The sequence below is a fragment of the Xenopus laevis genome, chromosome 3S (assembly GCF_017654675.1).
Source record: "Xenopus laevis strain J_2021 chromosome 3S, Xenopus_laevis_v10.1, whole genome shotgun sequence".
Classification (NCBI taxonomy): domain Eukaryota; kingdom Metazoa; phylum Chordata; class Amphibia; order Anura; family Pipidae; genus Xenopus; species Xenopus laevis.
The window spans coordinates 44,362,858-44,507,036 of record NC_054376.1 but is presented as its reverse complement, the minus strand read 5'-3'; the positions used below and the strand labels follow the sequence as shown (position 1 = coordinate 44,507,036).

At 36.9% G+C, this 144,179-nt stretch overlaps 1 protein-coding gene and 1 long non-coding RNA gene across 2 annotated transcripts; both read right to left on the bottom strand.

Moving 5' to 3' along the window:
* Positions 1–17,687: 17,687 nt before the first annotated feature.
* aen.S (apoptosis enhancing nuclease S homeolog) lies at positions 17,688–21,003 on the bottom strand. The gene is made up of 2 exons (XM_018254671.2): positions 19,268–21,003; positions 17,688–18,020 (listed from the first exon to the last, which is right to left on the bottom strand). Exons 1-2 carry the CDS (start codon positions 19,331–19,333, stop codon positions 17,814–17,816), a joined length of 273 nt encoding a protein of 90 aa, XP_018110160.1. The 5' UTR covers positions 19,334–21,003; the 3' UTR covers positions 17,688–17,813.
* Positions 21,004–55,020: 34,017 nt separating this feature from the next.
* Positions 55,021–123,342, bottom strand: LOC108712842. The gene is made up of 3 exons (XR_001935052.2): positions 122,547–123,342; positions 118,922–119,032; positions 55,021–56,324 (listed from the first exon to the last, which is right to left on the bottom strand). It is a non-coding gene; the product is annotated as an uncharacterized LOC108712842 (long non-coding RNA).
* Positions 123,343–144,179: the final 20,837 nt, after the last annotated feature.

The following is a 144,179-nucleotide window of genomic DNA, read 5'->3' as shown; positions in this document are numbered from 1 at the left end:
AACTACGTCAAAGTCATCCCATATCTGGCCAGTCCTATGCTCAATTGTATCTGATTCATTAAGAATTCTATTGCTTCATTATACATTTTACAAAGGGACTAGGTTTTACCTGCAACTTACTTGCTGCTTTCAAAGTAAAACTCTCAAACTTGGCTGCCCTTGTATTAGCCACCAGTGGGAGCGCCTGAAAAAATGGTCTGTATGACCAAAATTAAGTCTGTTTCTTCATGGAGATACTAAGCTTTATTTTACACAAAAATTCCTTTAAGTTTCGGGACAGAAAATCCTTGCAATTGCAGGGATTGCACCTGTCTATGCCAAATCTTCTTTGAGTTGGTTTGAAGAGAAGCATGGCTATCATAATTTACCTTCACTCAAGCACTATTGTTTTTGGTGGAGGTATATTGATGATGTGTTTCTCCTATGAAGTGGTCACTTGGACTCCCTATCCACCATGATGCAATTAATGGGGCCCATGTGGATATCAAGTTTCATATGGCTTTTGATCTCCAAAAGTGATCATTTGAATGCAATAATTTGAAATACTGGTGCATGCAAAGATATGTATTAATATATTATTAGCTAATATTACTGCATGTTGCATCAATTGTACAAATTTCTCTGTAACTAACAGGTCCAGGCCTTTGGGGTTGAAGTGAACCCCACCTTTCCTAAGTATGCACTTGTTGCCTCATTATACTGTAACTATAAAAGGGTCACAGTTGCAAGTGTTTTTGCGCACTGCATTGTGGGTATAAAGCATGGTAATTTGGCTACAGAAGCTGCACTTTGTTCATTACATTTAGTTTGACCCTTTTACATGTCTTGCTGCAATACCACCAATATGCTCTATGAAATAAGACACTGAATCTTTATGTTTTTGTAGCCTCTAATTTAACATAATATTTGAGACCAACATAAAGCTGAGATACCTCTCCAGTGACTATGATATTCCATGTTTTCTCCAATACAGCAAAACAAGAATGGCCAAACTTCAGCCATGCTGCTAGTAGCTTTGTAAAAACTGTCACTCTAGTGTCATGACCCATTATACCCCTTCCAATCCATCCAGAACTTCTAGTATGTCTTCATAGTGCTTGATAGAAATGAGTCAGTCATTAGTCTAACAAACTTTCTAAAATGATAATAGACTTACGTAGGTCTCAACACAGAAGTTAAATAAGCTGTAAGAATGTTATAATATGGACGATCTCCATTCCAATCCATAAACTTCAATCCTAGTACAGAGAATCAATGCACAGTACCTGAGCAGCTAAAAGCTTTTGCCTCTAAAATGCAGAGAGGGATCAACCTTATTATGCTCAGCATCCAGAAACAGGCTAATTAGAGTCCTTTGTTATGGAAATACAGCATCAACAATAACAAAAAAAGACAGTACAGTATAATAAGACACGTTTTTGTAGAAATGACTTGTACCTGCATTTATGTACGTATTATTCTCTATAGATTTACTATCCCATGCCACAGCAATAGCAATGGAAACTATTAATATGTGGCATTTCAACTCCAGTTGCTCTGCAGAATGCATTATTACCATATGGCATTTACCAGACCGTTATGTTTCATGGAAAAATATATTTTTGTGCATTATTATTCTAACTTTCAAGTTCATTCCTTTCTAAGACATGGGGGCAGAGCGGGTGATTCTTGCCAGGAACAGTGTGGAATACTATGCCTTTAATAAAGTGCAGCAACTGCCAGCATTTGTAGTATCTTTGAGGGTGTGCTGTTATAGGACTGAAGGGCTGCTAATAGATAAGATGATACATGGATAGATAGATACAGAGAATACATAGGGATAGAAACAAAACAAAACAAAAAGCTTACAATTTAGCCCAAGCCTCAGAATGTTAAAAAGGTCAGTGATTACAATTCCTGGTTTGCAGCACTTGGGTTCTGGGTTTGATTCCATCCAGGGTAGTATTTGCAAGGAGTATGTGCTTTTTTTTTAGCACCCTGTGCCCTACCCTGCACTTTGTAAAGGAAAATATGTATTACTAAAAAATAGATGAACAAGAATTGAGAGTTCCAAAGGAAGAGATTGAATGAAGTGGAGGGAGGCACAGAGTCATGACTTCTAAATGAACTTTATGCCTCGATAGGAAACCTGATAAAAGGTTTAAAGAGGGTGGAGTTTGTTTATATGAAAATATAAAATATGTTTTATGTTTATTTATAAATATTGTTTTATATGCTTAAGCATACAGAAGAATACAGATTTATGACATTAGCAGAGTCTACATGTTATCCAGAAAGCCTGGGATCTAGGATTTTCCAGATAAGGAGTCTTTATGTTTTATATCTCTGTACTGTAAGTCTACTAAAAAAAATTTTAAACATTAAAAAAAAAAACAATAGTATTGTTTGCCTCCGATAAGGATGAATTACAACTTAGTTAATGTCCAGCAAGCTACTTTTTTATTATTACAGAGCAAAATGAAATCATTTTTAAAAATGTGACTTATTTGATTAAAATTGGGTATAAGGGAGACGGCCTGTAATTCAGAGCTTTCTGGATAACAGGTTTCTAGAAAATGGATCCCTTACCTGTACCTGCTGGTCGTAGTTTACAATCTAGCAAATCAGAGTTTTAGAATGTTCTCACTACTAGTGATGGGGGAATTTGCGCAGTTTTGCTTCGCCGGAAAATTAGCGAATTTCGCGCGAAATTTGCAAAACATTCGCGAAACGGCGCCGGCATCTCGTTTTTGACGCCGGCGCCCGTTTTTGAAGCCGGCGTCCGTTTTTTTCGATGCTGGCGAAAATTTTTTATGACGCCAGCAAATTTTCGCGGGCGTTTTGCGAATTTATTCGCTGGCGGCGAATCGCGCAAATTCGCTGTGAATTCACGCCTGGAGAATAAATTCGCCCATCACTATTCACTACACAAGTTAAATGGAATACACTGCAAAAAGGAATGTTTCATATGTGCTTCATATATGGAAATAATGAACTTTCAACAATAGTTTCAAGTGCAACAGTAGTTACTGTTTGGCAAAACATTATTCACATTAGGGTTGGATTGTTCCAGCATGAACCAGATCTCTCTGCTTGTGATTGGCACTGGGCAGTAAGGACTGGTACACTGCTTAGTAGGGGGGCTGTTCTGTGCTGGGCAGTAGCACTGCAGAGGGCAGAATCTGTTTCGACTGCTCGAAAGCAGTCAAGCAAATGATAAATTGGCTGCTTTGATAAACCTGCCAATTCATTAAAACCCTGCAATGGATTGCACGGCTCAAACTGCCATATAATTATCCAGGCACATCATCATACTGTGTCTCAATTGCATTCACTCTGCAGCCCCCGAGGAATTTGTCTATTAATCTGTTATCAGGATTGCTGCAAAAGAAGGAGTCCGCATGTGGACTGCATGAACGGCAGCAAAATGATTTTGACACTTTTTTAAGGTGGGAAAGGTTGACAGGTGGGTTGAAAGGCTGACCACTTCTCACACTGGCGCAGTGCAATGTTACTGCTTGACTGCCATTTACTCAATTTTTCTCAAGGCTGCATGTTTCAAACAAATAACATTAGGCTTTGATGCCTTCTATTTCTGATTCCATTAGTAACCTTTTGTCCACCTTCTTTCATTTCCAGTGTATGTTTTATCATTTAGCACAAACCGAAAAATCCTCTTTTATTTTTTTGGTCGATTTTCAAGTTGATAATGGTAAAATGTATTTTTCTGGACATTTCCCCATTACATTTATAGTACGTTACAATACACCCTTTGGCTTTAATTGGTATACTGTTTTTATCTCTAATTTCCCCTATTCATATGATTTCTACAACACAAGTGATATTAAAATGGATTCAATATCTCAAAAGACCTTAGTAGTAAAATCAAATACAATTTATTTTTCTCAGAATTTCTAAAGCCTTTGGCATGACCTGATTAGTAACTGTGTTAGAAAAAATCACTAAAAAGCTATGACGATGTAGAATCACTTTAAAAGAATTATCTTAAGGGAAAACTATACCCCCCAAACAATGTACGTCTCTATAAAAAGATATTACATAAAACAGCTCATATGTAAAACCCTGCTTCATGTAAATAAACCATTTTCATAATAATATACTTTTCTAGTAGTATGTGCCATTGGGTAATCATAAACAGAAAATTGCCATTTTAAAAAATAAGGGCCGCCCCCTGGGATCGTACGATTCACTGTGCACACAAACATACCAACAAACCATATTTGTTAGATCACATGAGCCAATTAACAGACAGAGTTGTGTCTTTTGCTTCAACACTTCTTCCTGTTACAATTAGGGTCAAATTCATTAAGGGTCGAATATCGAGGGTTAATTAACCCTCGATATTCGACTGGGGAATGAAAATCCTTCCACTTCGAATATCGAAGTCGAAGGATTTTGCGCAAATACTTTGATCGAACGATCAAAGGATTTTAATCCAACGATCGAAGGATTATCCTTCGACCAAAAAAAGTTAGACAAGCCTATGGGGGACCTTCCCCATAGGCTAACATTGAGCTCGGTAGCTTTTAGGTGGCGAACTAGGGGGTCGAAGTTTTTTCTTAAAGAGACAGTACTTCGACTATCTAATGGTCGAATAGTCGAACGATTTTTAGTTCGAATCCTTCGATTCGAAGTCGTAATCGATGGTCGAAGTTGCCAAAAAAACACTTTGAAATTCGAAGTTTTTTTTCTTCTATTCCTTCACTCAAACTAGAGTTGTAGTATTTATGGTCAGGTGATCTCAGATCAGCACACAGACCACCATGAAATGGTGGCTCAAGGCAAAACATGTAAAAGGGCAAGATTTACTTAAATATATATTCCAGTTTGGTAAGATTCTTTAATATGCCACTTAATATGATATAAACTATCTGTTGCTTAAAGTGGACCCGTCACCCAGACATAAAAATCTGTATAATAAAAGTCCTTCTTAAATTAAATATGAAATCCAATTTCTTTTTTTATTAAAGCATTCATAGCTGTTGTAAACTCATTTAAAAATATCAGCTGTCAATCAAGTATTGCCTACCCCTCCTCTATGCCTAGGCATAGAGGCGGGGCAAGCAATTACTTTCACTTTCCATTCAGCACTTCCTAGATGTCACTGCTCTCCCTACATTCCCCCAGCTCTCTTAACCATTTAATTGTGTAACCAGTGCATGGGGATGGACATTGGGTCCCTGTCCCCTGGTGCACAACAAGATTCTGAGATGATACAAGGCTTGCCTTAATAACAGTGTCCACAAAATGGCTCCTGCCTGCTTGCTATAATTATGAGTTCCCAGACTGATGGAAACAAGATTCAAATAATTTCTACAGTGTAATTAAAGTTCATTTTGCTTGACTAACATTATAAAATAGGATTTGGATAATTTTGTTTGGGTGACAGGTCCCCTTTAAGTGTTCATTTGGGGCTATAGTTTTCCTTTAAGGTGCCATATATTCTTTCAACCCCTCAGTGGATGGGTCATGTTGGCAAGGCTGTATTTATATATATATAGGCACCCAAGGGCCTGTGCCTAGAAGAGCAACTGTAAAAGGGCAGCCCTTGGGTTCCTATATCACAAATTAAAATTTTTTAATAAAAATAAAACATCTCTCTCTCAGCCACCAGAGACTCGTGGATGAATCCGGCAGCTATACTGTGCAGGAGGTAAAGATCATTGCAACTCTTCCTATGTCTACTTTAATACATGTATTTATATTTAGAGTATATTCCTTGAAACTGACACTTTGACTGCTCCTGCATAACCAACATAGGTAATGACAGCATTGCTAGTAGACATACATTGATGGACTGATATTGTAGGCAAGACACAAGTAGCAAAACTACCATTTCTTTTGTGGAGAGAGGCAAGTAAGCCAAGAAATAATTATGGGAAAATAAACAATTAATAAACTGTACGTAGGCTAAAGGAAAAAATTTGTTAGCCTATGGAGAGTGGAGAAACAAAAGAGGCACTTTTTACATATTTCTACCCCTACCTTTTCCTTTTGAAATCGGCATTTTATTTAAAAATGTCAAGTTTGCTTTAAAATGGAGTTTGCAATGGAACAGCTGAATAAAGCCTGTACATGGAATAGCTAGCAGCGTCTAACTGTGACTCCTACAGAATACGAGGAGGTGTGTTCTATTGCCCTCCCTTACTATTAAGGGGTGTTGTGCCCTTCTCAATATAAATTTTCCAATTTCTGCAAAAAATGCAGTTAGATTGAGGCTTCCATGGAAACAAATGCTTTTGATTCAGACCTTGAAAACTTCTGCAATGTCCCTGTCATTTTTTTCCTAGCAAAAGCTGGCTTTTACATGCAAAGTCAAAATGTGGTAGATTGAAAAAAAAAGCATGTACAGAACAAGGCCAAACTCATTAAGCGAAACTGGATAAGCATTACTGTACTCTGTAGCAAAAGCACAGGGGGCCTCTGAGTAAAAAATGAGCGTAGTCCTTTTAATTGCAGTTCAAATGGTTTCCACATGTATGGCTCTCCAGCAGTTTAAGGGGCTGATTCACTAAGGGTCAAATATCGAGGGTTAATTAACCCTCGATATTCGACTGGGAATTGAAATCCTTGACTTCGAATATCGAAGTCGAAGGATTTAGCGCAGATAGTTCGATCGAACGATCGAAGGATTATTCCTTCGATCAAACGATTAAATCCTTCGAATCGAACGATTCGAAGGATTTAAATCCAACGATCGAAGGAATATCCTTCGATCAAAAAAAGTTAGGCAAGCCTATGGGGACCTTCCCCATAGGCTAACATTGACTTCGGAAGCTTTTAGATGGCGAACTAGGGGGTCGAAGTTTTTTTTAAAGAGACAGTACTTCGACTATCGAATGGTCGAATAGTCGAACGATTTTTACTTCGAATCCTTCGATTCGAAGTCGTAGTCGAAGGTCGAAGTAGCCCATTCGATGGTCGAAGTAGCCCAAAAAAAACTTCGAAATTCGAAGTTTTTTTACTTTTAATCCTTCACTCGAAGTTAGTGAATCGGCCCCTAACTGTATCCATATCTTCATTATATCAATGCACTGCTGGTGGCAGAAGTGTTGCACTAATGCTAGAATGCTAATTGAAAAAAGGGTAAAATCTTACATTTCTTTCACCCTGGATAAGAACTGAATTGAATCTATGGCTTTTAGGTTCACATGGTCCATATCCATCAGTCAATGGGGTATATTTATCAAAGAGTGAAGTCCCCTAGAGTGAAATTCCGCCACTTTACATTCATTTCTATGGGATTTTTACAAGAGTATTTATCAATGGGTGAAAGTGAAAGTTCACCCCTTGATAAATACGCCTTAAAAATGCCATAGCAATTAATCTAGGGAGGCGGAATTTCACTCTAGAGGACTGTGGTGATCTCTAACTTCACTCTTTGATAAATATCCGCCATGAGTGTTCAATCCCCAGAATAATCACCTTGCAAGGGGTCTTAGACTCATTGGCACTAAGTACAGGGAAGTATAGGTGGAACATGTGCATGTATGTTGCATCTAGAGGTTGTGCTGTAGAAAATGCAAACACACACAGCAATATGCATTTGTTGAGAAATATGGTTGTTTGGCAAGCATTTATATTTGCTGTACTGGTGCTATTACCCAACCAGTTAATTTGTCTCTGACTCATCCCAGGCTACATACTGTAGCTTTGTCATCTGTTGTCTGGATATTGGTAAGTTCCGCCTTGCAACTAACCTCACGTTTTAGTAATTTATGATTACCTTTATGCTGGAATCAGCTTTTAAATGGTGATACTTCATACACACAAGCCTTGTACACAGCATACAAAATAAAGTGGCTTTACTTAAAATGCAAGACATTAGCAGACCCCTTGTCCCTCAAATACAAGTTCTGCTGTATGATAGTCATGCTACTGTATACTGTATTCTTATAAATTATCCTCAGCTATGCCAGCAACTTCATTTACTATCTGCTGGGCAGGGTACAAAGTGAAAAACCCACCATGTTTTTTTTTCACTTAGCTCCTTAAAGTGGACACCCAGACACAAAAATCTGTATAATAAAAGTCCTTTTCAAATTAAACATGAAATCCAATTTCTATTTTTTATTGAAGCATTCATAGCTGTTGTAAGCGCATTTAAACATCTCAGCTGTCAATCAAATATTGTCTGCCCCTCCTCTATGCCCAGAGCATAGAGGAGCGCATAGACGGCATAGAGGGCATAGAGGGCATAGGCCCTGGGCATAGAGGCGGGCAGACAATTACTTTCACTTTCCATTCAGCACTCTCCTCATTTCACTTTCCATTCAGCACTCTCCCCACATTCCCCCGTTCTCTTCACCATTTAATTGTGTATCCAGGACATGGGGATGGACATCAGGTCCCCCATTCTGGTGCACAAACAAGATTCTGAGAAGATTGAAGGCTTGCCTTAATAACAGTGTCCACAAAATGGCTCCTGATTACTTGCTATAATTATGAATTCCCAGACTGGAGGAAACAAGATTCAAATAATTTATATAGTGTAATTAAAGTTCATTTTGCTTGACTAATGTGATAAAATGGGATTATGAATATTTTTCTTGGGTGACAGGTCCCCTTTAAGGTAGAAAAGTCCTGAAGGTCTTTGAACTACATCCGCCCCATGAATACAGCATTTCCTGTGTTCTGGCCAAGGGGAGACACACTCGTCCCCTCACTTGTCATTAAGGAACAGAGAAGAAATGACCCCCCTTAGTGCTGACAGTTACAGCAGAGCTGCCTTGTGCCTGCCAGTGATGTGCTCTGCTCTCATGCTGGACTTTTTTATTTAGTGAGTGGTACCAAGTGCAGCCAGACCCAGAAGAGGAATGCTTTTTGAATGAGCACTAAAATGGAGTGTTTTTGCACCCCCTTTAGTGTTCTTACTCTTCTTTAAAAAAATCTCTGTTCTAAAATGAGCCATCTATTCTTTAGTAAGTCATGCCTTCTGTCACATAAGCCACTGAAACTTGTGTATTGCAAAAATAATGTATCCCCTGTACAACATCAACCTTCATCAAGTTGTATGTCCTGTATACAATTTCTCCATTATCCAAGTGAAACACATACATCAAATAATGCTTTAATGGAGTAATTCATTCTATTTAAATGCATTCATCTTAAACTTTAAATGTTTAAAGTAAAGCAATTATGAATAACATATGTAACAGTATGTAAAAGCCCTCTTGGCTGCTCTGTGTAAAAGCTTTCAATTCCTATGAAAAAAAAATACAATGTATACAGGAAGTAATTTAATCCTCCATTGCCCTATATGACAAGACTAAACAAGGCAGCATTATCACAAAGCTGCAATACACACACATCTGTTATACAAAAATCAGCACACTCAAGAAGGAACCTTAATAAGCAAGAGGCCCAACTTACATTTCAACAGCCTCAAGGCTGCATGTTGGATAATCCTACTAAAACTTGTCAACACCATGCCGGTTCATCAATTCGAATATATTGCCTAGATTTGCCTCTGCACGACAGCCCCCCCCCTTCCTGCATCTTTTTTTTGCTGCAGTGGTGCAACTTTGCTCTTTGTTAGTATTTGGAACCTCTGGATCTATTTGCTAATTTGGGTCAGTCTTATACAAAAACAGTTATAAAGAAAGAAAAAAAACACGTAATAAACTATTAAGCAATTTAATGCTAAGCAAAGATTACTTGTGCAATTTTTGGCATAATTTGCCAGGTTTTATACCCAAAATGCAACTTTTCTCCTTAATTCCACTGTATTTGCAACCACTACAAACCAAGGCATATATAACCAATGCATATTTTAGTAAATGGCAGCAAATAAGGTGCAATCGTTCGGAAACAGATCCACACAAACACAGAATGATGCCGTCGGGGGATTGACCCCTTTTATTATGCCACCGAAAATTTAACATTTCAGGGGGGGAAATCCTCCCTTCATCAGTATTCACCCTCCCCCAAAACTTTGAATTTCGGGTGGCATAATAAAAGGGGTCAATCCCTCGACTGCATCATTCTGTGTGTGTGTGGATCTGTTTCCAAACGATTGTTGTTGCTAGGGGACCCAGCCGGGCCAACAGAGGACCAGTACCACCATTGCAGTATAAGTGAATCAAAGGTGTGTGGTGGAATAATTACATTTCATTCAAGAATATAAGGTGCATCATGCAGGAAGATTGGTCACTTTTTGCTTGTGGTGGAACCAGAGAGCAAAGTAAGGTGGTGGCAGGGACGAAACTATGATATAATAAGGTGGTGGGGCAATGGCATATCCAATGCCCACATTAACTCTTGTCTTGTGAGTATAACACCGGGAGTAGTGCGGTTTTATGTTTTGGTTTTCACTAAACTACAATACAAGCCTTCGGCAGCACTGTGAAGTGTGGGTCCTATTTTGTCACTTTTTTCTCATTTTTTTCCTTTTTCAATTTTTGTAATTTTTTATTTTTTCAATTATTCATTATTTAAGTTTTTCATTCACTGAATAATCACCATATGTTTACTTGATACTATTTTTCACTTATGGAAAATATATTTTAGCTGACTAAGCACAAATTCAATATAAAAGAAGCAAAAAAAATGCTACACTGTATTATTTGTATTTTTCTGTTTTCCCCCCTGAATAATCTGTGGTTTCATAGTTCCACTCTGGGTTCCAATGATAGAGTAACAATCCCTGAAGTAGTCTTTTATTAAACTAAAGTACAACATAGCATACTAAACGTATAGCATACTACAGCAATGATCATGTTCATGGCAGGAGAAAATGGTGTGCAAAAAACTTAAAACCACATAGTCAACACAAAATCAATTACTGATAACAATATCGTTAATCTATTAGGAAGCCATGGCTGTTATAGCACAGATATTTCATACAAACAGCCCATTGAACGCAGACAAACCCCACCATTTGTGTGTTCAACTAAGGAAATGAACTCATAGCCCTGTATATTCAATGACAGCACTCTAGTCATTAACATCAAGCAATGTGCTATCAGCACTAAGGCTACCCAGAGTCTGGGTATGAGTTCAGTGTTGGAATGGATAAGTTATAAAGAACAAAGGCTGCTAAATTCAGCTTCCATTTTGCAGTTTATTTTGTTAGCTTCCAGGCAATGATGTCTGCCTGGGATATACAGAGTGAAAACATAGAACATGCTGTTAATTGACTCAACTTTAAACATGGCTTGATTCCCCACAGGCAGCAGACATCAATAAAGATTATTTTCCCAAAACCGCTGTTTATAATGGACTTTTATCACTGAAGTGCATTTTTAATGAAGTAATTCAACAGCTGCTCTGGTTCCGCTTATGTGATTAGGAAAAAAAGAGAGAAAATACAATCACGAGCTACAGCAAACAATAGGAATTTTGAAAACGAAATTACAATGTAATTAGTCATTTTTAGCTCAACAAACATGACTAGCGCTCACCTCTGCTTAACCCTTTTCTATACAGACACCCCTTTCAGCAGGTTAGAACATGGGTGCACCCATGGGTGCAAGGAAGCTCTGTCCTTACTTGCTCACCTGAATGACAAACAAGTTAGGGGATGGGTAAGGTGCGTAGGGGTTACACCTATGTCCCCCACCACTCATAAATACAGTGCTGCCAAATAAAAGCTGCACTACGTTCATAAGGGGAACTCAGGTAATTGCTGAAGCTATTATGGCAATTTATTTGGTTTTTGGTCAAACCTTTCATACATAATTCAGTATTCAGTCACCACAACCACCCAAAAAGAGAGAGGGTAAGATGTGATTTTTGGGCAAAGTTCAAAAAAATATATGTGTCTGTCTATAAATATATATATATATTTATGATACAAATGAGAAGATTGGTGAATGTGTGGTTAAGGGAATGACCTTATGATGACAGTGGGGTTGTAGAGCTACTGCTTGTCTTTATTTTACGCGGCCTTTGATTTTACGTGGCCGTTGAGCAATAACTTCATCTGGGACATCCTTATCTCCTGTATCAGTGTTTGTATGATACAGGTATGGGATCTCTTATCCGGAAACCCATTATACAGAAAGCTTCAAATTACAGAAAGGCCATCTGCCATAGACTAATTTTTATCCTAATAATCCAAATTTGTAAAAAAGATTTCCTTTTCTCCGTAATAATCAAACAGTACATTGTACATGATCCCAACTAAGATATAATTAATCCTTATTGGAAGCAAAACCAGCCTATTGGGTTTATTTAATAGCTACATTATTTTCTAGCAGAAGGTATGAAGATCCAAATTACGGAAAGATATTATTATTCGGAAAACCCCAGGTCCCAAGTATTCTGGATAACATGTCCCATACATGTATCTGAATGACTGATGTATACACCCTTCTGTTCCATGGTTTTGGGGAATATATTGTTGCGTTATAAATATGAGTCAATAATAATAATACAGGTATGGGAAACCTGTTATGCAGAGAGCTCAGAATTACGGGAAGGCCATCTCTCATAGACACCATTTTATTCAAATAATTCAAATGTAAAACAATTCCTTTTTTCTCTGGGTAAATAGATAGGCTGTGTGAAATAAAAAATGTTTCTAATATAGTTAGTTAGCCAAAAATGTGATTGTAGAAAGACTGGAGTGACTGGACATCTAACATTATAGCCAGAACACTACTTCCTGCTTTTCAGCTCTCTTGGTTTCCACTGGTTGATTACCAGGTAGTAACCAATTAGTTGCTTGCTTGAGGGGAGGGCACATGGCTTATAACTGTTGCTTTTGAATCTGAGCTGAATGCTGAGGATAAATTGCAAAATCACTGAACAGTTATGTCCCATGTGACCCCCCTTCAAGTCGCTGACTAACTCAGAGTTAGAGAGCTGAAAAGCAGGAGGTTGGATTCTGGCTATTATGTTAGACATTCAGTCACTCCAGCCTTTATGCATTATATTTTTGGCTAACTAACTATATTAGAAACATTTTTAATCTTGCACAACCTATCTATTTACCCAATTTTTATTTTTATACTGAACTGTTCCTTTAAAGTGATACTGACACAAAAAAACTAATTTTCAAAATATGAATATACATCAAAAGTTACCTATAGGTTGTGTTGACCATTTTGTGCTGATAGTTCTTCTTTTGAAAGTAATTGTTACTTGGGGGCAGATTCACTAAGGGTCGAATTTCGAAGTTAAAAATACTTCGAAATTCGACCCTCGAATTGAAATCCTTCGACTTCGAATATCGAAGTCGAAGGATTTAGCGCTAAACGTTCGTTCGATCGATCGAAGGATTTTTCGTTCGATCGAACGATTAAATCCTTCGAATCGAACGATTCGAAGGATTTTAATCCAACGATCGAAGGAAAATCCTTCGATCAAAAAAAGTTTAGCAAGCCTATGGGGACCTTCCCCATAGGCTAACATTGACTTCGGTAGGTTTTATCTGCCGAAGTAGGGGGTCGAAGTTTTTTTTAAAGGGAAAGTACTTAGACTATCGAATGGTCGAATAGTCGAACGATTTTTCGTTCGATTCGTTCGATTTCGTTCGAATTCGAACGAATTTAACCAATTCGATGGTCGAAGTACCCAAAAAATACTTCGAAATTCGAATTTTTTTCATTCGAATCCTTCACTCGAGCTTAGTGAATCGGCCCCTTGGAGTTCGTAAACCCCTCTGAATGTCCCTTCTCAGCCTATCAGTGACAGTTTCTAATGCTAACGGACTACTGCAGCAAATATGGCAGCCCCCTCAAAGAGGAATATGCGGGATCAGTTCGGTAATGTAAGAGCATCTATCAAACACTTTTATATCAAACGTACAGTATATATAGCATGCAAATACAATATTGTGATTGGTAAAACTGTTTTATTTCTGGTGTCAGTATCTCTTTAAGGTATGAAGATCCAAATTATGGAAAGATCCCTTAACATGTCCCATACCTGTAATAAATTTACCAGTCCCAGATTTTAAACGTACCGTAATAATTTTTAGTTGGGTTTTCTGGCAGAGGTAAATACAAATATTCTGAGTAGTCTATTTGGGAAGTGTGATTTGGTGTGTGATTCAGTAGTCAACAAAAAAAGTAGATGTGCACTTAATATTGCTATAAACAATTGCAAATTCTGTTTTCTGCTAACATTTTGGTGGCTTTTCTGAAAACTTATTCAAATCAGTGCATGAAATTGCAAACTGGAGAGCTGCTGCTAAATACAAGCTGAAAAAATAAAAAACATTACTCTCTACATCATACTAAAAGTTAATTTAAAGGTGAAGGACCCCTCTGAAAACGAGGGAAGACTACAATGGTCTGTTTAGCAAGAGCCCAGTAAATCTACGCTCCTATGACTATACCTAATGGACAACTGTACACAATTTATGATGAATGGGCACGGAAATGTAAAAATAAAATGTCTTTTTGTTATTGCATCTCTTACTTTGTATTTAGATGTTTGTACCGTAACCTTTTCACTTATAAACTGATTAAACTGGCGGCAAATCCAGCAAATCAAACAAAATAATCGCTCAGTGTTACTAGAAAGTCATTCTCATCAGCTGTGAATAGGTCGGCTAACGTGATTTTTTTTTTCAGATCACAGAGTGCAGGCTATACAGATCTAGCCCTGCGTATGAATAGAAAAGGAATACAACTGTGCAGAGTAGACTAATAATGGCACATTATTCTGCACAATGGTTCATTGTAGATCTTAAGTATTTGTGCTTGCAGTAATCATCTTTTTCTGTTGGAATCCCAGCGCGTTTTATTATAAAGCAGTTTTTTCCCTTCTGTATTCCATTTAATTAATGGGGATTGCAATCAGAAAAAAGTACTGAGCAAAATAAAAATAGGTTTTATGCTAGGCCTTGTTGCCATCGTTTGCACACTCCAGTTGGGTTGCTGTTCATGGCCTCTGGTCACTTTACTGGTAGGTTTCAAATTTTTCAGTAGCCTTGATTTTGTGTCATCCTGCATTGAGGGCAGAAAAAAAAAACATTTTAATCCAAATCACAAAATCAGTAATCCCTTATGTGAGAAAGGGCCCAATTAAAACACACCCCTTAGAATCTGCAGGCACTCAAGACAAATACACTTTATGCCTTAAAATTGGGTTTAAATTGGCTACTTACAAGGTCATTTGCTCGAAGACAGCACAGAAATGGTTGTTCTTTAATGAAATACATATCAATGTTTATGTATATTTCTTAAAAGAAATAACATTTTGATAAGAATTGTTTGCAATAGAGGTGGCCAGTTTATTGATTCCTCTTTTGGGTATATTTATCAGAGTGAAGTTAGAGATCTCCACAGTCCACTAGTGTGAAATTCTGACACTCTCTTGGGATTTTTAAAAAAAGTATTATTCACCCTTTGATAAATATGTCTTTCAAAATCCCATAGAAATGAGAGTGGCGGAATTTATCTCTAGCAGACTCTGAGATCTCTAACTTCACTCTTTGATAAATATACCCCTATGTCTGTTTTTTCCCTTCTGGTTAGAAGACAGGGAGCAGAGGAAGAGCGTACTTTCCTGTTCTGACTCGCACTCGACCTTAACCCAAATTGATCACCCACAGAACAACAAACGCTTTATATTCATTCCCAAGGGATTATTAGAATCCTATTTATCAATGGAGTTCACTATTTGATACATATGCATTTAAAAATCCCGTGGAAATGAATAGAAAGTGATTAAGTTTTTCTGTGGTGAGCTCTAAATTCACACTTTGATAAATCTGCCCCTTAATTATGCAGAACTATAGGTTCCATGCCGGATGCTGCCACTTTGAAGGGTGATTTGTCAAATTTGAAAACTGAGCAGCAAATTGGAAAATGAGGTTGATAAATGCAAGGTTGTGCATTTACAAAAATATTAGAAAAATAATATAAATGCAAGTTATACACTAAATGGGAGTGGTAGTTCATTAAATGAGAAGGATCTAGGGGGTTTTGTAGATAACAAGTTATCTAATTCCAGGCAGTGTCATTCTGTGGCTACTAAAGCAAATAAAGTTCCGTCTTGCATAAAAAAGGGCATTAACTCAAGAGATGAAAACATAATTATGCCTCTTTATAGGTCCCTGGTGAGGCCTCATCTGGAGTATGCAGTGCAGTTTTGGACTCCGGTCCTTAAGAGGGATATAAATGAGCTGGAGAGAGTGCAGAGACTAAGTGCAACTAAACTGGTTAGAGGGATGGAAGACTTAAATTATGAGGGTAGTGTCAAGAGAGGATAGAATCCTTGAGGCAGGAGCTGTATGTGCCTTGGGAACATGTAAAGGAAATGTAGGAAAAAGTTGATGAGGGCAAAGATCCAGACTGGTTCAGGTGCAGAGCAGAACAGGATGGAGAGGGCAAAGATCAGGACTGGCCTAGGCAGGATGAAGAGGGCGACGACTCAGGACAGTTACAGACTGGAAGGAGAAGGAGTGGAACAGGAACAGACTGGATGGGACAGGACGGTGCGGGCATAGATCAGATCAAACTGGGGATAGAGTGCAGAAGGAGACTAGGGCAGGATAGCAGAAGAGGACTGGAGAGCAGGATAGGGAGAGAGGACTAGTGAGATGAGGGGCTACAAAGTACTGTGCTAAACAGTTTCTCTGTTGCAACCTAGAATTCCAGGTTGAAAAACATTTTACAAATTGAATTTAACAGCATTTGTTGCTGCTGCTGCCACTGTGAGACCAAAGCACAGTATTTTGCTGTAAATATGAAGAATATGTCCATGTTCCTGAATTCTATGTGCTGCCGTTTGCATGCATCTGTATGACTTGAAAAAAAGAGACAAATGGTGATCATATAACATTATGGTTTTAGTAAACTCACAGCTTTTAAACAGTTTAAAAGAAGAGGCATTGCTCTGATAATACACACAATCTTGAAGTCACATGTACAGGTATGGGACCTATTATCCAGAATGCTCTGGACCTGGGGTTTTCCGGATAACTTCATACCTTAAGTCTACTACAAAATCATGTAAACATTAAATAAACCCAATAAAATGGTTTTGCTTCCAATAAGGATTAATTATATCTTAGTTGGGATCAAGTACAAGCTACTGTTATATTATTACAGAGAAAAAGGAAATAATTTTTAAAGATTTGATTATTTGATTACAATGGAGTCCATGGGAGACGGCCTTTCCGTAATTCAGAACTTTCTGGATAACGGGTTTCCGGATAACGGATCCCATACCTGTATTACAAAGGGATACAAAGTCTGGACATCATAAAGGGAAAGGAGCACCTATATAAATATTTTCATGTTTCCAGTGGTGCACAAAAAAAATGCTCCAGCAGATTTAATCTTAAAATCCTAGAAAGTCAACATGTCTAGAATGAGGTTTAGTGAATGCAACTGTAATTACAGATCTACAAGTATGGGACCTATTATCCATAATACATAAGACTTAGGGTTTTCAACAAAAGGGATGTGTGTGTAACAGAACACACCTTAATATTATTTATAATTGATATTAGTATATATCAAACTGAATAACTACAATGAGAAATGGAATTGCAGGATTTTAGCTTTCTGGATATCAGGTTTCCAGAAAACAGATCCCATCTCTGTACTGTATCTCAGATCCTCAATAGTGATGGGCGAATTTATTCGCCAGGCACGAATTCGCGGCGAATTTGCGCGATTCGCCGCCAGCGAATAAATTCGCGAAACTCCCGCGAAAATTCGCTGAAAAAACGGGCGCCGGCGTCGGGAAAACGGGCGTCGGCATCAAAAACGAGACGCCGGCGCCGTTTCGCGAATTTTTCGCCGTTTCGCGAATTTTTCGGCGAAGCGAAACGGCGCAAATTCGCCCATCACTAATCCTCAATAAATAAGTTTAATGCAAATTGGTCTGTCTATTCATGTCGAAGTGGTACTTCATTTAGAGTCATCGTTTAAGTCTGCTGGCCAATAATGATCGCCCATGTAATAGTCATTGTCCGACACCTCACTTGTTTTTGGACTAGTGGAAGAGCTGATTTGGGAGCAACTCCGAAGCATCTCCTCCCGTTGATCCTCAACTAATTTGTACAGTTCCAAAGAGGCTTGGGCATCTTCTACAGAACAATGGCCATTTCTGACAACCTGAGGCAAAGGAGAAGGACAAGACATATACAACAGTTCATTCCAATGTAAGCTTAAAAGGATACTGTCATGATTTTTATGGTGCAGTTTTTATTTCTAAATTTCCGCTGCAAATAATTCACTCCACCATATACAATTTTATTACTGAACCAACAAGTATATTTTTTCCACTTGTAATATTGGTGTGTAGGAGCCATCTCAGGTCATTTTGCCCGGTCATGTGCTTTCAGTCAGTGCTGCACTACGGAACTGCTTTCAGGCAGGCTATTGTTGTGACATAATCCCGTTAAATATCATATTAAACAAACTGAATAGACAGAGAGAGTTATAGTTGTAGAGTAAGTGTTGGCATTATGAGTAACACCACATGTAACTAGGGTTGCCACCCGCCAAAAAACACCTGCCAAGGCCGGGGCCAGTATTACAAATTTACCGGCAATGCAGTTGCCGGTAATTTGTAATACCCTTTAAAAAAAGCCCTCGGCCTGCCCCCAATTCGCACAGAACTTATCTTTTTTGCAGTGTTCTTGACATCGGGACGATGTTGCTCCGCCCCCTTTCATGGCACACTGCGTATCCCAGCCCACTTTTGCGTCATGGTCCGTCCCCTTTTTGTGCCCGCCCCCCACCGGCCGGTAATTTTTTTCAGTAAATGTGGCAACCCTGCATGTAACTGTTATAGAATCTGAACTGAAATGTTTAAGCTGAACTCTGTATATGTACTTTAAACCTATACATTTTTTTAGTCCTATACTTTACTGTTTCCTGAAAGGATGCCATGCAACATTTTTTATTTGCCTTTTCATTTGTGTAATAAATATATTAAGAGGTGCAGGAGTGTGGTTACCTCATGCCCTTCTCTCTATGAAAGTGTTTCTGGCTTAAGCGATGTGTGAAGTGCCATTGAGTCTCAGACTGGCTGACTACAATTATAACCTTGGTTAATAGGGTTTAAAATGAAAGCATAACTTCTTTGTATTCCTTACAGCTGGTACAGAGATAACCGGTCTCATGTGTCCCTTTATTAAAGGGCAACTGCAGAAGATATTTTCTATAGTTAGGAGAAAGATAAATATTTTAAGTGAATTTCCTGTAACATCTTCCAGTCACACTTAATAGGAAACTGCCTTCGTAGTATATAAGGCCAAAATGTTATTCTTAGATCAGAAGGTACCAGGGTGAAACTCTGAAAAACCTACAACATTTTGTAGCTACTCAGTGTGCACATAGCCAACTGTGGTTCTTACCTTGTTAAAGGCAAGGGATTTTAAAGAGGCCCTTGTATTTTCTGGAAGTCCTGCAATTTCTTTCATTGAACGGATTTTGCTTGTGTCTCGAGTCTGGGATGAAAGTATTTCAGAGCCTTAAAATCATTATGCAGTGCATGTCCAACCACTCGCTTGTCCTCAAGTATCTTCAGAATCTACAAATGCAAGTTACAGATTACCACAAATTGCATATGACATGATATGGTGGAAAAGCCTTTTTGCCTTTCAAACAATTTGCTCTTATAGGCAGCGTGCTAAATATAGAGTTGAAATGCTGATAATGCTACAAAAAATGTTGGGATGATTTTCTCATACAGAAGTCCAATTGCATAAGTATAATGCATTAGCATATGCATGGTCTATGATGTAACACAATTCTTGGCTTACAAAAAAAGGTGTCTGTGATGTATGTATGGTTTATACAGGAATAGAGAAAATGAAAAACAGAGTGATGTAACATCAAGAGGTTGCAACTTTTATATGGTCAAAAAATGAATATGCTTTATATCTATTTATATATCCATCAGTTTACTTAAATGGGCTTTTGGAATTTATTTTATTTTATAGTACCCTCCCTAATGTTCTTTGAGTCTGAACTTTTTTTTTTATTTATTAATTATTGACCCAAGTCATTAATACTTATAGCTACAGCAAGATTACCCTTAAATGAATTAACTCGATAAAAATACAATGTATGATGTCATACAAATAGATCAACTGACCACTTGACCATGAAAAGGACCATCATATCGTGGAAATTGTAGCTGGATAGCCCCAGTCTGAAGCTTTACAAAATGTTGATACCAATAACATCTGTACCTGCCACTTGGCAGAGTACCCAGACGACCACAGGGTACTACTACGGCCCAAGGAACAGGTATGTTTTAGTTCTTTGCAGTTATCTTAGAGAGAACCACAGCAAACAGAACTGCTAAAAATGGTTTTACATTCATCTGAAATCTGTCCATGGCAGATGCTGCTACCAATGGGTAGTAATTGTTAGGAAACACGCATGGGTAGTTACAGCCTACTGGGTAGAGATATCTATTATGGGTAAAATAGAAGGTAGGTTCTACAGGGCAAATCCTTTAGAAAAACCTATATGCTATAGCTATAGTTATGGTTAATGTTAGGGATGCACCAAATCCACAATTTTGGATTCTGCTGAACCCTTAAATCCTTCGCGAAAGATTCGAACCAAATCAAATTCTAATTTGCATATGCATAGTCACACGAATATTGTGAATTTCAGGTAATATACAGCAGCCCAGAGCATGTGCAATGTTTAGGCTAATGGCAGAAGGCTCATTTGCATACTGGAAGCTCAACATATACCTTCCTGTTGTGGAAACCAACAAGACCATTCCGATTATATTCCTTTCAGAGCTCTGATGTTTTCAGAACTAGCATTCATATGCCGAGAAAAGTCGTTCAGCTGTCTCCGCCCCTGTATTTGTGTGTTCAGGCAAAGAATTAGCCAGTCAGCAAACAAACAGATGCAAAAATGTAAAGTGTGTGTTTTCATGCTGAAATCTACTCTGTGTCTTTGCTGACAGGCTGATCCCATGCTTGAAGGCAGCAGAATGTCTTCTTTCCCCTGACATATGTGTACACCAGGAAAACAACCTGTGTGCTTACTCCTGGGTGTAATAAAAGTAGAGCAGTAACCCATAGCAACCAACAAGATGTTTGCTTTTAAACAGATGAACAGTAAATTGTACCTGCTGATTGGTTGCTATGGGTTACTGCTCCTGGTCAAACAAAGTGCCTTTTATTACATCACCCCCTTAGTCTTCACTTCTAAAGGGCTATGGTTGCATTGGGCTGGCAGAGAAGCCCAAAATGATAAGAGTGTAACAAGTGAAGACTTTATTTCTCTAAATTGAGTTCTCTGAATTTATAAAAGCTTTAAAAAAAGCAGCTTATCTGCAAAACACATATTTGAAAAACCAACTAAATCATTAATAAAACATTTTCAAAAGTTTTTGTTTTTTTTAATTAGACTGCTTCTAGTGTGCTTCTGGTAGCAGCTGCCTTTGACAGTTTATCTGGGACCCAGAGTCTGGGTATTCCATGCTACAGAGTGAAATGTTTTAGTACTGACCTTGCAATTAATCGCTCTGTGGTTATATGTAAAATAACGTAGAAACTCGGGAACGTTGGCATATTAGAAGTCACACAGGAGTTCCAATGCCTTATATAGGCATGAGGCTACAGAATGACTTTAGAAGGGTATGATACACCAAGGAAGTGAGTGATAATTCTGCCACATAATTACTTATAATGCAATGAATATGAGAGGCACAGTGACTCAGTGGGGCTCATTTATAAACACTGGGCAAATTTGCTGCAGTCTAGAGGCAGAAATGAGAGCAATAAATGGCCTCCCAATTCTGCTACTAGATCTGCTCGTTAAGTGGAGCCTTAATGAAAAGAGACATGACAGCACAAATGTACATCTATTCATCTGCCGAGTTTATTTAGAGTGTTTCAGGCTAGAGGGAATAATAGGGTTACCTAAAACTACACCTCCTAGAATTCTCCATGCAGGAGAAATAACCAGTTATGATAAATATGCGCTTACTATTACAAGTGGTTATGTACATACCTAGTTTACCTACTTTGACAAGGCAGACTCTATAACTCCATGTGTTTCTCTACCGGCTTCGCTGTAGCATGCTAAGGACATCTTCTTCCACGCGATCTTCTTCCTGCTGTGAACGGCGTTTTGGCGCATGTGTAGTAGGATCATTTTGCCGGTACGGATCTACTGCGCATGCGCCAAAAGTCACACGCATGCACAGTAGATCATACCGGCGAAATGATCCTACTGCGCATGTGCCGTTCAAAGCAGGAAGAAGATCGCGTGGAAGAAGATGTTGTCTGTGAACTCCCTGGACTGGACCTGCGCAGAAGGTTAAGTAACAAGTTAGGGGCATTTGCCCAGCGGGACGGGTAGGCCAGGGGGGAGGAGGGAGGGTGGGCAACAAACGGGAGGGGGGGTAGGGGGTTTGCACCGACTAGGTTTCCTTCCCCTTTAAGAGCCACACTTCCAGTTATCAAAACCTCTTCTAGGGCAGAGAGCACAGTGTCAGTCCTGACGCGAGACACGCAACCCACATTCTTACCCACTACCCACTGACCATTAAGAATCAGGAAGTGCTGCCATTGTGAACCAGAAGTGACATCATCAGAAGTGTGCATGATCAAAGTAAGGAGTAAAACTTACTATTGAGAAGACCGACCCGCAAACCTGCAGAACCGCCAACCCTTGTCTATACCTGCACCCGAAACTTCTACATGCAACCCACAGGTTAGCTGCTTTTTTGCTTCTACCTGACCCACTGCAGGACTCTAGTCTCTGCACTAGCAACGTGCCTTCTGCCGGCGCTAGAAAAGTGGTCAGACTGGTCAGAAAATCACCAGCAGGTGGCGCTGTTGTAACAAAATTCATTCATATTAACAGTACATGTATCCCTTAATATCTTGGAATGAAAAAATAAATAAATAATGAATGTACATTGTAAAAGTGCTTAGAATAGCACCCTCATCAATTTTACATCCACTTATTTTTAAGGTTTACTTATCCTTTAAGACAGCTGAAGGGACATTGGCTAAAGCTCTGTCTTATATACTGTAGTTACATGACTTTTATACAAATGTATATTCTTTTGTTCCCCAACATCCCCATTAAGATAAAGAAGCATTACTGGCAGTTACCAGTAATGGAAGTTAACTAAATTGACCTCTCCCTTAATGTCCCCAATTCAACGGAAAAAAAGAATTAGCCATTCTCTAATTGAAGAATAGTTATAGCCCAGGCCCTGATGGCTTTCCCCCTTCTTACTTCAAAAAAATTTACAATTTATTGCTTCCCCACTTATTAGTACTCTCCCGAAATATAATATTACAGGCCCTTTTCTAGATGCTCTCTGAGTAATGTATAGACACCCAATATTGTGAGAGGCACCTGTCAGGGATTTTCCTTATCCCCCCTCCTCTTATTATTGGCTTAAGAACCATTAGCTCTCTTAATTCACCAAGATACAAATATCTCGGGATATGAAAAATCCCATCAAGTTTATAAACTGAGTTTGTATGTCGATGATATCAATCTTACCTTAACTAAACCACTTACTAGCCTTCCTAATCTTTTTACCATTCTTGATCAATTTCATAAACTTTCAGATTTCCAAAACAGAGGCTTTGCCTATTAATATTTATTGATATAGACCAAAGCTCCTCATTTCGCCCTGAAACCTGGACAAAGATTTGGAAACTTTCTCTTAATGTTGGAGTTAAGAAAACTGCACATAAGGTATATATGTATGTATATAGGCATGCCATCCACTTTTTCCACCAACATGTTTTAGAGGCTGCTCAGCTAGAGGGGATTACCTTCACGCTTGGTGGCAGTGTCCCCTTGTCTCAGCCCTTTGGACTGAGGTTTTTCAGAATTTATGGGTAATCATTGAATCTACAATCAACTTTATTATCCTTACCTTATCCTAAATTTGCTTTACAGCCACGCAAACTTGTTTCTCAAATGTTGGCAGCTACTCATTGTCCTACATTAGCTTGCTCCTTCCCTTTCCATTACTTTGGTTATAGACTTAAATGTATTCAGTCCATGCATTACCTCTCAGCTCTTCTGGATGATACATTAGGCCTTCATGCTGCCATCTGGTCACCATGGGATCATTTTCTTTCTAATAATGTAGGTCATAATTGCTGCAACACCCATAATACAATAGTGATCTATATGCTTTATTTTCTGAATTGTTATACCAATATATACTGCAACTTTTTTTTTTTTTATTTGTTTTCCTTTTTCCTTATTTCGATTTTATTCATTTTGTATGCCAATTGTGTAATGTAATTTTACCACTGCCTACTCGTGAAGTTTTTTTTCTATACCTCCGAGATATTGCCACTCCACTATACGGTATTTTCTTTTACTGTTTGTAATAACAACAAAATTGCTATAAATAGTTATAAAAAACAATACATTTGTAACCTTACAGAGCAATGGGGGTCAATGACCCCATTTGAAAGCTGGAAAGAATCAGAAGAAGAAGGCAAATAATTCAAAAACTATTAAAAATAAAAAATAAAGACCAGATGAAAAGCTGCTTAGAATTAGCCATTCTATAACATTTCAAAAGTTAACTAAAAGGTGAACAACCCCTGTAACCTTATAATTTAACAACTTGTGGGTTGTGGTTTAGTATTAAATTTGTGTTTTGTTTTTTTTTTCATGTGTCTATGATACAAAGGAAATTCACTAGTATAGATGCAGCTTTACCCAAGTACAGTAACTAAGGAAACTAAAAAGTTGTGTAATTTCATTTTTTAAGTGCACTAGACTTTGTGTTTAGGTGCTACTGTGCTTTTCACTGGCACAGACCACAAAAAGGTTTCGACTAATTTTCCAGTATAGATTTTCATTTGCACCCGTGCAGTTGACAGTAGCAACAGTTTTGACACGTCTGTTACAAAAACAATCTGATTGGTTGCTGCACCGGTGAAGTTCGGCAGCTGCATGAATTAAATCATCACAGTTGTAAAGTTCAGTAAAAAATATTAACACTATACACAAGAATGCCAACAGAAGTATAGTTCATGTCTAATACAGGTATTGGATCAGTTGTACGGAAATCCGTTATTCAGAAAGTCCAGAATTATGGAAAGGCCATAGACTCCCTTTGATCCAAATAATCCACATTTTAAAAAATGGATTCCCCTATTCTCTGTAATAATAAAACAGTCCCTTGTTCAGGTACTTGATCCAAACTTATTGGAAGCAAAACCAGCCTGTTGAGTTTATTTAATGCTTACATGATTTTCTAGTAGACTTAAATTTTAAAGATCCAAATTACGGAAAGATCTGTTTTCCGGAAAACCCCCAGTTCCTGAGCATTCTGGATAACAGATCCCGTTCCTGTACTCAAAAGTATGCCTTTTGGTCATATATTTGTTTCTGAGACATTTTTTCTCCTTAGAGTATTCTGTTACGTGATTTTGATGAAAAACCACAGCATCAGCGCGATTAACAGCTTGGCTGCTTTCCTGGAACTCTAATTGGAGATACTTACCTGTAGCACTGCAATCTGCTTCTCCATCACAGGAAACAGCTGTGAGTTATATATATATATATATATATACCTTGTTATCTGTGATTAAGATGCCTCGCTACTACAGTACTGGCAAAGACAGCTGCATTACTGCTTCCTTACAACTGTCCCATGAGAATCACAGAGGCATTTGCTATAATGCTGTACAAGGAATACAAGGTACAAGGAATAATGTATAATGTCTGCTGCTTGTTATTCATTGAGCTCTGCTTAATAGAACAAAGGAAATATTGAGGTAATATATCACCTCTTTATATTGCACTGTGCTGAATATTATACATTATATGCTTTATGAACAGCTGCTTCCCCCTTACAATATATATATATATATATATATATATATATATATATATATATATATATATATATATATATATCTCAAACAAAAAAGTCCAGACCACTTGCTTAATGGAACAAAAAAGATTTTTACCAAGCAAGAAATTGCAACGTTTCGAAGCTCCCGCTTCTTTATCAAACATAAATGATTACAATGACATCACATCCTACATGTATATAGGGTCATAGGCATAGGTTCTCCCACATGCACATACTGAATAAATTAAGCACAACCCCATGGTATCACATGGTATCACCCAGAATAAGTAAAATTAAACATTGCTGGCATAATTCTTATAAACATCAGGTTATGCATCAAGAAAATTGTAACAATTAAGTAACAACATCATATATTAGTTTTCACTCAGACTAACGAAACAATGTAACAAATAGGATATGTAATATCAATCAGTCCCAAAGTTACCCCTTCTCATTCAATAATTGTCTGGACTTTTTTGTTTGATATATAATTTGTCCTATTTTGGACTAAGTCACGGACGGGTCTGCACTCCACTCCACTTTGTACAAATATATATATATATATATATATGTACATATATATATATATATATATATATATATATATATATATATATATATATATATATATATATATATATGTATATATATATATATGTATATATATATATATATATATATATGTATGTATATATATATATATAAATATATATATATATATATATATAATATATATATATATATATATATATATATATATATATATATATATATATATATATATAAAAATATACATATGTGTGTGTGTGTGTGTGTTTGTTTGTATATATTTAGGGAGTTATTTACTAAACTTTGAATCAAAAATTACGAAAAAATTCATGATTTTTTTTATAAAATCTAACTTTTAAAAAATCACGAATTTTTTTGGAATTTATTAAACCCAGAGGATGGAAAAGTCTGAATCTAAAAATCCAGCATCTCAGACCTGTCGAGGTTGCGTATAAGTTATTGGGAGAAGTCCCAATGATTTTTTGATGTGCGCTGGGTTTCGGGCAATACCCTGAAGTTTTCAGATGAAAATTCAGAAAAAGTAGTGAAAATCGGATGAAAAAGTCAGAAAAATTCGTGAAAATCAGATTTTTCGAGGCAAAGCAAATTTTCGGGAAAATGTAATAATAAATAAGCGTAAAAAACCCGAGCGGATTTGATCGGAGTTTGTAGCAGAAAAACCCCCTTAGTGTGTGTGTGTACTGGGGGTATATCTGGGATATATTCCTCTTGTTTGTTATATATATATATATTGTATATATTGGGATTGTTTGTCCATATATTGCAATATATTTAAGATGGCCAACTACGTCAAAGTCATCCCATATCTGGCCAGATTTCCACAAATTTTTGGGATTTTTTGATTCGATTTTCACGATTTTTTTTTTAATTTTCAACCAGAAAACTCAGGGTATTGCACAAAACCCAGCACACATCAAAAAATCATTGGGACTTTTCCCATTGACTTAAATGCAACCTCGACAGGTCTGAGATGCCGGATTTTCAGATTCTGACTTTTCCATCCTCGGGGTTTAATAAATTCCGAAAAATTTTTGATTTTTTTAAAAGTCCAATTTTTTAAAGAAAAAAATCATAATTTTTTTGGGGATTTTTGCATTCACGTTTTAGTAAATACCCCCCTTAGAGTATGGAGATCCAAATTACAGAAAGAGCTCTTATCTGGTAAACCCCAGGTCCCAAGAATTCTAGAAAACAGGTCCCATACCTGTAGAATAACTGACAGAATCTATTTATACTATCACTAGTTGGCACATAGCCATTGGCTGCTTGTCATTTGCTGGCAGTCACTTTCACCAGCAGATATTTACTTCTATGCCTGGCCCCATCTAAACCTGCCGATATCTTTGCAAATTTCAGAGGAAGATTTCTTCTGGTCCATATATAAAAATACATGGGTAATAATAAAAAAATACATATATATATATATATATACTGTATATATATAATACACAAAAGCCATGAATATCTTGTAAATTATATCCTTATAAACGGTGAGTAGTGATGTCATCAGTTATAAACGGTGAGTAGTGATGTAATTTCTGTCACATGACTCACTAAAATTTGTGTATTATAATTAATAAAGTACCCCCAGTTGTAAAATATTAGGATATTATAAGTTACCTCGGAGTTCCATGACCTGTATAAAAACACTCGGCCTTCGGCCTCGTGTTTTTATATGGTCATTAAACTCCTCGGTAACTTATAATATCCTTATATTTTATAAGAGGGGGTACTTTATTCACTATATATATATATAACCAAAGGAATGGTGCACTCCGTAGACAAAATTAATACCTGGGTGCCAGCATGGGAAATAAGCAGTGAAAAAGAATTGCGGCACTCACAGGGTTTTAGTGAAAAAAAAAAAAACAAATAAGCGTAAAAAACCCGAGCGGATTTGATCAGAGTTTGTAGCAGAAAATACTGAGATAAATTTAGACTGATAAATAACCCCCTAAATTTGCTACTTTAAACATTAGGTTACATACAGATTAGATTAGATACAGATTAAAAATGAAAAAAAAATTTTAAAAATTTTTTAATTATTTTATTAGAATGGAGTCTATGGAGATGGCCTTCCCTTAATTCAGAGCTTTCTTTATAACGGTTTCCAGATAAATGATTCCATATCTGTATAAGAAACAGTATGACCATCTGTGTGGCCAACTGGTATGCCTGTGTGTGATATAAGTGAGTGGATTGCTTTTTAGCATTAATTTTGTACTACATTATGGACATTGCACCGTATATATATATATATATATATATATATATATATATATATATATATATATATATATATATATATATATATATATACTGTACAGTATATATCCTTGAAAAAGGACCTAACGTCGGATTCATGTACTGAATAAAGATTTCTTTGATTAATTACAAAATTGGAGTGCGGGTCTTTCCAACAAATCTATATGCAACATATTTGACTCTGCACTCGCGTATACCAGTGGAAGTCCGGATTTGAGTGCGGCTGCTTACTATTTACTATATATATATATATACTGCATTGTTTTGTCTTTTGTCTTGGTCACAGTGATCTATAATCCTAAACTGCTATTGTAACTCATCATCAAAACAGCAGTGAAGTATTGGCATGTTACATTCACCTTTAGACAATGGTTGATTTATGACCACAGGCTTTTTTATCTGCCTATTCTTTAATCCAATACATATTCCCCAAAATACTTTTGTTGTTCTTTGACCATTATGTTACAAAGACAGGATTGTACCTGGAGAAAATGCCTATTTGCACCTAAAGTTGTCGATTTGCACACCAAAAGAGTTGCTAGTTGATTTAGAACATGTTCCTCAGTTTTCCTACATGATATAAATGCATGATGAGATGAAACAATTCAGTAAAAGTGTCATTTATCCCATTCTGCCAAATTGTTTTCCATGCCGTGGTTGTATGAATCAATTCTGGCTGCTCATGTGCTTTGGCAGGTTGAGGTGAGATAGTGAGGAGTTATTGGAGCATAAGGAGCAGTTGTTGAAAGCATTGGAGTCACCTGGAGTGAAATGCGCAGTGAGCCCCTAACACTCTAGGAGGCAACAGAGAATTTAATTTGCAGCTATCCCCATGCCACCCGAGTGGGAAATTGAATTTTGGATTATGTGTGATTTTTCTAGGGGATTTAACAAAGGAGAAAAAAGTTGTACGGTATCCCAGTTTCCTTTATTCTCCAGAGGAATTTAGGATAGCAGTTGCCTTACAGTAAAGGGGAACTCATGTAACTTTAATATTTATCTATCTATCTATATATATATATATATATATATATATATATATATATATATATATATATATATATATATATATATATATATATATATATATATATATATATATATATATATATATATATATATATATATAACAGATCCGCAATGGTGCACTCCACAATAAAGTAGGTACTCGCCTAGGTGCTGGTAACGAAATTGCATACAGTACTTGAAACAAAGACCGCACTCACAGGACTTTCGCAAGAAAATAAGCCCCCATGGGCTGTGACCTTTATTCCTCAACGTTTCGGCTAGTACACTCTAGCCGTCCTCAGGAGGTAAAACATAACACACAGTGAGGTCCTAAATAACATACAAAGATTGGCGCCAAAATTAGTGTCATGACGTCATCCAGGTGCGCCCCCCAGCGTGGGGAGATAAACAAATACACCACGTGTATAGTGAGCATGAAAATTAAAAACATCAGGGCAGATCGTATCCATAGTGATCATGCGTAGTACGATCGTTCCTTAGTGCCACACCACGAATATATACTTCGTTCTGTGAGAGGTGTATTCAGCCTATTAGTGACGTGAGTGACAATAGGCAAAATGTAGTACTTACCCCTGGTAGACGATCGCAACCCCTTGCGTTCCAACCTTGTCACTGTATGCCTATCAAGGCATCCCCATAGCTACAGAGGCTGGTGGTAAACCTGTAGTCTCAAAGCCAGAACCCCGCTGTCATTCCGCTTCCGGAGCGCATCAAAACCCCTCTCCTGCTGCGGGAGCTTAGGCCCCTCCCCCTCTCGCCTGATAGGAGGAGGACTCACACACCCTCCAAACTCCTCTGATCAGGGAACAAATCACTCGTGTGCTCTAGTGCCAAGCCCCAACCAATCGTTAGGGCATGGAGCTCTGAGCCACATCTGTGTGTGCCGGGTGCCAGTGCATTAACCCTCTAGTGCCTTCACAGTATTCAGGAGTTGGGTGAGATCAATTGCCAGTGCTCAAACCATCAACAGTAAAATTGCCTGCATTCATAACGGGGTATAGATCCAGCTGGGGTTGGTCATTACCTTTAACCGTCACAGGGTCACCAGCTAAGCGAAGGGACATGCTAGCCAAGGCAACATAGTGGAAGGGGTCACTCACGTCATCCCAGGGGAGGAGAATCCTAAGGAGTAGAAGAGGACAGATATATAACTGGTAAAGAGTGTCAAAGTCACCATATCGTCTATACATGTATGTTAGTAAGTGACTATATAATTCATCAGCAAGATTTTTAGAGTTCTAAAGCAAAAAAATCAAAAAAAATCAAAATAACAATGAAAAACAAAAAAGTTGAGAGAAGACAAAAATCCAGAGTCCAGATCATTCGATACGACCCCATTGGTCATAAAAATTGTCTCGAAAAACCAGGGTCGCAGAACACGTGGTTAGATAGACCCCTTAAAAAAGGCTGCTTCAAATGTGCAGGGTGCCTAACCTGTGGAGGCATGACGCAGGGCACAGCTTTTAAGCACCCTCGAACGGGTGCTAATTTCACCATCCGGCATAGGGTTACCTGCACCACGGATCATGTTGTGTACTTGGCATGGTGTCCGTGTGGACTGTATTATGTGGGAAAGGCATCCACCTCCTACAGGGAAAGGATGAACAATCACCGTAGTGCCATTAGATTAGCATTAAACACTGGCAAAGCCGACCAACCGGTCGCCAAACATTGGCGACAGTGCCGCCATTCTCTCCCCCAGTTTAGACACATGATCATTGATCATGTCCCTGCCCTCCGAAGGGGGGGTAATAGGGGGCTACTATTGATGCAGAAAGAGTCGATGTGGATATACAAACTAGACACTCTGGCCCCTAAGGGACTCAATGAAACCTTACCGATGTCTCCTTTCTATTAAACGATTCTGGTGAACTTTACCGGAGGGTGGGTTACTTACCTGGTTTTTCGAGACAATTTTTATGACCAATGGGGTCGTATCGAATGATCTGGACTCTGGATTTTTGTCTTCTCTCAACTTTTTTGTTTTTCATTGTTATTTTGATTTTTTTAGATTTTTTTGCTTTAGAACTCTAAAAATCTTGCTGATGAATTATATAGTCACTTACTAACATACATGTATAGACGATATGGTGACTTTGACACTCTTTACCAGTAAAGACAAAAGCCACACATTTCCCCCAAGTAATCAGTATCAGTCTAGCTGGGAATCACTTCTACATAAGTGATGTAGCAATGTTAAAATTAAACAATAAAGCAGGTTTAAGAGTAACACAGTACTGTTCTTGCAAAGTGTACCGATTAAATGTAGTAGTTCTCCTTTAAATTAACTTTTAAGCGCATATTTATTATACTGTGTAAAAAAACAGCGGGCTAATACACCACATATCGCCAGGCTTTGTTGTGTAAAAACTGCGTAAAATTGTGGGCAAATTTTTTTAATGGTTTTTCATTTATTTAAACTTTTTGTTCAGCAGCTCCCGAGTTCAGTATTTCAGCAGCTATCTCGTTGCTAGGGTCTTTTTTTACCTTAGCAATCACGCAGGGGCAGATTTACCTAGGGTCGAATATCGAGGGTTAATTAACCCTCGATATTCAACTGTCGAATGTAAATCCTTCGGCTTCGAATATCGAAGTCGAAGGATTTACCGCAAATAGTTCGACAGTTGGACTTTAATCCATCGATTGAACGATTTTTCTTCGACCAAAAAAGATTGCAAAGCCTATGGGGACCTTCCCCATAGGCTAACATTGACTTCGGTAGGTGTTAGGTGGCGAACTAGGGGGTCGAAGTTTTTTTTAAAGAGACAGTACTTTGACTATCGAATGGTCGATATTCAAACAATTTTTAGTTCGAATCGGTTGATTCGAAGTCAAAGTCATAGTCGAAGGTTGAAGTAGCCAATGCGATGGTCGAAGTAGCCAAATAAAAACATTCGAAATTCGTTGTTTTTTTTATTCTAATCCTTCACTCGAACTAAGTAAATGGGCCCCGCAGTCTTTTGAATGGGAGAGGGGAATATGAATACGGGAGGGACTGCATAGAAAGGTAAGTTAAAAAAAGTAACAATAAAATATAGACTCACAGCAAGAGTTTTTGACTGCTTGGGTCAGTGACCCCCCACTTAAATGTAGAAAGATGCAGGAGAGGAATGCAAGTAATTAAAAACTAATAATAATAATAATAATAATAATAATTAACAATTGCAAAGTTGCTAAGCATTGGCCATTCTATATACCATACTAAATGTTAATCAAAAGGTGAACCTTCCCTTTAATGTGCAGTTCTGCAAGAACCAATGCAGATATTGCCTTCATTTTATATTAAAAAGACTAATATTTCCTCTGTGTACTTTGCAGCCACACGGCCACATCCATGGCTTGGATTACACAGGAAATGTGTTACTTTGATTGAGTGGGTGAACTTGAAGGTGTAGGTAGCAGAGGTGCTTAATAAGATGTCACGGAAAAGCTCGCTCTTTGAGAATGGAAGAAGCCTCACAATGACTGAATCAGTCTGGAGCATCTGCTCTGTTACAGCTGCACATGGAATTGTTTTTCATTTGACTTTGCCAACGGTTATTAAATAGATAGAGGTTAGTGAGTGAGCAGCTGTCTTATCACCATTTGATTGATTAGCCCTAATGAGTACTGTGTTTTATACCTACGCAGACCTGCTCTATCATTTCTATCATCGCTTTACACCAACCTCTTACATACTATAGAAAGGTTCCCAGAGTGCTGGGGTGACTTACATGAACCCAATGCATTCAGGGATATGTTATAACACTAGAAAACATTTCCGCTATTTTTAATTGATTGAATGAAAGAAAATGAGAATGGAGTCAGTATAGTTATTTTACAGGATAACTATTCCTCCCCAAACAATGTAGGTGTCTATAAAACTATAGTACATAAAACAGCTCTTATGTAAAACCCTGCTTCATGTAAATAAATGATTTTCATAATAATATACTTTTTTTAGTAGTACATTGGGTAATCTTAAATAGAAAATTGTCATATTAAGAACTAAGGACTGCCCCCTGGAACCATGTGATTCACAAACCAAGGGCACACATTCATGTTACGTCACATGAGCCAAGTAACAACCCACATTTGCTGTTACAGTTACAGCGACAGTATTTCTGGTCAGGTGATCTATGAGCGATCATAGAGAATCTCATAAAATTGGGGGTCAAGGTAAAAGATGTAAAAGGTCAAAGGCCTACATGTACTTTCCAGAGATTAAACATCAATCATCAGCCCCTGCCCCAGTGGAGTTTACAGTCTAAGTCCCTTTCTCATTCACATGTACTATGGTATGTTTTTATCAGGAACAAATTCAAGTTATTAATGACCTGGAGGTGGGCATTGAAATTACTGTTTCTATTTTTGCTGATGATACAAAATTGTGCAGAAATGCAGGATGCTGCCACTTTGTAGAGCGATTTTACTAAATTGGAAATCTGGGCAGCAAACTGGAAAATGAGGGTCAATGTTGATAGATGCAAGGTTATGCACTTTGGCAAAAATAATATAAATACAAGTTATACACTAAATGGCAGTGTGTTGGGAGTTTCCTTAACTGGGAAGGATCTAGGGGGTTTTGTGGATAATAAGTTGTCTAATTCTGGGCAGCGACATTTTGTGGCCACTAAAGCAAATATAGTTCTGTCTTGCATAAAAAGGGCATAAATTCAAGGGATGAAAATATAATTTTGACCCTTTATATGTCCCTGGTAAGGCCTCATCTGGAGTATGCAGTTCAGTTTTGGACTCCAGTACTTAAGAGGGATATAAATGAGCTGGAGAGAGTGCAGAGACGTGCAACTAAACTGGTTAGTGGGATGGAAGACTTAAATTAAGAGGGTAAACTGTCATGGTTGGGGTTGTTTTCTCCGGAAAAAAAGATGCTTGAGAGGGGTCATGATTACACTTTACAAGTATATAAGAGGACATTATAGACAAATAGCAGGGGACCTTTTTACCCATAAAGTGGATCACCGTACCAGAGGCCACCCCTTTAGACTAAAAGAAAAGAACTTTCATTTGAAGCAACGTGTAGGGGTTCTGTTAATGCCTTTAAGAGGGGCTTGGATTAGTGATGGGCGAATTTGCCCCGTTTCGCTTCCCGCCAAATTCGCGAAACTGACGAAAAAATTAGCAAAACAGCGTTTTTGATGCTGGCGACAATTTGCCGGTGTCAAAATGGGTGCCGGCGTCTAAATTGGCACAGGCATCAAAATTTTTTCGACACCGGGAATTTATTCACCGGCGGCAAACGGGCAAATTCGCTGCAAATTCGCGCCTTCCAAATAAATTCACCCTTCACTAGCTTGGAAGATTTCTTGGACAAGCATAATATCAAAGGCTATTGTGATACTAAATTCTATAGTTAGTATAGATATGTGTATAACATATTCTTGCATATTTCTAATAGATACTATGATAGTTGTGTAATCTATTATATTTATATAAACACCATGAATATGGTAATATAACATTGGGCTGATAAGTTGCACTTCTATCTCGAATACTGTTAAAGATTAACAAGAGCAGATTATCAGAATATGGTGGCATGTCACTTCAGTGCACTGTAGTAGAAAAGGAGGAATGTAGACAATATGTCTTTAGTAGGCTCAGAATTCCTCCTACTGTTCTTGCCAAAGAGACTTGAGTTTTTAAAGGAATTCTCTGACCAGCAAATCATAGTACATTTTTGTTTGCCTAGCGTGCTTTGAAGATAATTTTAATTCCAGCTGTCATGATCTTAGATCAATGCCACCTTGATTAGCTATAGGCTTTCCTTCCCACTCTCATTCAGGGGGGTATTTCTGCCTCTAGTTTACACTCTTTTCTTGGTGAAAATGAGATTTCTGATTGGACTGAGCCCCTGCTGTCTTTATCATTGACAAGGCGGAAGCCAGTTTTGCTATGCTTCATAGCCTGAAACAGAAAAAGCGAGAAATGTATTTCATCAGAAAGATATGTTAGGATGAAGAGGTGCTAAAACCATGCCATAATGTAATGTATAAAAATCTTTTACTTTTTAACGTACGTTTACTTGAGAAAAATTAACAGCTTTAATGCTGGTAAGAACAGTGGATTATGGTACTTGCCTCTGCAGGGTTCAGCATCCATAAATCTGTAATGCCTATCACTAGCTGGAATCTGTTACAAACGCACGGAGTCATACAAGTCTGGTCAAAGGAAAAATCACCTACAATTCTGGTTTTAGGGCAAAACTCAATTGAGAATAGGAGGCTCAATTTACTAACTTTCAAATTTGGATTCACAAAAATCCTCACAAAAACCTACACATGAAATGCTCAGGAAAAATGTAATAGATTGCAAAAAATGCAAGTGGGTTCAGGAGGTCACTGGTCACTGACCTTTCCTGAACATGAGTCATTGGGGCAGATTTACTAAAGGGCAAAGTGGACGTCGCTATCAAAAATTGGAGAGAAATCCCATCCGCGGGGATATCACCAATAGGGATGTCGCGGACTGTTCGCCCGCGAACTAATTCGCGCGAACATCGGCCGTTCGCGTCCGCCGAATGTTCGCGAACGTCGCGCGACGTTCGCCAATTTGGGTTCGCCTTAGCTGGCGCTTATTTTTTCCCTCTCACCCCAGACCAGCAGATACATGGCAGCCAATCAGGAAGCTCTCCCTCCTGGACCACCCCCACACCCCCTGGACCACTCCCCTTCCATATAGAAACTGAAGCCCTGCAGCGTTTTTTCATTCTGCCTGTGTGTGCTTGGAAGAGCTAGTGTAGGGAGAGAGCTGGTTAGTGATTTGAGGGACAGTTGATAGTAACTTTGCTGGCTAGTAATCTACTTGATACTGCTCTGTATTGTAGGGACAGAACTCTGCAGGGATTTGAGGGACATTTTAGGTTAGGTAGCTTTGCTGACTAGTAATCTACCTTCTACTGCAGTGCTCTGTATGTAGCTGCTGTGGGCACTGCTTCTGATCTCTCATCTGCTGACTGCTGCCTGTAACCCAATAGTCCTTGTAAGGACTGCTTTTATTTTCTTTTTTCTTTTTTTAATTTGCTACTATAAGAGCCCAGTGCTATTAGTCTAGCTGTGTTGGGGAGTGGGACTGGTGTGCTGCTCCTCCTAGTAGTTCACCACTACCAGCACCAACCAGAGTCAAAATTGTTACAAAGTATCTTATTTGCACCTGTTAGCTGTACTGAGCTCTCTGCCAAAAGCCAATTAAGTTAGAAACTGGTTTTTTTCTGGCTGTTCAGTGCAGAGAAAAGAGGGACTTTCCAGTACAAAAGAGGGACAGGGGGTTGAGTGGTCAAAAGAGGGACAGTTGGGAGGTATGCAAGTGCCACCTAGCTGTGTGAGCTTTTTCACATTCTGTCTAAATAACAATAATAATTCCGTGTCCATAAACATCACCTGAGTGATGTTTTTACAGCAGCAATAATATATTCCGTATCCACTACTGTATACGTTGCCCTTGCAGGCATTGTTTGCCCAGTCTTTAACCAAGTGCCACCTCGCTGTGTGAGCTTTTTCACATTCCGTGTCCAGAAACATCACCTGAGTGACGTAGTGTGATTTCTGCCCTTTACAGCACAAAACGCAGCGCTGTGTCAACAATGTATTTTTCAGATACATTTTTGCCCTTGATCCCCCTCTGGCATGCCACTGTCCAGGTCGTTGCACCCTTTAAACAACTTTAAAATCATTTTTCTGGCCAGAAATGTCTTTTCTAGCTTTTAAAATTCGCCTTCCCATTGAAGTCTATGGGGTTCGCATGTGAACCGTTCGCATTTTTGGACGCAAGTTCGCGAATATGTTCGCGAACATTTTTTCAGCCGTTCGCTACATCCCTAATCACCAATTTACCAACAGGCATAGAAGACAATTCGCTAGCGAAAGAGACCGTCGCTAGTGTAGTTTCGTGCCCTATTGCCAGGCGAATTTTCGCTCAGGCGAATGATCATTACACCACAAATTCACTAAAGTTCGAATTTTAAAGAACGTTAGCTCTTTTGTCAGAGTTTCCTTCTCCACCATTGGCCTGCCGAACTGATAAGATGAGCTACATCCTTCTCAATCTTATGTCATCATATCCTGTATGCTGAAAAGTTATAAACGTTCTAAAAAACGCTGGTGTTTTTTCATATTTTAAAGCAGGATTGCCTTCAGAAGTTCCAACTTTTAAACATTTTTGAGTTAAAAAAAAATTCCCCAACCATTTGAGGGGCATGCCACATTTGTTTTAGGGTGGGCTCGTGTCTAGGGCATTAGAGGGTCTTTATTTTGCTTCCTTGTACATTTTTAATAAGTGGCCACTTCAAGCATTTGCACCAACATTTCTAATAAAGACGTCTATACGACTTATATGTACCCGCCCTATTCAAATTGACCTAATCATAAGACTACTAATGAAGTTTCGCTAGGCGTGAATGAACGTTAGCGAAAGTTTGCTATGAAATCCTTGAGCTGACGAATTAATGCTAGCGAAACTTTGCCAGCGTTCAGCTACAGACATAACTTTAGTGAATTTGCCCCAAAGTGTTTATTGATAGGCTTTTTACAGTAGGTATCAAAAAGGGGGGTTGTAGGCGCACTCCAAGGCTAAGTTAAAATGTGTTAAAATATAATGAAAGTGCTACTGATTTGGCCAATTAAGCAATGCACATTCCCTGGTCCCTTGTCTCATGAGAAATTCAGTCTATATGCAAGTGCATGTATTTACAAAAACAGGGGTTTTTAGTTACAAAGTTATGATCATAAAGTTGATAAGCCACAGTCTCTTTCTATTAAAATCTGCAAAAGCTAGTGGGGGAAGGATCTAGACTGAAACCAAGGTTCAGAGACACTTACTCCAAGTAATGCTACTATTCAGAGAGGTACAAGACTTTTTATACTATGACTGGAGGTAAACACGTTATGGACCACCGTATGGGGGTTACCTTAACGTGGTATGGTGGCTTATCAACTTTATGATCGTAACTTTGTAATTAAAAACCCCTGTTTTTGTAAACACATGCACTTGCATATATACTGAATTATTTATGAGACAGGAGACCAGGGAATGTGCATTGATTAAAATCACTAGCACTTCCATTGTATTTAAACACATTTTAACTTAGCATTGGAGTGCACCCACAACCCCCCTTTTTGTAGTTTAAAAACAGTAGGTACCCCTTTGTGCTGTAGAATCCACTTCACTGTTTCTAAAGGATGATTTTGCAAGTGCTCCCAATTTCTGTGTGTCCAGTCGGCTTTTGGATCTATGCTGTTGGCCCTGTTTACATGGCAACACGTGATAAAAGAAAATGCGTGCAGGTGTTTGTAAGGCAATGCCATTTATATGGCACACTGCTGGGCAGCACTAAAACCTTACTTTATTATTTTAACTTATAACAGATAAGTTACACCACACAGATCAGATCTTTTTTTTATACTCAATTGCCTAGAGAATGAGTGACATTATTTCTGCTCCCCAGAGCCAAAGCATTGGTGCATTTGTCCCTTCCTGACATTTCACTCTATTCCATTAAACCCCTAGGGCTATACATTGATTTATTCCATGGGCATCCAACTTGTGACTTCTACCTATTGCTGAGATAGCTATCCAAGCATGCTGGGCGTTATCATTTAATAGCAGCTCAAGGGATGTAGGCTGGGCATCCTTGAGCCTTCATTTATCTGCTGTTCGCATTTATTTGCAATAAAACACAGGTTAGGCTTATTTGTGTTACTTCCTGTTCATTATTACAAGATAAGACCTGACGACAATATAATTCAGCTCTACAGTTTCCAGCACCTCCCTTTCACTGTATTATAATCCCAGAATGAGAGAGCACTTATGGTTTCCATGCAACTTTTTCACAAGGACAAACCAACTTCACAGCTACATAATGCAAAGGGATAAATCCCGCAAATGAAACAGTCTCATCAGAGTGCTTGCTTATGTACGACAATAAAAAAATAGAAGAAGAAATAGGCTGTTTTCAAATTGAAATAGCACCATGGCTTTTTTTTATTTTTAAGGACAAATTTGAAACCAACCAGCATACCTCACTGCAAGTTTATTAACTGTGGGTTAACAATGAATTACAAAATGAAAGCCTTGTTATGACAAACAATAAGGGAAAGTGTGGATTAACTACACAGGAATCCCTACCACTAGCAAAATGTTAGCTTTCCACTTTAAAAAAAATAATATCCGACAATTATAATTTTAATGTAAGGTTACCAGATCATTTGAAAAATAACTTTAATTAACTGCAGTTTGCTAAGGCTAAATGGAGTGCACCTGTAAACGGTTCAGTCCCTAACTTTGTTTGTTTTGAAGTGTGTGTTTGGGATTGATAATTCAGGCTCTAGAGGGAACGGTTATTGAAATCATCCAGTGATCTGGTACACATATAAACTACAGTGGTGATTGAAAGCAAAAGCTCAGCAATATTTTTGGGGGAGAGTAGTGGCTTTCTCCTTGCTACCCTGCCATACACACCGTTGCTGTTCAGTGTTCTGATGGTAGACTCATGAACATTAACAATCACCGATGTGAGACAGGCCTTCAGTTGCTTAGAACTTATTTTGGATTCCTTTGTAACCTCTCAGACTATTAGATGCCTTGCAGTTGGCATCTTTGATGGTCGAACACTTCTGGGCTAGGCAACAAAGGTCTCGAATTTCCTCCATTTGTAAACGATCTGTCTGACGGAGTATGTTTTGGTATGAATGATAGCTAGGGCATGTATGCACTGCAATTGTCTGCTTATGACAATTGCTCCTAATGACCCTAACAAGCCATTGTATTGTTTTCATCCCCAACTAATGTGTCTCAGAAGAAATAATTTGGATGCAGCTAGGAATGTGAATCTTATCTACACCATAAAAGGGATCTTGCCTGTTGTGCACTTCTTAGTGGTTCGGCGAATCTGATGCTATGCAGTGATCACCAGGCATTTCAATACTGGCACTGATACATTAAGGCTTTATCCTATTCTAAATCCCTGAAATAGGACTCTCCTCCTCACTGTGCTTTTATGAATATTTTTGTTCCAAACTCTGTGGTGCTATATGCCTTTCATTGGGACAATTTAATTAATTAAAATCATTAAAAAGATGACTAATTTAGTTTCCAGATATTGTTGGTAGTTGTATCTGGTTTACAGTGTCACTTCATTTTATCTTAAGTTGTGTTCCTAATTCTAATACTAATATGTTTTATCTTCAGGTTAAAATGTAAGTTAAACTTAAAATGCATTTTAAAAATTCCACTAAAAACATGTCTAATACATCTGGTGAATATGTGTCTTGTGCCACCAGACTTAAAGGGTCATGATTTTATAGTATCGTTTTTATTACTAAATTACACTGTGTAATTTTTGCAAGTAATTAATTCTACCATGTAAAACTTTATTCTTCAACCAATAAGTGTCGTTTTGTTGTAATATTGGTGTGTAGGCAGCCTCTCAGGTCATTTTCTCTGATTATGTGCTTTCAAAGAGAGCCAACGCTTCACAAAGGAACTGCTTTCAGACAGGCTAACGATTCACCTACTAGTATTGCATGCTCTTCTCATATCTACCAATAGTGGGAGCATATTTAGCAATTTAGGTGCCACTGAGCTGTTATCTGGTTACCTCCCATTGTTCTGTTGATAGGCTGCCAAGGGGGAGGGTGTGACATCACTCCAACTTGCAGTGCAGCAGTAAAGAGTGACTGAAGTTTTTCAGAACACATGTCACATGACAAAGGGCGATTGGGAAACTGTCAACATGTCTAGCCCCATATCAAATCTAAAAATTGAATATAAAAAGTTTGCTCTTTTGAAAAATGGGTTTTAAAAGCATGCATGATTCTGCTGGAGGAGCACTATTAACTGATGCATTTTGTAAAAAACATGTTTCCTATGACAAATTCCCTTTTAATCAAGTACCTTTGAGACAACTGTCAATAATTCCACTATTATTCTATATAATTCTACTATTATATAGATGATACTTAAAGATATTGGCCAACAAATATTAATAATACTAATCTGAATATTTCAGAGGCATTATTGAAACTAGCACAACATTTTAAGATTACCATTAAAAATGCTGACAAAGGCAGGGGTATAGTAGTGTTAAACAAAATTGATTAAACGTTGGAGGCCCACAAACAACTTTACAACACAAAGCATTATATCTATACTAGATTAGAGAATGACCCCACAGTTAGATTGCAATCTGAAATAAAGGACTTTTTAGTGGGTGCTTGCATTAACTGTACTATTACTCCAGAGGTGGTGTAGAATGTTAATAAAACAAAATTCAGGAACAGCAAAGTTCTACTAACTCGTCAAGGTACATAAAGAGCAAAGGCAACCACTTGGAAAACCTATAGGATTGATTGGAGGCTGAGGAGAGTACAGATGCAGCCACTTTGGTTTGCCTGTTTGACACAGAATAACTAAACACAGATATCCCACTTATCCCATTTAACACAGAAAATTGTGTCACAGCATCCCATCTAATTAAAGCATTCCCCATTGTGAACAATGGAGCTTTGGTATGCTAATGAAAAGGTTAAATGCATTAAATGAGTTAAGATAACTTTAGATAACACAGTTTCTTTAATTAACCCTGAGTCATGACGCATTTAACTCACAAATCCAAGTGGCTTCATCTGTATATGGGGCAAATTTAGCTGTATGCTAACATCTTTATGCAATACTTTGAAACAACCTTTATCCTTAAAGGAACAGTACAGTACAGTAATGTAATATACTTAAATTTTTATTGTGGTATTCTACTGTATATATTGACCAGACATCCACTGCAGTCAGGCTTAATGAACACAAACATACACTCAAAACTACAGTCATTAGAGTGAGGAGCAGAAAGAGAATAAAGGAAGGGTCCAAAACTTACCTGGCTATCACTTATTAACAGGCATTTAGTAGCACAGATACACTAGCAAATTATAGAAATGATGTTCCAAAAGGAAGTCATTAGTATGAAGAAATTATTATTGTACAGAGAAACATTCTGCATATGGAGTAACCAGGTGGGCAAATCAACATGGAAGTAATGTTAAATGTAACCTTTTGCCCTAGACAACATGGACTCTTACAAAGAGTGGCATACAACTGAAACATGTAGAGCAATGCAGGTATTGTGTTGTTTGTGACTTGATTAGTTGAAAGGTTGAACACATGGTTCACAAAGACTCAAATGTGGTCCCTGGAAATTCTGTTTTTTCATAGCCAAAAATAAGGACTCTTACAAAGATTTTTTAAAAATGGAAAATGATATGGACTTAATTTTCGGACTTAAAAGTGTAAAATGTATTTTTTATCAACTGTTTGGTATTCAATAGAGGTATAGGATCTATTATCCAGAATGTTTGGGGCCTGGGTTTGTATGGATAAGGGATCTTTTCATAATTTGGATCACCAAACCTTATGTCTGCTAAAAAGTATTTAATCATTAAATAAACCCAATAGGAATTTTTTGCCACCAATGTGGAGTAATAAAGCTTATTTACATCAAGTACTACGTACATTCTTATTTCAGAAAAAAAGGCAAACTATTGTAAAAAATTTAAATAATTTGCTTATAATGAGCTCTATGGGAGGTAACCATCTCATAACTCAGAGCTTTTCGGATAACAGGTTTCCTAATAATGGATCCAATAACTGCCCCACTTTGAACTTGGTTATTACTGTATGAACACAGTATGAACTATATGGGGAGGTTTTCTGAAAAACGGAGTTGGCGGTTTCTCTCAATTTGAGAAAAAAAAACAAGAACGCTGATACTTGCACACTGATCTTCTGAAACCTCATGGAGTTGTAATTTATTATAGGAAAAAATGTTACCAAAATAAACTTTGCAAGTAAAAGCTGGAGCGCTTGTATACAAATCAGTGGAAATATTGTTTATTTATTCTTTATTTATTTCCCCAGTTTACCAAAACATTCACATTTTTAAGTCTCTTTTTAAACAAATAGAACAGAATTCTAGCAGGAGGGTGATTTTTTTTTTCCTACAAACATTCACAAACTCTGCTATTCGGTTCTTCTTAAAAAAGAGTTTGAGGAACAAAATGTGTAAATTCACGTTTTATCATTATTCTCTCAATCTCAAATTTTGATGAATCAATCAAGCTGATATAATATGGCCCCTGTGCCACTCACTAATTACCTGTTGAATAGTCACAAAACAGAATGAATGTTTATATTTGGCACTGAAAATCAACCTATCAGGATCTGATACAGAGTCTTGTCAACCAATCACGGGTCAAAATGTAAATATCACATTTATACGTTTTCTAGTTTTTATCGAGAACATACAGAAGAAGTCAAGACATGGATCTTTGTATGTAATTCTATTTTTACCATGCTATATAATCAAAGAAAAAATGTCTAAAACCGAGAATATACAAATACATAGAATTTCCAGTATTATGTAAATGACACCAATTTACATGTTCCTTACGTGAAAAGAGACACGTCAGTGAGAAAGATGAAGGTCAAGTGTGTGATACAAAAGTGACAATGATTACGAATAAATCAGCTCAATTTTTTAATGTTTTTTTTTTTTTCGCAACACAAAAGTACATCCAAATTGAGTTATAATTGTATTCCTTTGAAAATCACTGGTAGGTATTAACTTCACTTCATGTCCTTTTTGAATGCAGGGCTAATTAGCACAGCTATCTTTCTTTCATTTAAGGTTTGATGTCCATGGCAGTTTCAAACACAAACTCTCATTGCTTTAACATCCAGTGTGAACAAAAGCAATGACTAAGTCGATCAGAAACAAATTGGTAAGAAAGGCCAGAGCTAGTGCATTGAAAAACAACATTCTTAAGAAAGCTGAAATAGACATTTGGTGACAAACCACTCAGCCAAGTTGGGGGAAGGAGCCTTCATCAGTCATAACCTTTCACTAGTAAATTCCCCATACTGTACGGATGTCAGATTGCCATTTACTCAGCTATTATGAAGAATACATTCCTGCAACTTGGAGCTGAATCTTGTAATAAATGTAGGGCTTTGAGTCTGACATCCCCTGTGATGTGGTATGAAATATTTCCAGTTCCTTTTGTCATTCTAGGAACCTTTTAGGGAATGAAAAAGCTTTATATCCAGAAGTGTATCAAAATGTGTCGGTTTTGGTCTCACAGTACATTAAATTCTTCCCATTCGCTTCTAAAATTATGAGAATAAACCCCTATATATTAAAAAAATGTGTGAGTGAAATTCTGAGACAACTTGCAATTGTTTTTTTTATTATTAGAGATATTTAGCAGCTCTCCAGTAGTGATGGGCGAATTTATTCGGCAGGCGCGAATTCACGGCGATTTTGCGCGATTTGCCGCCAGCGAATAAATTCGCAAAACACCCGTGAAAATTCGCCTGAAAAAATTCGCCGGCGTCCAAAAAAAATTTTTTCGCCCGCGTCAAAAACGGGCGCCAGCGTCAAAAACGAGACGCCGGCACCCTTTCGCAAATTTTTTGCCGTTTCGCAAATTTCGCTGTAAATTCGCGAATTTTTCAGCTAAATGGCGCAAATCCGCCCATCACTACTCTCCAGTTTGCTGAGTCTAATTGCTAGGATCCAAATTACACTAACAACTATGCATTGATTTGAATAAGAGACTGGACCTGAATAGAAAGATGAGTAATAAAAAATTGCAATAACTATTAATTTGTATCTTTACATGGCATTGATTTATAGATGGGGCCAGTGACCCCCATTTGAAAGCTGGAAAGAGTCAGAATAAGAAGAAGGCAAATAATTTAAAAAAAAGTACAAATAATAAATTATGAAGGCCAATTGAAAAGTTGCTTGGAATTAGCCAATTTATTACATACTAAAAGTTAACTGAAAGGGGAACGACCCCTTTAACAATTATATTAAATAATAATTTACATTTTACCTTTGTAGAAGTTAACTGGCCAAGCAAACTGACAGAAAAAATGGGCAGATAAAATGGGGCAATACAAGGTTTTCTTTCTCCTTGAAATGTTTATTTAACAAAAGGAGATTTGCCACTGCAATGTTTATGGGAGAAAATGCTTTGGCTCCTAGAAAAGTCTATGGCAAATGCAATATGTTCATTACTATATAACTATCTTGTCTGCATCATTATACCGGTCTCCATATATGAAATGTTTCTTCTAGACATTACTGAGACTCTCATATATTGTTTACAATGCTCTTATTATTCTGTAAAATGCTCTCACTGACACATATTATCCAGATTTATTCCTAATTCTTTGCCCTTCTATGCTTCCCTTATGGTATGGTTTGTAGGGTTGCCACTGGTCCAGTTTTGACCTGGACAGCCCAGTTTTTTGAAGGGCTGTCTTGAGATTGACACAGTGATTGCCCAATTGCCAATTGCCATGTCATAGCCCCGCCCCTCTACACCATGCCCCACCCACGCCACACCCACAGCCCTGTCTCCCCGTCTAAAGTTAGGGGCACATTTACTAAGGGTCTAATTTCGAAGTTATATAACTTCGAAATTCGACCATCAAATTTGATACTTCGATAGTTGAAGTACTTTTTCGATCGAAAATGCCCGTTTTCGAGCGAAGTAAAAATCATTTAATCCTTCGAATCGAACGATTGGAAGGATCGTACAAAAAAAAACTTTGACTTCTAAAAACTTAGCCAAAGACTCAGGGAGGTTCTAGGAGGTCCCCCATAGGCTAAACAGCAATTCGGCAGGTTTAAGGTGGCGAAGTGGCGAAGTGTCGAAGTCAAAGTTTTTTAAAGAGACAGTACTTCAAAAGACTATACACTCTAGCTTGAATAGATACATATAGCTCACTGCAGAGAAATTCAACCATTCTCTATTCATTCCTATGGGATTTGTGCTTATTAATAGGTTAAAGTTAAAGGCCCATTTATTATCAATCTTGTTTTGGAGGTTTTTGAAACCCCTCAAAAACTCACATAGTTTAAAATCACAAATGCCATGGAATTTATTAAAATATCTAAATTCAAAAAGCCCAAATGAAAAAAAAGCACCGAGCTACCTGAGAAAAATAGAAATACATCTATAACCTCTAAAAATGTTGAGTTTTTCAGATAATTCCTAGCAAAAAAAAATAAGAAAACCTCTAAAAAAAAAAAAAGGAACAATAGGATCAGCACAACTCCTGTTGACTTTTATTTGACCTCTACAACTTTTACTCGGTGAATTTTTGTATTAAGATTTTCTCATGGTTTGTACACTTAATAAATCTTGAATTTTTTGAGTTTCAAAGAAATAAAAAAACACGCATTTTTAGAGATTCGTAAAAAAAGAAGAAGAAATTTTAATGATAATAAATTGGCCCCTTAACATTCACCATTTGATAAATACACTTCTAAAAATGAATGAATAGAAAGCGAGTTAATTTTTTTGAGGTGAGCTCTTTAGCCTGCCCCTAAATTACTCATTACCATTCTGGGAATTGCACATTAAGGGCATCCTGTAGAATATTGAATAAAATGATTCACTATGGGTCAAGGTAAAAATTGGAATTAATTTCAATAGCACCATTGTCCCCTCGTAGTGAATAACTGTTTAAGATTAGAGAAACACAAAGCACAATATTTATACAATTCAGACAATAATAGCTGTATGCTACTGCAGCTTCTACTAACGATATAGCAATAAAAGAGTGCTATCTTAAGAGTCCTAATCATTATACTGTATAGAACACGGCAGAGAGAGAATACCAAAAGGTAACTTGTCCCTGTGGATCAAGGACAGGGACACAGTCCTATTATACAATGCAGGTATCATTACTAGACCTATCTGTTATTCAAAGGTCAGCACTACAAGTCCTTGCAGTATAAAACTATTTGTGATGCTGAAACTCTACTGTGGAGACAGTAACTCGCACAAAACCTCCCACACAGCCACCTGAGTTTGGCTTTTCAGTCTCAGGGACTTTGCCTAAGCTATTTGAAACATTTAATTCAATATCTGAAAAAGAAAATATCAGCGGCATTGTTTTAAGGAGAAAGGTAAATTTGATATTTCTTAACTAGGAATCACGTTCTCTTCTGTTTTCTTCGGTAGCGCTGTTATTGCTGGGCACTGTGAGGCAGACTGTGACTTGTTGTCATGCAAATAGACTTACAACAACAAAATCACTAGTCTTCCACAAAGAGCCAGCCTGTACCTCCTCTCTAGGAACCATCACATACTCATTTGCTGGCATTTCCGCTGTTATATTGCCTTTGTTATACAGATACATTCCAACATATTTCAAAGGTCTTTACAGAGATTATACATCATTCACATCAGTCCCTGCCCCAGCGGAGCTTATAGTCTAAGGTAATGATCACATTCACACACACACACACTATGGTCAATATTATCAGGAGCCAACGAATTTGCACACAAATACAATTAATGGTAGGAAAACCACAGATAAGTTGTATGATGTCTGTGTCACTATACTTTGACTTCTGCTTTCTGAAATAAATAGAACTCAAGTGCCCCATGGACCATTCCCCAGGATATCAGTGTAGTATATATATATTGATTGATCACTGTCCTGTATATAGACAAATGCAATCAATAGATCTCTGTTTCCTCTCAAATTCATTTCATACACTTTAGGGCACATGGGACATTTTGTAGCCCAAGATAAACACCATGGGGGACAAAATGTCCCCTGTTTCTTTCTCACCAGTGGGAAAACATGCACGTTATGAAGTCAATTTTGGGCTGCTGCTGAAAATAGTGCCACATATGTTTCCCCACTGGTGATTTGTATTTGACCCTTTACATCACAAATACTCCTCAAATTGCTCCTCTGGTCTCCAAATATACTCTTACAAGCTCCCCATACTCCCATTCTGACCTTTGCCTCTCTTGTTTTCTAAAATGCTCATTCCAGCCATCATTCAGGACAACTTTCTTTCAGTCTAAACTTGTCTCTAGAGTCATCTGCACCTTTCTCCAAAGCACCCTTCCTCTCTGCAGCCTTCCTCTCTGCAGCCTTCCTCTCTGCAGCCTTCCTCTCTGCAGCCTTCCTCTCTGCAGCCTTCCTCTCTGCAGCCTTCCTCTCTGCACCCTTCCTCTCTGCACCCTTCCTCTCTGCACCCTTCCTCTCTGCAGCCTTCCTCTCTGCAGCCTTCCCCAATGCACCCTTCCTCTCTGCACCCTTCCTCTCTGCACCCTTCCTCTCTGCACCCTTCCTCTCTGCAGCCTTCCCCAATGCACCCTTCCTCTCTGCACCCTACCCTTCCCTTTTCTCATGCACCGCTAACCTTCCCCTCTGCACCCTTTCCCTCTGCACCCCTACTTTTTCTACCTTCGAATGTCTCCTGAAATATCACCTGCTCAAAGGAAACTTTTATCTTAGTATTAACATGGCATTTTAATTTATTTGCAGTTGGTATTCTTTTTATTTTTTTGTGTTTTTTTATTTATGTATTTGCCTTTTTATTGTGCTTCTTTTTAAGTCAAAATGACATATTCTGTTTATTCTGTCGGCTGTGCTTATTCAACCAAAAGACAAATTCATTCTAAAGATTGATTTTTATTGCTATATAGCTAAAACATTCTAAAGTTTGTCATACAGTGAACATTCCATTTTAATAACAGTGTGTATTCCACACAACTAATGGATGCTGAGCACTTCTCTCCAACAGCCATATGATTTAGTTGTTTATCTAACCCTGATATTAAACTGCCCAACAGGTCCCTCCAGGAACCTTTAATTCTGCAAAAATGTTTTGAAAGTCTTTTGTTATAATAATGTTAAACCTTGAGTCAACACACAGCTAAATAAAATGACATGGATAGACCTGTACATAACAGCGGTGCTGTACCTTACTCCATACAGCAGCATCATGCAAAAGTGTCATAGGGAGTAATGAGGATTTACCGTAGTCATCTGTTTATTTTTTATATTTGCATTTTACCTCCTTTTGCCCAGCAAACTTGTGGGAAATACCTGGTCTGAATGATAGAAAATTAAAAGAAATTGTGTGTACCTATTATCATTTGAGGGTGAGTTCCTTTGTGTGCTGTGTATGACAATGACTTGAGATTGTGTTATCTTCCGCAAAATATCATAATAAAGAATACATCAACTATATCACAAAGCGCAAAGAAGAACATAAACAGCAATCTGTAAGGAGTTTTACTTGTTTCGATCCCTTGCAATCTTCTCTTAACGTTCATGCATTATTGTTTCTGCATGTCAATCCATATAACAATGTTGTCCTACTGTGCAGGAAAAATCTTTCAACACATTTAGTTGTTCTCTAAAAACGTGCCCCAACTGCGCGGGCTTTTATAGTAAATGTGGCTGAACATTTCTGCAAAATAAAATTATTTTTTTTTTTAATACATTTTCTATTCATGGTTTGTTTTGGAATAGCAGTACAGTTATGGGATCTGTTATCCGGAAACCCGTTGTCCAGAAAATTTCCAAATTATGGAAAGGATGTCTCCAATATACTCCATTATAATCAAATAATCCAAGTCGTTTCCTTTTTCTCTGTAATAATAAAACATCACCTTGTACTTATTCAAACTAAACCCTATTGGAAGCAGAACCAGCCTATTGGGTTTAATTAATGTTTACATGGTTTTCTAGTAGACTTAAGGTATGAAGATCCAAATTACCCATTATCCAGAAAACTCCAGGTCCCAAGCATTCTGGATAACATGTACAGAGTTTATTTCTCAAATGTCATTAAGACACTTGTTAAGCCCTAGCAATATATAGTAACCAATTAGGAAATATAATTTATTATTGGGGCACAGTGGGTAACTGAACTGTGCCAAACTTTTGTCGTATTTCTACCCCCAAAATGACATATAGGTATGGGATCAGTTATCCAGGAATCTCCGAATTACAGGAAGGCCATCTCCCATAGACTCCATTTTATTAAATAATTAAGATTTTTTAAAATGATTTATTTTCCCTCTGTAATAATAAAACATCTTATTGTGCTTGATCCCAGCTAAGATATAATCAATCCTTATTGGAGGCAAAACAATCTTATTGGGTTTAATGAAAGTTTAAATTATTTTTTAGTAGACTTAAGATATGAAGATAAAAATTATGAAAAGATGCCTTATCCAAAAAACCCCAGGTCCCAAGTATTTTGGATAAGAGGTCCCATACAGTACCTGTATATATTATATAGCTTAGCAATGACAAAGCCATTGAATGCATATCTCTGTCATAAAAGCTGTGGCCTCCTAGCTAGTATTATTTAGTATGATTTATAGCTGCTATGATATATGGATTTATAACTAGTATAATATAGTTGCTATAGTAGATCACATGCCTTATTTAGGATTGGGTTTAATTCTTGTAATTAATTAGGGATTTGTTTCAAAACTATTGTACAGAACTGGGGTTTATTTACTCACACTGGGCAAATTTGCACCTATGCATTAACCCATAGTAGCCAATCAGAGATGAGTTTTTTTCAGCCAGCTGCAAGTTGAATACTGAAAGCAATCACTGATTGGTTGCCATGGGTTACTGCCCAGGTGCAAATTTGCACAGTGTTTGTAAATGACCCCCCACTTTGTTATTCAGTAAATAAAAAATGTGCACTTAACCAGTTATCAGAACAATTTGGCCACTAGAGGTAGTATAAACTCATATCAATAAACTGATATATTTATGCAGACAGAAGTTTACCTGGGCACAGGAACCTATAGCCAAATTCATTTTACCAAAATACACAGAAAAATAAAGTACACTCCTTCTTAGAAAGTTTGTATATCTTCACATTACCCTCCCGAAGCTGTATGCAAGTTACATGGATTGTATTCTCTGTCTCATGCACCAAAACCTTGGTTACATACATCTCAGGTAGCAGAATTGTAGAGAAATGCAATATAAACTGCAAAGTTTGCTCCGTGTCTAGTTGTACATAGAAACCAACCAGAAGTTTGATTTTAAACAGATAACCAGTAAATTCTACCTGATGATCTTTTTGCTGTGTAATAGACCTGGTTGAAACATTGCAACTTTTATTACACTTTGCCATTAGACTGTATGCTATGTCTCATGCATCAAGCTCTGTGTGTTATTTTCTCATGCACCATATTTAGATTATAGACTTTGTCTCATGCACCGGTCATTAATTGTATGCTGCAAGATAAGCCCCAACCCTATTTCAGCCAGTGTCTCATGCACCAAACAGATTTCATCAAGTGTCTCATGTACAAAACCCCAGTTACATGCTGTGTCTCAGGCAACAGACTTAAGGGGTAAAGTTGCAAAGTTTGCACAAGATCTAGTAACCTATAGCAACTGATTGGATATTTGATTTTAAGAGACTAGTTATTTCTACTTGTTACTCATATGTTCCTAGATCTGGTTCAGACTTTGGGGCAGATTCACTAAAGGGCGAAGTGGCTAACGCTAGCGACATTTCGCCAGAAATCCCATCCACAGGGACACCAATAATTTACTAACAGGCGTAGGCAACAATTCACTAGCAAACGGGACCGTCACTAGCGTTCTTCGCACTCTCTCGTCTGGTGACTTTTCACTCTAGCGTAACTCCATAAATTCACTAATATGCAAATTTTATTGAACTTTACATCTTTCGTCAGAGTTGCCTTTGCCACCTCAGACCAAGCTGAAGTTGTAAAAACACTGGCGACTTGTCCTTTTTTTTTTTTTAGCGTTTAGCGGGATTGCCTGCAAAAGTCCTAACAATTAATCTTTTTTGTGTTAATATTTTCCCCAGACATTTGAGAGGCATGGAGCATCAGTTTTAGGTGGGTTCATGTGTAGGGCATTAGAAGATCTCTTTTGTCTTTATTCAGGTTCCTTGGACATTTGTAATAAAAAGTGGCCACTTCAAGCATTTGCACCAACATCTCTAATAAAGACGTCCATACGACTTTAATGTACCCTATTCAAATTGAACTAAACGTAAGAGGACTAACGAAGCACAAATTCACCGGCGTCCAGGACGCAACTCTGTATTTTAGTGAATTAGCGTAGTGGTAATGAATTTTGCCTGCCGAAGTGGCGTGAAGTATGGTGAAGCATTTGCTGGCTACAATCCGCCCTTCAGTGAATTTGCCCTTTTGTGTTTATTACACTAGTCCCTGTACAAAGTGCCTCATGCACCATACTCAAATTGCATGCAACTGTTTCATGCTACATATTTAGACTACATGCTCAATATCATGCATCAGTCATAAACTATTGGGCTCATTTACAAATGCAAGTGTAGTGTGGCTGTGAGGGGAAATTCTGTCTGCCACAATTACATCCAGTGCATCTAAACATGTGCTATTGTACTTGTGGCTTAAAAATTAATGAGACACAATTGCTTTGAAAAATCAAGATGGTGTAATCTCCAATGCTCACAATGATGCCTGCACTTGTCTGGTTTGCGATGCAGCCTACAGTTGGATCCCAGCTGGAATTACTGCTAGCTTCATGGCAGCTCCAGGTTTCACTTGTCAGTAGTCACACCTTCAGAACAGGACACACATAACTATAGGCAAGTGAACGGAGCAACTATGAAGGATAGTACTTTTAAAGGAGAACTAAAGCCTAACTAAAGAAGTAGACTAGAGATATTGTACATTATGTTTTGGGCTTCCTTTCCAGCCATAGGTAACCACAGCCCTTTAGCAGTGAAGATCTGTGTCTCCAAAGATGCCCCAGTAGCTCCCTATCTTCTTTTCTGTTGATTCACTGCACATGCTCTGTGCTGCTGTCACTTACTGAGCACAGGGACAATATAAAGTGCACATAGAATATAAATGTCTCAATATAAGGCTGATTAGTAATTAATACAGATAATTACTACATGGTAGCACAGAAACCAGTACAATTAGCATCAGCATTTAATAATCATCCCTGTAGCATAATCTTATATTACAAGCCAAACTCATTCTCTACTTGATAATTTGCAACAACCCCTAATCTTATCTTCTCAACAGCTGCTCAGAGCCCACATGTGAGTGTCGCAGACACTTTCCAAGATGGTGACCCTTTGTGACAAGTTTGAAGTCCTGGATCATTGCTGCTATTGAGAAGCTGAAACTTTAGGCTGGTGCAATAAGTTCAGTGTATATAAAACATGGCATTTTGATCCATATTAATTTTTTGGGGTTAGTTCTCCTTTAATGAATGGTGCCGATTTTTGCACCACTGCAACTATGGTTCCAGTTGTAAACAAGCCCTTATGTCTCATGCATCAAACTATTGTAAGATATTGTCTCATGCACCTGATTGTGATTTTAGGCTTGTTATGGGCTCTTGCTCACCGATGATAGATTTATGCTGTGCCTCATGCACTAATCTTTAATTCTGTGTTGTGTTTTAAGTACCAATTTATGATTGTTTGCTGTGTCTCATGCACCAAGCTAATAGTGTTTTGTAAAAGGTGATCTACTTTTTGTGGTTTGGGGCCTGTTTCACTTTTCCATCTCATGTGTGACCTTGAACTGAAGGGATTAGTGATGGGCGAATTTATTCGCCAGGCACAAATTCGCGGCGAATTTGCGGGATTCGCCGGCAGCGAATAAATTCGCAAAACGCCCGCAAAAATTCGGCCGAAAAATTATCTGCATCACTTTTATAAAGTAAAATCACTGATAGTATATACAATTGCAGTAAATTCCATGGAGTACCTGGTATCAAATGCACAGGATCGTGCTCTTCTGAGTAATTTAAGCTATGGTATTCAATGATGTGCAACTGCTAGTACTTAATTACGTAGTTATGTTGGGTTGAAAAAAGAACAAAGATTCATCCAGTTCAACCCCTCGAGATGAAACCCATTGCACAAATATCACACACTCTTACTGACCTAGCTATACACCCACATATATAAACTATATATGCCTATATCTATACTAATTGTAGATTACAGTATCACATAAGCCTTTTATATTATGCATCTAAGCCACTCTTAAATGCAATAATAGCATCTGCCATCACAACCTTGCCTGGCAAGGTATTCCACAACCTCACTGCCCTCATTTATATCCTTTTAAGGACTTGAGACAAAAACTGCTCTGCCTACTCCAGATGAGGCCTTGCCAGGGACCTATAAAGAGGCATAATTATGTTTTCATCCCTTGAGTTAATGCCCTTTTATGCAAGACAGTGCTTTAGTTGCTTTAGCAGCCACAGAATGACACTGCCTGTAACTATACAACTTGTTATCTACAAAAATCCATGGTCCTTCTCAATTAAGGAAACTCCCAACACACTGCCATTTAGTGTATAAATCACATTTATATTATTTCTGCCAAAGGGCATAACCTTGTATTTATCAACATTGAACCTCATTTTCCAGTTTGCTGTACAGTTTTACATTTTTTTTTTAAAACACTCTGCAAAGTGGCAACATGCTGCACAGAACTTATAGTTCTGCACAATTTAGTATCATCAGCAAAAGCAGAAACATTACTTTAATGCCCACCTCCAGGCTATTCATAATCAAACTAAAAGCAAATGGCAAAAACAGACCCCTGTGGTATTAAACTGACAACACTTGTCAAATTAGAAAATGTTCCCTTTACAACTACTCTTTGTAATCTATACATTATCCAGTTCTCTATCTATGTACAAATATGCTCCAGGCCAATATTCCTTAATTTAACCATTAACCTTCTGCGTGGTACTGTATCAAATGGTTTAGCAAAGTCTAAATAGATTACATTCTCCGCTATCCCAGAGGTTTCTGCTCACCTTCTAATAAAATGCAATTAAAATAGTCTGTCAAGATCTGTAATGCATAACACCATGTTGGTACAAACTTATAGTATTATGATTTGTAATGTAGTCAAGTATTTTATCCTTTATTACCCCTTACAAAAGCTTTCCTGCCACTGATGTCAGACTAACAGGCCTATAGTTTTCAGGCGTAGAATGGGATACCTTTTTGAATAGCATCACCACATAAGCAATTCACCAATCTCTTGGCACCATGCCAGAACTCATTGAATCCTGACAAATTAAACAAAGAGGTTTGGCAGTCACAGAGCTAAGCTTGTTTAGTGCTCTCTTTTGAAATTCCTCCGGAGTGACCTATCTATTAATACTTATTTTATTAGAATTTGGTCTATTAATAAAGGAAGCCTTCATTAGTTGATTTCTCAGTTGTGTAGACAATAACAATTCAGAATCTCTGCTTTTTCCCTGCTCTCATCAACAAAATGACCTCCCTCTGATAATAAGGACACAATTACTTTTTGCTTTATTTTTATACTATTTACATATTTAAAAAGCAATTTTGTATTTATTTTATACCTCACTGTAATAACCTTTTCCTTCTCTAGTTTAGTTTGCATATCTCAAATTAAGTGTTTTAGTTACTCCATTAAAGAGTTGACTCTGTAACATGATGTCAAAGGAGACCATGTTATGATCAGTATTTCCTAAATGCTCACCTATGCAAATGCTAGAGATGAGTTCAGTATAATCAGTTAGAAGAAACATCTATGAAAGCCTTTCAACAGGAATGTGCTTAGATACATTTGGGGTCCACGATTGAGCGTATGCATATTTGTCTGTATATTACCAGGTGCCTTCCTTTGCTCCCTTCCCCATAGAGATAGCTCCATACATTCAATGACTTTAAAATATGCATCTAACTAGACTATAACCTTAAGATAGGAACAAGTGACAATAGAGAACACAATGATGCCAAGGATACAGCTGTTTCTGATTCAGTCATGAACCTCTCTTTCCTTTTTAGTAGCTGGTCCTGATCAGCATAATCCGCTGCTCTGCCCATGGGTTTTTTGAAGCTTATGGAGCACCTGTGAATCCAAACAACAGAAGAGAACATAAAATGAGCTTCACTTGTGAAATACAGGGTATAATTTCAGCACATTGCATGACACATGCACCTGCTGACAATGAATAACATTATCACATGTACGACTTGCCCCTCTTTCTCTCTCAGCTTTTAAAATGCAGTCACAATAGGTGCTTTCTAGGCTGGTGGGGACAATGCCATGTAATTTATTTTGCAGTTTCTGTAATAATAACATCTGCACAATCTATTTTTAAGGAAATTACAGCACTAAAAGCAATTTAAGAAGCGTGTTCCCAGCACCCTTAGCAAGCACTAAAAAAGACAGGTGGCAACTATGAAAAGATGCATTATGGAAGGGGCAATTCACTCAAAGTGGATAAAAGCTAGTATGGATCTAACAACATTAGCAGCCTCTAAAAGGGGTTCTGACACATTTTAAAAACCATTGGGATAGCATCCCAAGGACCTGATTTCCTGAGCATAGGGTCTGACTTTTTTTTAAAACTTGTTTTTTTGATGATTCAGCAATCCAAAATAACTGGCCAGCCTTTGAGCTAAGCAAATGACCTCCACAGAATTATAAAAGTGTCCTTCCCAGGACTTGAGTATGATGTTGTAGTGCTCTCAGGCCTTTATGTAAGATAAAATAGGCCCAAGAGGTCTTTAAGTCAGTACCAAAATCCTCATATAATTCATAATATTCCCTTACTCATCACCCTACACTTTGCAGATAACAGGGGGAACCCTATGTCTAGCTTTAGAAAGAAATGATATACCCTTGATTAAACATGGGTGCTTATTGTGCATACATGTATTCATTTCTAGATGTTTTGTTTACTTGGCTCCTATTGAGAATTCATCTACATAGAGAAACAATATGGCAGATTTTGCTCATAAGACAGTTTATGAACACAAGACTCACAGTGATAGTGTAAGCGGATTTACTAGAAAACCAAATGAGAAAGGTTTCCTCTGTGAATGCCTGAAGCTGATTCATATTTCCTAATGCCATTATGGGCATTTCTTCAAGTGCCTTTTGCATCTTTTTAAACTATTATAAAATATTTTACATGAATCTGCTTTAAAGCAAAATTAGGCATTGATTTATACAGTATGTTCTTTTGTCTTTAAAGTATGAGGAACCATATTGGCATCTGGCATGCCAATCAGAATGTATACAGTATTTCATATGTACATTATTAAAGAATTTGGCCAAATAATCATCTGAAGTAGACGACTTCATATTATATAAAAAAAAATTCTTCCATTTGACTTGATTCTGAAGAACCCCAGGAAGATCATTTTATCTTTCCACTCTGCATAGAGGATGCATTGTTTGGTTTGTTTAATTGAAGCTATACAGACGTATGCTGGCTGGGTAAAGGGAAATATTTATGCTGGGCTGGTTTTTTGAGGTTTTCTTGAAAGATCACCAAACGTATTCTAATGCTATGGACTTTTCCATTACCATCTTATTTTTCACTGGCTAGGTCACAGTTTCATCATTTCACACCACTTGCTGGCTTCCTATAGGGGGTTTATACAACAGGTAGTCTGCTAGTGTCAACAGTTGTAAACAGTTGAATCTCTGAATGATCTCAGCAATAACTTTATAAGTATTACATATATATTCACCTCCTAATAGTTTTGTACAAAAGTATAGTTATAGTGGCCTTTTCATTTTTAAATTGTGTAGGCCAAGCCCAATAACTGTGCCAGTGCTTTGATTGGCATCTAACCCTACCCACTTTAGTGCTGTTTCAACTCACAGGACAAGAACCCATTACTAAAATTCGTAGCCATGAGCATCTTTTAACCTATAATTCACATCCATTTTAACTGCAGCTCAGACAATCAATAGCAGGGATGATTTAAAACTGGTGTTACCACCCGGCCCGGAAATTACTGTCATAGCAGGTGAAAATGATACTTAATGACATTATTATTAATAGAAAAGACAACAGATGTGAGAAGGCCATTATGTTGTTTCCCAGAAAAGGTGACTGGGAATGGCACTGATGAATTATTTATAAGAACAGATATTAACTGTCAGTGAATCAAAGCACAGTGCATCACAGTTTGTAAATGCATCCCTGATTTTGCGTCCAACTTTCCGATAAACACGTTTTATATACATTTATATCTACATTACATTGTTAATAAAATATCCTTATTTTATTCATAAATAGTGATGATTGAATCTGTCAAAAAAATTGTGAAATGAATTGAAGTCAATGGGCGTCAACATTTTTTCTCACTCCAAAGTCAATGGGCATTTTTTCTTACGGCGACTTTTTTGTCTCAGAGACAATTTTTTCTTTTTCGTCTCATGCATTACAGTCAGTGAGCGTTTTTTCTTATGACGACTTTTTTGTCTCTGCGTCAATTTTGTCCCGGCAAAATTTTCCGCAGCAAGTATTTGCAGGTTGTGAAGTGCAGAATTTTGCCGCAAATCAATGCCTGCCAAATAAATTTGCTCATCGCTATATATATACACTATCATTGATAGTTTCTTTGTATTAGTAAAATATACACAATTTACCACCATGAGTATAATTAAACAGAATTTCTACACGTTGTATTCATAGCTATTTATTTAGTTTCTAACATGTACTTTCCCCCATTTTATATGCTCCTGTTTTATCTCTCACTTTCATGAATGTTTCCTTTTAACTAGAGCACAAAACTGCACTTGCCAAATATTTATCTGCAGGTACAATAAGACATTGTGTCTGTATGTTACCATTATTAACAGAGTTTGCTAATTAAACAATTCATGAAAAAACAGTAGGACGGAGTAACTGAAGCAATGATTGGAAAGATTGTTTTAAGAATGATGCCAAGGAAACAATATTAAATTATAGCAACCAGGACATTAATTAAAAACAATAGTGAATTACATGATAACCTCCCTCCAGGAAGTGTTTAACAACTTTATTGAATAAATATTACATTTAAGGCAGATTAATGGACACTTGGGGGCAGATTTATCAAGGGTCGAATTTCGAAGTGTAAAAAACTTCGAAATTCTACCATCGAATGGCATTACTTCGATATTCGAAGTCAAAGTTTTATTTATTGAATTTGGCCATGTTTGGTCGAAGTAAAATCATTCGATCGTACGATAAAATCCTTTGACTCGAACGATTTAATCGATCGATCGAACGATTTTACTTCGACTTCTAAAAACTTAGCCACATTTTGGCTATAGGTTCTAGGAGGTCCTCATAGGCTAACATAGCAATTCGGCAGGTTTAAGGTGGCGAAGTCGAACTTTTTTAAAGAGACAGTACTTTGATTTTCGAATTTAGGCCTATTTGATGGTCGAAGTACCCAAAAATTTGTTTGAAATTTGAAGTTTTTAAATTCGAAATTCACTTCGACCCTTAGTAAATGTGCCCCCTCATCTACAGCTAAATGCTGTATCAACATTTATGGGGCCCATTTCCTAACAATAAGATTGCAATTTTTTTCCCATGAATCTCAAAAATTCATGGTTTTCTAAAAATTGAAAATTTTATTAAGTGAAAAAATCACGAAAACCTTTAACACCAAACTTCGCTTAATAGTTGACAAGGTGCTATAGAAGTCAATGGGAGCTGCACTGATCTTATTGGATAGCTTTCAATCATATTGGACTTTTAGGGGGTTATTTACTAAACTCCGAATGCAAAAAACACAAAAAAATTGTGATATTTTTTATAAAATCTGACTTTTAAAAAATCACGAATTTTTCAGAATTTATTAAACACCAAGGATGGAAAAGTCAGAATCTGAAAATCCGGCATCTCAGACCTGTCGAGGTTGCATATAAGTCAATGGGAGATGTCCCAATGATTTTTTGATGTACGCTGGGTTTCGTGCAATACCCCAAAATTTTCAGGGGGTTTTGGGTGAAAATTCAGAAAAATTTTTGAAAATCGGGTGAAAAATTAAAAATAAATCATGAAAATTGGATGAAAAATCCAAAAAAATTGTGAAAAGCAAATTTTAAGGAGAGTGGATTTGATTGGAGCTTGTAGGAGAAAATATTGAGATAAATTCGGACTTTGATAAATAACCCGCTAAATGGTTTTTGGATATTTTTTTTTTACTAGTAAATTCGGAAAGACTCGAATTTTAAGAATTTTCTAGATATTCATATTTTTAGCGCATTTTAGCCCATTTTTTAGCATTTTTCTGTTCATGCTTTTTATATTCTGATGTTTTAATAAATTCAACTACAGTCCTGGTTTTGAATTTGTCATGGTTTCAAATACGATCTTTAATAAATAAGCCTCTATGTTGAAAAACCATGTGGGGTTTACCTTGATGTGGTATGGTGGCTTAGCAATTTTATGATCATAGCTTTGAAATTAAAAATCCCCATTTATTACCCTGGCTACTAAAAGCATTTAAAAATTTAAAGAAATTTCCAATAGGATTTTTGGCATCAACATGGATTCATGCAGCTTAGTCAAGTGAAAGGTACTGATAGATTAGTACAGAGAAAAAGGAAAACATTAGCAAAATACAGGGTTTTTATGTCACTTTCTGGATAGTGATTTCAAGATAATATAGATGCCATGCCTGTATTTCTTGCATTACTTTTCTGCAAAATAAACAATAAGGTAACTGGGGTCGGCGACTATGTCCTCCAAGTTTGTTCAAGTTTGTTGGAATGTGATGAGCAGTCTCCCTCCAAAATAACTGTTGCTGGGCAAGAGGAGAAGGGGAGTGGAATATGACATAGCCCTGTTCCCTAGAAATGAAGATTTCAACACAGGTGAAATGGGCCAAAGGACAACTCTTAGGGGCAGATTTATCAAGGGTCGAATTTTGTGGTAATGGGAGTTTTTTTAAACTCCCATCAACTCGAAATTCGATTTAAAAAAAGACCAAATGAAATTTATAAAAAAAAAATTAATTTCGAGCTAATAGACTGTACTCAATCGTTCGAACGAATTTGATTCAAAGTATTTAAAAAAAAAAACTTTGACGAAGTACACTAAAATTAGCTTGAATTTTTTTTAAAAAAATTTGATTTTTCAATTTGACCCTTGATAAATCCCATTTTTACCAGTGTAAATTATTTGATTATGCACCAATGGTTCATTTAATTCTGTAAACAGATTAAAGGGCTCTCAAAACTTACCACTATCCACAAGCTTGTAGTCCAGTCTTAAACAGATGTACACCCTAGGCATTCCCACCGCTTCACGTTAAAAATAAAAAGAGATTGGCAGCAACTTAGTGGTCAGTTAAAATAAAAAATGTGTGTGTGTGTAATTCCTACAGTGGAGCCTTATACATTTTGGTAATACCCACCCTCAGTCATAGATATCATTTAGTTCTTCTATAAAATTGGTTTCTATACAAGAGGTACTGTTTTATTTTTACAGAAAAAGGAAATAAGAAAAAAAAGAGATGGTGTTCCCATAATCTGGAGCTTTCTGGATATTGGGGTTCAAGATAAAAAAATACTACACTGCTATTTTCATACCATGGAGATCGGTCATTTGGACGTTATAAGATTTTTGTCGGCTGCCAATAAAATATCTGCATGTATTTGCCGATCGGATGATTTTCAGTGCTAGACTTTTGTCAGACATAACTTTCGTAAGATTGCTGTAGGGGCAGAACATCGGCTAACCTGTTCTTTTACTACTTTATTTGATCTGAATGGTTAGTGACAGGTCGGAAGATGGGGGAAGTCCGATCGTTTGAGGATCTTGTTATTGTATTTAATATATTGGAGTGAAGTGGATTCAGATACATAGCCAGGTGATTGTACATAATGATATTAGTTATAGATAATTATTATCTTATATTATTATAACAAAAAGCTGTTTAAAAGCTACAAAACTCAAACAAACAATCTCTGCATGTATTTACATTAAGGGGCCGATTCATCAAGGGTCGAATATCGAGGGTTAATTAACCCTCGATATTCGACTAGGAATTGAAATCCTTCGACTTCGAATATCGAAGTCGAAGGATTTAGCGCAAATTCTGCGATCGTACGATCGCAGGATTATTCCTTCGATCGAACGATTAAATCCTTCTAATCGAACGATTCGCAGGATTTAAATCCAACGATCGAAGGAATATCCTTCGATCAAAAAAACTTAGGCAAGCCTATGGGGACCTTCCCCATAGGCTAACATTGACTTCGGTAGCTTTTATCTGCCGAACTAGGGGGTCGAAGTTTTTTTTAAAGAGACAGTACTCGAAGTAGCCAAAAAAATACTTCGAAATTCGAAAGTTTTTTTACTTCGAATCCTTCACTCGAATTTAGTGAATCGGCCCCTAACAGTTTCCAGTTCACTGTTCTGGGGTACAGATGTGACTTTCAGGCTTGTGATCAGATTTATTTTGGCTGTAAGGATGATGGCATAATTATTCGTTTGCAACATGATTCTAGTCCATATGGTAGCTAAATATTAGAGGACACTATTAAAGTTTAACCTGGAAAAGAAAAAGAAAAAACATGCAGAAATTCGTTTTTTGGTTTAAAAAACATCAGGACAATTTAGATCCTACAGCAAAACTTGATTAAATAGAAAAGTCAAGCAGGGATTTGCACTCCCTCTAGCGGAGAGCCCAGAGGCAAAGCAATCTATCCGTCCCGCTCTACAAACACATAAATGGAGTGTGATGACCAAAGCTAACAGCTAATGAGTTGGACACTTCTAGGAATAAAATGAATATATCTGCATACATTAGTTCTCAACTGGGAAAGAATCAGCTGTTTGTCCTTTAATTCAGCAAAAGAAAAAGTACAACATTTACGCTGTGATGGAGATAAGGTTAGAGGATAGTTAGACAGAAAGAAGGGTTCAGTCTGAGACATTTAGGGCCAATCATGTATCGGTGCACATCCATGTTTATAAACATGCTATACTTCGCCTAGAGGCTCCAGGCTTCCCACATGTAATTAGATGAAAATAGAACTACTGACAAAATGTTATATTTAATCTGCAAGCAGTTTTATTCTGATGGAGTCATGACATATTTTGGGATGCCTTTAAAAGATCTTGAAACATATGGTTACACCACTATACAACATGATTTACCAAATAGTGTAGAATCCCAGAGGGATTTCCAGCAATTCAATGTTTTCCCACAGAACATTTTCCAGTCAAGAAAATGTTCCTGACACGGTTATCAAAGAATCTATTGCTTGGTTAAATATACCAGTTTGTCAGAATGCATTTGACTGCTCTGTGCTATTTGGCATTAGTGACCAGAGGCAGGGCTGCAGTGATGTGCGAGCCGGCCAGAAGCCCACAAAACCCACAGGTTTACCTGAGGCTCGGGCGTTTTTGGGCCAACTTCCGCACAACGTTTAGGTGGGCCATTTTCGTGCTGAACTCTGTTCTCCTTGCCCATGGGCTTCTTCTGCCCCACTTTAGTCTCTGTTTGTGACTTTTTATACCATTGAACAGGCCCCAGTCCTGCCCTTTCATGACATCACAGTGGGGCGGGTGTGGGTATATAAAGAGGGTTAGGGTCGCGTGTGGGCAGAGGAGTAGTGCGTTAAGGTCGGGTACGGGTCTAGTTTCTCTCAACACAGACATCACTACAGTGCTGAGCTCTAACACACTACTGAAACATTCAGCCCCATGTCATTAACAAGGTTTGCTTTCAAATCAATTCAATGCAAGAACATTCAGGGGGGGTTAATATTATGGTAACAATTATTTTACATATTACTAGGAGTCAGTAGTAACCTTAAAAATGATCATGCAAATTTTTACCAGCAGTCAGTTGTGGGAAAAATCCCCTTCATTAAGTAGGTACTTGCTTCAAAAAATGATTTCGGCACTTCTGTATAGTTTCTGTATTGTTTCCGAATAGTCCTTCCAGTCTCCTGTTCCCAATCGTATACAGTTGCACTTACTCAAGCAGGGGAACCCTGGAGGTCCCACCACCTCTGAACCAGGCAGTAGCTATAGTTTACCCACAGTATCCTGCATCAATTTCCGCATGGCAATCGGATGCAATATTGCACTTTGCCTACTGCACTTGTGGTCGTAAAAGACTCTTTCTGTTTCTTACTCACCATGAAGCCTTTTGAAAAAATTCCAGCATAATGATGGCCACTCTAAAAATAGTATTTTGCTGCAATGTGCAACTTAGGGGCAAATTCACTAAGATCCGAAGTTGCGCCGGCCACAGCTTCGCCACACTCCACCGCACTTTGCCAGGCGTAATTTCGCCAGCGCTACGCAAATTCACTACAATGCAAAGTTGCACTCAGGGAGGCAAACGGTAGCGAAGTTGCGCAAGCGTTAATTCGTCAAGCAAAGCAAAGTTACGCTAGCGATGCCTAATTTGCATACGGTGCCAAGTTAAAGTACAATGGACGTATATGTAGCAACAAATACATTACACTACACAAGCCTGGGAAAGCTTCATAAAATAAAATAGAGGTGTTATTTTGCCCTACACATGAGCCCACTGTATAGTTTAGGTTCCATATGTTAGGAAATGTAGGGGGGAAGGAGGGTACCCCCAAAAAAATGTACGATCTTTTTCAGCCTATCACCCTTAAAAAAGGAAAAGACGCCAGCGTTTTTTGGGACTTAGAAAAAATGTAAACTTTTTTTGAAGCAATCCCTATCTACTCTATTGCACTTCGCCTGGTCTGAGTTGGCGAAGGCAAGTCTGACGCAAAAGGTAACGTTCATGAAAATCCGCAAGTTAGTGAATTAGCGTAGTTACGTCCCTTCGCCATAGCGCAACTTCGCCTGGGGTAAGGGTGCAAAGTAGCGCTAGAGTAGGTCCACTTCGCTAACGAATTTACGCCAACACCCGTTAGTAAATTGGCGAAGTAATGAAATTACATCACGTTGGCGAATTTGCGCTAGCGTTAGCCACTTCACGCTTTAGTAAATTTGCCCCTTAGCCTCTACTATGGTACATCGTGTGCAAGCTGATGTCATTAGTATGTGAGGTGCAATGGTCTCACCTTATTTTGATTTAGTTTTTAAGGCACTTAGTTTTAATAAAACTCTGTCAATCATTTCACAAAGAAAGCCAACATAATTCAGCTTCTGGTGAAAATACATTGAGGCTATCAATAAATCTGATTTTTCTTCTAGAGGATACACGGGGAAATGTGTTTATTATTTTTATTGGAAAATGATGCCAAAAATAGGAGCACAATGTAGTACTTTGTTTGTTGGCCATTTTTCTTCATTTGACCCCATAGTTAAATCTATTAAATCCACTCACCACCCACTAAATAAATAACTCCTGCAATATTTCATGCAAAACTTCTGCGATATTCCATGCAACTTTGCATGTTATATCAGTCAAAAAAGTCTATGCATTGCTATTAATTATGCAATTCTAATGAAAATCTGAATACTTACACCATAGAGTCAAAAACATATCTTTTATAAAGAAAAACAAGCAGTATTCTTATTTAATATTATATCTACACCACCTGAACATAGTGGAAAAACATGTTTCATTTCCAGCACCTTTATGAATACTGATGGGGAGTATAATAAATGCCTCATCCGGGTGAATCGAGGAATGATAATCCATTCCACTAATACAGTTGTCACGTTGGCTCAGTAATGTATGTGATAAAGAGTTTATCAGAGAGGGATATAGTGAGAAAACCTTTTGCAATCACATTATGCCGCAGCTTTGATTATCGCGGTGCCTCTTTATTTTCCATGGCATTTTATACCAGAAGTTATTAAAAGTCAGACATGGAGGTCCAAGGTATAATTTCCTGTCTGCAGAGATAAGCTTTGCTCTACTCACCATTTAATTAGCACCATTATTTTAGCTCCTACTAAGTGCATTCTTAATGGGATTTGTTCTACGCTGTTTGTTCAATATGTTATTTACAGACCATTTAATGTTTTTGCTCCTTTTCATCATTTGCTTTGAAGATGATCATGAGACATTGTGGTGATCATGGACACCGTGGCCCCTATTTGAGAATCTCCCGTCTGTAATTAATCAGGAGAATAGCCCATAATGAGAGGAGTGCCAGTCTCTCCACTGAAAAAGCATAAATAACAGGTTTTTTTATCAAGACCGTCTGCTTTTTTTTTCTCACCTCTGTGGAGATGAGACAAAATGACCTGATGGGACTATAATTAGGGAATACTTATTGTTATGTAAAATTGGAGAAACTAAATGTAATTTTGACTTATCCTCTTATTTGTCACACGGTTAGGCATGGGATACATTTTTTTTGTAGAATGCATTTTAAAATGACTCAAAATCAAGCAATAAATTTAGTTAGCAAATTGATAACTACCCATCATGTAGTCTGTGTGGCTCCATTTTTTTTCTTTGCTAGGTTGTTGTTCAATTTCAGGCATAAATCAACCACTACTTTGATTTACCTATTTTCATCTCCCTGGAAATAATAAATTTACCTGCTGAGTCTTTTCAAAAGAGTGCAAAAGTGCTTTGCTTTTGTTATTTGACATGCGTAACCAGTAATACTACTCCTGTCTCTCAGGAAGGTTAAAAGCCAATTTTTTTTCCTCGTGTGGGTAAAATAATGATGAATAAGTCTTGTGACTTGGCTTTTAAACCCACTCACATGCGGCAGTTTAATGCCCCTACGCTCTGACATTTATAGTTTTTCGCCACATTTATTTTCATAGCATAATCATTGAACAAAGTTTTGTAGAATTTAAGATTCAAAAAAAGAAAACCTTCAGCACAGAGATACTATCCGTACTGATGAGAAATACAGATAAAGGAACTAAGAAGAATACAGATTCTTCAACTTAGAATGAAGGCTAAGATATAATTAGGGTTGTGTATCAAGTGGAGCTATGAGTGTAAGCGTACTCTAAGGGGCAGAATTATCAAGTGTCGCATTTCGAAGTAAAAAATACTTCAAAATTAGACCATCGAATTTAAATACTTCGAATATCGGATTCAAACTTTTTTCATCGAATTTGAGTATTCTGCGGTCGAAGTAAAATTGTTCAATCGAACGATTAAATCCTTCGAATTGAACGACTTCAAAAAACTTAGAAAAATGTTGTAGAAGGTCCCCATAGGCTAACTTAGCACTTCAGCAGGTTTAATTTGGCGAAGTATTGAAGTCAAAGTACTTCGATTATCTAATGGTCGAATATTCAAATTATTTTACTTTGAATCGAAATCGTAGTATCCTATTCGATGGTCGAAGTATCCAAAAAATTACTTCGAATTTCGAATTTTTTTACTTCGAAAATTCCCTTGAATTCACTTTGACCCTTGATAAATCTGCTATTTATTCCAAAGGAACTGACCTTAGTTCCCATTTTGTCAGTCAATACATAATTCTGCATGTCTTTTCTGATAACAATCGGCCAATAACGTTTTCCCCTGCAATTATTATGACCAAATATAATCGTGAACACCTTTTGTATCTAGTATGTGATTTAAAAGCTACTGAATTATGTCTGTCCAAGACTAACCGATTTAATATATCTACTGTATAATAAATCACCTTTTTTATTTGCTAATACTTTAGCTTGCCTCTTTTCATGTAGGGATGCCAAAACACTTGAGAACTTTCATTTGTCTAGGTCTCTTTGTCTGTTTGCTTTGTTGTGTCTAGACTGAGAAGGTTCACAGGGCACCCTTGGAAGGGTTGGGGAATCTTTGCAGTCAATTACTTTTGTAGCTGGTTATAGGCATTTCAATATCAGTTCTGGTAACTTCTGGTTGGCACATAGACCCCATATTCCTTTTTATACAACAAGCTGCTGGGGAGCAATGGTGGAAATTGAAAAACGGCTAAATGGCACAGGATAACTAATGGATAACAGATAACACCATTAGACAGACAGAGCTTATTTGCTATCTGATGTGTAACCTGAGCCTTTTCTCCTTTGAATGGCTGCCGACATTGCTACACAGCAGCTTATTTATATAAACAATAGTAGTGTTTCTGAAGCAAACACAGCAGTTTTACCAGTGCAGGGCAACAGTACATTATATTTTAATTACTTTAAAACACTTTTATTTTTTGACATTACTGTTCCTTTAAGGATTTTCGTATCTTCCCTTTAAAATGTTATTTTATTTAAACAGTTAAATCACATACATTCCTGTACAGCATAGATAAAGGATTTTTCGTATCTTAGCATTAAATGTAATACCTTACTGAACAGTGAATTTGTCTCAGTAAGAAAATTATCAAAGTTATAATTATATTTCTATATTTAATATCCTCAGGGAATGTAAATCTATGTGTATATATATATATATATGACACATGAGTGATGTTGAAATAAACCTTTTTTGATTGAGAATTTGTTGTGCTGGTCCACTTTGAACATTATATATATACATATATATATATATATAAAATCATGTTTTCTACATTAACCTGGGGGACTATTTTACAGAGGGGTAAGTAAAAAGCTAGGGGCATTTGCCCAGGGTAGCAGCTAGGCTGGTGGGGAGGGGGGTCTATGCGGGGTAGGGGTTTTTTTTAATTAAAGGTGCTCTTGGCATTCTCATACCTGCTTCTGCAACTTTGCATAAAAAAAACTCTCTGATGCTTTTTTATGAAGCTTTCCCCCCTGTTACCAGGAATAGGACCTGTTATCGAGAATACTTGGACCTGGGTTTTTTTGTATAAGGGATCTTTCTGTAATTTGGCCCTCCATACCAAAGTCTTCTAAAAAAAATCATGTAAATATTAATTAATTCATTTTGCCAATAAGCATTAACTAGATCTTATTTGGGATCCAGTATAAGTTACTGTCTTCTTGTTACAGGGAGACAGTAAAAATAAGTAAAAATAAGAATTATTTGATTAAGATGGCGTCTATGGGGCATATTTACTAAAGGGCAAAGTGGCCGTCGCTAGCGAAAAGTCGCTAGAAATCCCATCAGCAGGCACATGGCCAATTAACTAACAGGTGAAGAGGACAATTCACAGCAAAAGAGACCATCGCTAACACAGTTTCGCGCCCTATCGCCAGGGGAATGATCGTTACACTGCAAATTCAATCAAAGTGAGAATTTTACAAAAAGTTACCTCTTTTGCCCGAGTTTTCTTCTCCACCTTTGACCTGGCGAACTGATAAAATGAAGCTACATCCGCCTCAATCTTATGTCAGTGACATCATATCCTGTATGCCGAAAAGTCATAAAAGTTCGAAAAAAATGCTGGCGTTTTTTCATATTTAATAGCGGGATTGCCTTCAGACGTTCTATCTATTAAAAATGTTTATGTTCATTTTTTATACAAATGTGAGGGGCGTGCCACATTTGTTTTAGGGTGGGCTCATGTCTAGAGCATTAGAGGATGTCTTTTGTCTTTATTTTGCCTCCTAGGACATTTTTAATAATAAGTGGTCACTTCAAGCATTTGCACCAACATCACTAATAAAGACATATATATGACCTATATGTCCCCGCACTATTCAAACTGACCTAAGCGTAAGAGACTAACAAAGTTTCGCTCGGCAGATTTGAACGCTAGCGAAAGATCGCTATGAAATGTTTGCCAGCGCAGTGAATTAGCCTAGTGGAAACAAATGTACACCTGGTGAAGTGTGGCAGAGTGTTCGCTGGTGAAAATTTACCCTTTAGAGAATTTGCCCCTATGAGAGATGGCCTTCCTGTAATTCTGAGCCTTCTGGATAACGGGTTTCCAGATAACGGATCCTATACCATGCAATTTCTATATCTTTTTAAAGCATCAATTCAGCCACAGACAGACACACACATTTAACTGCACAATAAAGCATGTATGTATGTATTTATGGATGTATAAACACCATTCTGCTTATTCAGTACATTTTACATTGTTATGCTTTGCTCTATTCCATGCCTCACATTTATTAACTGTTATTTATTCCTGCAATAAAGGCACAGGTTTTATTATTACATATTGTCTGGACCCTATGCTAATCATATGGATAGCTGCTGGTTATCAGATTTCTATTTTTATTTTATTTTTACACCTAATTCTAAGACCATGAAATCTTAGCCATGCTTCTGAAATCTGTATTTATATGAGAATGCTTTGGATATCTGATAGCAGGCTCACCATTGCTTTAGAAACACAAAGATAATACTGCTTACAATGGGAAAATATGAACACTAATTATGTCGAGCTTCTACGATCCACATGGGGTAGCTACATTCACAGTGGCAAAATGATGAGTCAGTAGGCAGCTATTATGTTGAGTGGGCAACAACCACAAAAAAAGTAGTAAATGACTGGGAGATGGCATATTTCTACACAGATAATAGGATGCAATTAGTTAAGAAATGACTAACTCTCCAGAAAATTACTTTTAGTTGAAAGGAGAGACTGGCAAGAGGAAAAGAACACAATTCCCTGTAAATAACAATTGTCTTCCTTCATAAAAAGGGTCTATCATGGCACATTATAAATCAGATCAGAAATATGCAGATAACCTTTGTCTAGTGCTAGCCACATATAAACGAAGAGAAATTCATGAAATATGGCCCTTGAATGGTATATGTCCATTTTGACGGCGGGCCAATTGCTCAGATACCATACAGAATTGATGTGTATATAGCACTTATTATACTGCCAGAGGTTTTCCCAGTGTTACATATGTAGGTACTTATTTAACTGTAAGCTTTTTTTTTAAAAAAAAAAAAATCAGAAAGTTAAATGCAAGTTGTGGTTTAAAATAGTTGCAAAGTAGATGAGGTTGCAAAATGCCCATATTGCCAACCATTTGTCTTCACAAATCCTGGCAGTGCAGTGTAAAACTGTTTTAGGCAGTGAATTCTACAACTTCTCAGCTATCACTGTTAAAAAATTATAATAAAAATTATATTTAAGAGATTTCTGTGAGAACACCCCCTCCTTTTGGGATAATGTTCAATCAGGGTCTTCCTTACATTATAAAAAGGTAACATGTAATGCATGGTTTTGGCCTACGGCAGGAATTACACTACCTAAGGTTTTGATGCTAAATTCTACTGCTCTGACGTTGGGTTTATGGAAAAGATTGAAAGTTAAGTATAAATTGTTCTCACCGTACTCCCCAGTAACTGCAATAGGGGGTAATCCCTCTTTTCCACCGGGTGTCACTTTTTGGAGGAGTCAATTGTCGGAGTCTGATATGCTATTTAAAATTTCTGATTGGGTGAATGCCTCTTTAACGACTACTCTTACTCTGGATCAATTGCAGGCCAAGGTCCCAGACATAGTTATACCCTGGTACTTGTATTTCCAGGTTAGGCACTACTTGGATCCGTTTCTTAGATCATTTACGGAGCGGGCCCCCACTCAGTTTGAAATTGTGGCTTTACGAGGCTTGCCTCGCAAGGGCCTGATATCTAAGATTTACAGGTTAATAAATGACCCCGCAATTGTACAGGACTTTAAACATAACTATATGAGGAAATGGGAGGCTATGCTTGGGTATGACATCTCTCCGGATGATTGGTCTGCAATTTGGAGTAATGCTAAAGGTTGTGTTACTTGTGTCAAACAAAAGGAAAATATTTATAAAATATTGATGTGCTGGTACCTTACTCCCTCTAGATTACACAAAATTTTCCCAGCAGTTTCACCATTATGCTGGAGAGGTTGTCAGTTTACCGGCACACTTTATCACATTTTTTGGGATTGCCCTTCTATTCAACCGTTCTGGAGGGAGGTTAAGAAATTGTTGGACTGTTTGACACGTGAAGATATACCTTTGGATGTTACAACTTTCTTATTGGGAAAGCCCTTTGAGACGCTGTGTAGGCCAACTCAAAAGTTACTCAATCATGTACTTACGGTTATACGCATATCAATAGCTTCTAAATGGAAATCTCATATTCTTCCCACCTGGTTAGAAATAGACCAAAGGATTGACAGTAATAGAAAGTTTGAATACAATATTGCATTATTGCAAAATAGGATTCCTCAGTTTTTAAAGATATGGGCGCCTTGGGACCTTCGTCTGCTTTAACTCCGGACGGTGGGATTGTAGTTAGCACTGGTGGAGATGTGAGGGTTATCGGTAACAGTTTTAGTACTTACACCTTATATTTTATTCTGCTATCCAGCAATACATGTCATTTCACAGAGTCTACCCTAAGTTTCACTGATTTTTGTTGTTTATTATTGTTTTTTGGGATTGAAGCTATTTTCTCCATCCGTGTCTGTGCATTTATGGATATCTGTGATTGTGAAATACTCTATGTTAAGGCATTATGTGAGATATGTCGGTAAGATGTTTGACTGTGGAGCATTACTGCTGCTTTTGATGTAACCTTTGTACTTCATCTTGCCTGTGCATGCAACTTTTATTTTACTTTCTGAAAATAAAAATTTAAGTTACAAAAAAAAAAAAAGGTAACATGAATATGAAAACCTTGATCTATCAGTCAGAATTTGCTATAGTTCTAACAATATCCAGGGCAACACTTAAGTGATTACTCTATATCTTACCCTAATTTGCTTATAGGCTGGTCCCATCTATTCATTTCTTTGAGCCCTACTGGGGGCAGGGACGATGCACCAATGAGACTGGTTGAGTAACTTGCCTCAGACAGCAGTGAGGCAAAAAAGCCTCCTGGTAATTGTGCAGAAAGCTCAATTACTGTTAGGGAACCTTTGGTTTGTATTAAAAATCTAAACTTCACTTCTGGCCTAATGTGCTGGCATGTATAAAGATTCAGTGCTTAGTTAGTATATTAATAGTGGGTGGAAGACCAGACAATTCCAGCAACCTCATAACGGCCGGTATGATATACAGTATGATATAGCCGTGTAATATTCAACTCTCATGTCTGTGGTATATAAATAAAAAGTAATACTATGCTGTCACTGCAGCATTGCCTAATGATCTGACTCGTTCTCTTATTTATTTGTACAGATTTAGTGCACCAACTGGCTTAATACATATATATATAGTGGTTATGTGGTTTTACTTTCTATGTTTTTTTTATCTTGAAATAGTTGAAATCATTTTTGTGAAAGGCCACTATATTAGAAGTACTGAAGCTCTTGCCTTCTATCCAGATCAAGGCAAATGGGTTTATTATTTATAGAACACTGTAATAACAGAAATTATGTATTGATGCTTATACAAAATAATGTAGAATAAAGATGCCAGTTTTCTGGTGTGATAATTGTGGCCACAAATATGAATGTAAATTATGCGATGTGTCTTTTATGTTTCCTTAGAGTCAGAATAATGAACGTTGGAGAGGCACCCATGGAACCTTACACCTTATCTTATTCAGTCCAGGGCACTTGCTGTATTTACTCACAATCAAATAGTGACATTTTTCACAAACTATTTTGCTTTTAAGCAAACGTCTCGTTTGGGAATTTTTTTCTGCATTTTTAACTCAATGGGTGTAAATTGATGCACTGCTGGGGGGTTGCATCAATAGAACGGGTTTAGACTTGTGAACAGGCCACAAAGGCTTGGGTCTGGGTGTCAGAGAGCTGGGGGTGGCATTCCACCCGCTGGCCACATTTGAATTGGGGGAGTAATGGGGAGCAGCGAAGGTGAGGGAAGTTATTAATATACTAGCATGCACAGGCCTTGCTTTTTTGCCTAAGATTGTTTGCCTACATGAAGATGACTTTAAGTTTTATAGCCAAGCAAAGAAAAATAAAAGACACAAAGAGAAAAACAATTTGCACAGATAAGAATAAAAATGTGCATTTCACAATATAATATTCTTCCTTTAACTGTTGCATTGCATTGCACCGTTAATTTTAATTGCGCATAACGAATTTTAATTGCACACTTTTAAGAAGAGCTTGAAGGTGTCGTAACCTTTTGGAGCAAACATAACAACTTGTTCAATAAGAACTTTTATTACATTCACTGCGCACTGGTCTAAACTATAAAATTCACAAACCTTTTTCCCCCTGTCAGAAGAGGTCTCTAAACAGTTTCCGTGTTCACAAAAGCTATATTAAATTCACGCAAAGAAAAATTTGAGCAAATCCATGACTTTTCACATTGCAAATATATTTCCGTTACTGACTTTTATTACATTCCCCCACTTGTGCCGCTATAAGTCCCATGATGCCATGAATACTCCAATTTTTGTTATGTGGAAACACATTTCATTGGATGCACCTGGGTTATTTTTTTTGTTTGGGAGTGCATTACTGCTACACCAGATATATATATATACATATATATATATATATATATATAATATATATATATATATATATATATATATATATATATATATATATATATATATATATATATAGTGATATAGTGATGGGCGAATTTATTCGCCAGGCGCGAATTTGCGCGATTCGCCGCCAGCGAATAAATTCGCAAAACGCCCGCGAAAATTCGCACCAAAAATAAGACGCCGGCGCGATTTTGCGAATTTTTCGCCGTTTCGCGATATATATCGATATATATATACATTTCTCTGTAATAATGAAACTTGTACTTGATCCAAACTAAGATACTTAAGGTATGAAGATCCAAATTACAGAAAGATCTGTTATCCAGGTCCTGAGCGTTCTGAATAACAGGTCCCATACCTGTATATACTGTATATATAAAAATATATACTGTGTGTATAAAATATATATATATTATTTTTTTTGGTTCTTTTATCACATTTATTTTTAACTCCTATATTTAGACATCATGTTGTAAATGTTTGAACGCCTAACATATGTTTCTGTTTGAACTCGTACCAGGAAATATTACATCAAATCAGATTTTTATCTACAATTCTAATAGCAACAAGACTAATGAAATAATTACGTATCAATTATTTATTTCTTTAAACACATCTTTTCAATTATGGTGCCGCTAACAATGAGAAATCAGGGTTCCCATCCTATTAGCTCAGCTGGGCTTTGCTAGAGTTCTGCAGTGAATCTAATTACCATGGCGAAAGTTTAGCACAAAGCAATTTTCAGAGACTCCATCAGGCCCGGACTGGCTATCTGAGGGGCTGCTGTAAGTTGCCATAGACAGTCACTATTTACTGGGCTGGTGGGGCTGTTTGGGCCTCTGTGTGGGCTGTTTGGGCCTCTGTGTGGGCTGTTTGGGCCTCTGTATAGCTGAAATGCCAGGGCCTATTTTGATTCCCAGTCCAGACCTGGAATCCATGCTCCATCCCCCAATTTGTCTTTCAATCACTCACTGGCCGTAATCACTTATTAGGTATTCCCTTTAATGCCAGAGACCCTTGTTAATTTGTGATTCAGCATGTGTCGCAGTCTGATGTGTAATTAGAAATCTTAAGGCCTGTCTCTCACCATAATTGCCTTGACTAAGGCCTCTGCATATCCACTTGTTAATTAGTAAACCACAATATCCAAGGGGCTTGTGGAGTGTTGGCTTAATTGTATTTCAGCTGAAACTGAGGCACAATTACCCTTCACTATCAATGCTGCTTTTTAATTCTTTTCTTTTTTTTTTTCATTATTATTTTATTTCCCCTTCTCTGTTCCTCATTTCCTTGCCGCAGCAAGAAACAATATCATATGCTTGGTCGGATTATAATGCTATCATCTGAACAGCGTGCGGAAGCAGGAAGCAACGATTCATTATCACTGGGCAGGCTTTGTGCGCCCAAGGCTCTTAAAGACACATTATGGCTGATATTTGTCAAAATATTTATCACTCAGAAAAGTGAAAGGCCTCTTTTAGCAGCAGGAATGGCAGGATATTAATCCATTTATAATTTCAAAGTGCTGTAATATTAAGTAGATTGCTAATCACCACTGACAGATTTTTCCAAAATGTCCATGTGTAATCAGTAACTTTGTACTGCCCCTGTTTTCTCTTGCTACACTATTTACCCCTTACCATGAACCCCTTTATTTCTAAAGCTTATCATGAAAGTAGTGCTAAACACATGCACAGTATTCTTTTTAAACCATCTTCCATGATTACAAGACCATTGTGCTGAACAATATGATTCAGTCTCGTGACATAACAAGAAGTTTTTGGGCATCTCAGCAATATATTGTTAGGTCCCCCGCAACCTTGGGGAAGAGTATTCATTTCATTCTGAAATTGGACAACATTCAGGGCTTTCTACATACACCTCTCAACCCTAACTTTCCTCTGATTCACACTGCAATAACGTATTCTTACGTTTGATATATGGCAGGTCCACAACCAAGCTTTTTCTGACATGACTTGTTATTTAATCATTTTTTAAATTTTTATAGACATAACATTCCTCTCTGTGCAAGCTGCTAGAAGAGTTTCGATCTGTTGGGTCTCTAAACCTCATTGAGTTGATCAAAGTTACTTAAGTCAGATACAAAAGCTCAGACAGTGGGTTACATTTTATTTTTTTCTACAATTTATAATCAATGATCTGTGCTTATATGATGCAAAGGAACTAGCAGTGTTCTCAGTTCATCATATATGTAAGAGCAATGATTTTAGCAATGTAGAAATCTGAGATACACCCCATGGTGATCTTAATTTATACTTATCTCACATGACTAAAATAAAACCAAATGACTCACCTTGTCTCTGATTAAGTTTGGGTGAGAATGAAAGTCTTCAGATAAATGGTGTTATGTGTCCCTGAATATTTAAGTAGTATTTAAAAATGTATTTCTGTAAAAATAAACTTAGTATGGGGTCTGAAAGTAGCTGTTGTCCAATATATTTTTAGAAAACTTGACTATATCTTGAACACTATCAAAGCAACCCCAGAAGTCAGTTATTCTATTTCATAAATGAACTGCTTGCTGTGTTATGGGGTTTTGATATTTGCCAGGAATATAGTTAATTATGCACTGTATGTACCATAAAACATATTTGGGGAACCAACACCCCCAAACACTTTGGAAACAGGGAATGAGACTGGTGAATGTATGCCATCATTAAGATTTTGATTTATTAATTCAAAATATTTTTTAAATGATAGAGAGTAATAGAGATTCAAACCAGAAAATAGTGCACCCCTTAAAGGTTAGTACAGACAACCAGGTATCCACACATAACCAGTGTGCACATGTTAGCAGTTGGCCAACAATATCAATATACAGCTGGTTAATGCCTTATTAAATCAGATAGACATCAGATTGATGCTTGTCGACTAGTGAAAACTCAATTTTACATATCTTGATTTCAAGTTTTCCCTCATTTTACAATTTTTTGGTGGTCCTTCTAATATCTTTACTACCAAAAGCTCTTGCACACATTTGCCTTCTTATGAGTAGATAAGTTCATGTCCATGCCTGACAAAAAGGGTGTGTCCCAAAACGTTGCACTTCCAAGGTTTACCTTGCTTGTAGCAGTTCTCTATGCCATTGGATTTATTTCCCACTAATATCTAATGCATAATATATTTCCCTGATATTAAATTTTCCAGGATTTTACTCCATTTAAAAATGTAAAATGGGGGTTCTACTGTATCTTTCTGTATATTGTAAAAGAACTAACAACATCAGCCATTAATTATTCAACCCTTTTCTTGGGAAGTACATGATCTGTTTTTTTATTCCATAAAGCTGGTGATATGTAGGTATAGAGAATACTTTGACCAATCGGATCAGAGTTCGGATGAGTAGTGAAACGTCTTCATTGATTACTCAGCAAGTCCAGTTGTTTTTAGATTTACCTATACTAGATACTCTGACCAATCAGTTCATCTAATTGTCTTTCTCCTCCACCCAATCATTCAGCTGAACATAAAGTGTGCCTATTATATATCATACTGCAAACAAAAAGATAGGCAATCTCATGTAGATAATAAAACTAAATGCCCTCTATTCTCTAGGTGCCACAAATGTGAATGTTTCAGCCTTCTAGAAAGAAAATGCTGTCATACAAAATATATGTTACAAACTTCAGGTCCAGAATTTATGCAGATAATTCATTTTGAATGACAGCTGCCTTTTACACTGAATTTTGACAGGTAATAATAGACCTCTGGTATAAGTCAACCATTGCTCTTAAAGGAAAACTATACCCCCCAAACAATGTAGGTCTCTATAGAAAGATATTGCATAAAACAGCTCATATGTAAAATCCTGCTTCATGTAAATAAACCATTTTCATACTAATATACTTTTCTAGTAGTATGTGCCATTGGGTAATCATAAATAGAAAATTACCATTTTAAAAAATAAGGCCCGCCCCCTGGGATCGTAGGATTCACTGTACTCACAAACATACCAACAAACCATACATGTTAGGTCACATGAGCCAATTAATAGAGATGTCGCGAACTGTTCGCCGGCGAACTTGTTCGCGCGAACATCGGGTGTTCGCGCTCGCCGGAAGTTCGCGAACGTCGCGCGACGTTCGCCATTTTGGGTTCGCCATTGTTGGCGCTTTTTTTTGCCCTCTCACCCCAGACCAGCAGGTACATGGCAGCCAATCAGGAAGCTCTCCCCTGGACCACTCCCCTTCCCTATAAAAACCGAAGCCCTGCAGCGTTTTTTCACTCTGCCTGTGTGTGCTGAAGAGATAGTGTAGGGAGAGAGCTGCTGCCTGTTAGTGATTTCAGGGACAGTTGAAAGTTTGCTGGCTAGTAATCGTTTTGATACTGCTCTGTTATTGGAGGGACAGAAGTCTGCAGGGGTTTGAGGGACATTTAAGCTTAGGTAGCTTTGCTGGCTAGTAATCTACCTTCTACTGCAGTGCTCTGTATGTAGCTGCAGTGGGCAGCTGTCCTGCTTCTGATCTCATCTGCTGACTGCTGCAATAACAGTAGTCCTTGTAAGGACTGCTTTTATTTATTTTTTGTTGTTTTACTACTACTACTACTACTACTACTACTACTACTACTATAAGAGCCCAGTGCTATTAGTCTAGCAGTGTTGGGGAGTGGGACTGGTGTGCTAATCTGCTGCTCCTAGTAGTTCAGCAGCACCAACTTTAATTTTTTTTTTTTAATATTCATTTTTTTTTATTTTACTTTTTTTTATTTTACTACCGCTGTAGTAGTGTATAAGTTGACCTTTTAGGCATTATTTGCCCTGTAGGCATTATTTGCACACTGTTTTCTTCAACCCGCCATCGAGCTGTGTGACCTTGTTCACATTCTGTCTAAATATCCATAATATTACCGTCTCCAGAAAAAACACCGGAGTCACTTTTTTCAAGCAGCCATAATATATTTTACGTAATCCGTATCCACCGCTGTAGTAGTGTATACGTTGGCCTTGTAGGCATTATTTGCACACTGTTTTCTTCAACCCGCCATCGAGCTGTGTGACCTTGTTCCCATTCTGTCTAAATATCCATAATATTACCGTCTCCAGAAAAAACACCGGAGTCACTTTTTTCAAGCAGCATTCATATATTTTACGTAATCCGTATCCACCGCTGTAGTAGTGTATACGTTGGCCTTGTAGGCATTATTTGCACACTGTTTTCTTCAACCCGCCATCGAGCTGTGTGACCTTGTTCACATTCTGTCTAAATATCCATAATATTACCGTCTCCAGAAAAAACACCGGAGTCACTTTTTTCAAGCAGCATTCATATATTTTACGTAATCCGTATCCACCGCTGTAGTAGTGTATACGTTGGCCTTGTAGGCATTATTTGCACACTGTTTTCTTCAACCCGCCATCGAGCTGTGTGACCTTGTTCCCATTCTGTCTAAATATCCATAATATTACCGTCTCCAGAAAAAACACCGGAGTCACTTTTTTCAAGCAGCATTCATATATTTTACGTAATCCGTATCCACCGCTGTAGTAGTGAATACGTTGGCCTTGTAGGCATTATTTGCACACTGTTTTCTTCAACCCGCCATCGAGCTGTGTGACCTTGTTCCCATTCTGTCTAAATATCCATAATATTACCGTCTCCAGAAAAAACACCGGAGTCACTTTTTTCAAGCAGCATTCATATATTTTACGTAATCCGTATCCACCGCTGTAGTAGTGTATACGTTGGCCTTGTAGGCATTATTTGCACACTGTTTTCTTCAACCCGCCATCGAGCTGTGTGACCTTGTTCACATTCTGTCTAAATATCCATAATATTACCGTCTCCAGAAAAAACACCGGAGTCACTTTTTTCAAGCAGCATTCATATATTTTACGTAATCCGTATCCACCGCTGTAGTAGTGTATACGTTGGCCTTGTAGGCATTATTTGCACACTGTTTTCTTCAACCCGCCATCGAGCTGTGTGACCTTGTTCCCATTCTGTCTAAATATCCATAATATTACCGTCTCCAGAAAAAACACCGGAGTCACTTTTTTCAAGCAGCATTCATATATTTTACGTAATCCGTATCCACCGCTGTAGTAGTGAATACGTTGGCCTTGTAGGCATTATTTGCACACTGTTTTCTTCAACCCGCCATCGAGCTGTGTGACCTTGTTCACATTCTGTCTAAATATCCATAATATTACCGTCTCCAGAAAAAACACCGGAGTCACTTTTTTCAAGCAGCATTCATATATTTTACGTAATCCGTATCCACCGCTGTAGTAGTGTATACGTTGGCCTTGTAGGCATTATTTGCACAGTGTTTTCTTCAACCCGCCATCGAGCTGTGTGAGCTTGTTCACATTTTGTCTAAATATTGATAATATTATCGTCTCTAGAAAAACCACTTGAGTTACTTTTTTTCAAGCAGCATTCATATATTTTACGTAATCCGTATCCACCGCTGTAGTAGTGTATACGTTGACTTTGTAGGCATTATTTGCACAGTGTTTTCTTCAACCCGCCATCTAGCTGTGTGTATTATCGTTTCCAGAAAAACCAACTGAGTTTTTGTTGTTGTTGTTGTTTTTTTAAAAATAATGCCAGGCAAAGGCAGGCCGCCACGCAGAGGCCGTGCTAGGGGCCGTGCTGCTATGCAATCCTGTGGCCCTAGCAAATTGCCCAGTTTTAAAAAGCCAATGACCCTGAACTCCCAAAATGCTGAAGAGGTAGTTGACTGGCTTACACAGCACACCCCATCCTCTACCGTTTCTAACTTTACCACAACATCCTCCTCATCCTCCACTGCTATGGCCACCCCACGTAACACTTCCTCCACCACCGGTGCCCCTTCTTCACTGGGGTCAGAGGAGTTATTTTCCAATGAGTTTCTTGAACTGAGTAATGCGCAACCATTATTGCCAGAAGAAGATGAAGGAGATGAGGACCTTACACCAGATTTAATTCTGGCAGAGAACACGATAGAGATGGACATAATGAGTGATGAGGAGGAGGTCCCCGCTGCTGCTTCCTTCTGTGATGTGTCAGAAGAAATTGATGCATCTGAGGAGAATGATGATGAGGAGATTGATGTTTTGTGGGTGCCTAGTAGAAGAGAGCAAGAGGAGGGTAGTTCAGATGGAGAGACGGAGAGTCAGAGAGGCAGTAGGAGAATAAGACTTAGAAGAAGCAGGGAGGACAGCCCGCAGGGATCAGCAGGGCAACAACATGTATCGGCACCTGTGTTCAGCCGGCCAACGCACCCGCCATTGCCGCCAATACCGCCAACTCCGCCAACTTCTACTGTTACCGCCAGATCGCACACTTCCAAAAAGTCAGCAGTGTGGGATTTTTTTAATGTGTGTGCCTCTGACAAAAGCATTGTAATTTGCAATGAGTGCAGTCAGAAACTGAGCCTTGGTAAGCCCAACAGCCACATAGGTACAACTTCTATGGAAAGGCACATGAGCGGCAAGCACAAAGCACTTTGGGAGCAACACCTCAAAGGCAACAGGCAAACTAAAAGCCACACTCCTTCTGGTCCAGCATCTTACTGCTCTACCTCTGCTCTCCTTGACCCGTCTGAACCACCCTCCACTCCGCCTTCCACCTTGACCACCTGTTCCCATTCCCAGTCATCTGCCACCAGCCAAGTTTCTGTGAAGGCCATGTTTGAGCGTAAGAAGCCAATGTCTGACTGTCACCCCCTTGCCCGGCGTCTGACAGCTGGCTTGTCTGCACTCTTAGCCCGCCAGCTTTTACCATACCAGCTGGTGGACTCTGAGGCCTTCCGCAAATTTGTAGCAATTGGGACACCGCAGTGGAAGGTACCCAGCCGCAATTTTTTTTCTAAAAAGGGAATACCACACCTGTACCAACATGTGCAGAGCCAAGTTACCGCATCTCTGTCACTTAGTGTTGGGCCAAAGGTCCATATGACTACTGACGCATGGTCCTCCAAGCATGGTCAGGGCAGGTATGTCACCTACACTGCCCACTGGGTGAACTTGGTAATGGCTGGGAAGCAGGGAATGGGTAGCTCAACAACAACAGTGGAGTTGGTGTCACCGCCACGGATTGCACGCGGTTCTGCCACCACCTCTACTCCTCCATCGCTCTCTACCTCGTCTTCTTCTTCTTCTTACTCTGCTGCTGGGTCCTCCTTCTCCTCCTCCACACCTGTGCACCCCCAGCTCCCCCTAGGCTATTCGACGTGCCAGGTACGCCGTTGTCACGCTGTCTTGGGGATGACGTGCCTGGAAAGCAAAAACCATACCGGATCTGTACTCCTGTCATCTCTGCAGTCACAGGCCGATCGGTGGCTGACCCCACACCAACTGCAGATCGGAAAAGTGGTGTGTGACAATGGAAGCAATCTGTTGGCAGCGTTGAGACTAGGCAATTTAACACATGTGCCCTGCATGGCACATGTGTTAAATTTAATAGTCCAACGTTTTGTCTCCAAGTACCCAGGATTCCAGGACGTTCTCACCCAGTCCAGAAAGGTGTCGGCCCATTTCAGACGTTCCTACACAGCCATGGCACGCCTTGCTGACATTCAGCAGCGCTACAACATGCCAGTCAGGCGTTTGATTTCTGACAGCCAGACTCGCTGGAATTCAACGCTCCTTATGTTGGAACGTCTGCTGCAACAACAAAGGGCCGTCAACGAGTACCTTTTTGAACTGGGTGGTAGGACTGGATCTGCACAGCTGGGGATTTTTTCCCCCGTTACTGGGTGCTTATGCGCGATGCCTGCAGGCTCATGCGACCTTTTGAAGAGGTGACAAATATGGTCAGTCGCACCGAAGGCACCATCAGCGACCTAATACCCTTCGCTTTCTTCCTGGAGCGTGCCGTGCGACGAGTGACAGATGAGGCTGTAGACCAGCGTGACGAGGAGCTGGAAGCGCACGATTTCTGGTCGGAATCACCAGAACGAACCCAGGCACCTGCTGCAACGCAGGGAGAGGTGCCAGAAGTGGAGTCAGAGGAGGAAGGTGGCTTTGTGGAGGAGGAGGAGGAGGACCAACAGGAGCAGGCTTCCCAGGGGGCTAGTGGTGACCTTTTGGGGACCCCTGGTCTTGTACGTGGCTGGGGGGAGGAGACCGTGGATGATGCAGTCCTTGATAATGAGGAAGCGGAGATGGATAGCTCTGCATCCAACCTTGTGAGAATGGGGTCTTTCATGCTGTCATGCCTGTTGAAGGACCCCCGTATCAAGAGGCTTAAGGAGAAGGACCTGTACTGGGTCGCAACGCTACTAGACCCTCGGTACAAGCATAAAGTGTCAGAAATGTTACCAACATACCACAAGTCCGAAAAGATGCGGCATTTACAAACCAGCCTGCAAAACATGTTGTACAATGCTTTTAAGGGTGATGTCACTTCAGGAACTCATCAACATTCCAGGGGCAGAGGTGCCAGTAATCCTGCCACGAGCACACCTGCAAGGACAAAGCCCTTTGGCCAGTCTGTAACGTCAGACATGCAAATGTTTTTCTGTCCAAGGCAGCGCCACAACCCTTCTGGATCCACCCTCAAAGAACGCCTCGACCGGCAGGTAGCGGACTACCTGGCATTAACTGCAGATATCGACACTCTGAGGAGCGATGAACCCCTGGACTACTGGGTGCGCAGGCTTGATCTGTGGCCAGAGCTGTCACAATTTGCCATGAACCTCTTGTCTTGCCCAGCCTCAAGTGTGCTCTCAGAAAGGACCTTCAGTGCAGCAGGAGGGATTGTAACTGAGAAGAGAACTCGCCTAGGTCACAAAAGTGTCGATTACCTGACCTTTATTAAAATGAATGAGGGGTGGATCTCGGAGGGTTACTGCACGCCGGAAGACTTGTTCTGACTTCTATGCAGCTGTCCTTCTCTTCAAGCCTCATGACTCCACACACAGCTGTCCTTTAGCGTCCTCCTCCTCCCTCCGCCACCGTTACAAACTAGGGTGCAAACCCTACTGGTTTAATTTTTTCTGGCCTCTGTGCTTCAGTGGCTGCAACCAAAAAAACTGGGCAAACAATGTCTACAAGGTCAACGTATGGCAAAAAATGACTATTTTCAGCATTTATATGGCATATTTTTTCTGGCAACTGTGCTTCAGTGGCTGCATCCAAAAAAATGCATATTTTCTGCATTTATATGGCATAATTTTTCTGGCCTCTGTGCTTCAGTGGCTGCAACCAAAAAAATGCATATTTTCTGCATTTATATGGCATAATTTTTCTGGCCTCTGTGCTTCAGTGGCTGCAACCAAAAAAATTTATATTTTCAGCATTTATATGGCATAATTTTTCTGGCAACTGTGCTTCAGTGGCTGCGACCAAAAAAATGACTATTTTCAGCATTTATATGGCATATTTTTTCTGGCCTCTGTGCTTCAGTGGCTGCGGCCAAAAAAACTGGGCAAACAATGCCTACAAGGTCAACGACGTTGACCTTGTAGGCATTGTTTGCCCAGTTTTTTTGGCCGCAGCCACTGAAGCACAGAGGCCAGAAAAAATATGCCATATAAATGCTGAAAATAGTCATTTTTTGCCATACGTTGACTCAACGTATATGGCAAAAAATGACTATTTTCAGCATTTATATGGCATATTTTTTCTGGCAACTGTGCTTCAGTGGCTGCGACCAAAAAAATGCATATTTTCTGCATTTATATGGCATAATTTTTCTGGCCTCTGTGCTTCAGTGGCTGCAACCAAAAAAATTTATATTTTCAGCATTTATATGGCATAATTTTTCTGTCAACTGTGCTTCAGTGGCTGCGACCAAAAAAATGCATGTTTTCTGCATTTATATGGCATAATTTTTCTGGCCTCTGTGCTTCAGTGGCTGCAACCAAAAAAGTTTATATTTTCAGCATTTATATGGCATAATTTTTCTGTCAACTGTGCTTCAGTGGCTGCGACCAAAAAAATGCATATTTTCTGCATTTATATGGCGTAATTTTTCTGGCCTCTGTGCTTCAGTGGCTGCAACCAAAAAAATTTATATTTTCAGCATTTATATGGCATAATTTTTCTGGCAACTGTGCTTCAGTGGCTGCGTCCAAAAAAACTGGGCAAACAATGTCTACAAGGTCAACGTATGGCGAAAAATGACTATTTTCAGCATTTATATGGCATATTTTTTCTGGCAACTGTGCTTCAGTGGCTGCGTCCAAAAAAACTGGGCAAACAATGCCTACAAGGTCAACGTATGGCAGTTGTTTAAAGAGAACAGTAGATTACTAGCCAGCAAAGCTACCTAAGCTAAAATGTCCCTCAAATCCCTGCAGACTTCTGTCCCTCCAATACAGAGCAGTATCAAGCAGATTACTAGCCAGCAAACTTACTATCATCTGTCCCTGAAATCACTAACAGCTCTCCCCCTACACTATCTCTTCCAAGCACACACAGGCAGATTTTTCAGATACATTTTTGCCCTTGATCCCCCTCTGGCATGCCACTGTCCAGGTCGTTGCACCCTTTAAACAACTTTAAAATCATTTTTCTGGCCAGAAATGTCTTTTCTAGATGTTAAAGTTCGCCTTCCCATTGAAGTCTATGGGGTTCGCGAACCGTTCGCGAACCGCTCGCGTTTTTGCGCAAGTTCGCGAATATGTTCGCGAACTTTTTTTCCGACGTTCGCTACATCCCTACCAATTAACAGACTGAGTTGTGTCTTTTGCTTCCACACTTCTTCCTGTTACAGTTAGAGTTGTAGTATTTCTGGTCAGGTGATCTCTGAGACAGCACACAGACCATCACGAAATGGTGGCTCAAGGCAAGAGATGTAAAAGGGAAATATTTACTTAAATATATATTCCAGTTTGGTAAGATTCTTTAATATGCCACTTAATATGATATGAACTATCTGTTGCTTAAGTGTTTATTTTGGGGGTATAGTTTTCCTTTAATAGAAGTAGATTGTGCTTAAAGTAAATTCATCCATTGAACATTCTTTTTCTGCAGGCAGTTACAGCTGCTAAATGACCTCTCAATTTTCACAGGCTAATTGCTTGCAAATTCGTAGATGTGGAGATCATCACCTATGCCCTTTTTTAGCATAGTCTAGAACCGTATTCAAATCACATTCCGTACGTTGACAATAAGGGTGCTGAGCATGCACATGCACCATGTACTCTATATTTTATTTTAAAGACACTGCTTTGACAAGTACATGGTACTGTCATGTCCTGTAAACCTTCGGTTTACATCTATGGATTCCATAAGTTTTTAAAGTTCCATAAGTTTTTTTAAAAGAAACTAAGGTACAAAGGCTAAAGACTAAATAAAGGCTGCAGAAATTTTAAATTGCTATTTTTTCTTATATTGACCATCTGTTAAAATTGTTAGGGCTAATCTTTGCATTTGACATTGTTTTAGTCACATTTTCATGTTTGATACATAGGAACTATTCATATATAAAAAACATAAACACACACCAAAATCATTACCCCTTAAGTGCCACCTGCAGTATAATGAATGACACCCATGTAAAAATGCCATTGTGCTGATGACCTAGATGTTATGATTGTGGGTTTTACACTGATTTATGACATGATGCAACAAGATAAAAAAGATACAGAGCAGGAAGGGTTAAACCCATTTAAAGGAAAACTATACCCCTCCGAACAATGTTGGTCTCTATAAAATATACTGCATAAAACAGCTCATATGTAAAACCCTGCTTCATGTAAATAAACCATTTTCACAATAATATACTTTTTTAGTAGTATGTGCCATTGGCTAATCATAAATAGAAAATTGCCATTTTAAAAATAAGGGCCGCCCCCCCTGGGATTCTAGGATTCGCAAGGCACATAAACAAACCATACATGTTAGGTCACATGAGCCAATTAACAGACCGAGTTCTGTCCTTTCCTTCCACACTTCCTGTTATAGTTAGAGCTGCAGTATTTCTGGTCAAGTGATCTGTAAGCATCACAGAGACCATCACAAAATGGTGGTTCAAGGCAATATTTACTTATAAAAATATATACCAGTTTGGTAAGATTCTTTAAAATGCCACTTAATTTGATATAAAGTGTCTGTTGCTTAATTATTAATTTTGGGGGTATAGTTTTTATAGCTTTTTATAAATACCCATGGCAATTAGATAAGAAGCCCACAACATTCCAGCAGATTCAGAAATACTAAGCCGTTGTTAATGGCACACAACTTCTCAATAAAGCATGATGTCAGTACTTGGTTAGCATTTGTATTTACAGTACATGCTTTGTACCTTCCATTCTAGATGAACTGTAAGTTAGATATTGGCAGAGTGAGTTGTTGGTGAATGCTGGTTGTTGTAGCTACAACATCTTAAAAGATAAGCGAATTCCCCCTTAGTGTATGTGTTCCGAAATATCTGAAAATTGTCTGTGCTTTTCCTCTGTAAATACATTTTAAACAAACAACTTTACCATATGCCAAACTGCTATGAAAATCAACGAAAATAAGAGAGGCTTCCCGTAGGGATCATATTGAAAGCCGGTGTGCTGGAGCGCTTTGTACCTCTCCTTAATTCAGCTCATAAAGGACTTCTCCGCTCATAGCTTTTTAGCAATATCAGGCGCAGCGCAGCACATCAAGTCCCCTCTGAATTACCCTTGTGCCAGTCACTGATTACGCAGCTGGCTTCAGTGCAGCACTTCAATACCATGGCAACAATTAAATGTCTTTGTTTTCCCTTTAATTTCTTTGTCATACTTCTCTAGATTTCACTAGAGAGTGAGGAGTGCATTCCCTGCAATTCTCCACCAAGAACTCAGTATTTTCATTAGTGATGAAATAAATGCACTCTCCAAAACCTGGAAGGCAAATATTGGGGGTGGCATTTAAACAAATGGTGCCACGTTAGAATGTGAATTAGGTGTATGCATAGATGCAGCAATGTAACTGTGCCTTTTATCCTAGCTTAGATAACAATACAAAGTTCATGTTGTTAAGCAGAATCATAGTAGTGAAATAGTTGTATTCATTTGTATAACAGTTAGGCAATGATTCCATAATGTATGATGAAATAGAATTATGAAAAATGCAGAATATGGCAAGAATCGAGCTGGGATTAGTCAGAATAGGTGTATGAATTGCAAGTAGCTGCCATTTTTTAGTTTATTTATTTCATTTTCAAATTCTCTTTATTGAATTTTTTAATAATCCAGCAAGAAACATTTCAGACAATAATTTGAAATGACAAATTCAGAGTAAGTAATTACACAAAATAGATTAACCGTAAATGGTAATAGCTACCATGTGACCAGAATATTTAACTTCATCTTTATGCGCGACAAAAGTGTGAAAGCTTCAGCATACTGAAATAAGAAATGTAAATATAATAAATTAAATATTCTGCATTGTTTTTGAATTGATCAAGTTTATAATCATTATCCCTCTCTCAGCATCTGTTATACATTGACAGTTAGATCTAATATATCTTATAGGGGGCTTCCTTTCCTTGCAGATGAATTAGAGCTCATTCAAATAACTTAGATCATTCAAATAACTTAGCAAAATAACTGCCTTTGCACAAATCCTGCATGTAGAGAGACATGATGTCTGGTGATTTTAATAGAGTGAGCTCTAATACATCTTCTAGGCCAGGGATACCCAACTTTATTTCCCTGTGAGCCACATTCAAATTTAAAATAAGTTGGAGAGCAACACAAGCATGCACAAAACTCCTGAGAGTTTAGTTATGGGCTGTGATTGGTTGTTTATTTGGAAACTCCTAAATGGACTGTCAGCCTACAGGAGCCCTGTTTGGCAATACACCTGGTGTTTATGCAACCAAAACTTGCCTTCAAACCCAAAATTCTAAATGAAGCACCTGCTTTGGGGCAACGTGTTGCTTGTGAGCTACTGGTTAAGGATTACTGTTCTAGGCAAACATAGTCCCCCTATAAGTTATATTGGATCTAACTGGAAGTGATTATCTGATGAAGAGAAACACAAGCTGAGAGAGGGGTAGTAAAGATGAACATTACAGAATTTTTAATTGATTGTATTTAGACAGTTTCTGAAACTTAGAATTAATTTTCATTTTCACGTTAGTTCTCCTTTAAGTAAGAGAGTATTAATGATGTGGTACATATGGTACAATTTCTTTTAGTTTATTTTAAAGGACAATATTATGAGCATAAACTGAATTTTCCTACCCTCCAGGACCACCTGATTGAGACATATCGTCCTCCCAGGACTTGTATATCTCACCCCATGGGCATGGCCCTTGGTGAAAAAAACCCCAATCTTGTAATAATTGTTACATGTATTTCCAGATCCCCCTTATCTTGGCCAAAAGAGGGTCCATTCTCTCTCTATCATTACACCAATGCTTTTTAAAACCTTTCCCCGTCCCAGCTACGTCATATTTGAAAACTGAGGTTCTTTACAATCTCAAACCAACTATATTCTGCTTAAGACCATCCCACAATGTATTGAAGATTCATTGACCACTTAAAACCATAGATACAGCTAAGAATAAGAAGCATGAAAACATATGGGAGGCTTAGGTGCATCAGAAATCAAGAAAATAACAATCTTTATAAGATTCAATAAGTGCAAGTGGCTTGTAAGTATTTAGGAAATAATCAATTGCTCTGATGGGTCTATTACTACTCAGTTGTTGCATTGTCAATTCACATAATAAAATATGAATTGCATCACTATCTAATACTTATTAATAAGAAGAACATGCTCCCTGATCCTATGGCAGGAAGTTTATGACATACTTTACATTCCTATAGGTACACCACATTAATGGATAATGAAAATCTTATTCCCTAGGTTGTGCCAGTATGTTAGCCATATTCAATTGCTTTTCCATCTTGGACCCATCTTCCTTTTAGGTAAAAAAGCCCCAGCACAGAGAACCTCCTAGTCCACAACCACTAGGCCATCTTTTCTACCTTCCCAGTTTTCTCCTGGGTAGACTTAGACTTGTGAATGCACAATAGAGTTAAATTCAAAAACTGTACAGGGGCAAGTCTAAATCTGCCTAGACAGGTAATATGGCTGTATGATGCTGCGGTAGAAAGATCCCTAAGCTGGTGCACTGCAATTGACTTTACTGTTTAAAAGTTTTAAAGAAAATTAAGCTCATTCCTTGAGTCAGACCCATATCAGTAACACACTTCAATTATTAGAGAAATTCAGTAATTTTTAGAGAAACCATTGCAAATGATGACTTATAGCTCAAAGACCTAACAGATCAAGGAGTATCATGGAGTCACATCCCAATTACACCAATGATTGTGTTCATGCCATGAAATTCTGAGAGAGAAACCAGAAAATGATTAGTGACCCTGACAGAAAAGGCTACTCTTCCACGTCAGTAGACTTTTAAGATTTTTATACAATGGCTGTTTTTCACTGTACAAACATTACAAACAAGATGGACAAAGCTTAATTTCCACTTAACTGATATTTTACGTCTAGGCTACTTGATGTCTTCATTTGTAATAGGGAAAAAAGATAACATATTATAGATAGCAAGGTCTATATTTTTTTCCAAAAGAGTGGCAATCCTAGACATAAATGCTAGCAAAAACGGTGAGATATTCAGTTTAACAGTATAATTATGTGTACACTGTTTTGATGGTGTACACTGTGATATTATCAACAAAAATATGTATGTAACAAGTTTGTTTCAAGACAATATCATGTATCTTGCTTGTACCCACTTTGTGTTTTGGGAGACCCTAAAGAAGGTGCGTCTGCACTGAAATGTTGAAAATGAAAGACCTTGGGATAAGCTGCAAATGCAATAGCTGCAGATGGAATATATGAGGCAACATCAGATATTTATTGAACAGCCACATTTATTTTAATAATTTTCTTTGTTCACTGCAGAGAAATATCTATGCTGGCATACACTTTTGGCATGAGAGTGCAATTTGCAGCCCCATTCTGCCAACCATGCTTCCAATAAAGAAATGTCATAGTTGTGGACTACTGTTGGCTTCTTGTACTGGAATTACAATATAATTCAATAGCAGACCAAAATCATAATGAAGCTTGTGGACAGCTAACAAAGTGCAGGTGTGCCCCATTTGTAACTGGGGCATAAGTAAATAAGCCCTAATGACATAGTGAATGCAGCTTCAAAATAAATTAATAATAACTTCAGTAGCTTGAAAAATATGTCAATCTAAATACACTATCATCCATTAATATTTCCGAAAGGAAAAAACAGGTACAGTGGCCCTTTAAGGCCCCATTATGGGTATAGGTGACTTGCAATAAACTTTTATTTATGTCATTTAGACACTGGTACAGGACATGTGGTACAAGGTAGAACACTTGGATGCTCATTTATTAAAGGTTGACTTTTAGCTTTCTTAAACCTGGAATGCCATGAAAATTATATATATATATATATATATATATATATATATATATATATATATATATATATATATATATATATATATACCTGAATATACAATTATAAAAGTATGAACAGAAAAAAAAATAAAACTGAACGATGCTCAAAAAATATGAATATTGTCAGGTAATTACTAGCAGTAAATATCTCTCAAAGTCTGAATGGTTAAAATAAAAAGTCCGATAGGATCAGCATAGCTCCCGTTGACTTTTGCATTAGTTTTTGATGGTTTTTACACTCAATAAAGCTGAAAGTTTTAAAGTTTTGGAAAAATAAAAAAACAGCATGAGTTTTTTAAAAAAAAATAGGATTCCTGAAAAAAATAGCAATCTGAATCTTAGTAAATTGGCTGCTTACAGTCAACACAAATTTTTCAAATTTGAGTTTTTTTTACAAAACTTAAATTCCAAAAATAAACTCATATATAAGATAACTATTTTGAAAATTCGCTTTCCACTGCCTGCGGTAGAAGTTTTATCTGCCATATTTATTCTTTTGAATTTATAAAAGAATTTTAAAATATAATTTCAAATAAGAGGAAAACTAGAATTGGAAACACTTGAGATTGTTGCCTTTTGCTGCCATTTTCTAGAATTATGGGGGAAAAAACACAAAGTTACAAAAAAAAGAATCTAATTTTAATAAATCAGCCCTCTAGGGTCATGGTACACAAAGTACACACTCATGATGATTATCTTTTGAAAACACTGCACCATTAAGTAATAATCACCTGACCCGTGAGGGTACCAGTAGATGTAATTGAACACACAAAGACTGCTGTGTGGCTCTATCTAGAAGCAAGATCAATAAATAAATATTCCAGAAATAAAAAAAAACTGAAAAAAACAAATGAAAAAATAGTAGAACTAATGAAATGGTTTCACACCAAGACAACCTCCAGTCCAAATCAATTTGTCCAATATGCAAAAATCCAGGTAGAGTGAGGCCAATTTCCAAGTAAAGCAGTAGCACATATCTTGATAAATGTAAAAATTAGTGATGGGCGAATTGGCACAAAAAAAAATGGCGAAAAATTCACGAATCTGCGCCGGTGTCTCGTTTTTGACGCCATTGTTATTTGCCAGGCGCAAATTCGTGCCTGGCGAATAAATTCGCCCATCACTATTGAAAAGGCTTTATTAGGACATGCATAGGCCTAACGCGTTTCGTGCCTGTGTGGGCACTTACTCATAGGTGTAGGCGAATTTCCCTGTCTTAAATTTGCTGAATATCAGCCTTCAAAAATCAGGACAATTGTTTTGCTTTAAATAATAATTAATTATATCTTAGTATGGATCAAGTACAAAGCTACTGTTTTATTATTACAGAGAAAAGGGGAAATGATTTAAAAATATGTGAATTATTCGATTTAAATGGAGTCTATAGGAGAGGTTCTTCCTGTATTTCAGAGCTCTCTCGATAATAGGTTTTTGGATATTAGAACCCATACCTGTACATCCAAAACATAATACAATCAAAGGTTTTATAAAGTATGGTCTATGTACAGAATTAGATTTTGTGGAGTAACTCACATTAAGAGTGGACCCAACAAACCTTATGAGGATATTCATTTATGCCAACACACTCTACAGCTTTTGTTCTGATCATACATCCAATGTATTTGATTGTGTACTGCTATTAAAAATATATTAAACAGGTTTTCTACCTTTAATATCTACAATGTTATGTTAACATTCCTGCATATTTAAAAAAAAAAATTAAGGCCCAAATGTAATAATTCAAGATAAATGCACAGTGCAATATGAAATAAAATAATTCTGTTGTAAATTAAGGATTGGCCGAAAAATAAACAGATACCCATAGGGAGTTATTGGAGTTATGCAAATACAACATTACTAGAAACAAAAGTAAATCATCTGAACTCCCAAGTGTAGTATCTCATCTTAAAGCAGGAGCCATGAATGGGCAGCATGGAGACTTGGGGCAGCTGGGAAATTGGCAATATGTCTAGCCCCATGTGAAATTTCAAAATTGAATATAAAAAAATCTGTTTGCTCTTTTGAGAGATGGATTTCAGTGCAGAATTCTGCTGGAGCAGCACTATTAACTGATAGATTTTGAAAAATGTTTTTTTCCCCATGACAGTATCCCTTTAAAGATGGTTGCAAATTTGTTACCAGAAAATTTAGAACCTTTGGTAAAATCGTTTTTGATATAAACTTTTCTGCAGTTGATTGCCTTTTTGAACTAGGGCGAGTCCCTTGGGCCTGGCTGAATAACTATATGGACTCCCGATTTTGAATTGAAATTTACAGAAACCTTATCACCCTGGTTTTCTTCCTATGCCTTTATACTATTCCCACCTATTATTCTTAGAGCTTATGACTTCTACCCAGGTATGGTTCAAATGCCCGTCTTTGACCCAAGGTGCTTTGTTTTGTCGATATTGCCTTACTAACACTGAACAGTACAATGCTTCATTTTTCAGTGACACTGTTGCCTTGCTTAAATCAGCTGACTGCTCTATTATAACTGTGGGAAGTCTAGTGAGAACTGTCAGTGCCCTGTTCTCTGCAGGGTGCATTTATCTGTTGCTGATATAGCTGAGGACCATGGAAGCCGTTCTCTAACATAGCTTGCTACCAAGCATCACAGTGAATAATTTAACTTGTTTTGTGTGTGTGTATGTGTATCTTGGCCACAGCTGTTTTTCACACCATTATAATAAATCATGGTGAGAACAGTAAAGAGAATCAAACATATAAACCCTGTGTCAGGTAAAATGCACTGAAAAACATACAGTACACCCATGGATGTGGATATGGTCAGGCACATTGCGAACTCCACAAAAAGCAATTCCGAGTTCCTCCAGTGAACAACTAGAGAGCTGGCTTTTAAAAACTAAAATGGGAACTCCATCATTATTTAATAATCATGTACAGGTTTTCTTATCATCTGATTCAAAGTTAAGGGAGGGTCTTCCACTGTTTAGTGGGCGAACATTTCATTGTAATCAACTTTCCAATATACATAAATGAAGCATTTTCAATGAGTGTATAGTTGTTTATTAATAATTGCTACTGAAAGTAGTATTGCCAACATCTAGTACACAATAACAGCTTGCAGTAGTTAGAACTGACTGGTCTAGCATGGTTAAAATAATAGAATTTGCCAGACTCTGATACACTTGTCAACCACCTCTTGAAGACTTATGATTTAATGGATAATTTCTACTTGGCTATGGGACATTTTGCTTAAATCAACAAGCTGTTGCCTTCTATGTTGGATTGTTATACTTTTGTGGGGAGGGGCTAATTATTAAGCATATTTAGGGTGTTTGGTGGGTTTGTACTGTGCCCAATGAAGGGGCCTGCTCTCAAAATGTTGTAGTTGTTTGACACAATTAAACCCAGGGGACATCCTGGTAAACATTTAACTAGTATCCTGGAGTTCTTTTTGCTTTCTAAAGTAATAAAAGCACATATCTGATTAGTTGTCATTGATTCCAAAACTTTGCCAATCATCCCCTAAATGTTTTTCCTAAAACACTTGTTCTTAACAATACCTTTGCTTGAAGACTTTGAAAACAAAATGTATTTTCCATTTAGATATCTGACAGTACTTAATAAAAATAGTATATTTGTTTAATTATATATTTATGGGGAGACGTAAGAAATCGCTTGCAATCCTTTCACAATGCGAATAAATGTTTGCAAAGTGAAAAAAAATTGCGTTTGCGAACACTTTGCCCCTCACACGATAGTAGGACAGCGAATGCAAATTTTATAGCTCGAGGCAGTGCACAGTGTATGTAATAAAATTTCACACTTGCAAACCATTTTTTGCAAAAAAAGATTTAACAAAGCTGCAAAGCAGGTGTTAAAGGTTTGCAATGCACAATTAGGATTCACAATGCAATAAAAGCCTAATGAAGAATATTACATTGCAACTAGCGATGGGTGAATTTATTCGCCAGGCGAGAATTTGCGGCGAATTTGCGCCAACGAATAAATTTGCAAAACGGGCGCTAAATTCGCCGGCTTAAAAAAACGCAGTTTCGCAAATTTTTCGCTGTTTCGTGAATTTCACAGGAAATTCAAAATTTTTTCGACGAAGCGAAACGACGCAAATTCGCCCATCACTAATTGCAAATTTTATTGCATTTCCCCCTTAATATTTGTAAAAAGCCCATATATTCTACAGTACAGAGAAGGGAATTGTATTTCAGATATCCAAATTATATAGAAATACTCCACATAAGCGGTAAAGCTTGTCGGAGTTTATGATGTACCTGAATAGGCCAGTTTTTAATTAATTTGCTGATATTAGATAGTGGATGTCAGGTTCATTAAATTTTCTATTTATCTATTAAAATGCCATCAGAACACACTCTTTTCCAACCTCCTGGGAGCTCTCTCATGCTATTTGCACAAGTGGTTTTCTTTTTCTTCTAATCACTAGGGCACATGTTTAGCTCATTACACCTACTTGATAATAATAATAAAGATTACATTATGTTTTTAGTATATTTTAATGATTACATGTTGGTGATCATAGAGATTGAATTGTATAAAGAGCCACTCGTATCTTCCATACTTGATTGCCAACAAAAATAAGGTCAGCTGATGCTATTTTATATTCTATGACACACACAGATCACATGGATGAGGCGGTAGGGATTATTTAAAATACTATGACTTTCATTGAGAGTGCAGTTGCATTTTTTCTATGTCACCTATTTTTGTGGCCTACTCAGGCCTGGATTTGTGGAAAGGCCACCTAGGCCCTGGCCTAGGGCGGCAGGATTTCAGGGGGGTGGCAAGCTGCCCAACCACACCCACATTGGTTCAAAAACAGCTGGAGATACAATCATTTTTTAAATTTCCACATTGATTATGAAAATTTGCACCAATAAAGGGGAGGGGACGGGGGACGAACGGCAGTGGGCCTAGGGGCGCCCTCTATGTAAATCCGGCCTACTGTGGTGCTTGCGGCAGATGTGATGAACTGAGTGCATTTATACAAGTTAAGATGGAGCTGCTAAAGTGTCTCTATAATAAATGTTAAGTAAAACTGCTGTAATATCAGATCCCTTGGGGCGTGTGCTTTGGCATAGAGGTTGATTTGCTAGTGCAAATATGGCATCCCTGTACCTAATGCCACATGATAGAGGATTGTTTTTAGGTCCTCCTGCATTGCGCTCATCACATCTGTAGATTTGATGCCCTTGTCTTTCTTTGGAACTTGCTACATTGCCATTCATTTTTCATAAGGGGTACCTTGCTACTTGGATTGCTATTCATTTTTTTTACCAAGGCTTAAAAAAGTGAATGTTTTGGGAAGAAGCTCATATTTTCCAACTGTGTGATTCCTACACAAATTTCAGCTCCTCAAAAATATAGTATAGAATTATATATAGATCAATTTGTGGGACTGAAAATGAAACCATAGATCAGACTTCAGTGAGCCAATGCATCTTTTTGCTTATAGACCAGGGATGCCCACCCTGTTCCCCTTAAGCTGTGAAAAAGCATCCCCTTCATGGTGATGGGACACAGTTACTGTAATATTCAGCAACTGCAGTTAATGAATGTCATCAGAAATGATTGTAAGTATGCACCAAAAGAAACTATGTGTATATACTCTATATACTCTGGGCAACCATTCCATTTTTGACCTTAGGCAGCACCAGCCTGGTTCCATACCAGGTAATAATAAACAAAATGCATTCTCCAGTTCCATGTAACTTAAGCAAATGACATAGAGACATTCAACACAAAATAACATATGGAAATGGTATGTGCAGATGGTTTTTAAACAACATAAATGATATTCTAATAAAAAGAAGAACTTGGATAGAGAGGAAGGAAGAACGTCAGCAAATTAGATATACTGGTTTCTGTACATATTTATGTAAAGGAGAAAACAAAGCAGAGCTTGGTTCCATGGTAACAGGTAGTTTCCATGTAAAGAAAGACCTTTTCCATTAAGATCCAGTCATCATTATTCATTAATAATTAATTTTTTTATGAATGGTGTGGCCCTGATCTCACGAACACTGAGCGTCCACCTGCCCGACCTATAACAAATCTAATAGCGTTTGCTGAACATACATGGGACTGGGCAGCTGGAAGGAGTATGGGGGAGAGGGCAGGTGAAGAAGATCTTAGAGACACCAGATATGTATTTATTGGTTTATTAACAATAACCATTTAAATATGCCTAAAACTTGTAGCTAAAATATAATTTCCAAATATTTTCTAACTATTGTCCTTTCCAAATGCAAACAATGCACAAAACTGACAGCAGAATGACCTACTTAAAAATATAGTTTTCAATGTGAACAATGTCATTTACATTACTCAGGACTTAAGTCCGGTACGTATATTATGTTAGGGCTATGTGCTGATTTATTGGTGGCAGAAAAGCCTCCCTTTATAAAATCTTGTTCAGGGCACCGAGGAGTCGTATGGGGCAATGTACTGTAATATGTTTTGTTAGTGTAAAAAAGGTTCTCAAACACCTTTGTGAATGTTAGTGACCATGATAGCACAATTTTTGACTGATTAAAGACCTCAACGTCTTGCTTTTGCAAACGTACACAGTGGGGCAGATTTATCAAGCGTCGAATTTGGAGGGGTAAAAACCCTCGAAATTCGACCATCGAATTGAAATCTTTCGAATTCGAATATCAAATTAGAAGGATTTAGCGCTTAAATAGAATTCGATTGATCGAACGATTCAAATGAATTTTAGCGATCGATCGAAGGATTTTTATTCAATGCCAAAAACTTTAAAAAATGCACTGGAAGGTCCCCATAGGCCATATAGCAATTCGGTAGCTTTAATTTGGCGAAGTATTGAAATCGGAGGATTTTTAAAGAGACAGTACTTCGACTATCGAATGGTCGAATATTCGAACGGTTTTTTCTCCGAATCGAAGTCGAAGTAAATTCGAAGTCGTAGTATCCTATTCGATGGTCGAAGTATCCAAAAAATGACTTCAAAATTCGAACTTTTTGGACTTCGAAAAATCACTCGAGTTTAGTAAATCTGCCCCAGTGTATGTATAAAAATACAAACCAATTTTTGCGACAAAATATTTAACAAAACTCCAGAGCAGGTATTAAAGGTTCGCAATTCAATTGCAATCCAATAAAAGCCTAACAAAGAATATTACATTGCGACAGGCACATTTTTATTATCAAAGCTCTTTGCAAATTTTATTACATTTCCCCAGTAGAGTCCTGTCATTATAAATGTTAATTTCTCTGCAAATCAAAAAGCAATACAGCAATGCATTGAAGTGTATGTCCTGAAATAGAGGCAAAAGCCGCCAATGTGAATCTCAGATGCTGTCTTTGTGCAGATAATTGTTTTATAATGACATATTATAATCATTTTAAATGACTCACAGACAGTTATAGTGTGGTATGATTCTTTTCTATCGAACGGGTCAATCTATAGTGGATGGTAAAGCTATAATTTGAGTGGGTCTTGCTTTTGAAGGCCAGGTGTTTGTATGACATTTGCAGCCCTAAGTGGTAGATTAAATAGTTTAATAAGCGTAGTCACTCTGTACACACACATTGGTCTGGATTGCCTCCTTCCTTCTGCAGACTGAGGCCAGCACCTGGGCCTTCTGGGCCTTGAAGAGAGGGTTGGAGGTCTTAAACTGAATTGATCTTAGTCTTCCTTTAGCCTGATGTACTAGACTGTTAGAGGGAAATATTGGAACATTAAATAGCTCATTTACAATGCAGAAAGCAGGGTGCACAGTATGTACGTATATTTGTATGTATATTTTATTTATGTAGCGCAATTTGAGAGCGAAGCATTGTACAGCTGATCAATAAATTAGCAGAAGAAACATTGCAAAAATAAATACAAATAAGGGCAAATAGAAAACAAATAAATACAAAGAGCAGGTACAATTACGATTATTAGCATAGTTTCAAGGAGACAAGAAGACAGGGTTTCCTGCACAGTAAAGCTTACAATCTAAACGAAGAAGTGCTGCCCGAATGAACACTAAAGGACACGATTACTATTCTTTATTCTTTGTAAATTACCCCTTTAGGTAATTAAGGTAATTAGGTAAAAACTTAGGTAAACAAGCTGCACTCTGCTGGGCTGGTGTCTCATGAAGCATACATGCATGCAGCAGCACCACCATATGGGAACTGTAATGTGGAGCTGCTTTCCCTATTTCTGCTGAAAAAGTCTTTACACCTACCATTTTTCTATTTAGTACAAGGCACCATGTACAGTATTTTTTGATTTATATAATAATTGTCCATACTGATGTGCAATAAATGCTCCAGCTATGTTCTTTTCTTTTCTTTGCCTATATTTCATGTGACACAGATTGTCAAGAAATGTGTATGGCTTTTATGTTTTTACTGGGACAACTGTAATATTTTTTTGCACCCACTAATGATCGTTTGATATTTTCGGCAGATTTGGGTCACAGCATGAACTTCTCACCAGATAATGTACAACCTGTTACATAAACTAGCAAATTGCCTCAGTTAGCTCAACTTTTTGACAGCACAGTTAGATAGCAAGTGAATATGAAAATAGATAAATAAAGGCAGCCTTTCAAAATAAAGATAAAGACAAAACAAAGCCCCCTACAAACCAATTGACAGTTAATTCTCACAGGGGGAAATGTAAACCTTTTGACCCCAAAACAGCAATTGGATTGTTCTCTAGATCAATTAATACTGATTTTGTTTAAAAAATCATATCTACACATGTTATTTCTTGCTAAGCCAATCGTTATTTCCCCATCACTCTCTTGGTAAGTAATTCCAATATTTGCGAGAAAAAAGTACGGAAAATGAATAGAGAAAACTCTGCACATTAGTTCCACTGCCAATATCTAAATACATACAAACATATTTCCTGGCTTGACTGTTAACTGTATTCAGAACATTTTTTTTATTTTGCACAGCCTGTGCATGTCTTTAATATATTGATAATAGGTGAGTGCCTTTGTCTGTATGAATATTGTGGTCACAGCTTCATTGCACTCCTGCTTAATTATTTTAAATTGCTTAGTGGAGAGCACAATTGTTGCTTTTTGCTGTACTTTTTTTCAGGAGTAGTGATGGGCGAATTTGCGCCGTTTTTGACGCCGGTGCCCGTTTCTGACGTTTTGGATTTTTGCTGCAAATTTTCGCGGGCGTTTTGCGAATTTATTCGCTGGCGACGAATCGCGCAAATTCGCCGCAAATTCGTGCCTGGCGAATAAATTCGCCCATCACTATTCAGGAGCAGTGGGCAGCTTCATGTTGTAGCTCCCACCCTTTCCAGCTACAGTCATCCTACTGGTGGCCAATAAAAAGGGCAACCATTTGGGAGTTTTAACCATAGAAATGAATGCCACAGGTAAAACTTCATGAATGAATCAGGTTAAAGTCTGTGAAGGACTGGCCAGACCAGTATATATTTTATTTTGTAATTTTATTTTGCTTTATTTATAAGGGATGACGTTTCTTAGTAGCTTAAAGCACCCGTTTTAATGCCCTTAATATATTTATATATTTATATATCTTGTCTTTGTACGATTTTTGTGATCACACCCTCATTGCACCCTCACTCAATTTTTGGTAAGAGGAACCAGGAAGAAAAGTTAGGGTCACAGGCTGTTTGCAGGTTAGTGACGTAGGACTGGAAAGTAACAGAGCAGCCCTGTATCAAACGAATAATTAAAATAATGTATTTTAATGCTGGACTTTAGTTTGCCTTTAATAATAAATTTAGCATTTTCCAATAAATGAAATATAATTAAACAGTGTACCCTATCAGCTTTATTTTGGACCTGGTTTGTAAGAGATGGAACTGGTTACAGTCAGATAGCTAGTGTATCAAGCCAAGAGCTTGTAATCCCTCTGCTAAAGCCACTTAATTGCATCTCTCAAGGCTATGGAGCTTCTGCAGCTTTTTCTTTCAGGTAAGAAGAACTCAACAGTCGAGGTTCTTATATAAGTCAAAGGAAGCTGCGCTGATCCTATGGATCTTTTTTTTTAGCTATTTACATTTTAGTGTTCAGGGTTCTGGCTATAACTGCCTCTTTCTACTTGTCTTATGCTCTAGACCAGTTCTCGACTACTATTTTCTTTGATCCAGATCTTGACTTGGTAGGACAATCATTTTTATGACTTACTTATGAAGTTTAATTAATTGGGTAGCTTCTGACAATTAGTAACAATATATATAAGGCATGTATCCTGTGCATAAGGGCACTAAGCACTAAGCTCAACCTAATGCAAAGGTGATTTAAAAAAAAAAAAGATATTCCCCAACAATTTTTAAGTCACCTTATGCAGACCCACCTACGCTACTAATTTAATGCTTTAGTTAAAATGTTAAAATAGCAATAATGATATATTTTGTATACTTCTAGATTGTAATTCCGTACTAAGCTGAATACTACAAATGCTGCATGTGTTGTATGTACAGTAGTTCACAAGCTCATTAAAACTCATTTAATTAGGTTTGCAGCTCAGTTTGGTGTGTATATATAGCATGCATGGAATCATGCTGCTGCTTTAATCCCTGAGGCAGGTATAGCAAATTAGCCAAATGAATATGCACTTTGTAAATGTTATACTTCAAGCTAAAAGAGCAATCATGGTTGAAATGAGCTGCTGTATTCTGAAAAGATGTACAGGTATTGGATCTATTATCCAGAATGCTGGGTACCTGGGGTTTTCCACAATTTCCATAATTTGGATCTCCATATTTTAAGTCTACAAAAAATAATTTAATCATGAATTAAACCCAATAGGATTGTTTTGCCTTTCAAAATGATTACTTATACCTTAGTTAGGATAACGTAAAAGCTACTTGTTTTATTATTAAAGAGAAAATGAAATTATTTAAAAAAATTGAAATTACCTGTATCTGATTAAAATGAAATCTATTGGAGATGGCCTTACTCTAATTAGGAGCTTTCTGGATAATGGGTTTCTGGATAATGGATCTCATGCCTTTACTGTAATATTAATCAGTGTGATAAATAATTTCACTATGTAACTTCCAAAAAGTCAAACTGGTCTGTTGCTTAATTCATTATCTTCTCTTACTTTAGAAATACGGGTAGAGGATTCGTTCTCTGTAAACCCATTATCCAGAAAGCTCCACATTATGGGAAGACCATCTCCCATAGACCGCATTTTAATCAATTAATTCAAATTTTAAAACATGATTTCCTTCTTTAACTCAGTAATAATAAAACAGCACCTTGTACTTGAACCCAACTAAGATATAATTAATCCTTACTGGAGATACAACAATCCCATTGGGCTTAATTAATAATGTTTAAATTATTGTTTTTAGCAGATTTATGATCCACATTACAGAAAGATTCCTCATCTGGAAAACCCCAAGTCCCAAGCATTCTGGATAACAGGTCACATACCAGTACTGACTTTTAATTCTGAAATGCACAGCAATATCATGATTGTCCTTGTTCTGATAATCCTAGAAACAATTCATTCATCTGTCTCTGTGTTTATAGGATTTTACAATGATGCTATTTCATCAAAGTGGGAGAACATCATTTCTTTAATTTCTTAAACTACCTAACTGAATAACATTGTCCTAGGCAATTCCACTCATTGTCATAATCTCTATGTCCTGTTTAATAAATGTTTTATTGCTCAGGGACCTTGTATTCTGGCTCTCCCTAGGCAAATCTGGCACCTCATTGCCAGTCGCCCTCCCCATCACTGCTTTTAACTGTTTCTTTTTAATCAGAAGCACACTTTACTACAGAGAAAAGAAAGGGGGTCTCTCAGAAGTAAAAATGGGGAGTGCATTCCTTTCTGTAAAACACTGCTGTGGCAAATATTGCATTTCAGAATAACATTCCTCAAAAATTGCATAGAATATGGGAATTTTATCACCTATAGTACATACTGTAACATTATTCGCATAGTAGTCCCTCTACATCCGCTAGCCACGCTGGAAAGGGACATGCTGCTTCACCTAATGTTGTTCCCCCATCCCAATATAGGACCTCCACTGGGCCTTTACCATTAAAGGGACAGTCCTCTGGCCTGGTAAAAAAAAATGCCCCTGCCAGTGCTAGACTACCCGCATCGGGAGGGAGAAGCCATGTCCGATCACTCGCATGCGCATAACGAAAAGCTGCCCAGAATTGCTCATTATGAGTGACACAACATGGCTGCTCGCATTGGGAGCTCCCGCCCAGTGCGGGTAACCTAGCGCTGGTGGGGGGCTTTATTTAAAAAAAAACTGTTATCCCCAGCCAGAAGACGGGCTCTATTAGCCCACACCTTTGGTTGGGGATACAATTTTTACCCAACGGGAGCCCTTTAATGGTATTGCACTCCTTCTGGGGGCAGTTCATGAATAACCATAATGTCTGCTTTTGGGCAGACAAGCTTAGCGTTGTATATTGCATCAATAAACTAACCTCTGCTTCCCTTCCAATCCTCGCCTTGCTCCTTCATTTGGTGCTAAGATGCGTCAAATACAATATTTGGTTCCGGGCTCAGCATGTTCCAGGAAAATACAACACCTTTGTTTCACGTTTCACGTTAACACGTTTGTTTCACAGCAGTTGGTACCTGGAGCAGAGAAGGGCTCATCTTTCTTATTATACCTGGTGGAGAACAACTTATGAGCATGGTCAGGACATCAGTTACACCCAGTACATGGAGAGGACATGGTAACACTTTCCAGGAATGGTTAGCCATTGGGAAGGGGTGTAACATGAACAATGATTGTGTGAGGTTGCAATTACTCCCTCATTGATCTAAAAAAACAAGGGCAAATCTGCGGGGGCAGTAGAAAAGGTCCTTTCGGGAATAGCCTTTTTCTTGAAATTATTTGACTTAAAAGACATGACAAAACACTTTGCTTTTCTCCAGGCTTTAAAAGGTTGGAGAAAATAGGTTGTTACCAAGGATACCTGTAGGCCAGTTTCTTTACACGTTTTGCAAGAACTGGTTAGCTCCATTCAGGCGGTTGCAAAATCCCATTATAATGCTGTTTTAATTGCAACTGCGTTTAGCTTTGCATTCTTTGGTGCCATTAGAATTAGTGAACTAGTACCTGCCAGCAAAACAAAACTGGGAGGTTTACTGGCCAAAGATGTGGTTTTAGGAGTCGGTTTTCTCAGATTCCGCATCAGAAAATCCAAAACTGACATTTATGGCAAGGGCTTGTGGGTCACATTATTAGAAATTAATAATGCAGTATGTCAGTTTAGCACATTTTTTCTCCTCAATGCTAGCACCTGGTGACCGCTTCTTGACCCAAGAAAATGGTTACCCCTTGACACACAATGTAATATTCATAAAAATGCATATCAGACGCGGGTTCGTGCATTAGGGATTTTGGTACCCACACCTTTCAGGATAGAAGCGGCTACTAAGGCCAGCTTAGGTGGCATGGACTAAATGCACTTGAAACGGCTCGGTAGGTGGAAATCCGATTGGTACTACTCTTACATCTGTCCAGATTTATTATCTAATTTGTTCTCCCTTCTAGGTAGCTCCACACCTGTTGTCCTATTGTTGGGTCATTCATATTTACACTGGGCCAGGTGAGGTGGGGAAATACGCCCTGGAGGTCTCAGCTTCAAAGGGGTTCATATGCAGTGGAACTGTATTCCTGGCTTGCGATGGCTCTGTGTCCTCCCTAAGGTTGTTAGCTTTAGCAGGAACTACAATGGCCCACTGGTACTAGTGGTACACCCAGTTGCCAATGATTTATGTTACGTTAGAACAGCTAAGTTCATATCCATTATATGATATGATCTTGCCTTCTTACTATCCTTCTTCCCAGAAATAATCATGGTTTTGTCTGAAATTATCCCCAGGGTGGTGTGATGTGGCGCAAGGCACTAGGATATTGATAAATCTCAAAGTTTCAAGCTTTCCTGTGCAAAGGGCTGGGTGGCACCACAAATTGGAGGGTGATAATTCAAGGCTGATGAGCCCAGTAGGTGTGCATTGGACTGAAATTGGCTTAGACATTTTCCTCTCAGGGATACAAGATGGGATGGAAAGAGCACTTTTCTTGCTTGGTGGAGGTCAGCGTTCAGTGTAGGTTTACATGAACTCCTGGTGGTGGAAAGTTTTGATTCTTACCTAGCGAGGTGCACTGAGACTGCGGGGAGAGAGAGGCGCCACTCCATTACCTCCCTCCTCCCCTTTTGTCTGCCTGACCCGATCCACTTTAGCAACTCCTACACTGGCCAGGCAGGCAGGGAGTGTGATGTCACTTCCTTCCCCTTAAAGGAATAGTTCAGCGTGAAAATAAAAACTGTGTAAATAGGCTGTGCAAAATAAAAAATGTTTCTAATATAGTTAGTTAGCCAAAAATGTAATGTATAAAGACTGGAGTGACTGGAGGTGTAACATAATAGCCTGAATACTACTTCCTGCTTTTTTCAGCTCTCGAAACTCTGAGTTAAGGTGGCCATACACGGGCCGATAAAAGCTGCCGACAGACCGTGTCGGCAGCTTATTGGCCCGTGTATGGGGGCCCCCGACGGGCTTCCCCGATCGAGATCTGGCCGAAAGTCGGCCAGATCTCGATCGGATGGGATTAAAAATCCCGTCGGATCGCGGCCGCATCTGTTCGTTGATGCGGTCCCGCGATCCGACCGCCCGTTTGGTGAACGCTAGGATCCGATCGTTGGGCCCTAGGGCCCACGATCGGATCAGCCCGATATTGCCCACCTCAAGGTGGGCATATCGGAGGGAGATCCGCTTGTTTGGCGACATCGCCAAACGAGCGGATCTATCCGTGTATGGCCACCTTAAGTCAGCAACGTGAAGGGGGACCACATGGTACATCTGTTCAGTGAGTTTGCAATTGACCTGCAGCATTCAGCTCAGATTCAACAGCAACAGATATGACCCATGTGGCCCCCCTTCAAGTCTCTGATTGGTTACTGCCTGGTAACCAGGGTAACCAGTCAGTGGAAACCAAGAGAGTTGAAAAGCAGGAATTAAGCTATGTTCTGTTATGTTAGACATCCAGTCACTCCAGTCTTTATACATTACACATTTGGCTAACTAACTATATTGGAAACATTTTTTATTTTGCACAGCCTATCGATTTACCCAGTTTTTATTTTTACACTGAACAATTCCTTTAAGCAACGAGCGCCAGAAGAGCTTGGGGCTAGCAGCGTCCCATCCTTCATCTAAGCACAAAAGCCCCTTGTCCTCAAAGAGAGTACACATACTATACTGTGTTTCTATGTTCACTGTTTGTAAATAGATTATCACAGTGGAAAGTATTGATCCATGCCTTATTATTATATGGATAAAAATTGGTTCTCACATTGCTATTGCAATGATTAGCATTTGTTTTTGGTTTGGTTTGAAATGATTATATAATAAATGGGTAATTCGTTTATATAAATATGTTTTGACAAGGGTGCAAGGATCACTGAATAAACAAGATAATAAAGCTGTGACCAACGTTCATCCACAAGTTATCCTTTTGAATGATTTATTGGGTATTTATCGGTAAGGGTAGGGAAATCGGTTATTTCTTCACTGCAGTCTCAACTGGAACTGAATACCATATCATATTTTATGCAGTGGCTTTCTTTTTTATGAACATCAACAGCAGTAAATGGTTTCTTTAAAGCAACACTGTGGTATAGGCAGTGCAACCATTGTTCCATATCAAGAAAACAGACCAGTGCTTTTAAGCCTCTTCACTCACTCTGGCATATTACACATCACGCCTAATAGCATATGGCAGGAAACACATCCTAACTCCATCTCCCAGCTAGTCACCAGGGTCCATAAAATAACTGAACAAGCATAAATGACAGGGAGTAATAAATGTTATATCAATATATGTTTTAAAGAACTAACTAGTTTTATCTCAGACAAGAGAAGGAAATCTCTGCTAATAACTTATCCATATACACAAATGTACATGCTGTCAATATATTTTCATTTTCTTAGCAGGTTGTCTTTAATTAACAACTCTGTTTCTTATTGCATTACAGAACTTAAGCTTTATTGACATTTGTGCAGGTTTAAATGACTTTTAACTGAGCAGGCGCTAACTGGGGTGAATGGGGAATCATAGAGGGGTTTCAAGCAGATAAAAAAAAATTCTCCATCTCTAGGTACATTTTCCCACTGCTGCCAACTGCCTGGTTGGTACTGCCATTTTTAGGTTAACGTAAGTAGCATGCAGTTTTAAAGACAAATACACAAAGCACTATAAAGCTACATTGTTGGCAGTGGCACTGGTTATTTCTTTGTACCTTCCCCTATTATACAACACAACCCCATCATAACGGTAGCTAACAAGAGCTATGCTTTTACTTCCAATATAAATATAGCAAATAGCAAAAACTTTAATTCAGACAATATGCATTTAGGGGTGGTGATCCTTAAGGGCTGTTTCTTCTAAATGTGTAAAACTATCACTTGTTAACCCTATTATTACACAGGTAAATATGGAAGTTCCACAATAATAATGCAGTAATCTTACAGGAAAGATTGATTGGGCAGACATTAATGGAGTACAAGTGAAAGTTCCAAAAAATGTAAATTACACCTTCGAAAGAAGAATTCAATCCGTTTTATTCCATCAAAAAATTACAAAACATTGGCCCAACGCATTTTGACCGTTTCAGGTCTTCATCAGGGGAAAAATATGAAAAATAAAGCAAAGAAAAATAAAAGAGAAAAGGCATTAATGGAGTACAAGTGACACGTTAGAGGGTTTATCACAAACCAGTATTTTGTACTTTAGTACAGTACAATTTTTAGTACTTTCCTCAATGTCATAGGGCACTACAAATTGGGCAAGACAGAGAGGGAGTTTTCTGATACAACCCTGAATTTTGGAAATACATGTCCATCACAACAGCTGCAAAGGTTATATAGTAACTCAAAGCAATTGTGAATTATAGATGTTATGGTGGTATGTTTCAGAAATGCATACACACTGCAAATTAGTTGGTGCCAGGGCAACCTTACATTCATATTCGTAGAGAATGTTTAATATTTTCTCCCACTGAACTGTAAGCAGAAATATTTTATAGAGTTTACTAATGTTAGTGAGGTAACTTTTCTCAATAAGCAACAGTAAGAAAATATATAAATATATATAGCAAACCCTGAACTGAATTGAGCATTTCTGTATATGATTTAAGAATATACTGTATATTGTCCTAAAAGAAATAAAAATGTATTTGGTCCTTGTTATAACATGACTAGTCTGAAATAGCTTGCGTCTCCTGTGCTACGTGAAATGGTGCTTGGTACCCCTAGAGATCAAATGCAACCATAAAATTCAGTCGGAAATTTTTGTCCCGGATATATGAGTTTGATTAATACAATCTCATTTCATATTTCTCATTTAATACACAGTATGCTGAATCAAAGCTTTTAAAGCTTGAAATAAATAAAAGTTATTCAGCATTGAACATTAACTTGCCAATGACAACCATTTTACAAAATAATGCTGTGCCCAGCAACAGAGAACAAATATAGACTTTATGAAGATAAGTGACAAATCCATACAGACTGATATTACGCCCAATAACATGCCTTTGTTTGACCATAACATACACAGGTGTCCTACATTATATTGTAGAAAGTACAAAACAGATACCCACATTAAGCGCTGACTGACATGTACACGGGAGACGCTGATCTCTCTCTATACTCGGAAGTGCCGAGTATAGAGGCATGAAAAGCTAAGTCTCTGCCAATTTGATGTCACATTGTGTGTGTTCTTATAAAGCCGCATTGTTATTAATATCAGCGTCTTCCATGGATGTGTCGGTTAGCGCTTAATTCAGGCATCTGTGTTGGAGTCTTCTGAAAGGAGTTACCGAAATCTCGTGATTGCAGCGACTGGCTAGGAGAAGCTACGAGTTTCCATGAGCTCCGCCATTACCACATCTTTTCAGGAGCCATTACAGACATGGGACCTGTTATCAAGAATGCTTTTGACCATAAGGTCACTAAGGACAATAAAGGAATCTATATAAGGGGTCCTTTATTCATTTGGATCTCCATACCTTAAGTCTACTTAAAAATAATTTCAATATTAAATAAACCCAATACCAATAATTTGCCTCCAATAGGGATAAATTGCATTTTATTTTGGATCAAGTACAAGGTACTGTTTTAGTATTACAAAGAAAAAAGAGATCATTTAGAAAAAATTGAGTTATTTGATTATAATGGAGTTAATGAGAGATGGCCTCCCACGTAATTCAGAGCTTTCTGGAAAACAGGTTTCTGGATAACGAATCCCATACTTGTACTGTCAGTCTATATAAATGTAAATTTGTGTTGAGTGCTGAGCAAACATATGGAACCTGTGTATTTTTTGTGGCACCTACTGTGTTTTGTGTGCAAACACACAAACCTGAAAATTGAATATTAAAACAAAAATTGTAGAAAATTCAGACAGAAATGTGCCTTTCTGTTAACGAAATATAAGAATAGCAGAAAATGCATAAAGTATAAAAGCCCATGACTAACGCTTTGTACAACAAAATGTAGATAATATTAATTGAGCATGGAAAATTCTCAAATAAAATTTCCATCTATCGTGTAAACCCAAAATTGCATGGTTGTATGCAAATTCTGGTTAGGCATAATAGGAAATCCCTTCAGTACACATGTAATGTAAAGTTTCCAAAATGAGTAGATTATGACCAGTATTGGACAGATTGGATTCCCAGTGTGTGTAGCCAAAATGATCAATGATCAAATCATCAAATAGTTAAATAAAATGAATGTGATGAAAATGGTGTATTCTGCTAAAAAGACACATCAAATATGGACGAATATTCAAATTACAGGGTCAAGGGGTGATAAATCTCACATTTGGAGTTTTGACCAAAAAAATTTAGAATTTGAATTTACCATGCCCCTAAGTGGTTATCCCTAAATATAAAATATCCTGCATATACATATTATACTTAAAAACAAATATGCAGTATCATATACTGTATAAGTACATTTCCATATAACAGATCTCATACACTTGCTATACAGTACTAAAGAATAATGCCCATCTTGAGCTGCTTAGAGTCCAACCCAAGACATTTATAACCTAATTCTAGATATATAGCTTGGTTGATTGTTGTTTAACTGTATTATTTTCTCTTTTGCTTTATAAATTGAATAAAATATGCTTAATACATTTTAATTGTTTTGTTTATTCCTTAAAGTATAATGAAATGAGCAATGCAACGTGAATCAGTTTATAATGTTTCATTGAATATCTCTAATTTACTGCCTCACCATAGGAAACCAGGAGAATGTGAGCAGGAAGTGAAGGGCACAAAAGAAATTTACTTCTGTGTAAAGTTTATATTTTTGAAAAATTCACAACTTCTATTTATGGAGAAGAAGCAGCTTGAATACCATGAAAACCTCTAACATTCTGACTGGTTTAAAAAATGGTCCAATAGGATCAGTGCTCCTCCCATTGACTTCTATAGCACCTCAACACATTTTACTTGGTAAAGTTTGGCATGAAAGACTTTTGTGGTTTCTTCATGTGATAAATCTCAGATTTTTAGAGCTTTTTAGCAAACCAGGAAACTACAATTTTTTGTGATTCATGGGAAAAAAAAATCACAATTTGATTGTAAGTAAATGGGCGCCTTAGACATTTCTAGTTTATTTTTTCAGAATTTAAAGCAGTGTAATCGCTTCAACCACTGCTTTTGCAAATACTAAAATAACCAAACCAACCATGCATGGTTTCATTGTAATTGTGGCTGAAAACAATGCTCAGTGGTTTGTTGAGCAGAGTTGTTTTGTGGAGAAAAATGGTTTCTTCACACTGTAAATAAAGTTACAGGCCTATTTATATACAGAGGGAGCAAATGTAAAACGGTTAAGTCATCTTCTTTTGTCTCACAAAGCAGCTGGACCACAGTGGTCCAAGACACACTGTCTGAATCACTGCAGGATTAGGATAAACTAATAGGATGAATTACAAAATAAAAGGGATATGAAAGCTCAGCATTGCATAAAAAAAACTCTGTAAAATATGTAATTATAAAAAAATTTGATATAATTAATAACAGAAAACTGCACTAATTAAAACTTTAGAAGTACACAAAACATTAGGTGGAATGAGACTATACTAGCCCTTTAACTGTTAGCTTTGCCGGCCATATATTTCTCTGTTTTGGGTAAATTAATTATGTAATGAATATACTAATGCATTCAGGAGAGTTCATTCAATTGTACGCAAAACAATAGTTATCATGGGGGAGGAATTTTTAATCAAATTAGTAGTTAGATTTCATTAATAAAGAAAAGTAGTAGGAATGAATATAAAGTGGTGAGCATTTCTGTGGTGAGCTGTAATTTCACACTTTACACATACATTTATGACACTCCATGATGCTATATATTTTATAGTAAAATGCATTACCAAAAAAGTATGTTAAGACATCAGGACTATATAAGCTATATAAATTAATGGCTATAATTTCACCTCTGTGTGGAACTAGAACTTGTGAAATGGATCAATTTATGGCTAATGTCCATGATGCATGACCCTTACCTGGGGCAATGACTTGTAATTTTGTATTACTTTCTTCTTCAGTATAAAGTCAGCAATATTACAAGAAGACTAAAAAATGCATTTTTACTACAGTAATGCATTAAAATTGTTTATAGCATATGGACACGTTTCACTTCAAAAAATATAACATCTGCAATTTTCCTGTTATCTATTATCAAATCTATTATCAAATCTTTGAACCAAAGATAGCTCTATTGTTCTTGTTATTGTTTTCAGCAATTAAAATATGTTGGCACTAAAAATCATGAATTTGAATATGCTGGTTTAAAAACACATATTTCTGTTTTTAAATGATAAAATGTGAAAAAATCCAATTTAATACAGGTATAGGACCTGTTATTCGGAATGCTGGGGACCTGGGGTATTCTGAATGAGGAGTCTTTCTGTAACTTGGATCTTAAAGGAAAACTATACCCCCAAAATGAATACTTAAGCAACAGATAGTTTATATCAAATTGAATAACATATTAAAGAATCTTACCAAACTGAAATATATATTTACATAAATATTGCCCTTTTACATCTCTTGCCTTGAGCCACCATTTCGTGACTCTATCTGTTCAGCCTCAGAGATCACCTGACCAGAAATACTACAACACTAACTGTAACAGGAAGAAGTGAGGAAGCAAAAGGCAGAACTCTGTCTGTTAATTGGCTCATGTGACCTTACATGTGGTTTGTATGTGTGCACAGTGAATCTTACGATCTTAGGGGGCGGCCCTTGTTTTTTAAAATGGCAATTTTCTATTTATGATTACCCAATGGCACATACTACTAAAAAAGTATATTATTATGATAATGGTTCATTTACATGAAGCAGGGTTTTACACATGAGCTGTTTTACTCAGTATCTTTTAATAGAGACCTACATTGTTTGGGGGGTATAGTTTTCCTTTAATATCTTAATTAAACCCAATAGAATTGTTTTCCTTCCAATAAGGATTGTGTATATCTCAGTTCAGATCAAGAACAAGGTACTGTTTTTTTAGTACAGAGAAAAAGGAAACCATTTTAAAAAATGTAATTATTTGTTTAAAATGCCCATTTCCATGGGAAATGGCCTTTGGCCTCTGAAAGCTTGCAAGGATATGTAAAAGTCAATGAGAGCAGTCCTAGGCAAAATATGCTAAAATATTTTTGAATGGTTTTGTCAAACCATTAAAAATAAGGAATAAAATACAAATCTGAGGTATTTGTAATTTTTTTCAAGGTTTTGAATCAAGTTTATTCATAAATAAGGTAACATTCAGTTTGATTTGATTTAATTTTAAATTAATTTGAGATTATTCAAAGTAGAAAAAAAAATAATTTATATGAATACAAATTTTGATAAAATGGCCTATAAATGTAGTTGAAAATGAATTAATTGTTATTGAATTCAGATAAATTTTGAATAATGGTACAATATGATGGCAATATTAACAATATAACATTTCACACCCAAACTTGCTAAAATTCTTATCTGCCCCATTAAAATATCCACTTAACATTCCACTCAAATGCAATTCATAATTCCAAAGACCCACTACATATTGTATTTAATTGAATCTTTCTATTTTGTGATTTTTTTAATGAAAATATAAAGCTTCTTTATAGTTGTATATACATAGTAAGCCTTGTGGATACAAAATTATAAAGCAATAAAACATTATCTTGAATCTAATATATCCAAGGATTTCTTACAATTTATACATAAATTACACAAAAAACAAATATTGTAATGTTTTCATTTTAAAAAATAGCTGAATCTAAAAAAAAGTGTTTTTCAGATTTCCCATAATCAAAAGTACATTACAGGGCAGAATTATTAAGGGGCAGATCTATCAAAGGTCGAGGTGAGTTTTCGAATTAAAAAAATTCTGATTTCAAGCTATTTTTTGTGTACTTCAACTAGGGAGTAGTCCAAATTCAATTTGAATTTGAAAAAAAATTAGAAGATTTGAAAATCGAAATTTATCATGTACTGTCTCTTTAAAAATTCAACTTTGACCATTTGCCATCTAAAACCTGCCGAATTGCTGTTTTAGCCTATGGAGGACCTCCTAGAACCCATTTGGAGTCAATTGGTGGACTTTGAAAAATCTACATTTTTTTGGGAAAAACTTTGATTCGAAATCAATCGAATGTGCTATTACTTCGATTCATACAATTTGAATTCGGCCAAATATGGACCTATTTGATCAAAAACGAACCTATTCGGCCCAAAAAAAACTTTGACTTAATATCGGTTGGTCTTTTTGAATTTGAATTTTGAAGTTTTTCAAATTCTAAATTTGACCCTTAATAAATACGCCCTTAAGAGTCAAATAGTAAATTCGAATTGGATTTTTGGTCAAAACTCACAAATTCGAATTGGGAATAATCCAAACTCAAATTCGAGATTTATCATACCTTGACCCTGGGAACAACTCGAATTCGACTATTTGCCACTTAAAACCTGCCGAGTTCATGTAGAAGTCAATGGCAAAGTTCCAGTGACCAATTTGAAAATGTTAATAGCCTTCCTGACATTCAAGTTTTTTTTCAGAGAAAAAACCTGTTTATAAGTTTAGTAGAATATGATTCAAATTTTCGGAACGTCTCTATTCGATCGTTTCAAATTCAAATACATTTTTTCATAAATAACCTCCCATCTGAATTGGGAGTATATTCAAATTTATAACAGTAAAAAAAATTCACATGAATTCAAAATCTGACCTTTGATAAATCTGCCCCTACATATATACAATATAATACAATGACTGTTTGTCACTTTTGCACATATTTTTCCCTTTTTTGTGTCTTAGATATATAGCTAGGAAACAGTTGTTTGCTGAGAGATCAGCATTTGGAATTTTTCATTTCTTTGGGTAACCAATTCTACTTATGGTAATTTTTTCTGTAAAAGATTCTTCAGTGAAAGTAATAAAAAAGGATCAAAGCTTAACATTCAAAACACTGGTACGGTTTATCTGTGAAATATATTTTTTTAGTTGGTGTTGATAATATCATTTAAAATAAACAAATCATGTACTATTATTAGCAGCCTCCATCTTTACTAGTGTAATTGCTTCACAAAAGCCAGTTTAATCTTGTATGTTAATTTAATAATTTCACTTCACAGTAAATTCAATGTAAACTTTGTAAACAGAACTGTCTGTGAGACTTTTAGAAATGATATGGAAATATAAGTCCACTGAGCGTCTCACTTATTTTTTAATTTTATGTACAGTGCTGTTCCATATTCGATTTTTAGTAAAGGACACAGCAAAATATCTTGAAATGTGGCAATTTTTTATCACTCACTAGTTCTTGGCATGCCTTTACACTTTCTCCTCCAAGTTATTACTTAGGTTTAAATGATCTAAAGTTGTTTGTAGATCTCAATTGTGCTACAGACTACTGCTGGTATCTTTAGTTTTATGTCAGGTTTAGTAACAATAGGCATTTTGTTAATATGTAGTCGCCTACTGATAACTGCAGGTGCAAGAGCTGTGCTCTAGTAAACAAACTATTCTCTGTGTGGTGGAAATGACAAAAGAATAAGAAATATTTAATACAACTTGCTTGGCAGGTGCACAGAACTAACTACACACGGGACATCATCTAGACACAATAGCCAAAATCATGTATGTTTTAAATGGAACACAAATCTGTAACATCATCCTGCTGCTAGACATTATCATTGAATAAAGCTAGTTTAATACTGTGCGACTGCTAGATATCTGAAAATAAATATGCAACAGGCATGGAAGCAGAAAGACAGACATTTTTTTTTGGTTAAGTATTTGAAAGGACATAGCTACTTGTACTAATTAATTCACAGCCATTTTTAAATGATGCTTGCTAATACAATTAAATCTAATTAATCTGAATCACTGTTACATGTTATTTATATCGACTGCCTTTACTGAAATGATTGTTATGCACTGCATGTGATTGATGCCCTTTCTTAATTAGTGGCCTCAAATGATTTTATCTTTGCCTACAATCAGAATTGTTTTGAAATTAGACTTATATACTTCTGGGTCAATTGATACATTTTTTTAAATGTATCTTATCATAGTCATTTTAGCGAAAGTGGCTTGTAATGTTTAATAATACTGTGTGTATAAAAATATATAGTGCCCTCTAAAGAAAGACACAGTAATGGAGAAAGTGACTAAATTAATATACTATACTCATTTGTTGTTGCTGTTTTTTTATAAGCAACAAGTTCGAACATACAACTTTAGTTTGTTTAATAGACCCAAAAGTGGCAAACGTTTATATTTGTTAACTGATTTTTCTTCCTTAAGCACCTGGGCAACCAACCTATTCATTGTATACTGCAACTCACCTGTGACCTACCATGTATCTAATGGCACATTACAAAGCGAATGGAAATATGATTGGATTACACAGAGATGGAACTAGTATTGGATACACTTGCATGTGTGTATACAATAGATTGCATTTATCCATAATTTACTAATTCAGTTATTCAGGTTAACTACTTCTATCTCAGACTGTAAGCATCGCACATTATTAATCAGTGGAACAGTAAGGGAGTTAACATATGTTTTATGAAATGTGTAATCTTGTATTAAAACATAATTACAAATGTCAGAACTAAAAGTGAAGAGAAATGAAACACCTCAATTAGTGTTGGTGAATAAATTAATATTTTTTTTACATTAACAAGGTAGAGTAACAATATTTAATAAAAAATCATAATTAAGATGCGTTGAAAGGCTTTGTTATGTAATGTTAAAGCATATAAACAGAAACGTTTTCTATGTCATAGTGAAAAAACAGAATGTCACATATATGAACAATTCTTGTGTGTATGCCGAGTAACTACACCTGGTAATCTACCCTGAATTATTAGATACCACTTTTACTTTTTACTGCAGAACTAAGTGTGTCCAGTAGGGGAATTAAGCAAATTCTGTACTGCATGATAAAGAGTGTCCAGTAGGTGCATTTACTGAATTTTCAACTGCATTGCCATAGGCATTCAGTGGATATTTATTATCCAGTTGTTAAGTTCAATACCACTCTATATATATATATATATATATATATATATATATATATATATATATATATATATATATATATATATATATATATATATATATATATATATATATATATAAACTAGGCCTTTTTTTCCTTGGTTGGAGGAGCCACATTTATAAAAAAAATTGTCACAAATTTGAATAAAGGGTCTGCAAAGCAGTGATATTTGAACTGAAAAAAAAATTGAATTTCGACGTTATGGGAGTGCAAAAAACTCCCATTACTTCAAAATTCGACCCTTGATAAATCTGCCCCAATATATAAATTATATAAATTTTCTTTTTAGCAGTAAAAAGTACAAGCTTACGAGTAAATAAGTGCACATTTTTAACATTAAGGGGCTGATTTATCAAGGTTCAAAGTGAAAATTCTAATTTCGAGGTAATTTTAGTGTAATAGTGCAAATTAGAATCGAATTTGAAAAAAAACCCAAAATGTATCATTTACTGTCTCTTTAAAAATTCTACTTCGACAATTCACCATTTAAAACCTGCCGAATTGCTGTTTTAGCCTATGGGGGACCACCTAGAACCTATTCGGAGTCATTTGGTGGACTTTGAAAAAGGTTTTTTTTGGAAAATACTTCGATTCAAATTAGATCGAATACGATCGGAATTCGAAACGAACAATTGAATACAGCCTATTTACTCGAAATTTTTTTTTTTTTTTTATAAATTTCGGTTGGTCTTTTTTTATTAGAATTTTTATGTGATGGGAGTGTGATGGGAGTTTAAAAAAACTCCCATCACCTCGAAATTCGACTCTTGATAAATCTGCCCCTAAGAGTGCCAGTGCACTCAGAAGAAAATGAAAATAAGAATCTTATTCTGTTGTTATCATGTCATAGTTCTATTAGACACATTTAACTGCATGTTATTTTCAGTAAAAAAAAATATCTTTATCAATTTTGAGTGAGTTAGCTGGAAGCGTTAACAGATTCAATTGTGCAAATGGGTGAGGGCTTTTTAAATGTCTCTTTTTTCATGGGGAAGCCATAATCTGGACCTAGGGGCAGGTTTATCAAAAATGTGAGTTTAGCGCTTAATAAATAAAAACACACCCTCAATAGACGTTGTATGAAGGAGGCCACAAAGCATCCGCAGTACTGTGCTGCAAAATTTTATTCCAAAATACACGACATGTTTGGAGTCAGCAGGGACCCTTTCTCAAGAGTGTTTGGTCTTTACATTGTGACCCAATTAAGAAGGTGATCCCACTTAATAAAAGTTAAGGGAAGCACTGGGAAAATTGCATAGGATTGAAAAACACACCATCGTTATATTCATTTACTGTATATGGGATTTTTAGAACAGTTTATCACCATTTCTCAAATGGTGAGTTCTGACTTTAACCGATTGATAAATACAATTGTAAAAATCCCATAGCAATAAATAGAACGTGGGTGAGTTTTTATTTATTAGGCGCTAAACTAACATTTTCATAAGTCTGGCCCTTAATAAAATAAAAGACATTGAACATACTGGGAGCCTACTAGATATTTGTATTCAGTCGTATACTTTTAAATATTGGGAACATTTCTACAAACCTTACAAAGAGTTTCGCATTGAACACTGGTTCCAGTCCCCTTCATGTTCCATAGTCAGCCATTGCAATCTTGCTAGCGGTTTGTCTCTTGGCAATACCTTTTCTAAATAATCTGCAAAGGTAAAAAAAAAAATACACTGCTGTGCTGAGTCAGATTGTACTGTGCTGAGAAGTTCCCTAATTGTGCTTACATGATCCTACATCTAGCTATTGCTTTAAGGGAATATCAGAGGAGGGAAATCCTTAGCTTCCACATTAGTCAACAGATAACAAAAGTTGTTATTAAAATACAGCTGGCAGGCCTAAGAATATAGGAGAACCGAAACATCTACATTCAGTATGATAAATGGAAATCGATTGTTTGGTGTCAACCCTGTCCTAGAGAATTTGGTGGCCTTTAGAATGTTGTTCTACAGGTCTTACTTTTGTGCTTTGTGTTGCAGTACATGATTCTTTATGCATCAGCAGACAAAGGCCTGTAGAAATTTGCTTGTACTGTAGGACATTGCACCATGTTCGGGTTAAATTGCCTGTTGTCTTTTGTTAAAGTGTCAACTGCTTTTGAGACCAGTGACCGGCAACATGCTGTCTGTATCAACCAAGCTTCTGTGTTCCAGCTAATATATTACAATATATGTCTAATTACCTGAGATGTTGATTAATGTAGGGTATGATTACAAGCCTTTAAAAGCATTACAATTTGTCACACAATGCGTTCATGACATACTTAAGCTTTTCTACAACATCTCTCCAAAGATGTTTGTAGTAACCAAATTCTTGGCAATTGCCACACAAATCTTTACATAAACGAATCAGCAATTCATTTTATACTATAAAATATACCTATATACTGTAACTGTGCAAGCAGTATAACAACAATTCAGAATATCTCCATTTAACTTTATTTGACTTGCACATGAATTTGTTCTTGTATTTTCTGCTTTCAAGGAATCAGGGGAAAAAGAAAAGATGTGAAAATGACATAGCTCTCTAAAGAAAAGAAAATTCTCTTAAAATTTGCATTCAAATATTCCTGCCAATTCACAAAGTACCATTACTGACTAGATGCATGAAGCAAGGTCAGCCCATATTATGATTGGAAGCCATTGTTCTCGTGATAATGAAAATAATTAGATCACAAGAAAATAGTAATTTTTTTCTTTAGAAATACAAAGTGAGAAATCGGGAAAGTAAGAGAAACTGTAGAAATATATGAGTTATAGATTTGTTTTATTAATATAGGCAGCTATATGTAATGACAATATATGGCTTAAAAGTAGACAAGATGTGGGGCTTAAAGAGGAGATGAAGAATTACATGAAAACTCAAATTAGTTTTACTTAACAATTTAATTATTAAAACAGGATCATGGTAGGACATTTAATATGTGGAATGCTTAGGACCTGGGGCTTTTTGGATAATATGACTTTCTGTAATGTAGAGCATTATGGCTTAAAGCTACTAAAACTAATTTCAACATTAAAAAAACCTCAGTAAGATTGTATTTCTATGGATATGTATAATAATTTTTCTCTTTACACACAATATTTTATTTTGGGCTATTTTACTATTTGCGTTATTATATCATGTTTCTGTATTCTAGCTATCGTAAAAAAAAATTTAAATCTACATGCTCAGAATACAAGACAATCAGCCAAGACTTTAAAAAGGTCAATCAACAGGTCTGTATTTCATTGAAGGGGTAATAAAAAAAAAAGATATCAGGGTAATTACATTATGAAAATGGAAGGAAGTTAAATTTAACCCCATCGTTAGATTAATTGAAGCCACAAGGTCACCAGCATTAACATGTGAGAACAAGTATACTGGAAAGATTCCATATATTTGCTTCCTGGCTTTGCAAGGTTCCAATCTACAGTTGTAGAATGCTGTCCATAGGTGTGGTGCTGAATAGACTGGCTTGGATGTATACATGTATTGAAGAGACCTTGTTTGATAAAAAAAAGTCTTTTGATCTTTTCCTGAACTTTTCTGTTTTCTAATAAACTACACTTGTGTCTTCAATTTTTAATTGCCGTGTTATTTTCAAGTCCATAGACCTAGAAATACACTGCAAAAAAACCTCAGCCCAAAAATGGTTAAGAAATCTTGAAACTGCGAACCTGGATATTCTTCATTGGGGTAGTTCAGCAGATTGGTTTGTTTGCATTGAGCGAGCATCTATTCATTAGGGTGGTGCTGAAAGTACCTTAATGAAAATCTCTGGTTACCATTCATTCTAGGAATACAAAGCCAGACCAATCTACCTTTTCAATTATTAACCGCAATACATTGCTGAAGAGGTGACGGGAAATGAAAAAGTTCACCCTCTGTCAACAAAATCCCTAGTTTATTTTAAATGGTATGGTCTATCAATCAATTGCAACAGCAGTAAAATGAACAAAAATTTAAATAATGACTTCACACATTAATTATATGCAGATATAGTTATATACACACAAACACTATAGTATATGTTTATATATATATATATATATTTTTTTTTTTTTCTTAAATACACATGGGTACATAACAAGAAATATACTCTATATATATATATATATATATATATATATATATATATATATATATATATATATATATATATATATATATATATATATATATAATATATGTAAATACTGATGGGTACTTAACAAAAAAATTACTGTTTGTTACTTTTCTTTGCACCCTTTGAACATGTGAGTTGGGGAAGGGAATGGAAAGTCAAAGCAGAATGTAGTTATTTACTGCAATTCTATTCGCTATTATGTTATTCTTTGCATTAGAAGACATCCAGAAATCCACACTGCCCACCAATATTAAATTAGAATTCTATAATTAAATCTGGGCTTCTACAATTAGATTATCAATAGGCTGCTCTACAAGCATTCTGATCTGTGTATTTTCTATAAATATATATTTTGGGTATGTGCAGTTTAAATAAAAATCACACCCATCGACCCCCTCCTTGTTTGTTTTAGCTGCAGGTAGGTGAATCTCTATCCAATTCAGACAACATCCTCAGAAAAGTCACACTGCATAAATTATCTGATTTCCTAAAAGTGACAAACTGGAGACGAAAGCCTGCATTAACATAAGGAAAGCACACAACAGTAATTTGGAAATGTAAAAGTAAAGACATCCACCAATTATACATATTTTCTAAATCTAAAGATGCAATTATAATCAAGTTCATCTGCTATGCAAGCCAGCATTTCCATTTACCAGAGCGATACACCTTGTTGCCATAACATACAATAAAAGCTCAGTGTTTACTAATCCCTATACACCAGATCATAAATGAATGAAATATGAACATTTTTAAAAATACCCTATTTTGAAAAACAACTTTTTTGTTCCGAGTTTTATAACTATGTAAACAGCTTTGCGTATTAAAGTATGCATGTACACAAAGATACGTCTATTTACATATGTACACACTATATATAGTAATTAATACATTCATGCGTGTTGTGGGATAGATACACATGTATATAGGTATTGCAATAAGCAGACAGAAGACATGTCTAACACATTTACACTTTAAATCACCAAGAGGATCCGAGCCACATGTTTTTTTTTATCTTGGCTATAAGAAAGTAATGATAACCCATTTACCTTACCTTTCTATTTTACAGAGAGTCTGTTTGCTTCTTTAAAGTTACAAGATGCCATCTCTACCCGACAGCGATCGTATTCTATTGGCTGCTCTGTGAAGCTTTAAGGAAGAGAATTTCACATGCTGCTGTATGATGAGAGGAGGTGCAGAGAGAAATGATCTTCTGTACACAGACAGCTGGCTTTTATGGCACGCTACCCTCTCACTGCACATGAAGGTAGTGCTAAGTAAGGAGCTTCGCTGAGACTGTGCTAGGTGAAGAGACTGTCCCCCCATTTTTATATCAGCTTCTCAGACAATAGCCAGAGCTAGTGTTGCAGCTGGAGGCTGTCTCTTTAAAACCTCCAACCCTAAGGGTGGCCTGTCACATCCATGGACATCCATGACGTCATCTGCATGAAAAAAAAAATACCACTTCTAAACAAAAGTCCCTGGGCGACCATAGCAACAGACTGCAAATGTCAGTGAATATCCATCAGGATGCTGCTAAGCAGCTTTGTCTTTGCCTCCCACATTGCAGGGAAATAGTGTAAATCTACTGCAATTAACACTATTGCCAACCATCATTTGCAAAGGGAGAGGAGGTCATTGTAAGAGTGACAAAGGTTGGCAACAGTTCTATGAGCTGCAATTTGTCTTTGCATGCCACTCAGCTGTTCTGCAGCTTTTCTTGTGTCTTTTCAATCCAATCCCTACGCTTCCCTCCTCTCGTTGTTCCATTGTATTCTGTGGGCAGCCAGAAGCAGAAACTGAAGCCAGTCACCTCCTCCTTAAATCCCACTGTCTGTGGAAATAGAACAGAAAATGCATTCTCTTGTTTCCATGTTTTTCTTTTGCCTTGATATTTGAATGGCATTGACTACTGCAGGAAGCTCCATTAACCTGATACTGTGCTTTTCTGTAATATACAAAGAGTGAAAACATCACTTCACTTATTTAAAGGGGACCTGTCACCCTAAGAAATAATTTCAAATTCTTTTCTATCATGTTAGTTGAGCAAAATAAACTTTACTTACACTGTATTTATTATTTCAATTTTGTTTCCTTCTGTCTTGGAATTATACAAACACAGCAAGCAGGCAGCAGCCATTTTGTGGATATGGTTATTAAGGGATATTGTGTATCACCCCAAAATCTTGTGTATGCACCAGAATGGGGGACCTAATGTCCATGTGCAGTGCCCTACACAATTATAGAGCCTGAGGAGGGAAGGGGGAATGTGAGGAAAGCAGTGACATGTAGGAAGTGCTGAATGGAAAGTGAAAGTAATTGACTGCCCCTCCTCTATGCCACGGGCATAGAGGTGGGGCAGGTAATATTTGATTGACAGTTTAGACATTTAAACACCTTTATAACAGGTATGGATGTTTTAATGAAAAAAAAATTGGGGGTTTCATATTTAATTTGCAAAGGACTTTCATTATGCAGCTTTTTATGTGTAGGTGACAGGTCCACTTTAAATCTTTCCTAGGCTTTCAGTTGCTGTAAAGCAGCTTTTGCTTTTTTTATATTTATATAGATGAAAAAATTGATTGTTTAGGAAAAACACAACCCTGTCTTCAAGGACTGCCTAAACTAAAGCCCAGATTGTAGCAGCATATGTTTTATGGATTATTTACTCCCAATGACCTATGGGTTCCATAGACTTTATGATTTTAATGCAGATGATATCACACACAGGGGGTATATTGAACTAATGACCAAAAAGATGTTACAAGTTCTAGAGACAGTTATAACCACAACCCATATCACAAGCATACAAATAACACATTGAAGTATGTCATCATGACAGATAATAGAAACCCAGCAGAACATCACTTTACACTGAACAAATGATGTCAAGGTTATTCATTTTTACACCTTGTTATAACCTAAAACAGAACAGATTGATAGATGCTTTGTACTGATCTCTGCTATTGGTGAGTTATGACTACAGGGGCTGAAACCAGTCTGAGAATATATGGACAAGTCTATATGTGGATGGCTAATACAATTTGTCAGCAGTTTTCATTTTCTGATCAGGAAGAAGCAAGAAAACAACAACAGGAAATAAAGATTAAAAGATTATTGTCAGTGTGAATTTAGTGTATCTATTTCAAGTAGATATGGATGCCTCCAGGAGAAATTGAGGTACCAAAACAGTCCCAAAAACTAGGCAGGCTATATGAGTCAAGAATCACTGGACACCACCCTTTAAGCAGAAATGACTTAACCTTGTAAATGCCAAATGTCAATAGCAACCTTCTTATCTTTCTCCCCTGTAGGCATACTGGTACTTACAGTTAAGCCAATTGTTCTGCTGAAGGCCTGCTTTAATGTGTCAGAGCCTTTCTAGCTTTGAATCTTTTCGGGTGCCTCCAGGCACTTCTCCTGCACTTTGCATTAATGTGCAAAAAAATGTAATAAAAAATGCATGAAAACACACATACTATGTTGGATTTTTTTTTTTAATAAACTTTGTTTAATATACATGTTTTGGTACTAAACAAAATATTTACTTAGAGGAAAACTATACCCCTCAAACAATGTAGCTGTCTATGAAAATATATTGCATAAAACAGCTCATATGTAAAACCCTGCTTCATGTAAATAAACCATTTTCATAATAATATAATTTTTTTTGTAGTATCTGCCATTGGGTAAATAAAAATAGAAAACTGCCATTTTAAAAAATAAGGGCCACTCCCTGGGATCGTACGATTCACGGTGCACACAAACATACCAAACAAACTATACTTGTTAGGTCACATGAGCCAATTTAACAGACAGAGTTCTGTCTTTTGCTTCCACACTTCTTCCTGTTACAGTTAGGGGACAGATTTATCAAGGGTCTAATTTCGAAGTGTAAAATACTTCGAAATTCGACCATGGAATTAAAATACTTTGAATTCGAATATCAAAGTCAAAGTATTTTTCACCGCATTTGGCATCGAACGATCGAAGTAAAATCTTTTGATTGAATGATTAAATCGTTCAAATCGAACGATTTTAGCGTACAATCGAACAATTTTACTTTGATGTGTAAAGACTTAGAAAATGGTTGTAGAAGGTCCCCATAGGCAAACATAGCACTTCGGCAGGTTTAATTTGGCGAAGTATTTTTTTCGAAGTTTTTTTAAAGAGACAGTACTTTCGTTATTGAATGGTGGAATATTCAAACTATTTTTACTTCGAATTGAATTTAAAGTAAATTCGAAGTCATAGTATCCTATTCGATGGTCGAAGTATCCAAAAAATTATTTTCACATTTTTTTTATAGTTTTCCTTTAAGTACATTAAGCAGCTGAACCCCTTTACAATATTACAACAAGGATGTCACTTTTTTACTTTACAGCAATATTATAAATTAACGTTTACTATGTGATACCATGTTAGGGCATGATGTAGCACAGGTGGTTGGAAGTATCCTTCAGTATACTGATTGATTTAGGTGTAGTCTCTCATTTTCTACTAAACTGTAGTATGGTACAGAACAAGACAAGGTTAAGATTTAATATGACTCAAATGAAGTGCCCAATGGAGACCTCATTATAATAAAGAGAAAAATGGTTGCTTAGCTCTACCAATTAATGAATCTGAATAAGGCATTTTTTTATCATTATCATTGTTTTATGTAAACCATTATAAATAAGACAGACTAATACCTTTTTTTTACATTCCTGATATACAAAATAAAAATGTCATAAAAATGTCAACCCAAAATTGTTTTGACAACCACTCCCTTATTACAAATGCAAAAACAGCTAATGCTGGGGTGGGCGGTGGCTTATTGTAAACAGCCATACACAATTCACAATACAAAATATATAGACCCAGTTATTATTTTCTATTTTTCTGTAGGTTTTTGTATTTTAGACTTTTTCTTTTGTTTTGTTTCTTATTTCAGGTTATTTTTTGTTTAGCTCACAGCTATGGAAAGCTGAGCTTGTATTAACAGATTTTGAAACATCCTCTCAGCTGCTAACACCAGGGTAGTCTCACTCAACAACCGAGTAAGGCTGCAGACTTAATCCTGACATATTAATTCCAGGGCAATAAAAATATGGGTGGTGCTGTTTGTGGCAAATGTCACCTAGCTACTTAAATACCATTCATTTCTCACTTTCATAATCAATATCTCTGTATATTACTAGACTGCAGGGAAATTCCTTTAGAAAATGACAACATAGTTATGTTATCTCCATCATTTCATAGATGGATGTTTTATCTTAGAAGTCCTAGTTCTTTTCTACTTGCTTTTATAATATGGAAGATTATGTAATGATGATAATAATAATGCTGTTTTTGAAATATACATATTGAATATTCTGCCTTCAAGGAAAATTAAGGGATCTGAGGGCTTCTGTACAATCACTAGGTGGCAAAATGGGTACAAGATGTCTTGCATCATATAATTGCATTAAACTCCAAATTCAAACCTGCCGAGGTCATGTAGAAGTCAATGGCAGGTGTCCCTTTTTACAATTGGAAGATATCATGATCTGCAATAGGTTTTGTATGATAATCCAAATAATTTATGGTTTTTGGGTGATAATACTTTTTTTGGTGATAATCCGAAAAAAAATTTCAGACGTCAAATCCCAAAAAATTGTACGATTCAGATTTTTTCACAATTTTATGAAGTCTTTTCCTGCACGGCCGCACCAGATTTTTCTCGAGTTCATTTATTGCTAAAAATTGTATAATTGTAGATGGGAGTTTGGAATTAAATTGTTTTAATAAAATAATGAGAAAAATTCAGGTTTTAGTAAATATAAAAACTGCGAAAACCTTTAATACCAAACTTCAGCAAGTAGAAGTTGTCAAAGTGCTATAAAAGTTGATAGTAGCTGCACTGATCTTATTGGGCTGCTTTAAATAAAAAGATTTTATAGGTTTTCAGAATTTGTTTTGCTAAGATTTATCCGAAAAACTAAAAAAATTAGAATTTTTCAATGTATTTTTTAACTTAACGAAGTTGCACCAAGTTGTGTTCAGTTTACTCACTAGCACAAATTTTACTCCTCTATTATCAAGCAAAATTTGTGGGCAGGAAGGTTGCATGGTAAAGATTTCTGCCAAATTTTTGCACTATGCACTATAGTAAATGAGCCTTTTGCGCAGAGTAATATTTTAATATTGATCCTTTTCCTTGCCTTTTCATTACTCTATCTTAGACCATGCCCACACAGGGTACATTTGCTAAAATTCATATAGGTTTTATGCACCTTTTTCTTTCTGGGTGTATTTCTGGGTCTTTACTTTGATATGTGATTTTTTTTTTTCAAGCAAAAGTACTCACCAAGCCTGCATTTATTGTGCGCATCTATCACGAGATTTATCAGTTGTAAATTGAAATTTTCAGTCACATATTTTTGTGAAACATTTCATGTTTCCAATGGTGATCTTTTTTTCCATTCAAACCTGCCAAAATAGTTTGTAGCAGATACATTTGAAAAATCTTAGGGGCAGATTTATCTAAGGTGATTTTTTTCAACAATTCAAATTTTTTTCTGTGAATTAATAAGCAAAAAAAAAAAATGTGAAAATTAAAATGTAAAAATTAGATTTTTATCCGAAAACTTGATTGAGTTTTTGAGATCATTAGAAATTTTTTCCCCCGTCATTTTTCATTGAAGATTTTAACATTCTGATTTTTCCATAAACATGCAAACATTCGAAATTCGATTTTATCCGAAGTAGATAACTTATAAATTCAATTCTTGATAAATATACCCCTTAAAGGGATACTGTCACGGGAATTTTTTTTTAGTCAAAATGAATCAGTTAATAATGCTGCTCCAGCAGAATTCTGCACTGAAATCCATTTCTCAAAAGAGCAAACAGATTTTTTTATATTCAATTTTGAAATCTGAGATGGGGCTAGACATATTGTTAATTTCCCAGCTGCCCCAAGTCATGTGACTTGTGTTCTGATAAACTTCAATCACTCTTTACTGCTGTACTGCAAGTTGGAGTGATATCACCCCCCTCCCTCCCCCCCTCCAGCAGCCAAACAAAAGAACAATGGGAAGATAACCAGATAACAGCTCCCTAACACAAGATAACAGCTGCCTGGTAGATCTAAGCACAGCACTCAATAGTAAAACAACATGTCCCACTGAGACACATTCAGTTACATTGAGAAGGAAAAACAACAGGCTGCCAGAAAGCATTTCTCTCCTAAAGTGCAGGCACAAGTCACATGACTGGGGCAGCTGGGAAATTGACAAAATGTCTAGCACCATGTCAGATTTCAAAATTGAATGTAAAAAAATCTGTTTGCTCTTTTGAGAAATGGATTGAGTGCAGAATTCTGCTGGAGTAGCACTATTAACTGATTCATTTTGAAAAAAACATGTTTTCCAATGACAGGATCCCTTTAATATAATTTACTAAAATTAACAAATGTAGCAAAAATACTAACCTCAAAAAATAAAAAAGACACTGGTAGAAAAAACATTTTAGAAAGGTATTTGACCTCTAATGAATTTGAAAAAAAAGCAAGCACTATTATTTCCTTATTTATTAAAAAATCTGAATATAAAAGCTTAAATAAATAAAAGAAAAAGTGGAATGAATACAAATCAGAATATGGAATCCTCATTTATTCAATTTTTTTGTCCATTTGCAAGCAAAAAAAAAATGAAACACTCTAAAGCCTTGAGATAACTCAGTATTTTGCAATTTGCTAAGGACAGCTCCCATTCGCTTTTACATGACCTTGACAGCTTTTAGATGGTCTAGTTTTACATTACAGTTTCACATGGTTCTTAGGCTTAATAAATTGCCAGCAAAATATTGTTTTAGAAGACCCCTATTAGTACTTTAATTTAATTTTCAATTGAAAGGTTAAATATATGACCTTAGGTAAAGTGGCCTACACAAATGCTGATATTGGCACATCAGAATAAATAATGTATAGCATCAGGGCCAAAAGGGTACTGAGAAACACTGAAGCAGCCAAATATGGTGCAATCATAGGAGGCTGTATTTATTGTTGACTTAATGCTAAACAATTGGCTGTTGGCATGGCTGCATTATTTGCAAATACATTTAAATTTAAAAAATGATTTGCAGATTTGCAAAATTTAGAAGTGTTCCCAGTATTTCACATTGTCCTTCAACATTATATTAAGTGACTATGTGGTCAAATCGCTAGCCTTTTGTGTCAGGGCAGTTGTTCAGTAAAATGCCCTGTGAATTGATTCATGCCTCCTTTTATTCAACTCTGTGTGTTCTTTCTTGTACAAGTAATGTTCATACTGACTGACAAAGAAGCGGGCTATCTTTTGCCATTGGGGCTGAAACATAGCATTTTTATGTACACAAAGAAGTTCATTGTACAGTAGTTACCTTCAATGAAACGTATAGAAATGTCAGCATCTGTGAAATCCCTGAATGGTGCTTATTACAGATCTAGAGTGTGACTTGCTTTCATTATTTTAGAACAAGCTTTGTCATATGCTGCTTTATATTTGCTGAAGTACAAATCGTTCTCTATATCAGGGATGTAATGCTTCTAGCACTCCAGTATCTATGGATACTGTAAGGCCATTGGTTTGCAAGCGTATCTTTAAGAAAAACAACAACATAATACCATTTCAGTGAATTTAACACATTGCACTTATTAAACAGCTAATTGTCATTCTACATGATTAGCACATATTAATGTGGAGGTCACCTGTTCCAAGATCTTTTGGTTTGCATAAACACTTACAGATTATTAATATCTGCTCAGCTAGATCTGCAGAATTTACCATATAGGACAATTTTATTCCTTAGGTGATGCTTAAACGTATTTATTTTATTTCTCTGTGTGACCAGATGCACATTTATAAGGATTATAGGGAATGTTGAAAACTTCTTATTGTTAAGTACCTAACATAAATTTCCTTTACTATGAATTTAGATATTACAAATATATTTAGATCACAGATATTTCTCAAGTCTAAAAGAGTGGGTCCAAGAGCTCAACCCATTTTTTTCTCTGCCATGCTTGGTGTATACAGAAATATGCTGGAGATAACATATAAGGGCAGATTTATCAAGGGTCGAATTTCGAAGTAGAAAAAGCTTCGAAATTCGACCATTGAATTGGAAAACTCCGACTTCGAATATCGAAGTTGAAGTTTTTTTTACATCGAATTTGGCCATATGCAGTCGAAGTGAAATCGTTCAAACGATTCGAAGTATTTCATCCATCCATCGAATGATTTTTCTTCGACTTCAAAAAAAAATTCTCTAGAAGGTCCCCATAGGCTAACATGGGGCAGGTTTTTTTTAAAGAGACAGTACTTCAATGATCGAATGGTCGAATATTCGAACGATTTTACTTTGAATCGAATTCAAAGTCGAAGTCGTAGTATCCTATTCAATTTTTTTTTTTACTTACAAAATTCCCTCAAATCTGCCCCATATTTTCTAGGTCATAAAGCACCATTGGAATTGCACAACAATTCCACTCAAATAAATTGTCTCCGCTAAATTTGTTAGGGCATTTACTTGGGAAACTTTGGCCAGCATGATCTTCAGGATCAAGGACCAACTCTGCTCTGATCGGAGCAATTTCTAAAGAAAATTCTCAATAGATCCAGGGAATAGCATCAGATATGAAGTCACAAAAGCTGCTGACTCGGCCAAGTCTAATCTCAAACATTCAATATATAAAGGTTGAAGGGGCACAATTTTGTAACTATTACCACTACTAAGATACCAAATGCTCAGATATACCACTTCAAATACCCTTTATTCACATGACATGCTTTGAGCTAACAAGCTCTCTATCAGGCAAATAAATAGCCACAGTGATTCAATATTTAAATACTTTCAACCACTCCCCCCTTTTGCTAATTTAATCGAGTGGCAACTGCTAGAAGGCTTTACAGTCTTTCCATAGACTTCCCAATAGTATATATCAAAAGTCCCATTGTGCTTCAAAAAGTCAGAGAGTCATTGTGTTCAAAGTGCCTAACTAGATTTAAAGAACATAATCACTTGACCACACACTGGGTAAATAGGCCTACTTTAAAATCTGTGCAGAATATGATTTAATCCCACAAATGAGACATACTGTAGGTAAGTGTTGACATGTTAATAGAAACCTTTTTTTCTAATATAAGTCTTACAATGTAACAGTTTTTCGTTTCATAAGGCAACACTATGGGGGTTATCAAATTTATCTCAATATTTTGTGCTACAAACTCCAATCAAATCCGCTCTGGTTTTTTGCGCTTATTTATTATTAAATTTCCCTTGAAAATTTGCTTTATGGGAAAAAATCAGATTTTGCCGATTTTTTCAGATTTTTCATCCAATTTTCACGATTTTTTTTTTCTCAAAATTTTCACCCGATTTTCAAATTTTTTTTCGGAATTTTCACCCAAAAACTCAGAAGCCCAGCACACATCAAAAAGATTATTGGGACTTCTCCCATTGTCTTATATGCAACCTCAACAGGTCTGAGATGCCGGATTTTCTGATTCGGACTTTTCCATCCTCGGGGTTTAATAAATTCTGAATTTTTTTTTTTAAAAGACCAATTTTATATAAAAAAAAAATCACCCATTTTTCGGGATTTTTGCATTCGGAGTTTAGTAAATAACCCCCTATTTGTTAAGCGCTTTAGAAAGAACTTGCATTTTAGCGATTTGAGGAAATATCATAGGGACAAGCTGCTAAACAAAGTGCAAAATAATTGATACTATGTACCTGTTTCTCCATCTTAACTTGTCATCATTATTTAATCCTAGGATAGTTCGCTTTTCTCAAAGGCAAAGATATAGAGTTTGCTGGGTTTATGCTGTTCTGGCTTTAAACTTCTAATCATTATTAGTGATGGCCGAATTTGCGCCGTTTTGCTTAGCCGAAAAATTCGCGAAACTGTGCCGGCGTCTCGTTTTTGACGCGGCTAATTTTTTAGGGTGAATTTTCGCTGGCGTTTCGCAAATTTATTCGCTGGCGGCGAATCATGCAAATTTGCAGCGAATTCGCCCATCACTAATCATTTTTTTTTTTTTAAAAAAAAAAGCATTTTTGCATTAGATATATTGGTATTGTAGGTATATTGACTCTTTTAATCAAGTTAAGATTACTGATCTGCTATCAACCTGCCTGCCAGGATGATGAAATGCACATGTGCAAGCAAAATAATAAGCACAAAGAGAAATTATGAATACAGACGAGCAAAGCAAATCAGCACATTTTGCATTCCATGTGAAATATTTTATAAAATAATGGTGGAACATTTTACAAGCAACTACAGCCAATGAAAATACAACATATGATTTTACAGCATAATGAACTCCCTTATTTTGGGTGAGATTTTCACATAACCCTAATGAATGATTGGGTGAGGTGCACTGGAAGGGCATTGGGAAGAAAGGGATAGGTAAGAGCACTAGTGCAGGGTGTTGGTAAGGAGATCTGGGGATGGGCGGAGGCAATAGGAAACCCTTGCAGGAGAACAATAAGCCTTCAGTGCTGTTCAGTTTCTTTATGTTGAAAATAAAATTTAAATAATCCCAGTCTGATAAAAACATTTTTTCTATGTCACTAATTAAATTGCCTCCTGTAATTACTTGTGCACCACAATTCAGGACACTATAATCCCTCCATGCAATTGTCAGTGCATCATACATACCAGGTGTTTCTTTCTTTGTGCTCACTAAAAATACAATCCGAGACTTCTTAAAACAAGCCACCAAGCCAACGTCAACCTTCAAAACAGTTTTCTTTTTTAAAGTTTTGAACAAAACATGTCGTGACGTTGAAGTGAGAGGGGTTCCCTCATCTCCAAGCATGCAATATTCAACCCTAGGGAGTAACCAATACAGGAATATGCAAGTAGAAACAAACAGAATAGAACTTTAGAAGGTTACTATAGGTACGATAAAGTGGACAGTTTCTGATCTGAGCTTAGTTCCATTAATTACATAAGTGGTAGGAACATGGGTTGCCTTTCAGTTTCTATATCACTGGAAAGATTATGATGGACAGAAAATGTTTGCAGCCTTAACTCATGCCCCCCATTGTGAGCTATTTCATAAAGTCTTTCCTAAGAAATACACCGTGGCAGCTATCTTATGCTGAAATGTGTCCTTATTTCCTCTCTTTCTTGCTTTATTCACAATAAAAAAAATATTTCATATCTATTTTTGGAGCAGCTGTTCTGAGCATGTACCAATATGTCAGTCTAAGGGAAGGCACTGCGCATTGAACTCGAATACGTCAAGCTTCAAACTGTCCATTCTGGGTCCTTTTCTCATTTTACAAACGCTTAGTCTGTCAGTAGGTCTGACGTGCTATAAAACTTGTGTTTAATTGCATTCAATTACATCCTTAATTAGGAGATTTCTTACATTTGGCAGAGATAAGTCTCATCCTGTGGTTCAGATGAATGAAATTGTGTGATGGGAGATTTCATTAAACTCTGGCAAAGACTTGCTAGTAAAATCATGCCTTGTAATTATTATACACCCCCCTCCGTACATCAGATATTTTGGATATGCCTTCTTGATGCTGGAAGACCCTGATATCCTCACTTTGATTTGAAACTACAAACCACAACTCACAGCTACTGAGTTAACTCACTGAGAGTGTAAAAGATGATACATAGCAAACTTGAACTAGGTATGTGCTATTTTCTCCTTTGAAAATTGGTATTAGAATTATTCTCGCACTTTGTTAATTTGAGCCAATATGTCTGAGTAGTGTCCAGATTCTGTCTACAACTGCACCTGCATCAGTTTATGTGGAACCATCCATTCTTCTTTTTGATATATTATCGGGTTTAGAACTCAATACTGTATCATGCACATTTCTATAACATACAGCGGAGTGCTATGCATTTGTGAAAATGTGTGTAATTTGTGTAAATCATGTAAATCATATCAAAAGGGAATGATGGAAAATGCACAGCAGCAAATATCTGGATTTCTGGTCCTCTTTTCTCCCAATCTGATCATATGGAGCAGGACAGATTTGCAGGACTGAACCTGTTACAGTGTTTCCATGGAAAGACATTTTGAAAGCAGCAATGGCAAAGAAAACAAAGGAATTAAAGTGCTCATGCATAAATTCTCCAAAATAAAAAGAACCTTTTCTGTTTGCTCTGTCTGCAGGGAAAGCGATATGGCATTATTCTGTAAGAGGCCAGCTGATAAAAGATTTTTTTTTTCTTTTTAATTTAAGGGCAGTTGAAGTGTAAGCATACTGCATACAGTGGCAGATGTGCCTTGGCTGTGCAACTGAGGATCCTATTACCGTATTTCCTTAGTAACGACATTGAGAAGGAAACCCAGGGACACCAAGGTACATGACATTAAAAAGCCTGCATTATATACACATGCTTAACAACATTTAACTCATGACTGCTCAGAAACACAAGGGTCAGTCTATACTACATAACACACCAAGAGCATCTGTTCTCTGACAGGCATGTTTCTGTGATCTCTATATCTTGCTCAAGGAAATAAACCAATGATTCCCTTGTGTCTTCAATGACATAGGGACACAGGCAATGCTTGCACCTGCCAATTGATCCATTGTAACCAATCAGATATTTACTTTTTGTGATTGTTTTTTTTTTTAAAGGCCTAGTAAAGGTAGGCTGCTCATTGGTTGTTTAAAGTAACTGGATCCATGCATATCCATTCTATACCCATTCTATACCCATACTCAGGCCCGGACTGGCAATCTGTGGGTTCTGGCAAATGCCAGAGGGGCTGCTGTATGGTTCCATATAAAGTTACCATATAGTGGTCTGGTAGGAGGCTGTTTGGGCCTCTGTGTACATGGAATGGCAGGGCTTATTTTGACTCCCAGTCCAGGCCTGCCCATACTATATACTATACTACATAACCCATTTGTTTATATCAGTCTTTGCTACGCAGCTGCCAAAGTCATAACCCACCACCTTTAGATAATATATAATTCATCTTTACATTGGACAAGTGTAAGCTCTATTCTGTTACCTCTTAACACAGATACCTAGCTGACTCTAAATTGTTTCATATATATATATATATATATATATATATATATATATATATATATATATATATATATATATATATATATATATATATATATATATATATATATATACACAAATACAAGAGTCCTCTGCACTCAAACCATTATCAATATATTTAAGACATTCATTCTTAATGAATCAGATGAAAATTGAGCGTAGGACTGGGATGACTTTGACGTAGTTGGCCAGCTTAAATATATTGCAATATATGGACAAACAATCCCTGTGTTGTTTAAAAGGCATTTTTCAGTAGCAGTATGCACAAAATGTCTCTATCTTAAATATACTAATAATGGGTTAATATTTATATTATATATAATATATAATATTGTATTTGACTATATGTATTTTGTGATCACAGCCTCATTGCACCCCCGCCTAATGGTTTTAAAAATTAGTGGTGAGCATATATATATATATATACATATATACATATATATATATATATATATATATATATATATATATATATATATATATATATATATATATAAAAATGTGAAGAGACAGCAGCACTCCAAGGATTTAACGAACAATAAGATGTATCAAAAATAGGTAGGTTTAATGAATCCGACGTTTCAGTTCCTCACAGGAACTTTCATCAGGGAAAAAAAAAAAAAATCTATATACATATATATATATATATATATATATATATATATATATTATATAGATAGAAAATAGATAATGATGTATGACATGACACTAACATTAGAAATTGAAGCTATGTGACATCTGACTGCAGTCTGAACAAAAACAACACAGTTCTGTTGATTTATGAAGATACATGGAGCCAGTTCTAATTTCTGTACCTGGCTGGGCGTGCGTTACTAACTTGCCTACAGATAAAGGGTTGCTGAGCAAGCCCTGTAAATATAGCCTGTCCTGAAGCAGCAGCAGGATAATTACAAGACTCCATTTGCTGCCAGCAGCCAGTTTGCCCAGCTTTTGTGTCTTACATGCTGTATACAGTATGTTACAGACCAAAGGGACAATGATTTCACAAGGGAATGCCTTTTAGATGTGTCTTGTACCAGCAGAAAGCTGGATTCACAAATCTGGCATCCAGTCAGAACCAGCCAGCCTGCCTAAAAAAATAGAGCTTTGTGCCAGAAAAATGAATAGAATGTGCTGCTGCCCCGCTGTGTGGGATATGCTCTGAAGCACAGAAATCTATATTTGTATACATTTTAATGCTCCCACTGTTCAGGTAAAATAACAATTCACAAAGCAATAACATAACAACTAGGCATCTCTCTGATTGTGGTGCCTCCTTACCGAACAAGACAAACCATAATGGCCTCTATAATGGAACTCTTCCAGAATGACAAGCAATAACATTGGCAACATAGTTCTGTCCTTTACAAATGCTGTTGTTTTCTGCATTTTACATTTTACAATAAAAAAAGACAGGAGTCATTTAGATCATTGCACAATGCAATTTCAGAAGCAACTCCATGTTGTTCACCCATAATGCAGAGTTTTCCCCAGAAGGTCACCAGGAGAAGTTGCACTAGTCAGACTCAAATCGAATTTGATTCAAGTTTTTTCACCAAAAAACCTTGATTTTCGGGATGTTTCCAAACATTTCCAAATTGATCCCAGGACGTCCCCCATAGGCCAAAACAGCAATTCGGTAGGTTTAAGGCGGAAAATAGTCAAATTTGAATTATTAAAGGGCCAGTACATGACCAATTTTGAAATTCGCATTCAAATTTTTCTAAAAACTCTAATCGAATTGCAACTATTCCCTAGTCGAATAACACTAAAATAAACTTCATAATTTGATTTTTTAAATTTGAAATTCATAGTAACATAGTTAGTTAGGTTGAAAAAAGACACACATCCATCAAGTTCAACCTTTTAAATTCGAATTTTTACTTCGACCCTTGATAAATCTGCCCCTAAAATATTCAAGTTTTTTAGCCTCATTAGAACAAATGGAACAATGTGTTTTTGTTAGCATGCAGAAAAAAGCATGTGGAAATATTGTTTTGCATTTTTTTCTTAAATAATAAGCGTTTGAGAAAAAAAGGATGAGTGTGTTTTGTCAATTTTTTTTTACGCTTGTGTTTTTTTCCCTTCTACCTCAAATTTGATAAATATAACCCTCACTCACTGTGAGTGAGAATCATATATCTCTGGAGAATTATCTGGGCACAATATATACCCAACACATTTTATAAGGGAATGGTTAATACTGCAAAGACAAAGGACTTAAGCTAAACACATTAGAACATACTATTGCACATTTTCACAAGCCGTGGGCTACCAGTGGGGGAACGAAGATTTGATCAAAACACCACATATGGCTCATTGGTAAAGGAAATGTTGAGAGGTTATGGGAAGGTCAGACAGACAGTATTGAGAGCTACCCCTCATCAAGAAAGGAACAGCAAAAAGAGGAAAGGTATGAATGCAGCAAATCTGCTCTGAGATCCATACAATTGATTGAGATTCATAGATAGATAAGATAGATAAGATTAGCAATATGTTTTCTAGTTGCGTTGTCTGCAAGCCCACATAATCATCATGTTTTTCTCTCTGATCGTTGTCTTGTTTTAACAATGATTAATGGTACATAATAATTATATTTTCTAATAAAAATGTGTGAGATGTGTACTAAGAACTACGAAATTTCCTGTAATTCTGAAATAATCCTTAAAGGGGAACTATCGTGAAAATGAAAATTTAATATACGCTTCCTCATACTGAAATAAGAAAATTTCTAAATACATTCAATTAAAAATTCTGTACTGTTTCTGAAACAATGAAGTTTATATCCACTATTACTCTCTCAGCATCTGTTTCTTTTCATTTCAGTCTTCATGAAGCAGTTGGATGTCAGATAGTCATTGACATTGGCAGTTAGATCCAATATATCTTATAGGGGGCTTCCATTCCTTGCAGAAGAATTAGAGCTCACACAAATAACCCCAGTACAAACACAATTTAACTAAATAACTGCCTTTTGCACAAATTCTGCATGTAGAGAGACAGAATGTCTGGTGATTTTAATAGAGTGAGGTCTAATACATCATCTAGGCAAAAGGATCCCCCCTATAAGATATATTGGATCTAACTGTCAATGAATATCTGACACCCAGCTGCTGCATGAAGAAAGAATGAGCAAAGAAAAGAAAGAAAGTGAAACAGATGCTAAGAGAAGGATAGTGAAGATACAGTAAAAGATCATTTCAGAAACAATACAGACATTTTAATTGATTATATTTAGAAAACTTCTTATTGCAGTTTGCTCAAACTTATATTAAATTGTCATTTTCATGATAGTTCCCCTTTAATGAGAACAATGCTAAGTAGCAACCATATAGTACCTTCATCCCTTCCAACTGCCTAGATTGTGGTTTAACAATGCTTCCTTAATTGTTTTATTATATTCCTTAATAATAATTGTATATATATATTTTTTATTATTATTATTTTTTTTTTATTATTATTATTTTTTATTATTATTATTTTTTTTTAAATAACAAAAAGTATAAACTGAAAACAAATTTGTCACTAAGAGCAGAGCACAGCCAGACCCCAGAAGCAAGTGCTTTTTAAATGAGCACCTTAGTCCTCTTGCATCTGGGGTCAAAGTAACCGAATCCTTGAGTATTGTACATTAGCAGTGGCTTATGTTATATTGTAAAAAGCAAAAAAGAAAGAAAACATAAGACTCAGGAAAGAAGTTTCTTTTGTATGAATATGAAACAATGAGGGGGTTATTTACTAAAGTCCGTCAGGCTTTTTGGGGCAAAACTCTGAATCTGAAAATCCGCCATATCAGACCTGCCGAGGTTGTATAGAAGTCAATGGGAGAGGTCCCTAATAAGCCTGAAATAGTCCGAAAACTCCCCAAAAAATGTACGTTTTGGGTTTTTGCTCGATTTTATCATGTTTGTCCCTGATCCGATTAAATTGTGCTTTTTTTAATAATAAACCATGGATTATAGTTTGGTCTGACTTTTTTATTTTTAAAAATCATAAAAATATGGATTGTGATAAATAACCCCCTGAAAGAAACGTTTTCTTAAGAATAGATAATTTATATCACAACAAGTTAAAAAATCTTACCAAACTGACATATACAGGTGAGTTAATATTTCCCTTTTTGCATCTTTTACCTTGAGCCCCCATTCTGTAATGTTCTTTGTGATCCCTCACTGATCACCTGACATGAAATAATGCCGGAAATCTGTGATGCATGTACATTCGTTTGCTGTTGTAACCTAGCACGTATTTATGCCATTGGTTTGTGTGTGAGCTCGGTCCTTCATATGAGCCAGAAAGAAGACTTTAGCACTGTACTTAATGGCAGTTTTCTATAGGTTTGATTGTCCATATACTGTATAATGTAGTCCAGTATAGTTTTTATGAAAACACTTTATTTATGCATGACAGTGATTTAAAGGCTGATTTATGTGATATATTTTATAGGGACCCAGAATAGTTTCCTTTTTCATCTTTTTACATTTTAATATGGAAATCTGGAAGTATTTGCCAAAATATTTGGTATCCATACCCATAGCTATACTGATAAATGCTCACAGAACTTTGAGACGGTTCTGAAGATAAAGTGGCAAGATGAAGGAATCAAGTCATATGAATATTTATTTGTTAGGAATTACAGAGATTTGTAGCAAGCAACCCAATTTATGCCAATCATGGCTGATGCACACCAAATCTTGTATAATTGCCTGATTTATTCAAATGAAGCCATGTGACCTGCAGACTTTATCTTGGGTGAGTCACACAACTAATTCGCAGCAATGGTGTCGTGCAGAGTTGACAAAACACTTCTTTCAGACTGCACAACTAATGGCACACTATGAAAAAGAGAAAAATTGCCAGCTCACTGTTTGCCTTTAAAAATAAATATTACAAAAAATGAAGTGTTAGAACCACACTTTGGCCAAAAAAATGTAAGCTCACATGCCACGTCAAGGCCCTTCATTGTATGTGAGTCCTACACTATTTGTGAGCATTCTAAGTTTGTAGTGCTTTTAAAATCATGTCCCCCAACTTACATATTTAGGCCAAAGTGTGGTATGAACACCTCATTTTTTTGTAATAATTATTTTTAAAGGCAAACAGGCAATTTTTCCCTTTCTCTTTTTGTACAAATGGCATTTTATCACTTAAAGCAGCTGGTCAACTCCAGATTGTGGGTTAGACGGAGCACTGTGTTTTTCTGTGTTTAATAGCACACTATGCAACAAGATGGTGTGGTTAAAGCTCTGTGATTAATTTAGCCTCCAATCTTCCCCCCCCCTCATAATACTATGTATTGGTGTAATGTTTAGCATCTTGTGACTTTACACCACAAGAAGATGTTCTCTCTAAGGTGTGAATCTTCTATTTATCTTAATATCTCTCCATGTGACCTTACAGTAACATATTCTTTGTGTGCATATTGGCATGGCAGAGCTCCATCTTCTCTGAACGCCTACTGATGTAAGCCCACATAGACTGAACTGCACTTTTCTGGAATTGAAAGGTCCAGGAAAACCAAAGCCTGTAAATGCCTACATTATCTTTATGTAAAATACGGTAACTCCAATCAAAATAATTTAAGGAGAGCACTTCCGAAGGATTTTAATCCATTGATCCAACGATTTTCCTTTGATGCTTAGAAAGCTTATGGGGACTTTCCCCATAGGCTAACATTGGTGCTCGGTAGGTTTCAGGTGGCGATTACTGTGATTAAATTTCTTTTATTTGCAGACTACTATTCATATGCCATGTTTGAAAAGGGCACGAAAGGCCCGAAACATGTCGTGTGAATAGTAGTCTGCAAATAAAACAAATTTAATCACAGCAGTATTGCTTGGAAGTGCTCTCCTTAAATTATTTTGATTGGAGGTTTACCTAAAGGGTGAGCGGTTCCCTGGATGAGGATTGAGGCACTTGAGCTTAGACTTAAAGGCAGAGCTTAAGAACTTTCTCTTGAAAGTTAAAATACAGTGCTTTAAGCCATAGGTACATGGAGCGTAGGCTCTGCTGCTCTCAGCTTTAACAGGTGGAGAGTAGTGGATCTGCTACATGTCCCTGTTCCATTCATTTGAGCCACTGCCTCTTGAGTGGATTGGTGTGGAGGTCGGACCAAAGATGCCTCCTTTCTTATATTTGGGCTGACCTCTGCTGTGTGGATCTAATTCAAATCAATTTAAAATGGGGCAAAGGGCAGATCTGCTTCTCGCAGCCTGCAAAAAATCAGCAGCCGAGCTTACATTCATGTTGTAGCTCCCACCCTTCCCAGCTATAGTCAGGTGATCCCACTGGTGGCTAATAAAAGGGCAGCCAAGTTTGAAAGCAGCTTGTAAGTTGCAGGTAAAACTTAGTCCCTTTGTAAAATGTATAATGAAGCAATAGAATTCTTAATGAATCAGATGAAAATTGAGTGTAGGACTGGCCAGATATTGGATGACTTTGACGTAGTTGGTCAGCTTAAATATATTGCAATATATGGACAAACAATCCCTGTTTTGTTTAAAGGGTAAGGCATTTTTCAGTAGAAGTATGCACAAAATGTCTCTGTCTTAAATATATTGATAATGGGTTGAGTGCAGAGGACTCTTGTATTTGTTTACATTCTGTGTGCCCATGGTTGTGGCTAACATTGAGTGGGAATTATATAATTTCAAAATGTTAAAATTGGATTAGCATGTGGTTTTTTTTGTCGCAAGTCTGGTGCACTTATTGACACCTGCAATGAGAATCCTCATGCTGCACATGATTCATCAGACTAGGAGGGAGCAGTGTTTAGTGCCACTATATGGAAGTGCAAGTAGCATGTTTCAAATCTTTTGAACTATTGAATGGCATCAATATACAGTACACATTGACAATCACATACATTTTAACACAATTGCACTTCCAGTTGAAAATGACCCTTCAGATGTCTGTGATGAAGACTCCAAATCCAAAAAAAACATTTGCCAATGTACTAACTTTAAATGGCTATTAAAATTCCCTTTATCTGCCTTATGTAAATTCAAAATGCACATGCAAGAAAACGTTGTGACAAAATCGTGTGTAAAATCGTGCAACATTTTCAACATCTTCATATTGTTAAAGGGATCATCTGCCTATAGAGTTGCAACATAAATCCCGTCTTTGTATGACAGGTATGGGACCTATTATCCAAAATGCTTGGGACCTGGGGTTTCCCGTAATTTGGCTCTTCATACCATAGAAAATCATGTAAACATTAAGGGGCCGATTCACTAAGCTCGAGTGAAGGATTCGAATGAAAAATACTTCGAATTTCGAAGTATTTTTTGGGTACTTCGACCATCGAATGGGCTACTTCGACCTTCGACTACGACCTTCGACTTCGATTTGAACGATTCGAACGAAAAATCGTTCGACTATTCGACCATTCGATAGTCGAAGTACTTTCCCTTTAAAAAAAACTTCGACCCCCTACTTCGGCAGATAAAACCTACTGAAGTCAATGTTAGCCTATGGGGAAGGTCCCCATAGGTAGGGATGTAGCGAACTGTTCGCCGGCGAACTAGTTCGCGCGAACTTCGACTGTTCGCGTCCGCCGCAAGTTCGCGAACGTCACGCGACGTTCGCCAATAGGCGTTCGCGTCAAAATCGTTCGACCATTCGATCGCTAAAATCGAACGATTTTCGTTCGAATCGAACGATCGAAGCCATTGGAGTGAATGAAATCATTCGATCGAATGGCTTCGATCGTTCGATTCGAACGAAAACCCTTCGATCGAACGATTAAAATCCTTCGATCGTTGGAATCGAACGATTTTCGGATGTTCGAAGTTCGCGAACTGTTCGCGAACTGTTCGCATTTTTTGCCGGTGTTCGCGAACGGCGTTCGCGAACACATACTCGGCAGTTCGCTACATCCCTACCCATAGGCTTGCTAAACTTTTTTTGATCGAAGGATTTTCCTTCGATCGTTGGATTAAAATCCTTCGAATCGTTCGATGGATCGAACGAACGTTTAGCGCTAAATCCTTCGACTTCGATATTCGAAGTCGAAGGATTTCAATTCGAGGGTCGAATTTCGAAGTATTTTTTACTTCGAAATTCGACCCTTAGTGAATCTGCCCCTTAATAAACCCAATAGGCTGGTTTTGTGTCCGATTAGGATGAATTATATCTTAGTTTGTATCAAGTACTATTTTATTATTACAGATAAAATCATTTTTTAAAATGTGGATTATTTGGATAAAATAGAGTTTATGGAAGATAGTCTTTCTGTAATTTGGAGCTTTCTGCATAATGGGTTTCCACATAACGTATCCCATACCTGTACTAATACCCCTTCCTATACAATCTGGTTTGGTTTGCTTCCGCACACCTTTATAGGTTGTCTGTGGTTCATTGATTCCCTTTCCTTTCTCCTTTTAAGCCTATATTTTTGCATTTTTATTTTATGCACTAAATTCACTGATCTTAAATTGCATTTTAAGATTCCAACCATTTTTCATCTTTTCGATTTTCCAATATTATTATGCACCTTAGGACTTATCAGTTATATTGGTTAGAAGTGTACAAAACAGCCAGCTTTAGCTGGATCAGCTTATTTTTATGCAGTTTTAGTTGCACCGCCTCAAGCTATCACTTTAACTGTCTGTAGCTTTCTGC

Coding starts and splice junctions, on each gene's coding strand:
- aen.S (XM_018254671.2), bottom strand. CDS start 19,333: ATGAAAGAAATTGCAGGACTTCCAGAAAATACAAGGGCCTCTTTAAAA. Junction 18,021..19,267: donor AATCCCTTGCCTTTAACAAG/GTAAGAACCACA, acceptor CCTTTGCCTCAG/GTTGTCAGAAATGGCCATTG.